The sequence below is a fragment of the Petromyzon marinus genome, chromosome 40 (genome assembly GCF_048934315.1).
Source record: "Petromyzon marinus isolate PM22_M1 ecotype Great Lakes invasive population chromosome 40, UKy_Petmar_22M1.pri1.0, whole genome shotgun sequence".
Classification (NCBI taxonomy): domain Eukaryota; kingdom Metazoa; phylum Chordata; class Hyperoartia; order Petromyzontiformes; family Petromyzontidae; genus Petromyzon; species Petromyzon marinus.
In genome coordinates, this window is record NC_133706.1 from 8,583,113 (window position 1) to 8,698,845 (window position 115,733).

A 115,733-nucleotide genomic window follows, 5' to 3' on the forward strand; every position below is an offset into this window, starting at 1 on the left:
TCTTCCCTCCTCGCACCGCTCCGTTTTGAGATTCACTCTCCCATCGTCTATTTTCCTCAAATTACCATAACATTGTTCAATTTAAGTAACGCGTTTAGCCGGTGTCTGCTGCAACTTCGATATTTGCTGTTTGTTGCTGGAGGGCTGAGATGTTTTGGGCCTTTGTGCCAGGTCTTGCCAAGTGTTTAAAAAAACACACACACAAACAACCCCTAGTTTATTATGGAAAGGACACATCTGTGTATGAAAATTAGCAGATGTGGAAAGTTTGGTATACAACCGTGGTTTGGTTTTTGAGATTTCAGCGTCGTAGATTAAAAATATTGGATCGATCACTTGGTTAAAAAAATGTATTGTACGTAAGAAAAACGATTGATTTTACTTGCTAAATCTACTGCACACATTTTCATCTTGCTAAATAAAACTAAAATATTACATCAACATTTACGGAAGTGTACCTTTATGGGTTCAAGAGCCGGATCTAGTAGCGCTTTCACTCAAGATCTGAGCTCCTGTTAACAAACCCACGATACTGAATGCGATCCCCAGCGAAACGTCGTTAAACTTGTCTGTGTCGTGAGATTACTCTCCAACAACAACAGCGGTGGTGCAGCTGAAGCAGTGACAACATGTGGCCACGTACGATTCACGCGACACATTTATTGATTGACTGTGTCGGGTGGAGGAGGGTTTTACGACACACAGTTTGACGCGAACTAACGCAGAGGAAACCAAATTGTGGAACAAAGAGATCGCGTTTGCAAAATGTGAAAATAAGGTAACGCGTTTCACCACCGCTCTTACAAATTAAAAAAAAAATCTAATTATTTGGTGTTACTGCATTGGCAGTGGTGCTAAAGGAAAAATAACTAACAACTCAACACGTTCATTAATAATACCACTGTGGCTTTAACGGGACAAATACAATGTCTAAAATAATAATAAGTGGCATCTTGTCAAATTCTTCTTCATAACACATAGAGAGGCCAGAGAGACAGGAGTTGCGGATTGCACTTTACACTATGGGATCTCATAAGAATAACATTTAAAAAATGTTTACTAAACAAAATGTTTTGTTTATTGTGATATGAATAGTTACTAGCTATTAAGTAACACATAACCCATTAAGTAAGTATCACTAAACTCATTTGTATGAAAAGGAAAATTATAAAGTGTTGCTGGTACATTGCATTTATGGGTGGACCCGTTTGAGCGAGGTGAATTGCAACCGTGGTTAGCAAAATCCACTTAGTGATGATCCATGTCTGGGCACAACTATCAATTCCGGAGGATTAGTTAATCTCTCGAGAAGCTTGTATATGTTTTCCTTTTAAGGCCACGGTGTTGACGAACGCGTCGAGTTTAACCTCTCACTAATTACGCGACATTGACTACTACCATTATCATCTTACCACCACCACAATCGGCCATCATTTATCCACTGCTGGATGAACAACTCCCCAAACTTTGAATAATTATGATTACTACGTGTAATCCCCGACCTACGAACACCCTACTTACGAGCATCCACACTTACGAACGAGCTTCCACAAGGGATTCATTTGTGACCATCCGACTGGCGAACGTGAACTCACACTTGGGAACAGAATCGCGGAACGATTTTGCTTTGCAAATATAAACATGTGCAATATGTCTTCTTATTTATTGGTTGAACAATGCTTCCCATTTGTATTGCACCGTACATACTGACCGTGTGTGCATTTATACACAGTACATTATTGTGTTCCGACTTACGAACCGTTCGACTGAAGAACGGATCACGGTAACTGAATCCGTTCGTAAGTCGGGGACCGCCCGACATATCTCACCGTCTCGACCTCTCTCCTTCTCGGGTGTCTTTCCCTCCTTTAGCTGCCACTCATCATTAGTCTCGACCACCGCTCACAATTCTTGCTAGTCACGTGTTCTGCCTAAGGCCAATTAATTTTCTTATCAGTCAATAATGTCTAGAAACTTGCATATATCATCCTAATCCACGTGTTCTTCTGAGTTATCATTATAAACATGGACCTCCCTAGCAATAAAAAAAACTTTTCAGCTTTTGGTTCCTTTCCTTTGCCAATGTCCATGTGCACGATACATACGCCACAGTAGGTGACAGACACGAGGTTTAAATTTGTATTTATTTATTCAGGACTTCAACAACTGCCATAGGTACACACGTTCTCTTGTGTTTTCCAGTTGTGCGCATCCCATGAACACCTTCAATTGTTTAGCGAACATATTGCAGATGTTACCAAGCAGTAGATGACAAGAACACACCAAAGACCACGTCCACTGCGGAGACGGAGCGACGAAATCAGCTGGGTGGATTCTTCCGTCGTGTGACCCTGATGGATGACAACAGTTCGTGCCTGCGGGTGCTAAAGACGATGGTTATTACACTTATGCCAATGGAGTTTGGAGCTTCGGTTTGCTCCCACATACGAACACTCGCGATTGGCCCGATGGCACCTTCACGTATATAGAGGACCGCAGAACTTGGGCAAGTGCAGGCTCCCCGCGTGGCTGCTGCCTTCTGACCATTCATCGCGTCGCCTGTGAGCGGGGCGGGGGGTAGGTTGGGGGGGTGGGCTGGGGGTTAGGGGTGCTGGTGGATAGGGGGGGGGGCGGTGGGCTGGTGGGGGTGGGAAGGGTGCAGGAGGGGAGCACGCGGCCGTGCGGGACACGGGGGTGGGGGACGGTGGCACGTGACCTTTACACGCGCGCGCGGTCACCCGATATCCTCACAAGTGTCACAAGTGTACCGGCAACCCGACACGTGGGGCAATTCCCCTGTCGCTCGCTGCCTACTCCCCCAATCCCCCCCCCTCCACCCGCCACCACCAGCAGCATCAGCACCACCACCACGATCTCTCCCTGCTCCCCCAACCCCCACCACCACCACGATCTCTCCCTGCTCCCCTAACCCCCACCATCACCACGATCTCTCCCTGCTCCCTTAACCCCCACCACCACCATCACCACGATCTCTCCCTGCTCCCCTAACCCCCACCATCACCACGATCTCTCCCTGCTCCCCTAACCCCCACCACCACCATCACCACGATCTCTCCCTGCTCCCCCCACCATCACCACGATCTCTCCCTGCTCCCCCAACCCCCACCATCACCACGATCTCTCCCTGCTCCCCAACCCCCACCATCACCACGATCTCTCCCTGCTCCCCCAACCCCCACCATCACCACGATCTCTCCCTGCTCCCCAACCCCCACCATCACCACGATCTCTCCCTGCTTCTGATGATTGAAGGGCCGTTGCCCGAAACGTTGCCTTTTATATACTTTTTTAAGGTCAAACGCACAGTGCTATTGATTAATGCGTTAAGGTGTTTTGTTTAAATTAAGATCCTGCATTACACCGCGTGCATGAACGCTATACATTGAGATTCTCTATTTGGCCACTATACATTGAGATTCTCTATTTGGCCGCTATAGATTTAGATTGTAGATTTTGCCTCTATACATTTAGCTTCTAGATTTGGCCGCTATACATTTAGCTTCTAGATTTGGCCGCTATAAATTGAGATTCTCCATTCACCGCTATACATTGAGATTCTCTATTTGGCTGCTATACATTGAGATTCTCTATTTGGCCGCTATACATTGAGATTCTAGATTTGACCGCTATACATTGAGATTCTAGATTTGGCCGCTATACATTTAGCTTCTAGATTTGGCCGCTATACATTGAGATTCCCTATTTGGCCGCTAGACATTGAGATTCTCGATTTGGCCGCTATACATTGATATTCTATTTGGCTGCTATACATTGAGATTCTCTATTTTCCCGCTATACAATGAGATTCTCTATTTGGCCGCTATACATTGAAATTCTCTATTTAGCCGCTATACATTGAGATTCTCTATTTTCACGCTATACATTGATATTCTCTATTTGGCCGCTAGACATTGAGATTCTCTATTTGACTGCTATACATTGAGATTCTAGATTTGACCGCTATACATTGAGATTCTCTCTTTGGCCGCTATACATTGAGAGTCTCTATTTGGCCGCTATACATTGAGATTCTCTATTTGGCCGCTATACATTTCCACACAATCAGCCACTTCGTTGGTCTATCATTTGTGGCCAGGTCACTTCTGAAAAAAAGCTATATATAGCTCAGTGGAGCTAAGCTGGTAAAAAAAAACAAATTGTTTAGTATAGTTTACAGTTTCAAATACAGTCGGTGGTTAATGCTCTGTGCTTTGAGCGCCCCCATTCTTCCACATGCTGTAGTGTTCTTCACTCACTGTCAGTGCGAGGCCACCTTCACCCACAAGAAGACATGGTCGGTGTGAGGGCAGCGCCGCATATTTGCAACCATTGGGGGTTTGATAGCAACACGATGATCATGATGATGATGGGGATGGGTGGGGATGTTTTCTCATCTGTGTAGTGTCGGGGCCCCCACTAAAGGCCATCAGTGGACGCCAGTGTCCCGCGGGCCTTGCTACAAAGAACACCGATTTAATACAGAAACTCGCGCGTCGATCGCTCGCCACTTGCGTTGATTCAAATGGCACCAAATTTGAAAAGTTACCCTCAAAGTACTCTGCTGGAATATACGAAGCAATCATCGTGCGTGCGGTGCGCGCCGTCACCCCCTGGCAAGTCCCTCTTGAAAAACGAGTCTCTTTACACTCAGCGAGGCATTTCCTGAGTTAACAAGCATTAAGATAGAACATTAATGACCACGCTACTGCGGCAAATCATTCTGGCTATGCGGAGTGTTGTTGGTTTAGCCGGGAGCAGGCTCTGTACGCTTTCTGTTGGCTTCAGCATGACACTCCGTGAGAGGACAAATATTTGGAAGTTGTGAAAGCACAACATATTATGCATAAATGTTGACTTCTAGGCTGACCCTGGCCCTATGAGTGAAACCTCTGGGGATGTAATCTTCGGAGGAAAAACCATTTCGAACACTTTCGTTTTTGGTATTTTCCCCAGAATTGAGCGCAGAATCGATATTTGTGCCAAACTTCAGCTGTATGGCCCTTCTAGAACAACATCAGAATACAGTAATCTAGATTTGAAGCTTTCGTGACTGCAGGAATCCATACTCTTTGGTTTATTTCGGTAAAGTCACGTCAGGTATGAAAATAAAATAAATCACGACGTTTCGATCGCAACACAAGCAACCTTCATCAGGTGGGACAACCACTGATCAGGTGGGACAACCACTTGATTGGACAACCACTCATGACGAGTGCTCGTGTTGCGATCGAAAACGTCGTGATCTAGTATTTTTCTACCTACGTGACTTTACCGAAAGAACCAAAGAGTTATTAACAAGCACTCGCCCCGAGGCAATGTGCAGCCAAACGGTTATTTAAACAGTAGGCCAAGGTCTCAGATTGGCGGAAAGAGGCCTCCACGGTGATTGGTCGGGAGGCGGGGCTTTCGAAGTGATTGGAGGAAAAGGTTTTGAATTAGAATAGGCGGCACTAAGAGGCGGCGGTTGGGAACCGTTAGAGGAGAAGTGCAGGGATTGGCTGGGGGGAAAATAGTGAGGGAAGATTCGAGAAAGGGGGCTCTCGAGAGAGATATAAATGGGGAGAGCATGGGGGGGGCGGACGTTCGAGTGAAGGGACGAGCTTCAAGACCGAGCACGAAGCTCGGGCATGGTGAAGGGCGGTAAAAACTCCTCGAAAGACTGAGATGGCATGGGGGGAGACTTTCATCTAGCAGCTGATTGATCAAGGCTGTGAGAATTTAGCTTTGGATATATCGACAGTCAAAACTGTGATCTTCTGTCGGCTCTCCGAGGGACTCGCAGGTTGAAGAGATCTCTTACGACAACCGGCGTAGCGTTACAGGAGACCTTCTGCAACGCGGTGGAACGTGGACAACTGGTTGGCACAATGGGCCTTCATCATCGTGATCGCCATGTTCCAATGGGCCTTCATTGTCGTGTTCATCATGTTCCAATGGGCCTTCATCATCATGTTCCAATTGACCTTCATTGTCGTGTTCCAATGGGCCTTTGTCGTCATGTTCCAATGGGCCTTCATCATCGTGTTCCAATGGGCCTTCATCATCGTGTTCCAATGGGCCTTCATCATCATTAGTTCATCGTGTTCCAATAGGCCTTCATCATCGTGTTCCAATGGGCCTTCATCGTCGTGTCCCTGATGATGGTATCCCTCAGAACGTCTCTCAGCACTATTCCAAGCACATATCTTTGCTCACTTTTCAGATAATTTTTTAAAAAAATTTGTATCCACCAAGAAGAAGCAGCGATGGGTGCACCTCTCCGTGCACAGCGGTGAGATGAGGGATTGTGGCATCGCAGGGCCACGAGTGAGGAGGCCTTCATCCAGCAGTGGATACAAATTGGCCCATGATGCCGATGGCAGTGTAATTATAGATTCAGGTATGTATGCGTGTTCACCCGTAAGTATATACTCTGCGTACACTATACAATCCACGTACAGACAATGCACGATCGTGTGCTATACACAGATATATTTTATTTTTCACTTAACATGCAGCATTATAAGAGCTATAGTGTTTGAAGCATGGCGCATTCAACACAACAAATAGTACACATATATATTACATTTTAATGCTTATGCTGCATATGCTGTATAAGTGTATGTATATGTAGAACATGCATATAGACACACATTATAAAAGTATAAATCAAATTAATTGTTATAAACATATCAAACGCGCTTTTTTGTGCTGGTCCGGTGAAACATCACAAGTCACCCCAACGTCGAGCAACAACAACAACAACAACCACAATTCAAGGAACCGCCAGTCCCACACTTGTAACGCGTGCAGACGCTGCAACTGGCAAAAACAGAAACAACAAAACTGAGCATCGACGAAGCAAACTTTACAACGCGTAAACCTGCGAGACAAGACGGTGGATCGCGCGGAGCATCGGATTCGGACCCATCTCCGCACGGCGTCATCTCGGAGGAGGGAGGGGGGGGGGGGTGGTGGTGGCGATTCGTATCGCGGGAGACCTTGCACAATCGATTGAAGGAAACCCGGCAGAACGACCACAACAACCGCCAGGCATCGCCCCCGCCACGTACGCGAGCGAGCTCTTACAGGCTTCGAAAGAAAAGTGCCCCCCCCCTCTCTCCAGTCCACGAAAGGCACGGAGCCGCCGTCCGTGCCGTATTTGGCGCCCACGCCCCACTCGCTCGTCTCCCCCCCACCCCTGCCCCCACCCTTAACGAACGAATTGCAAGGAATGAGAGAAGATGGCAAATCGACAAAGCGGCGGAGCGAGCGGGATCAAGGTGGGGGAGGAGGAGGGGGGGCGTGGGGGAGGAGGGGGGGGCTCGCCGCCAACTCACGCCACAAAGTGTCCCCGCGATCGCGCTTCCTTCTCCTCCGTGGGCCTCGCCCTGCCCCGCCTCTCCTCCTCCTCCCGCATGAACGAGCGGAGCAGAGCGGTGCTCGGGTGGGGGTGCCGGCGGGAGAGTGTATCGCCGCCCTCCGTCCCCGGCCCTGCCCCGCCGGCCTTGCCCCCAGCCCTGCCTGTGGGGTGGCAGTCGGCGTCTCGGCCGGGCAAGGATTGGCCCCGCCAGCGGTTGAGGATACCGGCCCCGACCAGGCGACGCTGCTGGGACTTCTCGTCGCTTGCCTCCTCCTGCTGCTGCTGCCCCGACGTCGCCGCTGCCCTAACCGGGGCCGGCCCCGCACCTAATCCCATCCCGGCGACCGCGGACGACGAGCGGGAGGACAGCGAGGAGGTGGAGGATGACGAGGAGGAGAGGGATGAGGAGGAAGTCGTGCCAAGGCTGCCCCGCCTGCCCAGGCCTCTGGATTTCCACCACGTGGTGCCTGGGCCCTCGGCGGGGTCGGAGGTCGTCGAGGGATGCCCGCCGGCTGCCCGCGTGCGCCCCCACTCGGCCTCTGAGAGAAGAAAAGGGTTGATGGTAAAAAATAATAATTAATGATCGTACTTTCAGACAAGGTCCTGCAAAGTTTACCAATCACGGCGTCTTCACGGTGAGTTGATTTGTCGCATGAGAGCGACTGTTACGTTTCTGATACACGCTTTAAATAATGAGCGTGAGAATCATTGTTTTATGCACAGTATATACATGTATATGGTCATCGAGGCCTTGTCGAGATACATTTGAGGCCTTGGTACATAATGATGATTTGGGACGCCCACAATTCTATACCAAGCAAAAGTTAAAAAAAACCTAATCTTGTAATGTTTGGAGCCCACTCTAAGCTTGGACCCCTAGTTATGGTCCCGAATTTCCGCTCCTCTCATCATCTGCAAGAGAAGAGAAGCCTGAGTGTAAAGAAAAGGGCATTTGAGTTGATAGTACTGTCTCTATTACTGTATGGATCACAGAGCTGAATAAAAAGCAGCTTAACTCTTATGCATTCCAAGATGTCGACAAGTTTGCAGGGTGGGTTGTCCCGTTCACCGCTGAATCTCAGAATGCACAAGTGGTGCAACGTTAATTTTATTTAGAGAGGCATAGTGCCGTTGTTTTTAAAGACGTTCCACTTATCGCAGAGAACTGTAGCAACACGACCACACGTTTTGATAGCTGGCCCCAAACTGTGCCACACGCCCTCCTACATGGCCTTGTGGAAGCCTTGGTACCGACAAAGTTATTTTATTTTTTCTTCCGGTTCCATTCCAATAACATACACGTACGTCATCAGAATGGAATCGGAAGAAAAACTGATGATGTACACGAACGTCATCGGAACGGGAATGGCTTAAAAATACATTGTTGGCATTTGAGCCCAGGTGTCTGAGACGAATGCTGGGAATTTCGTGGCAAGACAGGAAAAGCAATGCAGGTAGGCGTTGTAGCTACGCTTAGGCTGGCAGGGACGTGCATGCAGGATGGGGGATGCCGGTTCGACTGGACATCAGTGAAAAAGAGCTTTATAGCTCATCTTAGTCGAAGACCTAAGGGCAGATGGCGGGACACTGATCGGGCAGAACCTGGGAGGTTTTGTGTCTACTGTGCAGCAGCTGCGGGATCTGTAAGAGGGTACAAAGCGTGAGCAAGGCGAGGTGGTGGCACCAACGGCTTTGGGCACGATGGCGTCCGGCTCGATCGTCGGGGGTCTCGTCACCGCACGCCCAGAGCACACGCACCGGCGAGTGCCGAGGTGTGGATCAGCGGTTGCTCAGCGTCGGGCGTCATGGCGGTTCCCGCCGCGGAGGAGGAGTTGCTGACAACGCTTGTCCCCAGCGCGGAGCTAGACTCCGAGCGATTGGTCCCCACGGTAGAGCTGGACTCTGTGACGGAGGAGCGGCTCGAGGATGTGGAATCGGGTCCCTCCAACGGCGACGAGTTCGGGAGGAAGAGTGCTGACTGAGCGATGAGCGGGCACGGGCGAGAATGCATGTGCAGACAGGCACACAAAAAGACAAAGATTCCCCCATATAGCCTTTGCACAGACCGCTGGAGCAAGTGCTGTTAGCGAGCAGCGCCTATGAGGGCTGGCACGGCACACGTGGGTGTGGGTGGCCAACACCACGCCCGGCTGCCTTTGTCTCCCCAGTGGTGATGTTTACAGTCCGCACCAGGTACTCATTTAAGACCGAGTCAACCTGGGGGAGGCCCAGGACCGGTTCACATCATCGTCACGGGCGTTGGTCGTGAGCGGGAATCGAACTCGGGTCGCCAGGTTTGTAGTGCATTGCACTCACGGCTGCGTCCCTGCTCCCAAACACACAAAACAAAGATCCCCCGTAACAGACTGTTGGAGCGAGTGCTGTTAGCGAGCACCTACGAAGGCTGGCATAGCACACGAGAGGGTGGGTGGCCAACACCACGCCCGGCCGCCTTTGTCGCCTTCATGGCGATGTTGACACACTCGCATACACGCAAGCGCACACAATGAAGCAAAGATCCCCGGTTAGCCTGCAAAGATTGTTCGAGTGAGTGCTATTGGGCGAGCAGCTATTCAGTTTGACACGTAGGCTTTGCCCGCTGTTGCCAGCCTTGCCAGCTATTAAGGTTGGCAAGGCATGCAAAGGCATGCACCTGCTGATGAGCCCGTGAAGGTTGAAGCCGGTTCATCGTTTCCTTGTTTAAACAAATGCCACCACCGGTTTAATTATTTGGTCTCCAACGCCCAGTGGGCTAACGGAACTAAACCATATTTTTGTATTGTGTGCGCCGACGTACGGAACGGGATCCGAGCCACTTATTTATTAATTTAAACCCGCAAATAGGTGAAGGAGCCACGTTTTTTTTCGTCTTCTTACAAACGAGGGTGCTAATTAACAGGTGAGTGCACAGAACACAATCAGCACATAGCTTCACACCTTGATGCTGCAGAGCAGACGTGTCAGCTCCTGTGCCTTCCCAACCACCTGGAACACAGTGACACGCAAAGACAAAGGAAAAGATCCCCCGTGTAGCCTTAGCAGACTGTTGGGGCAAGTGCAGTTGGCAAGTAGCACCGATGAAGACCGTCACAGCACACGAGGGGGTGGTTGGCCAGCACCGCGCCCGACCGCCTTTGTCTCCCCAGTGGCGATGTTTTTACACACTGCACCAGGTACTCATTTGAGGCTGAGTCGGCCTAGGGGAGGCCCAGGACCGGTTCAGATAATCATCACTCGTATTGTCTGTGATGGGGAATCGAACTCGGGTTGCCAGATTCGTGGATTAACGTGCGAACCACTACACTACCGCACCCCATAGCGACACGCGCACACACGCACACACGCACACACGCATGCGAGCATTCTGCTGCAGGCGAGTGCAAATGTATCACATCACTTCTATAATCCTTATTATTATTATCCTGAAGGCGGAAACAATTATATATTTTAAAAAAATCTATTGGTTACTATCTTTTTTTTCATTAGCAAAGTCACGGTGGGAATTGCAAATTGCCGAAATGGGGTCGTGAGCCTTTGGGAAGTGACGCTCTGCCAAGAGCGTTTACAACACTCCTACACATCACGCACAAAGCGCTCGACATGAACCACAACACCTCACTGATCTCGTCAAGGCGCATAAACCACCATCAAGCGAACTCCAGTTAACCTCGGCTTTTGGCGAACCATCGAACAAAGACGGTCACCGCATCGCGCGCTTTCAGACGTGCTTCTGCGGCCGTCTGGATCGCTCTTCCTTCCAACATGTGGAAGCCACTCGAGCTTTTCACTTTTAAATCCAGATTGCAAACTCATTTCTCGAGAAATGATTTTTTGTGTTGAGTTTGTTGTCCTTCCCCGGCACCTCCGATGAGCATGGTTAGCTACGTACGGTGCGAAAGACGTTCAACGCACACACGTACATTCTGCTTTGACGAGTCGCTTGGCTTGAAAGCCACTCAGTCTGTTCTGCTGTCGCCATCGTCTGAAAACCTCTGCGCAGTCGGCTCCCTGCCTCTGTTCAAGTCCAGGCTCAGGTTGAAGGCCTTCCTTTCCCTGTTTTGCCTTCCTCCAAGCCTAATGACCGATTCTCTTGTCAAAATAATTACGCTCACCGGTTCCGTGCAGCGGCTTGCGATGCGGTTGCATCTTAAGATGCCAAATTAATCTCATCAGATCTTGATAGCCGAGCCAGTTCATTTGTGGTGGTGATGATGAGAGAGAGACACGCAAACTCCAAATATACAACAGCCGTCAGGGTCAGGATCGAACCCACGACCTCCTGTATACAAGGCCAGGTAGTTAACATCTCATAGCCACAGTGGTGGTGATGATGAGAGAGAGACACGCAAACTCCAAATATACAGCAGGCGTCAGGGTCAGGATCGAACCCACGACCTCCTGCATACCAAGCGAGGTAGTTAACATCTCGCCACTGGGTGTTGTAGGCTTTGGCTGCAAGGTGCTGCCGATACGGCAATGGATTCTCGAATCCTGTCCATGCGAATGTTTTCGGCGTCACCCTCTCGTGCGTGCGGGTTTTCCCTGTCGTTCTTCCGTTTCCTCCCCCAAACCATTAAACGAACCTGGCCAAACATCCCCAACGCACGACCCTCCGGGAAAAAAAAATCATACATTTCTCGAAGCTCAGTGAGACTTTCCTGGACAAATAAATAACGTGTCTCCACCATTCTCTCGAATAAAGACGGATGAGTGGGGAAATTAGCGTCGAGGAAGCCATTGTTTAGGCACCGGATGAGAGAGAACAAGGGAGATCGGGAGTAAAACGCCGCATGCTTAGAACCGCTTTGGCAGGCGGAGAGGGCACAGCGGACGGAGAGGGCACAGCGGGGCGGAGAGGGCACAGCGTGAGTCCGCAACGTGAGAGCGAGCGATTTTGTTTGGCTCCGGTATTGCCGCTTCACACCGCCTCCATCTGGCTCCACGAGCCTCGATCACATCTCAAGTTTTGTGTGACTCAGACCAGGTGAGAATTCGAGAGACAAGGATGAGCCTCAATTGCAAGAGTGACCTGCGTCACCTAAATGGCAAAATGCAATAACATGAAAGCAGGTGCAGCAATGAATAGCAAAAGGGTTTTTTTGGTCACGTGAACAAAACGTGCCAATTGGTTTTTACTTCAGCGCTCCCCCGGTGTGTTGCAGAGTAAATCCACAACATTTACAACACATTTACGCGATCTAACGGAAAACAAAACAAAAAACCTTGACTATGAATAGGATTGGTCGCGAAAGCCTACGTGTTACATTTACAGCAAGGAAGCAAACAGAAATGACAGTGGAAAATAAAAGCCAACCGCATTACGGAACAAATAAAACAAAAATAGCGTGCAAACGTCAAATATTAAAGAAACATTGCACGAACCTCTCCTTGAGTTTTCCCAAACGACGTGATTGTGATTGGACGCCCCGTACTGGCTGGACACGAAGCACACTGGAGAAGAGGGGTAAGTCAGGGGCGCAGAGGGGCAGACAGAAAGGACCCACCCTCAGTTTTGGCTGAGCAAACCTAGGGGAGGTACATGTACGGTACCAATTTCACGCTGGTGATGTGAGCGGGAAATAATAGGATTTGGGCCATGGGCCATGGGGCCATGTGCACCTCAAATTTCCAGGCCACAGCTGCCAATCCCGCCAACACACGCACACAGATGCAACACGCACACACACGCACACAGATACAACACGCACACACACGCACGCACAGCAAAACAAAGAAACCCCGTATAGACATACAGACTGTTAAAGCAAGTGCTGTTAGTGAGCCCCAGTTAAGGCCAGATTGAGAGAGTGTTGTGACCAGTACTCCACCCAACTGCCTTTGTCTCCCCAGTGCGGATGCTCCGGTCCTAATTTTCGGCCGAGGCAACCTTGGGGAGGCCCAGGATAGGTTTTAGAAAGCACTTGCCACAGACGTAAGCTGTGGCTGAGAATAAAACCCGCCGGGTTCCTTACGCAGCGCGCAAGCCGCTGCACTACTGCTGCCCACAAGACACGCTGTCCGTTCATACAAAGACAAAGATCCCCCCTATAGCCTTAACAGACTGTTGGGGCAAGTGCTGTTAGCGAGCACTTGATGAAGGCCGGCAAGGCACCCAAGGGAGTGGGTGGCCAGGACCACGCCCGGCCGCCTTTGTCTTCCTCCTCACGATGTTTCTTTCCAACATCGCACTGAGTACTCATTTGAATCTGTCGACCTAGCGGAAGGCCCAGGACCGGTTGAGATAATCGTCACTGGTAAGGTGTTAATGACGAACGCAGAAGGGTGACACGGTTCATTACAATTGTTCTTAACTGTTACATTTGTGCTCTTATTGAAGCCATTCTCTTGGCATCAATATTCTTGAAATCCTACACAATTTAAATGAAAACCATTACAATACATACTATCTTGGGTATTTTATTCCTCCAGAAAAAATCCGATTGGTTTTAGTGCTCCGAATACAGCATTGTGAGAAGATGATGAATAAAGAAGACAGATATTTCTTATTTTTCCGACTGCAGAGCAACGGGTTCAATTTCTCGTGATAATAATAACACGAACTGTTGCGCGTCTGTTGCACGCACGCACGCTGCCAGTTCCTCTCCCACGCACGGCGAGACCCGGTACCTTCTGCATGTCTGGCAGATGCCTCCACTCCTTGCTGAAGTGCGACAGCAGCGAGGAATCTGAACGCGTCAGAATCCCTTTGGCCTCCAAGCCTGATGGCACACACAAGACCAAGATCACCGCCTGTACACGTGTAGCCTTGCATGTACGTATACACAAGAAAAAATAGTTTAGTTTAGTTTCGCGAGTCTCCCATCCGAATATCAACTCGGCTCGAAACCCGCTTGGCTTTCGAGATTTCACGATAATCATTTGGTATCTGAAGACACCACCGCATCGCAAACCGCTGCGTGGAAACGGTGGGCATATTTATGTTAACGACAGGATCGGTCATTAGGCTGGGAGGAAGGAAACAGTTGAAAGGAAGGCATTGAGCCTGAGCCTGGACTTGAACAGAGGCAGGGAGCCGACTGCGCAGAGGTTTTCAGACGATGGCGACAGCAGAAGAGAACAAGTGGCGTTAAACGCCGATCGACTCATCAAAACAGAATGCACGTGTGCACGTTGAACTTTTTTCTTTGGTTCTTTCGGTAAAGTCACGTAGAATGAGAATAAAATAATAAAATAACACAATAAAATTCTCACGTTGAACTTCTTTCGTACCGCACGTAGCCAACCGCGCTAATCGGAGGAGCGGGGGGGAAGGACGACAAACTAAACACAGTTGTAGTCAATGCTCCACTCCTCCCCATCATCATCATAATCATCAACATTAACCAGCCATGATTGATCCACTGCTGGATGAAGGCCTCCCCCCCCCAAACCACTACCGAACCTCATGATCGTATGATATGACACTCTACCCAGAACCTGCACACCAACTTTCTTAATCCCGTCTCTGCAAGTTATCATGAACCCATTCCATTCCTTGGCTGCCACTCCATTGTAATCATTCACCAAAGGCCATTAGCCTCGTCCGGCAAAGTGTCTTGCCTAAGCCCACTTTACTTTTCTCAACAGTTTGATAGATTTTGATTTAAAGCTTTCGTGACTACAGGGATTCATATTCTTGGTTCTTTCGGTAAAGTCACGTAGAAGGGAAACAATAAAATAAAAACATATATAAAACAATAAAATTCTCACTAGAATTCTCACTAGAATTTTATTGTTTTATATTTTTATTATTTTATTGTTTCCCTTCCACGTGACTTAACCAAAAGAACCAAGAATATAGTTTGATAGATGCCATCCATTCTAGATTTGAAATTAAGCAATCATTGGAAAGATGTTCTAAGTCAAACCAAACATTAAACTAATTTTCAATGGTACAGTATATTTATTCAAGTAGTGGTATCCCAAACTTTCACAGCAGCTTATTTCCCTTCACACCAACATTATGTAAACTCCCCCCACCCCACCGTGCCGGTCCAATACATCATTTAATGCTAATTCCTTTGTCAAGGCGTTTTTTTGTTTTCTTCCCACACAGCTTAAAGGACGCGACCTGGGCTTGGCTGTCTTCACTCCAACGCTGTCCTCTAGACAGTCCGGTCCCTTCACCTGATGAAGGCCACTTGTGTTGTGGCCGAAACGTCGTGATTTTTTTTGTTATTTTATTTTTTACCTATGTGACTTTACCGAATAGAACCAAAGAGTATAGCTGCCAGCCAACCAGCGCGTGTTGTCAAATCCACGTGTTCCTCTTTTTGTCTCTCAATGTAATTAAACTAAAACGAAACTAAACTAGTTTTATTTCACCAAGTAAGGCCCACTGAACTATACAGCTCTTTTTCAGAAGCGACCTGGCCACAAATGATAGCTCAAGGAAGTGGCTTATCACGTGGAAATTTATAGCAGCCAAAATACTCTAAATGCGTGATGTTGATTCTCAATGTGGAGGGCAAACAAGAGGACGTGGAGAAAATCCACGTGGCCACAGAGAGATAACACGCAAACTCCAAATATACAGCCATCAGGGTCGGGATTGAACCCACGACCTCCTGTATACCGAGCGAGGTATTTAACATCTCGCCAAGCTCCGCGCATTACCGTTAATTACAATCACATTGTCTTCCATGTCACGGTCACTGCCGATGCTATCGTTGTCGACGTTCGACCGCACGCCACTCACACGCTGCTCGCAATGTGCGGAATAACGCTCAACATCATGACCACCCTGTGCCGAGTACACCCCCGGCGCGCCCAGCCGCCCCGCGCTGCGCGCTCCCTCCCCCCGCCACACCCGCCTCTCCCCCCCCCGCCGCTCACCGGCGGTGGTGAGCAGGCCGCCGCTCTCCAGCGCCGCCAGCGAGTTGGCACGGTGCGGCCCGGCGTGCGTCTCCGAGCCGTCGCGCCCCGCGCCGTCGTGGCCGCGGCCGACGACGACGACGCCGCCGGCGGCCGCCGCCGCCGCCCCCTTGCAGCTCCGTCCCGGCGCGGCGCAGCAGCTGACCGTGCTGTCCTGCCGCGCTACCGCCCCCCCGGAGCACAGGCCCGTCGCCTGGTAGGCCGACACGAGGCCCTCCAGGGATTCGGCTACGCACAGCACGGCGGGGGATGGGGGGGGGGGGGCAGGAGAGAAGGTGGGAGGGGGGGCGGAATGTAAATGGCGGCGGCGAGGCTGTGGAAGGTCTGGCAGGGCCCCCTTGTAGACACGGACAGTGATTTTGTTGTGAATCTACTGCTGGATGCGTACCCCCCCCACCACCCCTCCCATTATCAGAGGAAGCTCCTCGTGGGTTCCTGTGGGAGGTGCCGCTCATTCACGGCGCATCAAGCCGCTGGCGCTGGCTCACCTTGCCGTCGCTTCCTGCCCTCTGCCAGGCCCAGTGGCAGTTGCATAGCCAGGCGCCCGTCATTCTCACACGGCCATTGATAAGTTCAGTATGTTTGTTCGTCATTTAGGGTTTTAGAATCCAGAATAGGTCAAGGGTGAGCTCTTCAGCGTGAACCCGCAGGTCGAGCAGTCACGCCGCAGTGCCACCGGTAGAGGTCACCGCGCACTGTCGTCGCATTCAGAAATGTCCCGTGGACGTGATTTTTCTCAATTCTTTGGCGCAGCTTCAAACTTGTGAAGGACACACGACGGAGGCGGTTCACAAACGGCACCAGGGCTGTGTTTGAGGGATTCATTATTCTGCCTTCGTAGGATTTCGGGAATATTTTTGCAAAGCCAGAATGCTTCGAAATGCAGATTTGGAGGCGAGCAATATGCAAATAAAACGAAATGGATAGTAGAACAGAGATGTGATTGAGCAAGAGGAAGAATATCTGGATTGGGCAAGTGGTGGTGGTGGGAGGGAATGAGTTAAAGGAAGCGATTGGGCAAGTGGTGTTGATGAGAGGGAATGAGTTAAATGAGGTGATTGGGCAGGTGGTGGTGGTGAGAGGGAATGAGTTAAAGGAAGTGATTTGGCAGGCGGTAGTGAGGGGGGAATGAGCTGAAGGGGGTTATCAAGTGAACATTCTTTTGGAAAAGACCAATAGGAAGGAAACGAATGGCAACGCTAGGCGACGTACAACAAGGAAGGACGTATGTACAGGCTACGTACGGCGCTCTATAAATATAAAATATGAGATCTGTGTATGGACAGAGCGCCTAAAAAGTGAAACGTGGGATGCCGCGCTCGCTGTACCGTGCCGAATGGCTTCGTCGATCATGGCCCTGATGCGAGTCGGGACCTGGGGCTCCGCGCAGACTTCGGCCCAGTCATCCTGGCTACCCACTTGCTCAGCTGCACGCGGCACAGATACAATCAGGCGAAGCTCTTTTTCACAGATGTCCAGTATGGACGGGTCAGCGAGTTACAACACCAAACAATACAAAAGACCGATAGGAGTCCAAAATTGAGAAAAGGGTATCGAGCTGCTAAATAAATAATACATTGCTTAATTATTTCTATAAGTCTGATTTATCAAGCTTGGGCAAGGCAGCAAAATATCACCACGCAGCAGTAGTCCCTCAATGGCACGTTAATTGAACTATCGACACTGCACAGATAACAATCAAAAGTTACAAATCACGATTGCAAATGTGACCGCTCTGTATCCAGCATGAGACCAGAATCTCACCGCCCGGTGCCGTGGACAGTCTGGGCAGGAGCTTGCAGTGACACGAGCAGCTAAACGTGAGAGACACGCGGCTTGCCAGGACAAAGGCATTCCCCGATTAGCGCGGCTAAGATGACATTGCCGGCTGTAGGTTTACACTGCTACAAGACAAAGATCCCCCGTATCGCCTTCAACAGACTTGGGGCAAGTGCAGTTAGCAAGTGGCAGAGCCTATGAAGGCCCGCCATGCCACACGAGGTGGTGGGTGGCCAGCACCACGCCCGGCCGCCTTTGTCTCCCCCAGTGGGGATGTTTACGCACCGCACCAGGTACTCATTTGAGGCTAAGTTGGCCTCCGGGGAGGCACAGGACCGGTTCAGACAATCGTCACCGGTGTTGGCCGTGCGCGGGATTCGAACTCGGGCCGCCGGATTCGCAGTGCAGTGTAACGCTAATCGCAGCGCCGCCGCTCCCGTCGAACGCTCGCACGACGGTTCACACCTCTTTCTGGAGCCGCCTGCCTGGAAGGAGCTGACGTCTCCTTCACGCTCGCTCTGTGCATCCTCGGCTCCTGGTACCTGGGGACACACAAGCGCGAGAAGCCACACACGCGGGCACACTCCCGTCACGCGCTCACGTGCTCGATAGGACGATGGAACGAACAAAAACGCAACCAGCGAGACGGAACAGATGAGACGGGACGATACAAGCTATAGAGTACAGGGAGAATCATGAGAACTGAGTCTTGAAGCAAATCGTGGCAATTGGATCGAATCCTTCCCGACCCTTCCCCCCTACTCACAGAGACAAAGATCCCCCATGTAGCAATGCACAGGCCATTTGGTACAAGGTGCTCTGAGTGTGCACTTGCACACACAGGTGCACAGAGGTGCACAAGACATGAACAAAGATCCCTCTGTATCCTTATCAGGCTGTTTGGGGCAAGTGCTGTTCGTGATGAAGGCCGGCAAGGCACACGAGGGGGTAGGTGGCCAACACCAAAACCGACTGCCTTTTTCTTCCCAGTGGTGATGTTGGCACACTGTACCAGGTGCTCATTTAAGGCCGAGTCGACCAATGGGAGACCCAGGACCGGTTCAGATAATGGTCAATTTTGTTGGCCGTGAGCAGAAATCGAACTCGGGCCGTAAGGTTCGAAGTGCAGCGGTGCGCTGAATGCTACACTGCAGCCCCCTACACCTCCCCCCCCCCAACACTATCAAACACACACACGCGCGCAGACACGGACGAGCACACTCCCGTGCCGCGCACGTACGGCACACGCACACGTACGGCACACGCACACGTACGGCACACGCACACGTACGGCACACGTACGGCACACGTACGGCACACGCACACGTACGGCACACGTACGGCACACGTACGGCACACGCACACGTACGGCACACGTACGGCACACGCGCACGTACGGCACACGTACGGCACACGCGCACGTACCGCTCGGCGGCAGCTTGGCGGATGCGCTCCCTCCAGGAGTCGCGTGCGTCGCGCGATGCCAGGTGCACCTCGTACATGTGGGGGCCCTGCTCCGAGTCGTAGAGGAGGAAGAGGCCGCGCTCGTCGTTGGCGATCTCGCGCACGAACAAACCCCGCAGGGGGACCTCCGCCGGCTTGCGGTCCTGCGCGTTTACGTTGCGAGAGGTACGTGGCGAGCGTCACTCGACGCGTGTTGCTCGTGCACCTCACGTACGTGCGTCACGTGCGGTCCGTGCGCGCGTGTTAAGTGTGTTGCTTGCGTACGTTACTTTTATAGTTTAACTAGCCCTTTTTTTGCCCATCCAAGGACGGGTGTATATTGCAGTAAATCTGAAATATTCAATATAATTGTTCAGCTCATGATTATTAATGAGAGGTGGGGGGGTGGGGTTGCCCCGTGTGGAGTGACGTCACCCGCTTATGGTTATTGTGGAGGGGTGCGGCATGTGGAGTGACGTCACCCGCACATGATTATTAATGAGCGGAGGGGTGCGGCATGTGGAGTGCGTGACCTTCTTGTGCGTTCGTGTAAATTTCCACGCGGGCATGAATATTAATGTGGGGGGGGGGGCCTCTTTTCCAGTGACATCACACACGGATGTAGCACTGTGGTGCTGCGTAGATTTATTTTTTACCGTCACTTTCTGTAAAGAAACGTCATATTTGAAGCGAATTTGCGTAATCAATGATTTAATTCAGCTCGACCTTCCTCTGCGTTAGTGTAGAAATCCACCCACTCATGAATATTAATGAAGGGGGGTGGACCTCATGTGGAGTGACGTCACGTGCGGGACGGACAGACATTTCTGGGTGAGTGTTGTAGGTAATTTACAGGGGTGGGGGCTGAGAGCCCGACTGGAACAAAACTGGAAAAAGGAAAAGGTGATCAGGAAGCAGGGTGAGAGGGGGGGGGGGCAGCCATCGTGTTCTGCTGAGGGGGCAAAGGCGGAGGAGGTGCGTACCAGCGAGGCGAACGCGTATTTGTTGTCTCTCTCCTGTAGGAAGACCAGCGAGTCCGAGAGAAGCAGCAGCAGCGTGTCTGCGTGAACACACGGACGCGAGAAGCGACACACGAAAGGAGTTCAGCACACTTGCACGACGACGGCGACGATGGTGGCGAGTACGCGTCAGGCTCGCCGAATCCAATCCTAGCGAGCTGCCGGAAGTTCACGGGCAAGGTCCCGCTCTCCAACGACGAACGACGCCGACGACCGCACAGCGACGACCGACGATCGTCCGTCGGCGAGGGCGGCCGCGTGCTCACCCTTCATGCGCCCGCCGCCGCTCTTGAGCGCCACGACGCCCTCGTGCAGGAGCCGCCCCCAGCTCCTGGGCCCCAGCTCCCCGGCGCCGCTCGCCGTCGCGTCGTCGCCCGCCGGCGGCCGCGACGACCCCGCGGAGCCGGCGGGCGACGCCTGCTGCTGCTGCTGCTGCTGCTGCGAGGAGGAAAGCGGCAGAGGCGGAGCGGCGGCGGCGGCGGCGGCGGAGGAGACGGAGACGCGGGCCCCGTCGCAGAGGCGTGCGACGATGTGAGCCAGGCGGGCGTCGAGGGAGCGCTCGCACACGCGCGCGTCCACCGCCGAGACGGCCTCGCGCACGCGCCGCAGCGCCCGCGTCACGTCCTCGTGCTCCTTCGTGTGCGCTGCGGGAGGAGGGGGGGCGGGGCGGGGCGGGGGGTACGAGCGGTGGGGGAGGGGGCGGGGGGAGGCACGCGAGGCGATGAGTCGGAACGCGCAGCGGGTGCACAGGGGAGGGCGACGACAGTCGAGGGCAAAAAGGCGACCGGTGGGAGCGCGCGAAAGGTGCGCGGGGATGCGCAGGGACGCGAGCGGAGTGCGAGGGGACTCAAGAGGAGGCGAGGGAACCGATGAGTACACGCAGAGAAGCACGGAGTATGCACGGGCACACGTGGGGGGGGGGGGGCACAGGGGGCACACGAAGGAAGCGCTGATATCACACGGAGACAAGCGGAGACGCAAGGGCACACGGAGGGACACAAAGTGTGCAGGGGGGTGATAGACCCGAGGGATGAAGGTCTGACTTCAGCCCTGACTGGGAATCGAACAGCGAGCCGTAAGCGTTAACCTCTCTTCCAAGTGAGTGAATGAGTATATGAATGAGTGAGTGAGTGGAAGCGTGCGCGAGTGATCGAGCGAGTGAATGAATAATGTGAGTGAATCACTTGGGAGTGTGCGTGAGTGAATAAGTGCATAAACAAATGAGCGAATCGAGTAAATGAAATAACGTGTGAGTGGGTGAATGAGTAAGTGAATGATTAAGTAGATCAGTAAGTGAGTGAGTTAAGTGAATGAATGAGCGAGGGAAGGAATGAAGGAACTGATGAATCGCTCCGCTCCCTGGCGTGAAGCACACTCACCCTCCGTGTGCTGCAGGATCCTCTCGATGAGCACGGGGTACTTGGTGATTCTCTGCGTCACCAGAAGGATGCATTCGGGTATCCCCATGCGGTAAACCTCCGGGCTCCGACTTTGCTTCTACAGGAAGTCAACAAAGTCGAGTATGTATGAAAAAGGCTAACATGTTGACGCCACAACAAAGAGGCGTTCCATTGAGAATGAATTCACGGTGTGTGTGGATGTTGGACACTACTATCATACGTCAGTAAGATGTTTAATTATACATTTAAACGATTCGCCACCCCCGGCGATTGAGCTGTCGCGATTCAGAGATGGGGGTCACAATTCGATTCAAGATTTATTTTTCTTATAATTTTTGTTACCGTTTCAATAATGCATTGCGTGTCTTTTCTTTGTATGTATGTTGAACTTCTTTCGCACCGTACGTAGCCAACCGCGGTAATCAGAGGTCGGGGGGGGTGTGAGTGGAGCCCATGGATGTAGGCCGGTAGAGCCCACTGCCAGCTGCCACTGGGGGGTACCCTATGCTAGACTGCAGAGCGACCATCGCCCCTTACTGACACGACTCATGCCAGGCTTGCAGGCCACGCACCGAGTCACATTGCGCCACCACCCCCACCCCTCTCCAACTTGGATCCTGCATCCGTAATCCTCATCAGTCTTATTGTTATCTTCAGCACCATCATCATCAGCATCGTCACAACCGCCACCATCATTGTCAGTGGCATTGTCACGGCAATCGTCTGTAATCGGCCCAGCTACAACCTAAACCGTGGCGCCACCACTCCCCCCCCCCCGCCTCCCCCTCTCCCCCCAGCCCCCACGTGGCAGGCACCTGTATGAACGCCTGGAACTTGCGGTCGCGCGCCAGCAGCTCCTTGTGCAGGGCAAGCGCCTCACGGTGGCGCGAGCAGAACTCGGCGTAGGTCGACACGAGCCGCTCGCCACACGCCCCGGAGAACTGCCGAGAGGGAGAGAGGGGAAACCACGGTCACCCTCGCAGCAGCAGCAGCGGCGGCGGCGGTGGCGGCTATCAGCTGGCCGTCGAACAAAGCTACCGTGGCACCGCACCGCGCGCTTCTGCGGAGCGTCTGGAACGCTCTTCCCCCTTTCCGATATTAATAAGCCGCTGGAGCTCTGCGCTTTTAAATCACCCAGATTGAGAACTCATTTCTTGACAACTGCTCTCTGTGTTTAGATTTGTTGTCCTTCCCCCGCACCTCCGACTAACGCGGCTGGCTACGTACGGTGCGAAAGAAGTTAAACGTACGCACACGCACAGGGGGTCACGGGTGGCGGCTTCTCCTCCTTCGTGCGGCTGATGTCGACGTAGGCGAACCGAGGTGGTTGACGAGCCGGGCTAATGAACCGTTTGAAACTAGTTTTTTTTTTTCCAGGTAAGGCCCCACTGAGCTCAGAAGCGACCTGGCCACAAGTGATAGCTCCAAGTGGCTTATCACGTGGAAATTGACAGCAGCCAAATACTCTAAGTGCACGTTGATTCTAAATGGGGAGGGGAAAAACCGGAGGACCCGGAGAAAAATCCACGCGACCACGGGGAGAACGTGCAAACTTGAAATCTACAGGTGCCAGGGTCTGAATCGAACCCACGAACTCCTACATACGAGGTGAGGTAGATGCCATCTCGCCACCGTGAAGACCTCAATTTCATCAGGAGTAGCGCGGTACATCACTGTGATAATGCCTGCGTCATATTTGGGCATTGAGTGCACATAGACTAACATTGGAAATAGGCTAACATTGCCCATAGACTAACATTGGAAATAGGTTAACATTGCCCATAGACTAACATTGCCCACAGACTAACATTGCCCATAGACTAACATTGCCCATAGACTAACATTGCCCATAGACTAACATTGCCCATAGACTAACATTACCCATAGACTAACATTGCCCATAGACTAACATTGCCCATAGACTAACATTGCCCATAGACTAACATTGCCCATAGACTAACATTGCCCATAGACTAACATTGCCCATAGACTAACATTGCCCAATCTCACATTGCCCATAGACTAACATTGCCCATAGACTAACATTGCCAATAGACTAACATTGCCCATAGACTAACATTGCCCATAGACTAACATTGCCCATAGACTAACATTGCCCATAGACTAACATTGCCCATAGACTAACATTGTCCATAGACTAACATTGCCCATAGACTAACATTGCCCATAGACTAACATTGCCCATAGACTAACATTGCCCATAGACTAACATTGCCCATAGACTAACATTGCCCATAGACTAACATTGCCCATAGACTAACATTGCCCATAGACTAACATTGCCCATAGACTAACATTGCCCATAGACTAACATTGCCCATAGACTAACATTGTCCATAGACTAACATTGCCCATAGACTAACATTGCCCATAGACTTACATTGCCCATACACTAACATTGCCCATAGACTTACATCGCCCATAGACTAACATTGTCCATAGACTAACATTGCCCATAGACTAACATTGCCCATAGACTAACATTGCCCATAGACTAACATTGCCCATAGACTTACATTGCCCATAGACTAACATTGTCCATAGACTAACATTGCCCATAGACTAACATTGCCCATAGACTAACATTGCCCATAGACTAACATTGCCCATAGACTTACATTGCCCTTACACTAACATTGCCCATAGACTTACATTGCCCATAGACTAACATTGTCCATAGACTAACATTGCCCATAGACTAACATTGCCCATAGACTAACATTGCCCATAGACTAACATTGCCCATAGACTTACATTGCCCATACACTAACATTGCCCATAGACTTACATTGCCCATAGACTAACATTGTCCATAGACTAACATTGCCCATAGACTAACATTGCCCATAGACTAACATTGCCCATAGACTAACATTGCCCATAGACTTACATTGCCCATACACTAACATTGCCCATAGACTTACGTTGCCCATAGACTAACATTACCCATAGATTAATATTGCCCAAACTTACATTGCCCATAGACTAACATTGCCCAAACTCACATTACCCATAGACTTACATTGCCAATAGACTTACATTGCCCATAGACTACCATTGCCCATAGACTTACATTGGCCATAGACTAACATTGCCCATAGATTAACATTACCCATATACTTACATTGCCCGTAGACTAACATTGCCCATAGACTTATATTGCCCATAGATTAAGATTCCCCATAGACTAACATTGCCCATAGACTAACATTACCCATAGACTAACATTGCCCATAGACTAACATTGCCCATAGACTAACATTGCCCATAGACTAACATTGCCCACAGACTAACATTGCCCATAGACTAACATTGCCCATAGACTAACATTGCCCATATACTAACATTGCCCCTAGACTAACATTGCCCATAGACTAACATTGCCCCTAGACTAACATTGCCCATAGACTAACATTGCCCATAGACTAACATTGCCCATAGACTAACATTGCCCATAGACTAACATTGCCCATAGACTTACATTGCCCATAGACTAGCATTACCCATAGACTAACATTACCCATAGACTAACATTGCCCACAGACTAACATTGCCCACAGACTAACATTGCCCATAGACTAACATTGCCCATAGACTAACATTGCCCATACACTAACATTGCCCATAGACTAACATTGCCCATAGACTAACATTGCCCATAGACTAACATTGCCCATAGACTAACATTGCCCATAGACTAACATTGCCCATAGACTAACATTGCCCATAGACTAACATTGTCCATAGACTAACATTGCCCATAGACTAACATTGCCCATAGACTTACATTGCCCATACACTAACATTGCCCATAGACTTACATTGCCCATAGACTAACATTGTCCATAGACTAACATTGCCCATAGACTAACATTGCCCATAGACTAACATTGCCCATAGACTAACATTGCCCATAGACTTACATTGCCCATAGACTAACATTGTCCATAGACTAACATTGCCCATAGACTAACATTGCCCATAGACTAACATTGCCCATAGACTAACATTGCCCATAGACTTACATTGCCCATACACTAACATTGCCCATAGACTTACATTGCCCATAGACTAACATTGTCCATAGACTAACATTGCCCATAGACTAGCATTACCCATAGACTAACATTGCCCATAGACTAACATTGCCCATAGACTTACATTGCCCATACACTAACATTGCCCATAGACTTACATTGCCCATAGACTAACATTGCCCATAGACTAACATTGCCCATAGACTAACATTGCCCATAGACTTACATTGCCCTTACACTAACATTGCCCATAGACTTACATTGCCCATAGACTAACATTGTCCATAGACTAACATTGCCCACAGACTAACATTGCCCATAGACTAACATTGCCCATAGACTAACATTGCCCATAGACTTACATTGCCCATACACTAACATTGCCCATAGACTTACATTGCCCATAGACTAACATTGTCCATAGACTAACATTGCCCATAGACTAACATTGCCCATAGACTAACATTGCCCATAGACTAACATTGCCCATAGACTTACATTGCCCATACACTAACATTGCCCATAGACTTACGTTGCCCATAGACTAACATTACCCATAGATTAATATTGCCCAAACTTACATTGCCCATAGACTAACATTGCCCAAACTCACATTACCCATAGACTTACATTGCCAATAGACTTACATTGCCCATAGACTAACATTGCCCATAGACTAACATTGCCCACAGACTAACATTGCCCATAGACTAACATTGCCCATAGACTAACATTGCCCATATACTAACATTGCCCCTAGACTAACATTGCCCATAGACTAACATTGCCCCTAGACTAACATTGCCCATAGACTAACATTGCCCATAGACTAACATTGCCCATAGACTAACATTGCCCATAGACTAACATTGCCCATAGACTTACATTGCCCATAGACTAGCATTACCCATAGACTAACATTACCCATAGACTAACATTGCCCACAGACTAACATTGCCCACAGACTAACATTGCCCATAGACTAACATTGCCCATAGACTAACATTGCCCATACACTAACATTGCCCATAGACTAACATTGCCCATAGACTAACATTGCCCATAGACTAACATTGCCCATAGACTAACATTGCCCATAGACTAACATTGCCCATAGACTAACATTGCCCATAGACTAACATTGTCCATAGACTAACATTGCCCATAGACTAACATTGCCCATAGACTTACATTGCCCATACACTAACATTGCCCATAGACTTACATTGCCCATAGACTAACATTGTCCATAGACTAACATTGCCCATAGACTAACATTGCCCATAGACTAACATTGCCCATAGACTAACATTGCCCATAGACTTACATTGCCCATAGACTAACATTGTCCATAGACTAACATTGCCCATAGACTAACATTGCCCATAGACTAACATTGCCCATAGACTAACATTGCCCATAGACTTACATTGCCCATACACTAACATTGCCCATAGACTTACATTGCCCATAGACTAACATTGTCCATAGACTAACATTGCCCATAGACTAGCATTACCCATAGACTAACATTGCCCATAGACTAACATTGCCCATAGACTTACATTGCCCATACACTAACATTGCCCATAGACTTACATTGCCCATAGACTAACATTGTCCATAGACTAACATTGCCCATAGACTAACATTGCCCATAGACTAACATTGCCCATAGACTAACATTGCCCATAGACTTACATTGCCCATACACTAACATTGCCCATAGACTTACATTGCCCATAGACTAACATTACCCATAGATTAATATTGCCCAAACTTACATTGCCCATAGACTAATATTGCCCAAACTCACATTACCCATAGACTTACATTGCCAATAGACTTACATTGCCCATAGACTACCATTGCCCATAGACTTACATTGGCCATAGACTAACATTGCCCATAGATTAACATTACCCATATACTTACATTGCCCGTAGACTAACATTGCCCATAGACTTATATTGCCCATAGATTAAGATTCCCCATAGACTAACATTGCCCATAGACTAACATTACCCATAGACTAACATTGCCCATAGACTAACATTGCCCATAGACTAACATTGCCCATAGACTAACATTGCCCACAGACTAACATTGCCCATAGACTAACATTGCCCATAGACTAACATTGCCCATATACTAACATTGCCCCTAGACTAACATTGCCCATAGACTAACATTGCCCCTAGACTAACATTGCCCATAGACTAACATTGCCCATAGACTAACATTGCCCATAGACTAACATTGCCCATAGACTAACATTGCCCATAGACTTACATTGCCCATAGACTAACATTGCCCATAGACTTACATTGCCCATAGACTAGCATTACCCATAGACTAACATTACCCATAGACTAACATTGCCCACAGACTAACATTGCCCACAGACTAACATTGCCCATAGACTAACATTGCCCATAGACTAACATTGCCCATACACTAACATTGCCCATAGACTAACATTGCCCATAGACTAACATTGCCCATAGACTAACATTGCCCATAGACTAACATTGCCCATAGACTAACATTGCCCATAGACTTACATTGCCCATAGACTAGCATTACCCATAGACTAACATTACCCATAGACTAACATTGCCCACAGACTAACATTGCCCACAGACTAACATTGCCCATAGACTAACATTGCCCATAGACTAACATTGCCCATACACTAACATTGCCCATAGACTAACATTGCCCATAGACTAACATTGCCCATAGACTAACATTGCCCATAGACTAACATTGCCCATACACTAACATTGCCCATAGACTAACATTGCCCATAGACTAACATTGCCCATAGACTAACATTACCCATAGACTAACATTGCCCATAGACTAACATTGCCCATAGACTTACATTGCCCATAGACTAGCATTACCCATAGACTAACATTACCCATAGACTAACATTGCCCACAGACTAACATTGCCCACAGACTAACATTGCCCATAGACTAACATTGCCCATAGACTAACATTGCCCATACACTAACATTGCCCATAGACTAACATTGCCCATAGACTAACATTGCCCATAGACTAACATTGCCCATAGACTAACATTGCCCATAGACTAACATTGCCCATAGACTAACATTGCCCATAGACTAACATTGTCCATAGACTAACATTGCCCATAGACTAACATTGCCCATAGACTTACATTGCCCATACACTAACATTGCCCATAGACTTACATTGCCCATAGACTAACATTGTCCATAGACTAACATTGCCCATAGACTAACATTGCCCATAGACTAACATTGCCCATAGACTAACATTGCCCATAGACTTACATTGCCCATAGACTAACATTGTCCATAGACTAACATTGCCCATAGACTAACATTGCCCATAGACTAACATTGCCCATAGACTAACATTGCCCATAGACTTACATTGCCCATACACTAACATTGCCCATAGACTTACATTGCCCATAGACTAACATTGTCCATAGACTAACATTGCCCATAGACTAGCATTACCCATAGACTAACATTGCCCATAGACTAACATTGCCCATAGACTTACATTGCCCATACACTAACATTGCCCATAGACTTACATTGCCCATAGACTAACATTGTCCATAGACTAACATTGCCCATAGACTAACATTGCCCATAGACTAACATTGCCCATAGACTAACATTGCCCATAGACTTACATTGCCCATACACTAACATTGCCCATAGACTTACATTGCCCATAGACTAACATTACCCATAGATTAATATTGCCCAAACTTACATTGCCCATAGACTAATATTGCCCAAACTCACATTACCCATAGACTTACATTGCCAATAGACTTACATTGCCCATAGACTACCATTGCCCATAGACTTACATTGGCCATAGACTAACATTGCCCATAGATTAACATTACCCATATACTTACATTGCCCGTAGACTAACATTGCCCATAGACTTATATTGCCCATAGATTAAGATTCCCCATAGACTAACATTGCCCATAGACTAACATTACCCATAGACTAACATTGCCCATAGACTAACATTGCCCATAGACTAACATTGCCCATAGACTAACATTGCCCACAGACTAACATTGCCCATAGACTAACATTGCCCATAGACTAACATTGCCCATATACTAACATTGCCCCTAGACTAACATTGCCCATAGACTAACATTGCCCCTAGACTAACATTGCCCATAGACTAACATTGCCCATAGACTAACATTGCCCATAGACTAACATTGCCCATAGACTAACATTGCCCATAGACTTACATTGCCCATAGACTAGCATTACCCATAGACTAACATTACCCATAGACTAACATTACCCATAGACTAACATTGCCCACAGACTCACATTACCCATAGACTAACATTGCCCATAGACTAACATTACCCATAGACTAACATTGCCCACAGACTCACATTACCCACAGACTAACATTACCCATAGACTAACATTGCCCACAGACTAACATTGCCCATAGACTAACATTGCCCATAGACTAACATTGCCCCTAGACTAACATTGCCCATAGACTAGCATTACCCATAGACTAACATTACCCATAGACTAACATTACCCACAGACTAACATTGCCCACAGACTAACATTGCCCATAGACTAACATTGCCCATAGACTAACATTGCCCACAGACTAACATTACCCACAGACTAACATTACCCACAGACTAACATTACCCACAGACTAACATTACCCATAGACTAACATTACCCATAGACTAACATTACCCACAGACTAACATTACCCACAGACTAACATTGCCCATAGACTAACATTACCCACAGACTAACATTACCCACAGACTAACATTACCCACAGACTAACATTACCCACAGACTAACTTTACCCACAGACTAACATTACCCACAGACTAACATTGCCCCACAGACTAACATTACCCACAGACTAACATTGCCCCACAGACTAACATTACCCACAGACTAACATTACCCACAGACTAACATTACCCACAGACTAACATTACCCACAGACTAACATTGCCCCACAGACTAACATTACCCATAGACTAACATTACCCACAGACTAACATTACCCACAGACTAACATTGCCCATAGACTAACATTACCCACAGACTAACATTACCCACAGACTAACATTACCCACAGACTAACATTACCCACAGACTAACATTACCCACAGACTAACATTACCCACAGACTAACATTGCCCCACAGACTAACATTACCCACAGACTAACATTGCCCCACAGACTAACATTACCCACAGACTAACATTACCCACAGACTAACATTACCCACAGACTAACATTGCCCATAGACTAACATTACCCACAGACTAACATTACCCACAGACTAACATTACCCACAGACTAACATTACCCACAGACTAACATTACCCACAGACTAACATTACCCACAGACTAACATTGCCCCACAGACTAACATTACCCACAGACTAACATTGCCCCACAGACTAACATTACCCACAGACTAACATTACCCACAGACTAACATTACCCACAGACTAACATTACCCACAGACTAACATTGCCCCACAGACTAACATTACCCATAGACTAACATTACCCACAGACTAACATTACCCACAGACTAACATTGCCCATAGACTAACATTACCCACAGACTAACATTACCCACAGACTAACATTACCCACAGACTAACATTACCCACAGACTAACATTACCCACAGACTAACATTACCCACAGACTAACATTGCCCCACAGACTAACATTACCCACAGACTAACATTGCCCCACAGACTAACATTACCCACAGACTAACATTACCCACAGACTAACATTACCCACAGACTAACATTGCACCACAGACTAACATTGCACCACAGACTAACATTGCCCACAGACTAACATTGCACCACAGACTAACATTACCCACAGACTAACATTACCCACAGACTAACATTACCCACAGACTAACATTACCCACAGACTAACATTACCCACAGACTAACATTGCCCACAGACTAACATTGCACCACAGACTAACATTACCCACAGACTAACATTGCCCACAGACTAACATTACCCACAGACTAACAATGCACCACAGACTAACAATGCACCACAGACTAACATTGCACCACAGACTAACATTGCACCACAGACTAACATTACCCATAGACTAACATTGCCCATAGACTAACATTGCCCATAGACTAACATTGCACCACAGACTAACATTACCCACAGACTAACAATGCACCACAGACTAACAATGCACCACAGACTAACATTGCACCACAGACTAACATTGCACCACAGACTAACATTGCACCACCACCACCACCACCACAGCGTCGTCACCTGCTGCAGCAGCACGTCCCCGAGGCGCGTGACGAGGAAGTCTCCCGAGCCACCGGAGCCCAGTGCCTGCCGGCGGCGCGCGAGCATGGCGCGCAGGAAGGCGGCGTGCACGCGCGCCAGCGCCGGGGCGCACGGCACGAGGCGGCGCACCGCCTCCGGCGCCAGTCCGGCGTGCCGGCGCAGGCCGCGCGCGTACACCCGCAGCGCCACGCGCAGCGTGCGCAGCACGTGCGCCTCCGTCTGCATGAGCTCTGGTGGGATGAAGGGCGGGAAAGGTCGCGGCGGGAGATTTTGGTGGGCCGTCGGCGAGCGCCCGTCGGCGAGGTGCCGGTGGACGGCGTGCTTTTCCCGAGGAAGGTGAGCGCACTGCGCGGCGCTTTCGCACGCGCGCGCCGTCTGAAACGCTCTGCCTCTGGCACGTCCTCCGATTAGCACGGTTGGCTATGTAGAGTGTGAAAGAAGCTCAACGAATCCATAATGCGGGGCTTTTTGGGTTAGATAGCGTAAATATATAAATGTGTTATTAAACCCGCCACCACCCGACAGAGCCAATTAGCAAGGTTTGTCACGTAAACAGAACGTGCCAATTCGTCACTAGTACAGCACACCTTACACTAGTTGGCTGTGTCGGGTGGTGGCTGGTTTAACGACACATTTATATATTTACGCGATCTAACCCAAAAACACCTGTACTACGGATGATATTGGTCGCGAAAGCCCTGCGTGTTAAGCTCAACGTGTCTGCACATCATCAAGATCATCATCATCAACGCAGCGCAACGATAACAATCCGAGCCAGTCCCCTCCCTGCCCGCGACCCCGTCCATCGACGCCGTTGCCCACCGCGCGGGTCGGCCGCCCACTCACCGTAGATCACCTCCTGGCGCTGGGAGACGGCGCGTGGCTGGCGCCTCGCGAAATCGGGGTCCACGGTGGCGCCCCATGAGCCCGCGGCCAGCACGCTGGCCCCCTCGTGGAGCACGCGCTCCGCCTCGGCGTCCCAGTCGTCGTCCTCCTCCACCTCCTCCTCCTCCTCCTCGTGCTCCGCCTCCTCGTGCTCCCACGCGACCTCGCTGCCGGCGTTCGGCCACGAGCCGTCGGGGGGCGCCGCGGCCGATCCCGTGGGGCTGCACGGGACGCTGCTCCCTGTCACGGCGACCGGCAGAGGAGCCGTCGTTGTCAGGGTCATCGTCGGCGGCACCGGCAATCGTACGTACGTGTGTGTGTGTATGTATATATGTCGAGCTTATTTGGCACCGTGCGTAGCCAACCGTGCTGATTGGAGGTGCGGCTTTTGGCTGGCCATCGAACAAAGACGGTGGTCACCCGCATCGCGCACTTTCAGATGCGCTGCTGCGGCCGTCTGGAACGCTCTTCCTTCCGATATTAGGAAGCCACTGGAGTTATACACTGTTAAATAATCTAGATTGAAAATTAATTTCTTTAGAACTGCCTTTTGTGTTCCGTTCGTTGTCCTTCCCCCGCACCTTCGATTATCATGGAAGGCTACGTATGGTGCGAAAAAAGTTCAACATACATACGTACGTATGGTGCGAGGATGTGCAGAGTTTGCGTTGTGGTTCATGCTCCTTAATGAGCTCAGCAAGGCAAGTCGGGAGTTCTATTTGCTTGAGTTTTGTTCTCAGCGTTTCAGCAAACTGGACGCACGGCCTCGCGGCAGCGCGCACTCGCCGATCTTTACAGGGGTTTATGGTCCAAATCCCAGCGGCCGCCCTGGTTATTACCGCGGTGTGTGTGATAGCCGTAATGATACTTTACGCCACTATGCTTGGCAGTGGACGTTAAAGGTTCCATAACGTCATTCGCAAGGGTAGGCCGTTACGTACCGGCGTCATGTCATAATCAACATTATAATCGCCAAGACTATAACCACCACCATCATCATTACCACTAACATCATCATGTTATCACCATCACCACTATAATCACCATCAATGTCACCAACAGCACCATAATTAACACCACGATAGCCAAAACCACCACCATCATCATCATTCTTGTCACAATCATCATCATCATCATGTCACCATCAACAGCACCATCATCATCATCAGCAGCGCACACTAGAAACATAATATTTATATACTGGAGGAATCCGATGAGCTATAAAGCTCTTTTTCACAGATGCGTCCACGAGCCTTGACCGTACCGTGCTGGGACTGGGCGGACGACCCGTGGTGTGGCCGGCTCAGCGAGAGTGTCGAGTCGGTGGAGAGGGCTCGCGGCCTCATGGTGGTGGGGCCCGACCCCTCGCTCGCCTGCTCCGACGTCGGGCTGCGCGGTGAGGGGGAGGGGGCAGGTGGTGCACAGCAAGGACAAAGATCCCCCGTGTAGCCTTTAACAGACTGTTGGGGCAAGTGCCGTTTGCGAGCAGCACCTATGAAGGCGGGCACGGCACACGAGGGGGTGGGGTGGTCAGCACCACGCCCGGTCGCCTTTATCCCCCGAGCGGCGATGTTTACTACACGCCACACCAGGTACTCATTTGAGGCCGAGTCGACCTCGGGGAGGCCGAGTACCGGTTCAGATAATCGTCACTGGTGGTGGCCCTGAGCAGGAATCGAACTTGTGTCGCCAGATTTGAAGCGCATCTGTGCGAACTGCTACACCACCACTCCACAGCGCAACCCTCAACACCTCCGTGCATCAGCTTGGCTCTCAAAACTGTTGGACACCCCTAGCTGCCACTGCTATTCATTGGCGTAAAATAAAATAAAATGGTTCGCTCCGGATGACGCTGCAAAGTGTTATCTGTACTTTGATTTGGCGTGCTGATCTTAAAGGTGCTTGAAAAATGTGATACCACGACTGATGCTTCTGTTGTTGTGGAGTAACTCATGCAGCCAGCTATGGCTCTAGGATTTGGTGTTACATGTTATTTATGTAGTTTATTGTAAAAATTCGGTCACAGTCCCTATGATCAATGTTACGTTGCAATTATGGCTTTATTTTTTGGTGATTTCGAAAACTTTTTTCGTTTGGACATGTTTGTTTTGTTGTAGTACGGAGTTAGACTGATGGCCTTAATCTAAGTTTTCTTGTGGTTGTTGTTTTTTGACTTGCATTCCACTGGGATTTTTTGCACACAGCGTTGGTGTACGGTGCTTTTTTCAGGAATATTTTGCTGTTTTTTTCATGGATTTTCTGTTTGCACAGTCACATAGTCACTTTAAGATGTTTTCTTGTTCGTGTTTATGTGTTTTTGTTTGTTGTGGTTGCATCCGATTCAAGAGCCGAATGGCTCACAGGGCTATACCAAAATAAATAAACTGAAACTGAAAACTGAAACTGTGAGCAAACGGAAGGACGTCACTCGGAATGTAAGCGTTTCACCTCGACGCTGGCGGTATTGGGTGCATTCCTCTTGTGTGCGTTTCCTCCTTTGGCTGCAATTCTGTCACCAGTCTCATCCGTCGGCTATTATCCGTTCTGGTGACGAGATGTTAACTACCTCGCCTGGTATGCAGGAGGTCGCGGGTTCGATCCCGACACTGACCCCTGCATACATGAAGTTTGCATGTTCTCCCCGTGGTCGTGTGGATTTTTCTGAGGTCCTTAGGTTTTTCCCTCCACATTTAGAATCAACATGCGTTTAGAGTATTTGGCTGCTATAAATGTCCACACGATATGCCACTTTAATGAGCTTTCATCTGTGGCCAGGTCGCTTCTGAAAGAGAGCTACATAGCTCAGTGAGGCCTTAACCTGGTGAAAATTTGATTTTGAAAAAATAAAAATGCGTTTTTAAAATTTTTTTTCTCCAGCCAAAGCATCAAAAACATTGCTCTTGAGAGAGAGAAAGAGAGAGAGAAAGTGATAGAGGAGAGAGATCGCACCTGACCAGGTCACAGAAGCTGGCGCTGCGGGCGAGCGGAGAGGGGGAGACGCGTGCGTCCACGGACGTGGGGAGTTCCCGGGCAACGCTCGGAGAAGTCCGTCTTGGGGAGGGCAGGGCGCTCGCCACGGGGCGACTTTGTCTCAGCGGCACGGCGCACAGCGACAGCGCCATGGCCATCGGCCCTCCCAGCGGCCGCTCTCGCAACGCCGACACTGTTGGGTGGGGTGGGGGGGGGGGGGTTCGAGACGGGGGGGGGGAGAGCGGGGCTGGCATCACGTTGCACGGTTAGGGGGTAGGGGGGGCCTACGGTCAGGAGTGAGGAGTGGTGGCAGGGATATGTGTATTAGGGGTAGGGGTAGAAAGGGAGGGTTACGGAAAGAGATTCCAGGGGAGGGTGTTAACATTCGGGGTGAAGTTAGAGGGTCGGGGTAGGGGTAAGGTTTGGTTGGGACTTAGGAGTAGGGTTCAGAATAGCTATGGAGGTGGGGATAGTCTGGTTACGAAGTGTTTATGGTATGGTTAGTGGTAGAGAAAGGGTTGGAGTTACGAGTAGAGATTAGGGGTAGGGTTGAGATTAGATTAAGGTTAGTAGGGTTACGAATAGGTACGAGGCAGGGAGAGTAGTCCGGTTATGAATAGTGATGGGGTATGGTGATGGGCAAGAGATAGGGTTAGAGAGGCATGAATAGAGGTTCTGGGTCGGGTTAGAACTGGAAGTAGGTTTATGGGTCTAGGTGGGGGTAGGCTTAGTGGTAAGGGTAGGAGGAGGCACGGACAAGGCAGGCCACATCACGGCGGTGGCGATGACCGACAGCGAGCGAGATAACCGCGCGGCTTAGCAAAGTGTTCTCGGTGTTGCTGTCGCCGTGGCGACCACTGCACACGGGGGCTCTTCCAAGACTCCCACAATTACCGCCACCGCTACCACCACCACCACCGCTGCTGCTGTTCGCTTCCCCCACTCAAATAAAAACGCCTCCATCACTGACACCAGCAACACCGTGACCACCACCGCCGGCGACACCCAAGACGATTCCTCCACCACCACCACCACCACCACACTCTCCACCACCACCACCACCCTCTCCATCGCGGGCACACGACAGGCACTGCGACGCCTCAGGGCCTCGCACCCCCTTTGCAGAGGGCCGTGAGCACCTCCGTGGTGACCCTCCTCCTGCCCGCGCGCGCCCGGCGCTCCGCGCGACACGACGCGGAGCCCGTGGAGAGGCCGAAGCGGACGACGCCACGGTGAGGGCTCGGGGAGCCGGCCAGGTGGGGCGGCGGGGTGGGGGCAGCCGCCCCGGCCCTCCCACTCCTGGGGGTCGCGCTCCCCGCTAAGCGCGACGGGGCCGCCTCGAAGTGCATGGCTCCTGAGCGGCTTGGCCCGGGTGCAGGCGGGATGAACACCGGATGAACACCACCCGATGATGAACACCTGACGCCGCTTGCTTCTCTATGCCTGTGCTAAGTGAGTGCGTGCGTGCGTGTTGTGCGCGTGTTGGTGTGAATGCGTGTGTGTGTTTTGGTGTGTTTGTGCTCGCTAACAGCACTTGCCCCAACAGTGTGTTTAGGTTATACGGGGGATCTTTGTCTGTTGTTGTGTGAGTGTTTGTGTATATATCTGTGGGTGGTGGTGTGTGTGTCTGTATACACGTGTGCGTATCTTTGCTTAAGTGTGTCTGTATACCAATATGTGTGTATTAACTCTTGTGTATTTATGTACAAATATGTGCGTCCGTCTGTGTGTTTCTAGGCGTTTGCACCGACGTGTGTCTTGGTGTCTGAGTGGCTGGGTCTGCCGGTGTGACTGTGTGCCAGTCTTTGTACGTGTCTGTAGGGTTCTTAGTTTAAACAAGCGTCTCGTTAACGACACGCGTGTCCCTCTCCTGTCCGTCAATAAGACTGTCTGGGAGTGTATTTATCTGAATTCCCACTCGTTTGTCGATCTCTCTGGCTACCTGGTTACCTGCCTGTCTGCGTCTGTGTATCTGTTTACTCCCAGCCTACCTTCCGTCTCCCCGTGTGTGTGTGTGGCTACCTGCTTATCGATCTGCCTGTCTGTCCTGCCTACCTAACCGTACGTCTATCTGCCTACTCGTCCGTCTGCCTTCGTTATGCCTGTCCCCGTCTGTCCGTCCGTGTGCCTGTGTGTGTCTCTCTCCGCCTAGTCGTCGTCTCTGTCTCCTTGTCTGTGGCGTGGCTGCCGTCAAGTGCGGTCGGGCGCCCCTTAATCTCGCCGAAGGAGATGAAGTCTTGAGCCCTAAGCTGTGATCCCAAACCCGTGAACAAGCTGATTTATATATACACACACACACATACGTGTGACGCGATCACACACACACGCACAAAGGCACATTCATCTTCACTCGACGGCTTCCAATCCCTCCGGTCACCTCCCACTCATGAATATGGATCGGCCTGAGACACGGTGGGGCGCAAGCGTCGTGGTGCGGGAGGGAGGGACGGAGGGTGGCGGCGGTGGTGGTAGCAGGGAATTGAAGCAAGAGGAGGCTGAAGGAGGATCCATGCCACCACCGTCATGCTCGAAGCAGCGGTTCTTGGCTCAGCCCATTGGACAAAGACGGCGGTCGCCGCATCGCGCGGCGCTTTCAGATGCGCTTCCGCGGCCGTCTGGAACGCTCTTCCATCCCACATTAGGAAGCCATTGGAGGCTATGCGCTTTAAAATGATCTAGATTGAAAACTCATTTCTTTAGAACTGCTTTTTGTGTTTAGTTTGTGGTGCTTCTACCCCCCCCCCACCCCACACCTGCGATTAGCACGGTTGGCGACGTACGGTGCGAAAGAAGTTCAACATACATACATACAAATTAAAGATGCCCCTTTGAGCCTTAACAGACTGTTATGGCAAGCGCTATTCGTGAGCATCTATGAAGGCTGTCACAGCACACGAGGGGGTGAGTGGTCAGCACCACACCTGGCCGCCTTTGTCCCCTGAGTGGCGATGTTTACACACTGCACCATGTACTCATATGAAGCTGAGTCTATCTGGGGGTGGGGGGGGGGCACGACCGGTTCAGATAATTATCACTGGTGTTGGCCGTGAGTGGGAATCGAACTCGGGCCGCCGGGTCCGTAGCGCAGCGCGATAACCACGGCACTACCGCTCCCCCCACACAGATACAGACAGAAGGAGGAGGCAGGAGGAGGAGAAGGCCAACGGTCAAGAGCGAGCGAACGAGCGAGAGTTGGAGAGAGAGAGCGTGAGATTTGGAGTGGATGCAAAAAAAAAACACGCGTGAGAAAGTGCTAGAAACAGAGACTCGTGCGATCGCACGTTCGCGACGCGCGGACACGCGGAGTCGACAATGCCGGGCGCATTAACGAGTCCCCCCCCCTCCACCGCACCCTCAATTAGTGGGTTCAAGGCGAGGAATAAAGGCAGCCAATCTAGCTGACGATCCGCTATCTCGATTCACAGCCTTCCCCGCCCAGCCCCGCTCAAGCTGAATTATAACCCCTTCCTTGCCCAAAGTGTCGTGGCCGCGCGGCTAATGGTTGCCAACTATGTACGTGCGCACGCGTGCGTCAAATTTCTTTCGCGCCGCGCGTAGCCAACCGTGCTCATCGGAGGCGGGCGAAACTGCAACGGACGACAGTAATAGTATCTATTTTTTGTTTGCTTTGGAGCCAGGTTTGGTGGGCCAGTCAAGGATGAACTCTCGTGTTGAGCGACCTAAGTGTGGCTTTGATGGCCGATGGTCAAGTAAAAAGTGTTGGCGCGGCGGTTGACGAATGGACGACGTCCGAGAGAGGACGTCCATTGGGGAGACGGAGCGTGCGGGCGCCCGGTTGATTACTGCATCGGCAGGACCGCGATAATTTGGCTGTGGTGGCGACGTATTGGGGGTTCGCCTCCATCCGGCAGTGGAGTGACCACGGCCGATGAGGTGGCACAATTGGGGGGAAAGACTGCCGTTTTACGAGAAGCAATTGACCCGAATCACCGCGTCAGTCGATGGCTCTGCAAATGCAATTTAGCTGCATGGGTCGAGAAGACCATGGATTGGCTATATCATTAAAGTCCATTTGACAAAAATTACATTCGGGCAAAATTAGCAAAATATCCCCCATATAGCCTTCAACAGACCGTTGGGGCAAGTGCTGTTTGCGAGCACCTTTGAAGGCCGGGACAGCACACGGAGGGAGGATGGCCAGGTCCACGCCCTGCCACCTTTGTCTCCCCACTGACGATGTTTACACACCACACTGAGCACTCAACCTCGGGGAGGCCCAGGAGCGGTGAAGATAATCGTCACTGGTGTTGGCCGTGAGCGGGAATCGAACTCAGGTCGCTGGGGTCGTAGCACAACGCCCTAACCGTTATGTATGCTACTGCTCCCCACACACACAAAGACAAAGATCCCCTGTACAGCCTTAACAGACTGTTGGAGGAAGTGCTGTTAGCGAGCACCTATGAAGGCCGGCACGGCATACAAAGGGGTGGGTGGCCAGCGCCATGCCCAGCCGTCTATGTCTCCCTAGTGGCGATGTTTACTACACACCGCACCAGGTACACACGAACACACACACACACACACAGATTTATACTCGGGCAACTATCCGTTTACAAGCCAGGACAGATTATTTTTGAGCTTATCTCAATTAGTGAACACCTCTCAAAGGCACCCACCACATACACCCGGCCACCTTTGTCTCCATGGATACGGTGCCAACATACTGGCATACAAACAAAAGTGCACCACCAAATATTCAACCGATTTCTCACAACCATTTTCTCAATTCTAGAAATGGCGTCGATTCATTGTCTATTACAACTTCGAACTGTTACATTTCCGGTCACGAGGCTTCACCGTCAGTAATGGTGATCATTTAAAACCAATCCGAAAGAACGAAAGATTAATTCTAGATTTAAATATTTCATGACTGCAAGGATCCATACTCTTTGGTTCTATTCGGTAAAGTCACGTAGGTAAATAATAAAACAACAATAATCACGACGTTTCGGCCACAACACAAGCGGCCTTCATCAGATGAAGGGACGAGACTGTCTGGAGGACAGCGCACTCCAGCGCTGTCCTCCAGACAGGCCGAAACGTCGTGATTATTGTTGTTTTATTATTTACCTACGTGACTTTAACGAAAGATTAAACCCGGTATTTAATATTTGGTGTGAACAATTAGCTCATAACCACACAATGAATGCTATATATATATCAGATATTGCTCATTAAAATGAGACCACTGCGGTTCAGCCTCAGTCAGATTAGAAGCAATTTAACAGCGGGCTAAAGAAACCAGCATCAAGCATGCTCGGTTTCAGGGTTGGCGGATCACATGAAAGTGGAGCTATCATCATGTGCGTGTGTGTGGTGAGCAGCGGTAGTGTAGTGGTAGTGTAGCGGTTAGTTACCCGAGTTCGATTCCCGCTCACGATTATCTGACCCGGTATTGGGCCTCCCCTAGGTCAACTCAGCCTCAAATGCGTACCTAGTATAGTGTATAAACATCGCCACTAGGGAGACAAAGGCGGCTGGGCGTGGTGCTGGCCACCCACACCGTCTTGAGCCGTGCCGGCCTCCATAGGTGGTTGCTAACAGCACTTGCCCCAACATTATGTTCAGGCTATGCGGGGGATCTTTGTCTTTGGTGCACAATACCCGCCTGTAGAAACAGCAAACAATGGTGGAGTCGTGACGCCGTGGTCAATGCAGCCAAAGCTATCAGCAGTTATGAGCGATATATGAACTGGTCCTGGGCCATAGACTCTCACAGAGACCCAAAAGATTTACTCGGAGACTGGTCGACTCAGCGAAGACATAAAAACACCTGAAATTCCATCGCTTCAAAGTCCTTGGTGACTCTCCCATCCCTAAATCACAATTTTGATGCAAAGCTGTTGATTCTTTATGAAAACTGCATTTGCAGTTGCGTTTTACTTGTCTGTTTCCATATTAGCAGTCTGTCACCCTATATCTATTTAATGTGCCTTTGATCGGACTGAAAGAACCAAAGAAGATGAAAGTAATTTGCCCAAGCCGACTGACACTTAATGGAAATAAAAAATGAAGTTTTGATTTAACGGTGAATTACATTTGTGCATAACTTTCGATTTCTGAGGTGATACAGGTGATTTCTGAGGTGATACAGGTGATTTCTGAGGTGATACAGGTGATTTCTGAGGTGATAAAGGTGATTTCGGAGGTGATACAGGTGAGTTCTGAGGTGATAAAGGTGATTTCTGAGGTGATACCGGTGATTTCTGAGGTGATAAAGGTGATTTCTGAGGTGATACAGGTGATTTCTGAGGTGATAAAGGTGATTTCTGAGGTGATACAGGTGATTTCTGAGGTGATACAGGTGATTTCTGAGGTGATACAGTTGTGCGTGTGTGTTTATGTTCTGACTTAAAACGTTCATGACTGCAGGAATCAAGAATATGTTTATGTTATGATTGCTATTTGCCTCATTGCTGCACTGCACTTTATTTTACTTCAAATTACTTCACTTTTGGTGGCCCGGGGTCGCACCTTGCAAACGAGACTCTACCCCCCATCTCTATTTGAGCTCTCGCCCTGGTTTAAACAAAATCAACGTGAAACTTGCCGACACACAGGCTGATGCACCGCTAGCTTCAGAGTCCCCAAAATGGAGACGACGCCATCTCCCCGCACGTCGCGGACAGCGCTCAAATTGGCGTGCAATTTCCCAAAGCCCGCTGACCAGCGCGGTGAATTCAATTCGACGCGAGGCGCACAGCGGCACACTGGTGGCCTTCAGGTCATCATCCAACATTTACAACTATCATCGTGAAATACATTATTTTATTCACTCTTCCGGCTGCCGCTTGGGGGCACAATGCCTGACGGAGAGGCTGAAGAATTTTCCAGCTGCCGACGCAACCTTGGATTTGATAGCCGCGCTGTTCCACAAAAGGGCCTGAGGCGACACGCGGAGTGGTGGTGGCTGAGGATAAGCAAAGCAAGGAAAAGCTCAGAGCCCCCCAAGGGGCTCAATTGGTCCTGCAATCCTTCGTGCAGGTATGTACGTTGAACTTATTTCACACCCGTACGTTGCCAAACCTTGCATAAAATATGCGTTCGAATTAAAAAAAATATCCCGGTGAAAATAAATAATAATAATAATGATAAAATAAAGGCACCCCGATGAATCGCTCTCACCTACCTATCTATCGGTGCCGTTGCTGGGCCGTGCGCAACAGGATTCCGAACCTGTCAAGGCTAATGATGATGTGAATTATTACATGGTCATAATGATGATTACTATTACTTTGTGATGATTAGGATGGTGAGTGATGATTTCATTGTTATTATTATGATGATTATTTTTTTGTTATAATGAAGGTAATTATACGGTCATGATGATAATCACAGGAGTATGATGATAATGGCGAAGATGGGATTTTGACTGCATTGTCATTACGATAATGATCACATAGTGATGCTGATTGTGGATATTATGATCATGGTTGCAAGATGATGATTATAATGATGATGATATCGTGATGATGATGATGATGAGGTGTAATAAACTCCAACAGAGATTATTACTCATGCCCGTTCGATCTAATTGATTGATATATTGAGCGGGTGATATTTGGACGAAAACAATAACAGTAATTTTTAAAGCATCAACTCTTTTTATACGCCCAGAAAATCATCGCGAGCTGCCTTTGCAAAAAGCAGAATCCTACGCTGTGACGACTGGCCAATTTTGTAAAGATAATATTATTGTAGTGTATCTAATATCTTCACAATCGCCAACATATTTATATGTATTTAATCTGACGATATCAGTGAAAACATGGGCAGCATGTAGCACTTTCTCGATTTTTCCTGCTCGCCAATATGCAGCACCTGCTATGCTATGAGAAAAGTCTCGATGCCTTGTGCTGCACTTTCAACAGGTGAATGTGCTAATGGAATTCTAGAAAAAACAGATATTTGCTTTACTTGTTATTACCGTATTCTCTGTATTATAGGACGCACCTCGAACTTTTTTGCTGTTAAATACAGGGAGGAGGAGGAGAGGGGGGGTGCATCAAAATCCGGAGAATACGGTAGTTTGTGATTGCATTCGTCATCATGAGCTCAATGATCTATCCACTGCTGGATGAAGACCTCCCTCCCTAAGCTGACGCCATCTCCCATGATGTTGCTGATGCCAAAGTTGTTAATGCTGTCAATGTTGCTGTACTTTGTGTTGACGATGACGACGACGACGATGACGATGATGGCATCACAGACGATGGTGATTGTAACTCAGGCCGTTCATGCTCTCGATTTGGTCGATGCTGACATTGCGACTGTGCTATAATCGCAAACTCCGGGCATCTTCACAGCAGCCGCTTTTGGCTAATCATCGAACAAAAAGGCGGTCATCGCATAGCGCGTTTTCAGACGCACTTCTGCAGCCGTCTGGAACGCTCTTCCTTCCGATATTAGGAAGCCACTGGAGCTTCGCACTTTTAAATCTGAATTGAAAACTCAGAATTTAGCTTTTTGTGTTTAGTTTGTTGTCCTTCACCCGCACCTCCAATAAGCACGATCGGCTACGAACGGTGCGAAAGAAGTTCAACATGACACACCCACTTCGTTGCGGACGGCGCCAATGTTAATTTCAAAGGTTCACACATTATGCACATCAGATGGCGTGTGTTAAAATTACATGTTTTCAATTCATGTTGCTTGCAATGAGTTCACATCACGCCACAGCCACTAGCCATGTAAAATAAAATTGCAAGGCGGGGGGAGGGGGGGGGCGTGGGGGGGGTGGTTAGTGGTTGCGGCATTAAACTTAAATTCCTCAGCAACTCAAAGCGCCTCCGTCACATCTCGCCTCATCCTTTGCAATTCCCCGTTGTCGTCTAGCCTAGGGGACCCTCCTCCCCTCCCAGCAACAAGCCCCCTGCACAGCACAGGGAGAAGGCAGCACCGGCCTGCCAGTGAGTACACTCTGCCAGAGGGAGAATTAATTTGGCTTTGTGGTGTATGGGGGTGGGCGGGATTCTTTTATTTCTTTCAATTAAGAAATGTGGGAGTAATTTTTCTTGTCGAATTTCTACCGTGATACCGGTGCGCGTGGCCTAACGCCCACTGTGAAGCAGGTTGGCATGCACTTACGGGGTTTACGCTTTTAAGCAGAAAAAAAAGACTTTGAAAACTAAACTTTTTTTTTTTCAGGTGAGGCCCACTTAGCTTTAGGGCTCTTTTTGAGAAGCGACCTGGCCACAAATGATAGCCCAACGAAGTGTCTTATCACGTGGAAATTTACAGCAGCCGAATGCTCCAAACGCGTGATGTTGATTCTAAATGTGGAGGGAACAACTGAAAAATCCACGCGACCACGGGGAGAGAGACACACAAACTCCAAATATAGGGCAGGCGTCAGGGTCTGAATCGAACTCACGACCTCCCATACACCAGGCGAGGTAGTTAGCATCTTACGATTATTCAGGGCGACCTATGTGCTCGTGCATCGCGATAAGTGGCAAAAAAATGCACGCATCCGCTGAGGCCAAGCCAGTGATGTCGCCGTCGTTGTTGGCACTCACCTCCACCGGGGAGGCCGTCATCGCCGAGAGGCTGAGTGGCTGTTTCTCCAAACAGGACTCCATTAACGGCCTGCGACACAAAAGAGACGGAGATGGGCCACGGCCGCGACGCGCGTACATCCACTCGACGCCTGCCGTCGCCACGGCCGCAGGCGGCGCCGACCAATCGACGTCCGCGATTGGTCGGCGCTGCCTGCGGCCGTGGCGACGGCAGGCGTCGCCACGGCCGCAGGCAGCGCCGACCAATCGGCCTCCGCGATTGGTCGGCGCTGCGGACATTTCTCTCTTGTTCCCGAATCGTTTCTTCGTTGCCATGAAATGTACGGGGCCGGTAATTTTGCGGCCACCAACATTTGGAATTCCCCTTTAGAATTTTGGGCTTCAAGGTTTTTTTTTTTAGAGCTGGAAGCAAGGCCGTCCAATTTCACCCGTGTTAGCAGAAGGGCCTCGAGTCGAAGGTGCTCAAAACGGCCGCTCTAGTGGAAAGTATTTTGCCCTACTTCTCCACCCTGGCTAGACGTCTTGGGAGAAGCGTGATTATCCTCACTTTACCAGAGCACTTACGCAACCTGCTGATCAACTTACTATGACGTACCCATTTATTCTGCTGGGTTGTACAGAGGCAGGAGGATTTAAGAAACTTACACTATCGTGTAAGTCAGGGTTTATTCTGCCAGAAAAGGAGTCAGGGATTGATTATAAGCTATGCACACATCATGACCTATGACCTGGGTCCGAACAAAACTGCGATAACAATTTTGAAAGAAATGTAATCTCGTGGGATTTTAGAAATTCTAGATTTGAAGCTTTCGTGACTGCAAGGATCCATACTCTTTGGTTCTATTCGATAAAGTCACGTAGGTAAAAAATAAAACAACAATGTTGTGGCCAAAACGTCGTGATTTTTGTTGTTTTATTTTTTACCTACGTGACTTTACCGAATAGAACCAAAGAGTATTTTATAAATTGGGAATAGTATTTGTGAAAGTAATGAAAATAAATATCTGGGGGATTTAACTTTCATAAGTGTTGTATTGCACACGCATATCCCGATTGTTTTGGGGTTGATCCAAAAATGTCATGTTACAGAAAGTGTGCATCACTTCAATGGTGTCACGTGCGGAATCTTCTCACCAAAGTGGTGTCGAGTTGGCACTGGGTAATGTCATTTTTGTTGGCAGAAAGAGACGCTAAATTATTAAATTATGCCAATCATCTTAAAATCTGAAAACAAATCCCAAATTGTCCTTCAGGTTATGAAAAATCCAAGTTTTTTCCATCGGGCATTGATCCCTCATGTTTATAAAAGTTTATTTATGAGACCACCCTACACAATAGAATTGTCACAGAGAGGTTCACAAGTAAAGAGAGAGAGAGAGTGTGCATGCACGTGTGTGTATGTGAATGTTTATGGGGAGCGGTAGTATAGCGGTAGTGGAGCAGTTAGAACGCTGCGCAACGAACCTGGCATCCCGAGTTTGAATCCCGTTCCCGACCAATAACTAGTGAATAATATCTGAACCGGTGCTGGTCAACTTAGCCCTAAACGTGTGTGAACATCGACACGAGGGAGACAAAGGCGGTCGGACGTGGTGTTGGCCTCCTCCATATGTGCTCACCAACAGCACTTGCCCCAACAGTCCATTGAGGCTACACAGGGGACCTGCGCCTTGTGACCGTTTCATGTTGTCGCTGTTGTGGACATTTACCAGGCCGAGGGCGTCCCCCGTGTTGTGCACGATTGGCCGGATGCTTCTCTGTGTGCGGGGAGGCGGAGTCTGGGGTCGGGGCCGACTCTTGAGGCCGAGCCCAGCGGCCCGGAGGTCAGGCACCGGGTCGCCTCGAGCCTGCACGTGGAACGGTACGGTGGGGGGGGGGGCGGCATCGCGATGGCGGTGATCGTTTTTTGAGCCGAAAGGTCGACGGTCGGTTTAAAAGCAGGGCGCCGCGGTGGGGGGCCCCAGTGGGACTTTTAAATTCCCGAGCGCCGCTCGCCGTCAGCTGCGGAGGGGGATCCGTTGAATTCAGGGCAGCCAGGAAGTGACGTCGTCTAACGGGGACTGAGGACAGTGGCGGCAAAATCGATTGGCCTTTGTCCGGCGAGTGAAAATTATTTTGGAGATTCCTTTTTAAAAACCATGTCAAAGCGTGCACTTTTTTCCCCCCTCCTTGAGCTTTAGCCCGATTGTGCTGCGGAAGAGTCACGAGATCAAGACTCCTTTTGTATCTCTCGCACAGCGGTGCAGCCCTCCATGTTAGAGACAGGCTCAAGGAAGGCAGCACCAGCTGCAAACCTCTGAGATCTTACACATGGCCTCTGTTCCACACAATATGGAGCAGCACTCTGAACTAAACGATTTTTTACTTTACCAGGTAAGGCCCGCTGAGCTGTACAGCTCTTTTTCAGAAGCGACCTGATCACAAATGATAGCTCAACAAAGTGGCTTATTGTGTGGACATTTAGAACAGCCAAAGACTCTCAACGCACATTGACCCAGAGAAAAATCCATGCGACCACGGGGAGAGAGAACATGCAAACTCCAAATATACAGGCGTCTGACTCAGCATCGAACTCACAAACTCCTGCATACTAAGCGAGGTAGTTAACATCTCGCCACCGCTCTCCCACTGGGAATAATGTTCATCGCATGGCAGGCAAACCTATAAATATCTAGCAGTCTCAGAGCTGGAATTTAGCAAAAATAAAGTAAGGAACCAAATTCAATATGATCAAATGTGTGCAGTCATTTGTGACGGGGCTGAGATCATCGACTCACTCCACGCGAGAGCTCGGTTTAATCAAAGGCGAATCGAAACCTGTATTCGAACCGAGGCTCTCAGCTGTGCCGGCTCCACGCTGCGACCTCTTGAGCCACAAAAGTTGCGTTATCCAGATAATACGGTGATCGTGGAAATTCACTTTTTTTTCCCCCTTATACTTTTTTAATCAAAAGTCAGGGGTTGCATCTTGTAGTCCAGCGAGTGTGTGTGTGACCAGCGCGGTAGTGTAGCGGTTAGCATACTGCGCTATGAACCCGGCGACCTGAGTTCGACTCCCGCTCACGGTCAACACCAGTGACGATTATCTGAACCGGTGTGTTGGTCGACTCTGCCTCAAATGAGTGCCTGGTGCGGTGTGTAGCAAACATCGTCACTGGGGAGGCGCGGTGCTGGCCACTCACCCCCTCGTGTGTCGTGCCGGCCTTCATAGGTGCTCGCTGACAGCACTTGCACCCAACAGACTGTTAAGGCTATACGGGGGATCTTTGTTTTTGTGACCAGATCTGTTTAACTTTGTTGGCGCTGGGCACAAGTTTGTGGTGCGTCTTTACTTTCCGGCAGTGTGACATAATTCGGAGGAATAAGGTAACACGCAGACGGCACTATAATAATCCACCCAGCAGGCGTTAAAAAATATATGGCGAGGGAAATAATTTCCGCAGATGCAGATAAATTGCGGAGAACAGGGTCAACAGCACGGACGGTGGCGGAGTGTGTGACGGTTAATTTGTAAGCGCACATTGGCTCGCCAAGCCACTGGCGAATAGCGCCGCAGGGGACCAAATGAATTTCTCATGAGGGATGCGCGGTTTGAAATTGCTGACTCCAAGACTTGTGCACGTGCACAACAGCGACAACAACAGGAGATTTAATTTATTAATCTAGGAAAGCATCAACGAGTTCCTACAGTCCTCCGCGTTGAGACGAATCACCGAAATCGCCGCCGACGTTACGATCCATCGTTTGTGTTTTTTTTTTGGGTTGGGCCACGTAACTGTCTGAGCGGATTTCACGTCGTTAAGAACCCCCCACCACCCGACACGGACAAATTAAATCAAACCGCCGCGCGGCGTACGAGAGGTGTTCCGAACGTTTTGGACTCGCTCGCCGGCGAGCCAACGGCCGGTTCTCACAACCAAATCTAGCGGCCGTCGTACGTGGGTACGCTGAAACTCCTGTCGCACCGTACGTAGCCAAGCGTGCTAATCGGAGGCGCGTTCGATACGCGACGGTTCGTTTGAAACTGCATCAAACATCATCAGGGCACGTAACAGGAAGTCAGAATAACTGCATTGTGGGAATTGCAAGAAATTTACTTGAGAAGTGAAGGGCATGATTATTATTGTTCGTAGGGACGCTACCGTGGTGTAACGATCGGCACACTGGGCTTGCAATTCAGAAGTCGGCCGACACGGCAGTTGAAACAATGGTGGGAGTTTCTCAAGTCCCTGCCCTCTGCCTCTGTCCACCCAGCATCAGTGCACATGGGTTCACCACAGTCAGTTGCAGGTTGCATGTGGTGGGGTAAAAGTGTGGGTACTCTGACTTCTTCCAGGCTGTCTGGCCAGCATGAAAGAGTAGGCCAAATATCATCTATAGGGGCTCTACATAGCTCCTTCTAGTGGTGGGCTCTTTTGTCAGCAGTGGCGTGAGCAAGCGATTCCAGAGCTGCACATTTACCTTATTACTAGGGGTGCCATGGTGGCGAGATGTTAACTACCTCGCCAGGTATGCAGGATGTCGTGGTTTCGATCCCAACCCAGAAGCTTGGAAATTTGGAGGTTGCATGTTTGTCTCCCCATGGCCACGTGGATTTTTCTCCGGGTCCTCCGGTTTTTCCATCCACATTTAGAATCAGCGTGCGTTTAGAGTATTTAGCTGCTATAGTCCACACGATAAGACACTTTGATGAGCTTTCATTTGTGGCCAGGTCGCTTCTGAAAAACAGCTATACAGCTCAGTGGGCCTTACCTGGTGAAATAGAAATAGTTTAATACAAAACGGTTTTATTATTATTAAATCAGGGCAAAGTGTCAATCATACTTTCTTTCAGCAACTGACCCTGACCGTAACCTCCTAACCTTGACCCTAAACTTGACCCTGAGCTTTACCTTGCTGACTCCTGTCACACGCCGGTTGCGGAAGAGGCCAAAGGAGCGAGCGGGCTTCTCAAGACCCGGAGCGGCGTCTCCCCTCCCCGGACCGGACTCTTCACTCCCTGGCCTGGTCTCTGGCAAACCTGGACCGGATTCCCTGTCGATCCTGTAGCAGTAGAAAGACACAGAGGCTCAGTCAAGGCATCGTCAATTCCACGCTTCGTGCTTCTAGAACCCAGCCACACATTCGCCTGGTACAAAAAGCCCAGATGTTTAATCCTATACGGTTGTGTAAATGTGTCGGTATCCAAACCCACTGGTCCTACGCATATAAAATGTTACGTATATATTTAATCCTGTCCGAAATTCTACAGTTGCCAGCCCTGTAACGTGACAGGTGGCAGTGGCTTTCCGGAGGTCTTCATCCAGCAGTTAATGAATCATGGCCAATAATGATGGAGATCCTGATGATGCTGCCTTTTTCAATTGCGTTTTTACACCCTAACCGCTCACTAAAATTCCCCACACGGGCCCACTTCAGTGTAGTTGTCACGGATTCAGGGTTGCCATTCGAGAATTATGTTTTTGCTGTCGGCGGTGTTCGTGCACTTTTGGGGTTTTGTTGGCTGGTAAAGTACAGGCTGAGTGGGAGCAGGCAGCGAATGACGAGGCTGGCCGGCTATGGAACGAGGATGAAGAAGATCGCTCGGTTGGACATCTGTGAAGAAGAGCTTCGTAGCTCATCAGATACCCCCAGTATGAATACATCTTCTGATCCGGATTCTGCAGCGACGTTGTACAGAGTGGCAGGTCGACTCAGCCTCAAATGAGTAAACATCGGCACAGAAAGGTGGTCGGGCATGGGTGTTGGCCATCCGCCCCCTCGTGTGCCGTGTCAGCCTTCATAGGTGCTGCTCGCTAACAGCACTTGCCCCAGCAGCCTGTTAAAAGCTACACGGGGGGGATCGTTGTCGTTGTGTGGGTGCGCACACACACGCACGCACACGCACACACACGCACACACACACGCACACACGCACACACACGCACACACACGCACGCACACACACACGCGCGCACGCACACGCGCGCACGTGTGTGCGTGCTCGCGTGGCCCCGATAGGTGCCCTCACTCGCGGAGGAAGTCGTAGATGGAGAGGCCGCTGTGATTGGGCCTCGTTTCTGAGCGACCCTGTATGCCCGCACTGCACACCGTCACACCACCACAGCACCACATCAGCAGCAGCAGCAGCAACAACAGCAGCAGCAGTACCATCTGTAGCAGCAGTAGTGGCAACACCAAGAGCATTATTTTGACCGGCATCGGTCGAAGCAACAGTGGCATCACGATCACCATTGGCATCACCAACAACATGATGATGATCATCAGCAGCTCTAATATCATCACCATCACCATTGGCATGAGCATTACCGTTGTGTTCATAATAGTCGTCAGCCACAGCATAAACTTCATCAGCATCATCATTATCATTAGCATCTTCGCGATCACCATGATCATCATCACATTCATCATCGTCATCGCCAACGGCAGAAATTATCATCGGCATCATTAACGTCATCAGGATCACCGATATGATAATAAGTCATCATCAGCAGCAGCAGCAGTGTCACCAACAGCAGTATCATGACCATCATCACTATCATCATCATCAGCAGCAGCAATGTCACCAACAGCAGCATCATGACCATCATCACTATCATCCATAATAAAGGTTTTTGGGTTAGATCGCATTATTTATAAATGTGTCGTAACCCTCCACCACCCGACACGGCCAATCAGCAAAAACGTGTCACGTTTACAAAAGACAATTAGTTCACTACTTTAGCCCACCGGTGTTTTGAAGAGTGAATCCACAACATTTACAGTTTGAGTACGACGTTTCGCTGGTCATCCAGCATCATCGGGCAATTCGCAATTCGCCCGATGATGCTGGATGTAATTACCAGCGAAACATCGTACTCAAACTGTAAATGTTGTGGATTCACTCTTCAAAACACCGGTGGGCTAAAGTAGTGAACTAATTGTCTTTTGTCAACGTGACACTTTTTTGCTGATTGGCCGGGTCGGGTGGTGGAGGGTTACGACACATTTAAAAAATAACGCGATCTAACCCAAAAACCTTTATTATGAATAATATTGGCTGCGAAAGCCTACGTGTTAAAATCACTATCATCATCAGCAGCAGTACCCTGTAGCTAAGCAGGTGAAAATCCACAGGCGTTTTGTCTTATAATTTCAGGAGAGGCAATAGGGTCACAGTAGCGATGCTGAAGTGTTTTTCATCTGCTGCGGGTAACCATGGAAATCTTGCCAGCATTTTTTTTGTAGCAGGTAATTTTCAGATTACGGTCCTGACAACCGTGCTCAATTGGACTCTCATTTCACACGTTGGTTGCTGGTTCATTCCCAACAGATATGATTAAACTTAAAAAAAACTCAACGATAAAAAAACAACTCAAGTAAACAAAAAAAACGATTCAAAACTAAACTATATTTTAATTTTACCAGGTAAGGCCCACTGAGCTACATACCCCTTTTTCAGAAGCGACCCGGGCTACAAATGATAGCACAACGAAGTGGCCTATCGTGTGGAATTGTATTTGCAGCCAACTGCTCTAAATGCGTGTTGTTGATTCTAAATGTGGAGGGAAACACCGCAGGACCCCGAGAAAAATCTACGCAACCACGGGAAGAGAGACACCGCAAACTCAAAATATAGAGCAGGCATCAGGTCTTGGGATCGAACCCACGACCTCCTGTATACCGGGCGAGGTAGTTAACATCTCCTAGCCACAGTGGTGGTGATGATGAGAGAGAGCCTCGCAAACTCCAAATATACAACAGGCATCAGGGTCCGGGTCGAACCCACGCACTCCTGTAAACCAGGCGAGGTAGTTAACATCTCATAGCCACAGTGGTGGTGATGATGAGAGAGAGACACGCAAACTCCAAATATACAACAGGCATCAGGGTCGGGGTCGAACCCACGACCTCCTGTATACCAGGCGAGGTAGTTAACATCTCCTAGCCAGCGGTGGTGATGATGAGAGAGACACACAAGCTCAAAATATACAGCAGGCATCAGGGTCGGGATCGAACCCACGACCTCCTGTATACCAGGCGAGGTAGTTAACATCTCATAGCCACAGTGGTGGTGATGATGAGAGAAAGAGACACGCAAACTCCAAATATACAGCAGGCATCAGGGTCGGCGTCGAACCCACGACCTCCTGTATACCAGGCAAGGTAGTTAACATCTCATAGCCACAGCGGTGGTGATGATGAGAGAGACACACAAGCTCCAAATATACAGCAGGCATCAGGTCTTGGGATCGAACCCACGACCTCCTGTATACCAGGCGAGGTAGTTAACAGCACACCGGACTTACTCGTGCCTCCGGATCAACTCCTGCAGCTGCTGAAGGGACGACCTGTAGGCACACACACAAAGACAAAGATCCCCCACGTAGCCATTCATAGACTGTAGGGTCAAGTGCTGTTATCGAACATCTGTGAAAGGGGTGGGTGGCCAGCACAGCGCCTCGGCCGCCTTTGTCTCCCCAGTAGCGATGTTTACACATCGCACCGGGTACTCATTTTATGCCGAGTCGACCCAGGGGAGGCCCATAACCAGTTCAGATAATCGCCACCGGTTCGCCGGGTTCGTAGCGCAGCGCGCTAACCGCTACACTTCCACTCCCCCGGTGCGTACATGGACGCACAGGTCAAACACGCAGTCAAATATCTGCCCCTTAAGCATCGACAGACTGCTGGGCCAAGTGCTGCCAGCAAGTGCTGATTGCGGTCGGCATGACACATGGAGTGGCGGCAGTAGTGGCAGTGGTGGTGGTGGGGGGGCTGACGCTAAACACTCATCTCTCTCTCTCCTGCAGCGGTCGTTATTGTCGAACTTTTGGGACGTTTTACCTATTAGTATAAACGAGTCGTAACTTTTTGGCCGCTCCACCGCCGCCCCCTCCTGCGAAGATTTCCTGCCTTGTTTTGGAAGTTGGGATTGTGCTCTGGGGATGTGTAGCAGACCCCGTGAACTCCTTTATCTGTTATTGTGGTCACTTGTTTGGTGTTTGGGCTTTTAGTTTCTGTGCCATTGCTTAATTAGTCTGAACATTTTTGATATTGCATGATGATTAGGGTGTTCAATTGTTTGGTAGTGGCTGTATATGGGATTTGGTCCTTATATATAATTGATGTACATCGTTATGGGATGCTATTAGCATAAATGAAAGTATTATCATTAAGTAACGATGTTTAGGCTGAACTCCATTCTATGTCTGCACGTTTTATATACGCTTATTGTTTAGTCAATCAGCCTACTGGCTTTTAAGAGGCAATCCAATTCATAAGCAGTTTCGACCTTTGGGGTCTCATCAACAGTCAGGTTTTTTTTTCAGATGCACTACTGCGGCAATCTGGAATGGGGTTCCTTCCGATATTAGGCAGCTGCTGGAGCTATGCACTTATAAATCTCAATTAAAAACTAATTTCTTTAGAATTGCTTTTTGTGTTTCATTTGTTGTCCTTCCCCCGCACCTCCGATTAGCATCGATGGCTACGTATGGTGCGAAAGAAGTAGTTCAACATACATACACACAAGTGTTGCTGAGTTGGCGCCCAATAAAACAGTTTGCTTACTTATATAGAGTGAGGGAAAAAAGTATTTGATCCCCTGCTGATTTTGTACGTTTGCCCACTGACAAAGAAATTATCAGTCTATAATTTTAATGGTAGGTTTATTTGAACAGTGAGTGACAGAATAACAACAAGAAAATCCAGAAAAACGCATGTCAAAAATGTTATGAATTGATTTGCATTTTAATGAGGGAAATAAGTATTTGACCCCCTCTCAATCAGAAAGATGTCTGGCTCCCACGTGTCTTTTATACAGGTAACGAGCTGCGATTAGGAGCACACTCTTAAAGGGAGTGCTCCTAATCTCAGCTTGTTACCTGTATAAAAGACACCTGTCCACAGAAGCAATCAATCAGTCTGATTCCAAACTCTCCACGATGGCCAAGACCAAAGAGCTCTCCAAGGATGTCAGGGACAAGATTGTAGACCTACACAAGGCTGGAATGGGCACAAGACCATTGCCAAGCAGCTTGGTGAGAAGGTGACAACAGTTGGTGCGATTATTCGCAAATGGAATAAACACAAAAGAACTGTCAATCTCCCTCGGCCTGGGGCTCCATGCAAGATCTCACCTCGTGGAGTTGCAATGATCATGAGAACGGTGAGGAATCAGCCCAGAACTACACGGGAGGATCTTGTCAATGATCTCAAGGCAGCTGGGACCATAGTCACCAAGAAAACAATTGGTAACACACTACGCCGTGAAGGACTGAAATCTTGCAGCGCCCGCAAGGTCCCCCTGCTCAAGAAAGCACATATACATGCCCGTCTGAAGTTTGTCAATGAACATCTGAATGATTCAGAGGACAACTGGGTGAAAGTGTTGTGGTCAAATGAGACCAAAATGGAGCTCTTTGGCATCAACTCAACTCGCCGTGTTTGGAGGAGGAGGAATGCTGCCTATGACCCCAAGACCACCATTCCCACCGTCAAACATGGAGGTGGAAACATTATGCTTTGGGGGTGTTTTCTGCTAAGGGGACAGAACAACTTCACCACATCAAAGGGACGATGGACGGGGCCATGTACCGTCAAATCTTGAGTGAGAACCTCCTTCCCTCAGCCAGGGCATTGAAAATGGGTCGTGGATGGGTATTCCAGCATGACAATGACCCAAAACACACGGCTAAGGCAACAAAGGAGTAGCTCAAGAAGAAGCACATTAAGGTCCTGGAGTGGCCTAGCCAGTCTCCAGACCTTAATCCCATAGAAAATCTGTGGAGGGAGCTGAAGGTTCGAGTTGCCAAACGTCAGCCTCGAAACCTTAATGACTTGGAGAAGATCTGTAAAGAGGAGTGGGACAAAATCCCTCCTGAGATGTGTGCAAACCTGGTGGCCAACTACAGGAAACGATTGACCTCTGTGATTGCCAACAAGGGTTTTGCCACCAAGTAATAAGTCATGTTTTGCAAAGGGGTCAAATACTTATTTCCCTCATTGAAATGCAAATCAATTTATAACATTTTTGATATGCGTTTTTCTGGATTTTTTTGTTGATATTCCATCTCTCACTATTCAAATAAACCTACCATTAAAATTATAGACTGATCATTTCTTTGTCAGTGGGCAAACGTACAAAATCAGCAGGGGATCAAATACTTTTATCCTTCACTGTAAATGTTGGCGAATAATATTAGTCTGGGAAGGCAATTATGCCAGTGGACCTAACAAATATTTGTGATTATATGTGGAAATAAAAAACGCTGCACAACAATGCATGATGAGTTTGTATACACGTTTTTAGGCTGAGTTGACCTAAGGGAAGGCCATGCGAGGTTCATGATGATTAAGGCGCATGATCAGGAATGGAACTCCAGTCACTGGGAGTTGTCGGGTAGCATCAACGAGCATGCACCACGCAAAATAACATTAGGTGGGAAATTTGTATCATTTTTACATGCTTTTTATGAACTCACTCTGTCTGTTGTCGTTGTTGTTGTCGTTATTGTATCCTCAAATCTTGTAACTCAATTTTAACCCACTTCCCAATGTGGTATTGACTGAAAACTTGGTATACTTAATATATTCTATCATAAAAATATATTTTTTAAATTATTTTTTATGTTATGTTTTGGCTTGGGTCTAATTGTCCATGGTCAACTGATTGTTGGCTGTAAATCACCACGGGTCCCCTTACGTTATGGCAAGCTCCAGGGCCACTTCCCGGAGCCGTGGAGTTCTTCCATTACTAGTACGGTACATTTCATTAAAGCGTGTTTTTAAAAAAAAGTTTCTTTAAAATATTATTTATAAGTACAGAGTTGGCCATGATCGGAGGTGGCTGGGTGGCTCAGGGGTTAAAGTTCATAGGTTCAAGAGGGGCGCCACGGTGGCTAGGACATGTCATCTTCCTCGCCAGCTATGCAGGAGGTCGTGGGTTCGATCCCGACCCTGACGGCCGTATATTTTGAGCTTGCGTGTTCTCCCTGTGGTTGTGTTTTATTTTCTCCGGGTCCTCTGGTTTTTTCCCTCTGCATTTAGAATCAACGTGCGTTTCTAGCATTTGGCCGCTATACATTTCCACGCGATGAGCCGCCTCGCTGAGCTGTCGTACGTGGACAGGTCGCTTCTGAAAAATAGCTCTAGAGCTCGGTGGGTCTTACCTGGCAAAAATAAAATAAAATAAAACAAATTGTTCAGTTTAGTTTAACAGTGAATGCGATCTCTCTCGAACCGCCAAATTTCGGATCGTGCAATTAATGACACGCGACGGCCTCGTGCCAAAGCATCGTTCATTTACCGTTTGGACTGCCCATCTTCGGTTTCACCGAGGGGCTCGCTGGTGCCTGTGCAGGGACAATGGGTGAGAAGGATGACACAGATCACCGTTAGCCGGCGATGAAGCACAGTCTACGTCATATATATCGGCGTCGCAACGATTTCCTGCGTACACCGTGTACACCGCGTGGGGGGGGGGGGGGCAACTGCTCTCGATCGAGCAGCGTCTATAAAGGCGAGCACGGAGGTGGTATGGCCAGCTGCGAAGCATCACGCCTGGCTGACTTTGTCTCCCCATGTTAACAGACCACCGCACCAACCCTGGACTCAATTCTCGACCGATAGGCCGAAGGAAGGGCCCCAGGACTGATTAATTCGCCACTGACGTTAGCCGTGGACAGGACTTGAACCTCAGGTGGCTGGGTTTCGTATTGCAGTGCATGAACCACTGTGCCATCATACTGCTGGTTGCTGAGAGACGGGAGATGAAATGGAACCGGTCACCTCTGGATTTAGAATCAGAATTTTTTTTATTTAAACTGCAGGAGGAATTCGATGAGCTAAGAAGCTCTTTTTCACGGAAGTTCAGCAAAATCACGACGACACTTTTACCAAAACACGATAGGGGGTGCAAAGCATAGGTAAGGTAAGTCACTACAAATAAACATTTTAACAAAATAAAGTACACAGGTGCAAATGACAAAAGTCAATCAATTATTTTTTCCTCACAATAAACGCACGCTTGGGCAAGACAGCAAAACAACAGCAACAACAAACAACAGCCCCAGACCACGCGAAAGACATACAACGCACAGTAGTCCCTCGAAAACATTGGCCGTAAAAAGATTGAACTTTCGATACACGGGCAAGGATCAAATTCACCAATCGCATTTTGGCAGCAAAATGCGATTTGCCGCCCCGTTAGTTGGAAGCCACGGCGTGCCGCTGACCATGACGCGACTACGGCCGCTCCATCTTCTTGGTTCTTTCGGTAAAGTCACGTAGAAGGGAAACAACAAAATAATAAACAAATAAAATATAAAACACGAGCAATGTGTTGCAGTCGAAACGTCGTGAGAATTTTTTTTTATTTTTTTATTTTTATTTTTTGTTATTATTTTATCGTTTCCCTTCTACGCGACTTTACCGAAAGAACCAAGAATATGAATCCCTGCAGTCACGAAAGCTTTAAATCGAAATTTACGGCAGCTCCCTTCGCTTCTCAGTTGCAGAGCGGCGGACGCCATTGCGTGTGCCGCTAAAGAGTTTTCTCCTGCGTGCGGTAAACCGGCAAATGGCTTCGTCTCCACTCGGCTATCGCCGGTGGGTGTCGTGACCGATAATGGTACAGGGTGAGGACGCCTATATCACAGGTGTGTCAATCGATACGAGGTGGGAGGGGGGGGGGACTGATGGAAAGAGAAGACCGTCCAGCTGAGAGTTAATTACGGGGAATATAGCAAAGGCACGGGAAGAGAACAGCATTGATTCAGTCTGGCAGACAGTGAGATATGTGGCACAGTGTGAGAGATGTGACACAGAGTGAGAGTTGTGGCACAGAGTGAGAGTTGTGACACAGTGAGAGTTGTGACACAGAGTGAGAGTTGTGACACAGAGTGAGAGAGATGTGACACAGTGAGAGTTGTGACACAGTGAGAGTTGTGACACAGAGTGAGAGTTGTGACACAGAGTGAGAGTTGTGACACAGTGAGAGTTGTGACACAGAGTGAGAGATGTGACACAGAGTGAGAGTTGTGGCACAGAGTGAGAGTTGTGACACAGAGTGAGAGTTGTGACACAGAGTGAGAGTTGTGACACAGAGTGAGAGAGATGTGACACAGTGAGAGTTGTGACACAGTGAGAGTTGTGACACAGTGAGAGTTGTGACACTGTGAGAGTTGTAACACAGAGGGAGAGTTGTGACACAGAGTGAGAGTTGTGACACAGAGTGAGAGTTGTGACACAGAGTGAGAGATGTAACACAGAGTGAGAGTTGTGACACAGAGTGAGAGATGTGACACAGAGTGAGAGATGTGACACAGAGTGAGAGTTGTGACACAGAGTGAGAGATGTGACACAGTGAGAGATGTGACACAGTGAGAGTTGTGACACAGAGTGAGAGTTGTGACACAGTGAGAGATGTGACACAGTGAGAGTTCTGACACAGTGAGAGATGTGACACAGTGAGAGATGTGACACAGTGAGAGTTGTGACACAGTGAGAGATGTGACACACAGTGAGAGATGTAACACAGTGAGAGTTGTGACACAGTGAGAGATGTGACACAGAGTGAGAGTTGTGGCACAGAGTGAGAGTTGTGACACAGAGTGAGAGTTGTGACACACAGTGAGAGTTGTGACACACAGTGAGAGTTGTAATACAGTGAGAGTTGTGACACAGAGTGAGAGATGTGACACAGAGTGAGAGATGAGACACACATTGAGAGATGTGACACAGAGTGAGAGTTGTGACACAGAGTGAGAGTTGTGACACAGAGTGAGAGATGTGACACAGTGAGAGATGTGACACACAGTGAGAGATGTGACACAGAGTGAGAGATGTGACACACATTGAGAGATGTGACACAGAGTGAGAGTTGTGACACAGAGTGAGAGTTGTGACACAGAGTGAGAGATGTGACACAGTGAGAGATGTGACACACAGTGAGAGATGTGACACAGTGAGAGATGTGACACACAGTGAGAGATGTGACAAAGAGTGAGAGATGAGACACACATTGAGAGATGTGACACAGAGTGAGAGTTGTGACACAGAGTGAGAGTTGTGACACAGAGTGAGAGATGTGACACAGTGAGAGATGTGACACACAGTGAGAGATGTGACACAGAGTGAGAGATGTGACACAGAGTGAGAGATGTGACACAGTGAGAATTGTGACACAGTGAGAGTTGTGACACAGAGTGAGAGATGTGACACAGAGTTAGAGTTGTGACACAGAGTGAGAGATGTGACACACAGTGAGAGATGTATCACACAGTGAGAGATGTGACACAGAGTGAGAGTTGTGACACAGAGTGAGAGTTGTGACACAGAGTGAGAGATGTGACACAGAGTGAGAGATGTGACACAGAGTGAGAGATGTGACACAGTGAGAGATGTGACACAGAGTGAGAGATGTGCCACAGTGAAAGTTGTGACACAGAGTGAGAGATGCGACACAGAGTGAGAGATGTGACACAGAGTGAGAGTTGTGACACAGAGTGAGAGATGTGACACAGTGAGAGATGTGACACAGTGAGAGTTGTGACACAGAGTGAGAGATGTGACACAGTGAGAGATGTGACACACAGTGAGAGATGTGACACAGTGAGAGTTGTGACACAGTGAGAGTTGTGACACAGAGTGAGAGATGTGACACAGAGTTAGAGTTGTGACACAGAGTGAAAGATGTGACACAGTGAGAGATGTGACACAGAGTGAGAGTTGTGACACAGAGTGAGAGATGTGACACAGTGAGAAATGTGACACACAGTGAGAGATGTGACACAGAGTGAGAGATGTAACACAGAGTGAGAGATGTGACACAGAGTGAGAGTTGTAACACAGAGTGAGAGAGATGTGACACAGAGTACGAGATGTGACACAGTGAGAGTTGTGACACAGTGAGAGTTGTGACACAGAGTGAGAGATGTGACACAGAGTGAGAGATGTGACACAGTGAGAGATGTAACACAGAATGAGAGATGTGACACAGTGAGAGTTATGACACAGAGTGAGAGATGTGACACAGTGAGAGATGTGACACAGTGAGAGTTGTGACACAGAGTGAGAGATGTGACACAGTGAGAGATGTGACACAGAGTGAGAGTTGTGACACAGTGAGAGTTGTAACACAGAGTGAGAGTTGTGACACAGTGAGAGTTGTGACACAGAGTGAGAGTTGTGACACAGTGAGAGATGTAACACAGAGTGAGAGAGATGTGACACAGTGAGAGATGTGACACAGTGAGAGATGTGACACAGAGTGAGAGATGTAACATAGAGTGAGAGTTGTGACACAGTGAGAGTTGTGACACACAGTGAGAGATGTGACACAGAGTGAGAGGTGTGACACAGTGAGAGATGTGACACAGTGAGAGTTGTAACACAGAGTGAGAGTTGTGACACAGTGAGAGATGTGACACAGTGAGAGTTGTGACACAGTGAGAGTTGTGACACAGTGAGAGATGTAACACAGAGTGAGAGAGATGTGACACAGAGTGAGAGTTGTGACACAGTGAGAGATGTGACACAGTCAGAGTTGTGACACAGTGAGAGATGTGACACAGTGAGAGATGTGACACAGAGTGAGAGTTGTGATACAGAGTGAGAGTTGTGACACACAGTGAGAGATGTAACACAGAGTGAGAGAGATGTGACACAGAGTGAGAGTTGTGACACAGTGAGAGTTGTGACACAGTGAGAGTTGTGACACAGAGTGAGAGTTGTGACACAGTGAGAGATGTGACACAGTGAGAGATGTGACACAGTGAGAGTTGTGACACAGTGAGAGATGTGACACACAGTGAGAGATGTAACACAGCGAGAGTTGTGACACAGAGTGAGAGATGTGACACAGTGAGAGTTGTGACACAGTGAGAGTTGTGACACAGTGAGAGTTGTGACACAGTGTGAGAGTTGTGACACAGTGAGAGTTGTGACACACAGTGAGAGATGTGACACAGTGAGAGATGTGACACAGTGAGAGTTGTGACACAGTGAGAGTTGTGACACAGTGTGAGAGTTGTGGCACAGTGAGAGTTGTGACACACAGTGAGAGTTGTGACACAGAGTGAGAGTTGTGACACAGTGAGAGTTGTGACACAGTGTGAGAGTTGTGACACAGTGAGAGTTGTGACACAGTGAGAGATGTGACACAGTGAGAGTTGTAACACAGAGTGAGAGTTGTGACACAGTGAGAGATGTGACACAGTGAGAGTTGTGACACAGTGAGAGTTGTGACACAGTGAGAGATGTAACACAGAGTGAGAGAGATGTGACACAGAGTGAGAGTTGTGACACAGTGAGAGATGTGACACAGTCAGAGTTGTGACACAGTGAGAGATGTGACACAGTGAGAGATGTGACACAGAGTGAGAGTTGTGACACAGAGTGAGAGTTGTGACACACAGTGAGAGATGTAACACAGAGTGAGAGAGATGTGACACAGAGTGAGAGTTGTGACACAGTGAGAGTTGTGACACAGTGAGAGTTGTGACACAGAGTGAGAGTTGTGACACAGTGAGAGATGTGACACAGTGAGAGTTCTGACACAGTGAGAGATGTGACACAGTGAGAGATGTGACACAGTGAGAGTTGTGACACAGTGAGAGATGTGACACACAGTGAGAGATGTAACACAGCGAGAGTTGTGACACAGAGTGAGAGATGTGACACAGTGAGAGTTGTGACACAGTGAGAGTTGTGACACAGTGTGAGAGTTGTGACACAGTGAGAGTTGTGACACACAGTGAGAGATGTGACACAGTGAGAGTTGTGACACAGTGAGAGTTGTGACACAGTGAGAGTTGTGACACAGTGAGAGATGTAACACAGAGTGAGAGAGATGTGACACAGAGTGAGAGTTGTGACACAGTGAGAGATGTGACACAGTCAGAGTTGTGACACAGTGAGAGATGTGACACAGTGAGAGATGTGACACAGAGTGAGAGTTGTGACACAGAGTGAGAGTTGTGACACACAGTGAGAGATGTAACACAGAGTGAGAGAGATGTGACACAGAGTGAGAGTTGTGACACAGTGAGAGTTGTGACACAGTGAGAGTTGTGACACAGAGTGAGAGTTGTGACACAGTGAGAGATGTGACACAGTGAGAGTTCTGACACAGTGAGAGATGTGACACAGTGAGAGATGTGACACAGTGAGAGTTGTGACACAGTGAGAGATGTGACACACAGTGAGAGATGTAACACAGCGAGAGTTGTGACACAGAGTGAGAGATGTGACACAGTGAGAGTTGTGACACAGTGAGAGTTGTGACACAGTGAGAGTTGTGACACAGTGTGAGAGTTGTGACACAGTGAGAGTTGTGACACACAGTGAGAGATGTGACACAGTGAGAGTTGTGACACAGTGAGAGTTGTGACACAGTGAGAGTTGTGACACAGTGTGAGAGTTGTGGCACAGTGAGAGTTGTGACACACAGTGAGAGTTGTGACACAGAGTGAGAGTTGTGACACAGTGAGAGTTGTGACACAGTGTGAGAGTTGTGACACAGTGAGAGTTGTGACACACAGTGAGAGATGTGACACAGAGTGAGAGATGTGACACACAGTGAGAGATGTGACACAGAGTGAGAGTTGTGACACAGAGTGAGAGATGTAACACAGTGAGAGTTGTGACACAGTGAGAGATGTAACACAGAGTGAGAGAGATGTGACACAGAGTGAGAGTTGTGACACAGTGAGAGATGTGACACAGAGTAAGAGCTGTGACACAGAGTGAGAGATGTGACACAGTGAGAGATGTGACACAGAGTGAGAGTTGTGACACAGTGAGAGTTGTGACACAGTGAGAGTTGTAACACAGAGTGAGTTGTGACACAGTGAGAGTTGTGACACAGTGAGAGTTGTGACACAGAGTGAGAGTTGTGACACAGTGAGAGTTGTGACACAGAGTGAGAGTTGTGACACAGAGTGAGAGTTGTGACACAGTGAGAGATGTAACACAGTGAGAGTTGTGACACAGTGAGAGTTGTGACACAGTGAGAGATGTGACACAGAGTGAGAGAGATGTGACACAGAGTGAGAGTTGTGACACAGTGAGAGATGTGACACAGAGTGAGAGTTGTGACACAGAGTGAGAGATGTGACACAGAGTGAGAGATGTAACACAGTGAGAGTTGTGACACAGTGAGAGTTGTGACACAGTGAGAGATGTAACACAGAGTGAGAGAGATGTGACACAGTGAGAGATGTGACACAGTGAGAGATGTGACACAGAGTGAGAGATGTAACATAGAGTGAGAGATGTGACACAGTGAGAGATGTGACACAGAGTGAGAGTTGTGACACAGTGATAGTTGTGACACAGTGAGAGATGTGACACAGAGTGAGAGATGTAACACAGTGAGAGATGTGACACACAGTGAGAGTTGTGACACACAGTGAGAGATGTGACACAGAGTGAGAGATGTGACACAGTGAGAGATGTGACACAGTGAGAGTTGTAACACAGAGTGAGAGTTGTGACACAGTGAGAGATGTGACACAGTGAGAGTTGTGACACAGAGTGAGAGTTGTGACACAGTGAGAGATGTAACACAGAGTGAGAGTTGTGACACAGAGTGAGAGTTGTGACACAGTGAGAGATGTGACACAATGAGAGTTGTGACACAGTGAGAGATGTGACACAGAGTGAGAGTTGTGACACAGAGTGAGAGTTGTGACACAATGCGAGTTCTGACATAGTGAGAGATGTGACACAGTGAGATATGTGACACAGAGTGAGAGTTGTGACACAGTGAGAGATGTTACACAGTGAGAGTTGTGACACACAGTGAGAGTTGTGACACAGTGAGAGATGTGACACAGTGAGAGTTCTGACACAGTGAGAGATGTGACACAGTGAGAGATGTGACACAGTGAGAGTTGTGACACAGTGAGAGATGTGACACACAGTGAGAGATGTAACACAGTGAGAGTTGTGACACAGTGAGAGATGTGACACAGAGTGAGAGATGTGATGCAGAGTGAGAGTTGTGACACAGAGTGAGAGATGTGACACAGTGAGAGATGTAACACAGTGAGAGTTGTGACACAGTGAGAGATGTGACACAGAGTGAGAGTTGTGACACAGTGAGAGAGTTGTGACACAGAGTGAGAGTTGTGACACAGTGAGAGAGGTTTAACACAGAGTGAGAGATGTAACACAGTGAGAGATGTGACACAGAGTGAGAGTTGTGACACAGAGTGAGAGTTGTGACACAGAGTGAGAGATGTGACACAGTGAGAGTTGTGACACAGAGTGAGAGTTGTGACACAGTGAGAGAGTTGTGACACAGTGAGAGTTGTGACACAGAGTGAGAGTTGTGACACAGTGAGAGTTGTAACACACAGTGAGAGATGTAACACAGAGTGAGAGTTGTCACACAGTGAGAGAGTTTTAACACAGAGTGAGAGTTGTGACACAGAGTGAGAGTTGTGACACAGAGTGAGAGTTGTGACACAGAGTGAGAGAAACTAGGGCCCCACGACACTCACTGTGCTCCCTCGTGGTCTCTTACAGCCGGTAATGGGGGGGGGGGGGGGAGAAAAACATAAAACAAAAACACACACGGATACACATTCAAAGGTATCTCGTGCAACCTTCGCAGACTGGCGGGGCAAGTGATGCCAGCGAGTAGCACCTACTGTGAGGGGAAAAAGTATTTGATCCCCTGCTGATTTTGTACGTTTGCCCACTGACAAAGAAATGATCAGTCTATAATTTTAATGGTAGGTTTATTTGAATAGTGAGAGACAGAATATCAACAAAAAAATCCAGAAAAACGCATATCAAAAATTGTATAAATTGATTTGCATTTCAATGAGGGAAATAAGTATTTGACCCCTATGCAAAACATGACTTATTACTTGGTGGCAAAACCCTTGTTGGCAATCACAGAGGTCAGACGTTTCTTGTAGTTGGCCACCAGGTTTGCACACATCTCAGGAGGGATTTTGTCCCACTCCTCTTTGCAGATCTTCTCCAAGTCATTAAGGTTTTGAGGCTGACGTTTGGCAACTCGAACCCTCAGCTCCCTCCACAGATTTTCTATGGGATTAAGGTCTGGAAACTGGCTAGGCCACTCCAGGACCTTAATGTTCTTCTTCTTGAGCCACTCCTTTGTTGCCTTGGCCGTGTGTTTTGGGTCATTGTCATGCTGGAATACCCATCCACGACCCATTTTCAATGCCCTGACTGAGGGAAGGAGGTTCTCACCCAAGATTTGACGGTACATGGCCCCGTCCATCGTCCCTTTGATGCGGTGAAGTTGTTCTGTCCCCTTAGCAGAAAAACACCCCCAAAGCATAATGTTTCCACCTCCATGTTTGACGGTGGGGATGGTGTTCTTGGGGTCATAGGCAGCATTCCTCCTCCTCCAAACACGGCGAGTTGATTTGATGCCAAAGAGCTCCATTTTGGTCCCATTTGACCACAACACTTTCACCCAGTTGTCCTCTGAATCATTCAGATGTTCATTGGCAACCTTCAGACGGGCATGTATATGTGCTTTCTTGAGCAGGGGGACCTTGCGGGCGCTGCAGGATTTCAGTCCTTCACGGCATAGTGTGTTACCAATTGTTTTCTTGGTGACTATGGTCCCAGCTGCTTTGAGATCATTGACAAGATCCTCCGGTGTAGTTCTGGGCTGATTCCTCACCGTTCTCATGATCATTGCAACTCCACGAGGTGAGATCTTGCATGGAGCCCCAGGCCGAGGGAGATTGACAGTTCTTTTGTGTTTCTTCCATTTGTGAATAATCGCACCAACTGTTGTCACCTTCTCACCAAGCTGCTTGGCAATGGTCTTATAGCCCATTCCAGCCTTGTGTAGGTCTACAATCTTGTCCCTGACATCTTTGGAGAGCTCTTTGGTCTTGGCCATGGTGGAAAGTTTGGAATCTGATTGATTGATTTATTGCTTCTGTGGACAGGTGCCTTTTATACAGGTAACAAGCTGAGATTAGGAGCACTCCCTTTAAGAGTGTGCTCCTAATCTCAGCTCGTTACCTGTATAAAAGACACCTGGAAGCCAGAAATCTTTCTGATTGAGAGGGGGTCAAATACTTATTTCCCTCATTAAAATGCAAATAAATTTTTAACATTTTGACATGCGTTTTTCTGGATTTTGTTGTTATTCTGTCTCTCACTGTTCAAATAAACCTACCATTACAATTATAGACTGATAATTTCTTTGTCAGTGGGCAAACGTATAAAATCAGCAGGGGATCAAATACTTTTTTCCCTCACTGTATACAGACACGTGCACAACGGAAGGTCAAAGCGTTTAGAGAGCCGGAATTGAACTTTCACCTGTGCTGCCGTCACCATCGAAGCCATCAGCATGGTGCGTACACGAGGAAGCCTCCTCGGTTGACCCCATCTCCTGAAACACCTCGTCACGTGACCTGGCAAGACAAAGACACGAAGATCCCCCCCCCCCCCCGCCGTGTCCTGTGAGCGAGTAGCACCTATGAACGCCGGCACGGCGGGGTGGGTGGCCAGCACCATCCCCGGCCGCCTTTGTCTCCCCAGCGCTGGTGTTTACACACCACACCAGGTACTCATTTGAGGCCCAGAACCGGCTCAGATAAATCATCACCGGTGTGGGCCGTGAGCGGGAATCGAACTCGGGTTGCCGGGTTCGTAGCGCAGCGTAGCGCTAACCGCTACACCACCGCTCCCCACACACACACACCCACACAGCTCCACACGTACGGAAAGCTACGTCCCATGTTTGTGCCGCACGGTCTCGGTTTCAGTCAATTCCGTCCTGCTGTTCCGAAAGCCATTTTTGTGAACATTTTTAAATGTTGCAGGCGTACGTTCGACTGACGACACGGGTCAAAGCAGCGGGTGCTACCCAAGTAATGTGGCCGCCGTTGGCAGAGGAGTGGGCTGGCCCTATGTGAGCAAAGCCTGGGTTCGGTCAAGGTTATGAGCAGCCTCAGGTGAATAGGAAGAAAGCAAGCAAGTATGCATGACAAATTGAAAAAGAGAAGTCTAAAGCCATTTATTTATTTATTTACCCGTGTAAAATTAACAAATCCATTCGGCTGGTAAGCGGTAGTGTATCGGTGAGCACCCTGAACTACGAACCTGGCGACCCGAGTTCGATTCCCGCTCACGGCCAACACCAGTGCCGATTATTTTAACCACTCCTGGGCCTCCCCGAGGTCAGCTCAGCCTCAAATGAGTAGCTGGTGCGGTGTGTAAACATCGCCACTGGGGAGACAAAGGCGGCCAGGCGTGGTGCTGGCCACCCACTCCTTCGTGTTCCGTGCCGGCCTTCATAGGTGCTCGCTAACAGCACTTGCCCCTACAGTCTGTTAAGGCTATACGGGGGATCTTTGTCTTGTGCTTGTGCGTGTGTGTGTGCGTATGTGTGTGTGCCGTGTGCGTGCGTGTGCGTGTGTGTGTGTGCGTGTGTGTGTGTGCGTGTGCGTGTGTGCGTGTGTGTATGTGTGTGCGTGTGTGTGTGTGTGCGTGTGTGTATGTGTGTGTGTGGGGAGCGATAGTGTAGCGGTTAGCGCGCTGCGCTATGAACCTGGCGACCCGGGTTCGATTCCCGCTCATGGCCAACACCAGTGACGATTATCTGAACCGGTCCCGGGCCTCCCCTAGGTCGACTAAGCCTCAAATGAGTACCTGGTGCGGTGTGTAAACATTGCCACTAGGGAGACAAAGGCGGTCGGGCGTGGTGCTGGCCACCCACCCCCTCGTGTACCGTTCCGGCCTTCATAGGTGCTCGCGAACAGCACTTGCCCCTACAGTCTGTTAAGGCTATATGGGGGATCTTTGTCTTTGTGTATTTGTGTGCGTGTGTGTGCGTGTGTGTGCGTGTGTGTGTGTGCGTGTGTGCGTGTGTGTGTGCGTGTGTGTGTGCGTGTGTGCGTGTGTGTGTGCGTGTGTGTGTGTGCGTGTGCGTGTGTGTGTGCGTGTGTGTGTGCGTGTGCGTGTGTGTGTGCGTGTGTGTGTGTGTGCGTGTGCGTGTGCGTGTGTGTGTGCGTGTGTGTGTGCGTGCGTGCGTATGTGTGTGCGTATGTGTGTGCGCGTGTGTGTGCGTGCGTGTGCGTGCGTGTCCGTGTGGTCCTCACTGGCAGGGCAGGCTCGAGGGCCTCCGTGCCGCCGCCACGTGGGCCGTGTTCCCCGCGGCGGGTTGGGGGAGCTCCCAGCTGTGCCGCCTGCTCGCCATGGGGGTGCCCTCAGGAGGACACATCCTGGGAGGGCCTGGTTCCCCCATCAGGACGGGCACTGCACACGCGTCACAGCGCACCAACGGCGACGCGGCGAGAGGCGGTGACGCGCGCAACAACGGCACGTGGAATGCACATCGTGCAGCATGCAACGTGCGACATTAAAACGCGCGTACATACGAGCTCCTTTCGCACCGTGCGTAGCCAACTGCGCTAAATCGGGGGCTGCAAAAGAGGGGACAACAAACTAAAAAAAAACAGTTATAAAGAAATTCGTTTCAAATCTCAATTTAAAAAGTCCAAAGCTCCGGTGGCTTCCAAATATCGGGCAGGAAGAGCGTTCCAGACGGCCGCAGAAGCACGTCAATGATTAGCCAGAAGCTGCCGCTGCGAGGACGACCGGGGTTCGCGTGATGGTTCATGCTCCTTGACGAGGTCACCAAGGTATCGTGGTCCATTTGTGGCGATCGCTTTGTGCGTCTCGATGCAATGGCAAAGGGGGACGGCGATCGTGAACTCCTCGATGCTCAGTCGGCAAGATACGTCACCGCCCGCCCCGGCACCTCCGCAGACTGTCCACTATGGCACTATCAATGGACACACCATGCAAGTTATAATATGGTGGGGTAAAGTGTGGGCACTATCACCTCTGACAATGTCTGGCCAGTGTTATTTGTTACGGCGTGGAAGAGTAGTCCAAAAACGTAGCTCAAGAGGGGGGCTCTTTTGAGCTCAGTCTCATGAGAATATAGTCAAGAATAGGAATCTTTATTTAGACTGGAGGAATCCGATGAGCAATAAAGCTCTTTTTCACAGATGTCCGGTCGGGGCATGGGGCCAGAACGTCACAACAAACACTACAAAAGCAGGATAGGAGTGCAAAGTATAGGAAAGGAAAGAAAATCACGACAAAAATACTCAGAAAAATAAACTACATTTTTTATTTCTCCAGGTAAAGCCCACTGAGCTATTAGCTGCCTTTTCAGAAGCGACCTGGCCACAAATTTTCGCTCAACGAAGTGGCTTATGATGTGGAAATTCATAGCAGCCAAATCATCTAAATAATCTAAACGCGTGTTTACAAATGTGGGCGGCTGTGTGGGGGGAGCCAGAGTGAGGGTTTGAGCGTGGCCGGTGGCTTTTTTTTTTGGTGAGACCTTGACTTCGCTCCAGGACTGCGCCCACATCTAAACAAGGGGCAACGCGGCTACCGTGTAGGACACGTCACGGGCATTTCGTGTCGATAAACAACTTTGTGCGCGTGTCCGCCTCTCTGCGCGTACACAAACTCGCCACGCACAAACGGACTCCACCACACACACGAAACGTGAGACCCCCGCATAATAAGCTCATGTCCCCCACCTCCTTCTGACACTTGGGCTGAGCACATTTCAAGCCTTTATAAACAGTTGCAGTTGGAGGCTTGCCCCCCTTTTTCTCTCCGCCTGATGACGACCGCTTGTGTTGCGATCGAAACATCGTGAGCTTTTGTTTTTTCTAGTTTAAAATTGTATTTATGAAATTTTATTAATTATTATTTTTGTTAAAAAATTTTTATCGACGTGACTTTACCGAAAGAACCAAAGAATACAACTCTCCGTGTCAGGGGAAAAACTCAATGAAATCGACAGCTCGAGACTGAAGCCTCTGCGTGATTTGTGTGCTGAGCACTGTGCCCGGGTTTAACTTTTCGCTGCGCGGGGGGAAATGTTGCCTCGGCTCCAATGATGTTGAGCGTTCATTCAGTCCGCACATTTTTTATTTATTGTAGTCTTGAGTAAAAGTCTGAGCCTGGTTGACTAAAGCAGCGACACACTGAGTCCGCTTCGTGGCTGTCGGATGTTGGCGCGGCATGAGCGGGATTGCGTCCCTGCAATGTTTATCTGGTCGATCAATCGGCGAACTCTGTAAAATATATTTTTTTCTCTATATATAAACACACACGAAACACTGTACATGTGTAGTCAAGTTCCTTTGTCGGGTCTCCTCAGCGCAGTTCCAGTAAACGAGGCTTACGGCCGTGAATAATCTTAGTCTGCGTCTTCAGTCAGACTACGGTGACAGATTTCATCTCTTCACAGCCAGTCACACTTTGCCCATCAAGTGGCCGTTGTAGACACCGGCACAGTTTACACGACTCTTCATCCGCTTCGAATCATGTGCTTGACGATAGTTAAATTAAAAATAAACACCGGCCCACTTCACTGGCAAAAGAAACGAAGTTCAACAAAATTCTTCAACAAAATCTGACAGTGACCGTGGTGTGGCTGAAACGCAACGCCTTTGCCGGCTCACAAAATACCCGAGCGCAAAACGACCCGACCACGGCGCTTGCTGCAAAGGTGCAGCAGCCACGTGAGCCGCTGCTGCCCGTCACAGTTACGGGCACATGAATGGCCCTCAAAAGGCCTGGGCTGAGGACCTCACGCTAAACAACAATAATAATACAAATAATAAAGTACATTTGGTATTACATATGCTTAGTTCTTTCGGTAAAGTCACGTTGAAGGGAAACAACAAAATAATAAAATATTATTTTTTTGTTATTATTTTGTTGTTTCCCTTCAACGTGACTTTACCGAAAGAACTAAGTATATGAATTACTGCAGTCACGAAAGCTTTAAATCAAAATTTACATTTGGTATTCATTCGCGCCGTTCTCATCGTGCAAAAGCTATCACGAAGACACGATGCTTCCGAGACATAGTCAAGCAGTCAGAATCAGAATGTTTCGTTATTCAGGCGCGATGTTTGCCGCAGTGTGCGGCGGTATCCCAAGTGGGTAGTTTTGCGGTGGGATTTTTTTCCTCTAATTTTGACGCCAGCACACGCGGTCTCCTCATTTCGAATGACGTCGATAGATCTTTATCGTCCACTGTGCAGCGAACGGGCACGTTTTTTTACGGTTAATACGCCTGCTAATATCAACCAGGATGGCCTGCCGGAGTACAGAATCAGAATATTTATTTAGACCGGAGGAGGAACCTGATGGAGCTTTGAAGGTATTTTTCACAGATGTCCAGTAGGGGTTAGGGGTCAACCAGTTACATCAACAGAAATTTGAAAAAAAAAATGGCGTGCCACGGTGGCGAGATGTCAACTACCTCGCCAGGTATACAGGACGTCATGGGTTCGATCCCGACCCTGACTGATGCCTGTTGCATATTTGGAGTTTGAATGTCTCTCCCCGTGGTCGTGTGGAATCCTCTTTGGGTCCTCCGGTTTTTCCCCTCCACATTTAGAATCAACATCACGCCATTTAGAGTGTTTGAACGCGACAAATGTCCACGTGATGATTAGCCAAGTCGGTGAAACGATCATTTGTGGCCAGGTCGCTTCTGAGAAAGAGCTGTGTAGCTCAGTGGGCCCTATCTGGTAACTTAAATGAAATAATTAAATACATCGCTCAGGTACAGATTACTGCACACAAGTAGCAAACCTCTGAAAATCAGCGGCGAACACGCTAAACTTGCACAAACAGAGATGACATTCTCTGTTCACCCAAGAGCGCATACAGTGGATTGAACACATCTTGAATACAGTACATGTACTGTCCATATATTAATGGTTAATAGTATTATGTACGTACAAATATGCAGTATACGCGTATATAAATATACGAGGGGTGTAATGATTTGTTCTAAATTTGTTGACTAATATTTATTAATGCGGCTCATGATAAATGCATAAAAATTGCATGCGTAATAATTTTTTGGCATTTTTTTCAATTTGCGCAAACGGCATGCAAACGGTGCGCTTGTGTTACATGCAGGCCTCCAAAGTGAGCAAAACTGTAACAACGAGACGGGAAAAGTTATGAGCAGGAACAATACAATCGAGACGGTAAATTAAAACAAGAGTTTAATTTCCTGCCCTGGCTAGCCATCGAACCACTACGGTGACCGCATCGCGCTCCTGCGTCCGTCTGGAACGCTCTCCATTCCTATATTAGGAAGCCACTCTGCGCTTTTAAGTCATCGATTGAAAACGAATTTCTTGAGAATTATACATTTTTTGTTTAGTTTCTTGTCCTCCCCGCTGCACCTCCGATTTCGCACGGTTGGCTACGTACGGTGCGAAAGAAGTTCAAAGAACATAATTACAACAAAGTGGAAAGTGACATCTTCATCAGCTGGGTCCTGGGCACCCCCTCCTCCCCACATGCACCAAGCCGCGCTGGGCAGAGTGGTGAAGTATGGTCAAACAACCCCTATGATCGATACGAGGAGCCCTGAATGTAGCAGTGAATTGAGAAGAAGCTGTAAATTATTATTAATTTTTAAGTATACATATGCGCGCATGTTGAACTTCTTTCGCACCGTACGTGGTCAACCGTGCCCATCGGAGGTGCGGGAACAGTCCCTAATTCCTCATAAGCAAAACATCGGAAGCCCTATTTCAACAAATTGTCAAACCTTATTGGGATCTTACGAACGTGAAAAAAATACCGTGAAGCCAGTATTATATAAACATATCCAATACATATAGATGATCCGTAACCTAGTGGGCGACTGATGTCAACCCAATTCATATTCTAGAACAATCTACACAGCTGACATTTGGCAAAATATAGAGTGCAGCTGAGTCTACCTTATACCACCGACAGGCTGATTTGGTTTCACCCCAAGAAACCGGATCGGCTAAACTTCTACGTCGCCGCGTAAGTTTCCTGCCAAACACTTCCATCGATGCCATCGGCATCCGTCAGTGATCCACGTAACTCGGCTCCTCTGGAGTGTGGCGCTAAAGCCGATGGAAACAAGCTGAAGCCTCTACCAATTAGCAGCGTTCGTAAAAACGTACCAACAACATTTTTACGTGATGGTCAACGAATACCGAAATACTTCATTTGCGATAGCAATAATAAAAAAAAGACACATGTACCCTAAATACAATGTAAATAGTGTAAACTGTATGTACGTATGCTAATTCATTTGAGAATTATTATATGTACATATGCTATTTAATATATGTACATACACTAATTCTAATGCATTATTGAATTAGTATATGTAGATCTGGCTGTTGCCTGATTATGCTAGTTGTAATTACTGGTGAAACGTCGTACTCAGATTGTAACTGTTGTGTATTTACTCTCCAACACACCAGTGTGGTATACTAGGAACGAATTGGCACGTTCTATACACGACAAACCTTACTAATTGGCTGTGTCGGGTGGTGGAGGGTTTAACGACACATTTATATTTACGCGATCTAACCAAAAAAACCTCTCTTATGGATCAATATTGATGTTTCACCCGTACGTAAGTACAGACGTGTTCATATTTACGCGTAAAACAAACCATGCATACGCATATCCACATATTCTTAGAAAACAAAGATAGCCTCTCTTCACCGTCGAAAGGACTGTTGAGGCAAGTGCTGTTAGCGAGCACCTATTAAAGCAACCACGGTGCACAAGGGGGGACGGTATGGCCAGTAGCATGCCTGACCACCTTTGTATCCCCCAGTGATGGTGTTTACACGCCGCGCCAGGTACTCATTAAAGGCTGCATCGACCTATGAGAGGTGCACAGGACCCAACAAGATATTTGCCAGTGAAATTATCCGTGGCCGGGAATTGAACTCGGGTCTCAAAGAATATTGCTTTACACGCTGTGCCATAACTCCCAACTTTACAAAGACAAATATTCCCCCTGTAGCCTTAACAGACTTTTGGGGCAAGTGCTGTTAGCGAAGCACCTATTAAGGCAGGCACAGCACACGAGGGGGTGGGAGGCCAGCACCACTTCTGGCCGCCTTTGTCTCTCCCGTGACGATGTTTACACACCGCACCAAATACGCATTTTAAGGCTGAGTCGCCCTAGGGGAGGCCCAGGACCGGTTCAGATAATCGTCACCGGTGTTGGCCGTGAGCGGGAATGGAACTCGGGCCGCCGGAGTTCGTAGCGCATGCACCACGCACACTCATACTTAAGTTTCACTTACCTTTTCCAAAAGCAGCCCCCCCACCGAAAGAAAATAAATAAATGTTCAATTCAATCGCAAGGCCGCTAGACGATCCCGAAACTGCCCCGGCGAATAAAGGAACACGAATCTACTTTCCATGTCATGTGCTTGTAAGTAAAAAAAACAACAACACAAAGTCACACACACACACACTACTTGATAGGAGAGCCTCCCAACTTTGCCTTCTGCCCCCCCCCCCCCTCTCTCTCTCACTGTCTCGCTGTCCCAGCAGCACTCAGATGCAGAAGTTTCTGTTGTAACAAAGAACCCTGATGGGGAACAAAACCCCCACAATATCCAGACCGAAGTGGAGACCCCACCCCCCATCCCACCACCCCCCATCCCACCACCCCCCCCCCCGGGCCTTGCGGTTTTCAGACGTTTATCAGAAACGGCACATGCAGCGACACTGTTGCTCACTGCTATTGGCACATCCGCGTGCTCCTGTATAATTAAATATTATTATTGTCATAACAATAATATTTAGTGGACTTTTGTCAATCTTCTGATGGACGAAGGCTCCCCCCTCCCCCGCACACCGTGTAGGTCCACGGGGGGGGGGGGGGGGGGTGGTCAGTACCGGTTCACTTACCGCTCGCCACTGAGGTTAACCGTGTGTGGGAGTCAGTCGACCTATGGAACCGATAACCGGTGCAGTAAATCGATTGTGTCGGTAATTTGCCAGCCCGGCTCTATCTAATTAAATGTATCGACGACCGCTGGCTCCATGGTGGTGAGATGTTAATGACCTCGCCTGCTACACAGGAGCTGTGGGTTCGATCCCGACCCTGATGCCTGTACATACAGTATGGAGTTTGAATGTCTGTGTCCCCTTGGTCCCATGGATTTCTCTCCGGGTCCACCAGTTTTTCCCTCTGCATTTAGAATCAACGTCTCGTGTTTAGAGTGTTTGGCTGCTTTACATTTCCACATGATGAGCCACTTCGTTGAGCTCTCATTTGTGGCCAGGTCGTTTCTGAAAAAGAGCCGTATTGCTCAGTGAGCCTTACCTGGTAAAATAGAAAATAATTTAGTAGTAGTTCACTAAAACGGCATCTTAACTTGCTTCACGAGACAAACGAGAAATCCAAAATGCAGAGGAGGGTTTAAAGGGAAGGCTCAAAAACGGATAACAAAGCAGAAAGGGTGAAGCTCAAGGTGCAAATCTGTTTTGTTTTATTTGTTTATCTCACCAAGACAAACTTGCACTGCAAAACGCGTGGCCGGAGAGTTTGTTTAAAATGTTTGCAATTTTAGTAAACAGCCATCTTGTTGCTACACATTATACAAATTGCTGTCTGTCACACTGCGATGACCATCTCCCCGCTGATCTGTGTGTGCATGTGGTTAACCACACACACGCACGCATGCACATTATTAGCCAAAGCCATGCGCGTGTGTGTGTATTCGTGTGTGGACGGCCGTGGTGATGGCCACCCACCCCATTGTGTGCCGTGCCAGCCTTCATAGGTGCTCGCTAACAGCACTTGCCCCCAAAGGTCTGTTAATGCCTCTACGGGGGATCTTTGTCTTTGTGTGTTTTAGCCAGCGGTTAGCGCGCGGCGAGAGACGAACCCGACGACAACAGTTCGATTCCCGCTCACGGCCAACATCGCCGGCGAATATTTGAATCGGTTCTGGGCATCCCATAGGGTCGACTCGGCCATCCTGCCTTCCGCTCAGCCCAAAGGTCCCGCGAGCGTGTGGATACGGCTGCTCAGATTTTTGCAGCGGAGAGCGATCATGTGAGCAGAATGCAGCACTGTCGTTCCAAGGCAGTTGAGCTGGCTTTGATCCCTGCCCATGATTGCACACCGTCATCTGTGCTGTTCAAACCTGGTCTGCACCTCCCCTGAGTCAACTCAGCCACGGACGCGTACAGCCACCCGGTACGGTGCACCCATCGGCAACCGGCAGACGAGAACAGTCGGGCACGGTCCTGGCCACGCCACGTTTCCGTATGCCGTGGTGACCTCAATAGGCGCTCGCTAACGGCGCTCGCTTGACCCGTGCGTGCGTGCGTGCGTGCTCGCGTGATCGTGCGTTACTCACCCGACAGGTGGGTTGGGGTCAGCGGGCGTCCTTCCACAGCACCGGTTAATGGGTCAGAGTCAGAGCCGGAATCTTGCATCTGACCTTCCCTGTGCATCTGCAACGGTAAGCATGCGGACAGCCGAACAATGCCGTTGTTTGGCCGTTGTGAGCCCTCGGGTTATAACCCCAAGAATCCTAGCATGTCTTCGTGGTCATATTCATTATTAACTCACCAATGCAGTACATTATACATGCCTGTATGCATTATAGATATGCGAAAGTACGACAGCTGAATGCACACTCACGTGCGTACATATGGCACACAATGCGCATTGTTGAGTACGTACGTTAACAAACACGTATGTATGTACGTTGAACTTCTTTCACACCGTACGTAGCCAACCGTGCTAATCGGCGCAGGGGAAGGACAACAAACTGAACGCAAAAAGCAGTTCTGAAGAAATGAAATTTCAATCGAGATGATTTAAAAGTGCACAGCGCCAGTGGCTTCCTAATATCGGGAGGATGAGCGTTTCAGACGAACGCAAAAGGGCACCTGCCTGCTTATCATGGTCTGTTGCCCTTTAATCAGGAAAAGCCTCGGGGGAGTGTTGAGACTCGCCTCCGGGAGGGTGCTGCCACACTCGGATGTTTTGCCAATTCCATGCGCGAGTCTTCCCACTGCGTTTGCAGCTTTCGCCGAGTGCTGCTCAGCTCAATGGCCCCCGGCCACGTGGAGAGAAACATCGGACTCACGCCCGTGCAAGTCGAGAGAACTATACTATAAACTAAACAATGAACATATTTTTATTTTTTTATTTTACCAGGTAGGGCTGTGACCTGGCCACAATTGATAGCTCAACGAAGTGGATTATCACGTGGAAATTCATAGCAGCCAAATACTAACTCAAAAGAGACAGCAAGTGTCAGGGTCAAGATCGAACCCACGACCTCCTGCATACCAGGCAAGGTAGTTAACATCTCCTAGCCACCGTGGCACCCGTAAAACAGGTACAGCACGGCCGTGAAAAACCCAGCAGAGTCGCAAAAACATTATAGATTGTTCGTAGTGTGTTGTCCTTCCCCAGCGCCTCCGATTCACATGGTTGGCTATGTGCAAAATAAGTTCAACATACAAAAAAACAACACCTTTCAAAAAAAACACCTTTCATACGACAGGATAACACTCCCATCTCCGCCCAGATAGATTCAATAATCCATTGTTGTTTCCCTATCTCTCCTAGCCACCTCACAGCCCAAGCCGACAATACCTGCTATCCCCCAGGAGTATCCCGTCCACGTACGAAGCAGCCTCAAACCCTGCTTAGCTTCCGAAACCGGACGAGAATCGGGCACGTTTACGACGGTCGCTGAATCACGACGCCAACCACGACGTTTGAAGCCTGAGTCCAGATACACGTGACAAGGGACAAATTTAAATGCCGTAATTGCCACTCGTGATGTTTACGACCAGACGCGTGGTGTTGCAGAGCTGCAATTATGCACTTCTCATAAATACGGCTATTATTACCATATTCTTCGGGTCACGTAGACTTGTTATTTTTTATTATTTTCTTTGAACCTATCTACGTGACTTTACCGAAAGACCCAAAGAATATGAATTGCTGCAGTCACGAAAGCTTTAAGTTAAGATTGAGTATTACCATCATAATCTTTCCTGCTGCCGCGTGTGGCTGATGTTGGTGCAGAGCAACAACTGTGATTTTACACCGAGATGGTTGAGCCAGGCGACTGCGTCAGGAGTAGCGGATTGGTGCCTACTCCGACTTCTTCTTCTTCTTCGTATTTGTGAACGGGGCGTTTGAGCCCAGGTTATGCGTTTCCGTGGTTCTGTTCTGGGTGGTGCCCACAGTTGTTGCAGCACACCGTTGGAGAGTTTTTTTAAATTTTCCGTTTGATCATATTTGGAAAGTGTCAGCACCTACCGCCACGATTTATAGTCACCGTCACGGACAGGCCACACGATCACAGACACAAAAGCTCCCAGGCTGTCGGTCCCACGTGTAAAACACTACCGCACGGAATGTAACTTACGCCTCTGTTTTATGCCTGTATGTACATCTGTAATGGTCAGGTATGTTCAGAGGGAGCTAGCAGCCTGGTGAAGTATGGTAAAATAACCCCCCAAGACCCGCATGGCATAAGGGTAGCAACTCTTTTTCAGCAGCGGATTGACAAAGGGACTGTAGATGCATTTTATATGTGCATCTCTCTCTGTTTATGGATGTGTGTGTGTTTATGTTTGTAGTGGGGAGCGGTGATGTAGCAGCTAGCGTGCTGCGCTACGAATCCGGCGACCCGAGTTCGATTCCCGCTCACGGCCAACACCAGTGACAATTGTCTGAACTGGTCCTGGGCCTCCCCTATGGTCGACTCAGCCTCAAATAAGTACCTGGTGCGGTGTGTAAACATCGCCACTGGGGAGACAAAGGCGGCCGGGCGTGGTGCTGGCCACCCACTCCTTCGTGCGCCGTGCCGGCCTTCATAGGCGCTCGCTAACAGCACTTATCCCAACAGTCTGCTAAGGCTATACGGGGGATATTTGTCTTTGTTGTTTATGTTTGTACGTCTTCCTCTTTGTGTGGTTGCGTGTGCATGTGTGTACACAATGCATGTTTAAAAATTTGTGTGTACGTACAGTATTACGCATGTTTTTGTATGTACGTATGTGTACGATGAGTATGTACTCGTGCGTATTTGTGTATAACAGCTTGATGGATCAGTTCCAGTGCTGAATGAGGGGCTCCCTCCATGCCCTGCGGGTCCGTGGGGTTATCTTTGACCATGCGTCAGCACGCCGGTGCGACCATCGACCGCGTGAAAACATCAACAGACCGATGTGCACGTCTGTTTTGTGAATGGGGCATTTAAAGACAAGTCACAGCGTAGTGCAACTTTGACCATGCACGCAAAACTGTGGACCACAGAGTAAACCCACATCGCAGCGGTTCCTTAACCTTTAGTGCAGCCTTGCACCCCTTTGGTTCCCAACCGTGAAAAAAAGTGTAAATGTTAATATACATAGAGGGTCTGATGAAACAAGGAAGTTGTGCTTACGTGTTTCGATGCTTTACCTCCTAAACAAATCTGGCCACGTCTCGCACCCCCAGAAAGGGCATCTCGCACAACACCAAGGGGGTTAAGAACCCCTGCCATATAGACGCAGACTCATAGATATATAGATAGACAGACAGACCCACAGAGATACATAAGGCCCCACAGAGATTAATAGAGAATTATAGAGACACACAGAGACCCGTGGAGACATTAAAGACAAGCCACAGCAGTGCGATAGTGGCCATGCAACCAAAGCTATGGACCGTGCGAGTAAACTCGCTGTGCTCTGCGCTCCTTCAACGGAGGAAGAACAGAAAATCGACGCGAACTCTCCCTCTCTCTCTCTCCTGAAGCCCTCTCGTCGTGGCCAACAGACCTCGACGTCGGCACCTTGGCACCTGAACACACTGCTGTTATACGCAAGAACAGGAGCACGCTGGCGAGGGCGGCACGGTTTAATCACGGGTTTTTTTTATTAGACACTTACGTATTAAATAACGCGCCCACTAACTGGGCAAAATGCTCGCCTGCCCGTTCACCGTTACATACGCCGACCACGCAATGCAGCAGACGCACACACGCACGCGCACACACACACACGCACAGACCCCTCCAGACTCTCACACACAGAGTGGCCTTGGTAATTGCCGGTGCTGTCACATGTGGCAACCATTAGTGTTGGGTGGATGTGGGAGGGGGGGGGGGCGAGGAGGAGGAGGGGGGGTACACAAGCAGGGTGGGACGAAGGGGGCGTGCTGGATTTTGAATCCGGGCCACAATTACTCACTCATACTTCCCTAAAGAAGTCCCCCCCCTTCCAATTTTCACTTGCCCACTCGCCCCTGCACCCCCCCCCCCCCCCACTGAAGATATAATAAAATACTGTATCGTACTGTAATATTTATCCAGCAAAGCCACACTGGAGTTCTCAATGCCCTCCTTCATGCGTCTTCCAGTGAGCAGTTTGGCCAATCCTATTTACGAGTCTGTAGACTCTTTATTCAAGAGGATCCTGCACGTTTGGGTCACATTTGGCCAATTCAATTCATACACACACCCACACGTGTACACATTTACAAGCAGCATTCGCTCATATATATTGGCTTCAGGTCATAGGAACGTTTCGCCTACCCATATATACAGCATGGTCCAGATGTCTCGTGACCCCCCATTTAATTTTCTAAAACTGAATATATATTTTTTGTATATCAATGGGGTTGTGAAAACAGAAATGAATAAGCAAAGGAATAAACATTTCAGGGGTCAATTAATTGGGGGGGGGGGTGGGGGGGGGAAGGGGGGGTGTCACAAGACATTTGGACCACCCAGTAAATCCCGTGATTCAGGAGGAAAGCGGTGGTTTAGTGGTTAGTGCACTGCGCTACGAGCTCGTTCACCTCATTTTTATTTCCAGTCATGGCTAACATGTGTGGTGGACGATATCTGATGCAGACCTGGGCTCTCCTCGGCCGTCACTACTAAACTAGTATTTCTTTTGTTTCACCAGGTAAGGCCCCACTGAGCTGTATAGCTCTTTTTTTAGAAGCGACCTGGACACAAATGATAGCTCAACGAAGTGGCTTATCATCACGTGGAAATGTATAGCAGCCAAATACTCAAAATGCGTGTCGATTCTAAATGTGGAGGGTAAAAGCGGAGGACCCGGTGAAAAATCCACGCGACCACGGGGAGAACGTGCAGACTCCAAATATACAACAGGCGTCAGGGTCGAGATGGAACCCACGACCTCCTGTATACCAGGTGAGGTAGTTAACATCCCCTAGCCACAGTGGTGGTGATGATGAGAGAGAGACACGCAGACCCCAAATATACAACAGGCGTCAGGGTCGAGATGGAACCCACAACCTCCTGTATACCAGGCGAGGTAGTTAACATCTCCTAGCCACAGTGGTGGTGATGATGAGAGAGAGACACGCATACTCCAAATATACAGCAGGCATCAGGGTCGGGATCGAACCCACGACCTCCTGTATACCAGGCGAGGTAGTTAACATCTCATAGCCACCGTGGTGGTGATGATGAGAGAGAGACACGCATACTCCAAATATACAGCGGGCATCAGGGTCGGGATCGAACCCACGACCTCCTGTATACCAGGCGAGGTAGTTAACATCTCCTAGCCACATTGGTGGTGATGATGAGAGAGAGACACGCATACTCCAAAAAATATACAGCGGGCATCAGGGTCGGGATCGAAATCACGACCTCCTGTATACCAGGCGAGGAACCCGTCGTGGTGCCTTAGCCCTGACTGTCCACCGTGGTGAAATATGGTCAAACAATGAACGGCAAGGAGTGGGGAGGTCTTCATCCAGCAATGGCGTGACAGCCGGCTGTAGATTACTGTAAATAGTATAATTTGAAGATTATTTTTAAAGAATTGTGTACAGTAATAAAATATAATGGTACACGCACAGAATAATATATTGTTTAAGTTATTTTTCTAAAATTTATATTAGTCTATAGAACATCTTGCTGGAAAAAAATATAAATTTTATTCAAACTTTACTTGGCGTGAATTTTCAGGTAATCCTTCTCCAAACTTCTATGTAGTATCAGTACATTTTACACATACAGAAGACCTTGACTGAGCAAATGGTTTACATTCTAATGATGCTCTAGAGGGGTTAGAAAGCCGACATTTGACACAAACATTATTGAGTCAATGCCTGGGAAAATCACGCGCGCCAAAAAAATAAATCTGAAAACCAACAATCATTCTCAAATTCGGCCTCCTACAAGATGACTATCCGCTTTTAAACACTTCCAGAAAATATACGAACCCCCGCGCGCGCGCGCACCAAGTCAGAATCTTCATTTCGACCGCAGAAGGAATTCCGATGAGCTCTGAAGCTCTTTTAACTTTTCACAGGTGCCTAGTCGGTAAAAAAAATCGCCTCTCGTGAGAGTGCAGCACCCAAGTCGAGAGAGAGGCGGACACACGGTGGCGGACATCGGCACCCGCCGCATCGTGGCCGTCCAAGCGCTCGACGGGAACCGCGAGCGTGGCAAGAAAGGTCCAGAAACAAAGCGTGTACGAGAAACAAAAAAAAAGTTCAATTATTGTTGCGTGGCATCCTGCTTGGCTTGCATCGCGGAATCCCTGGGGCGCGTGCGGTCATGCGTCCTGCGGCTCCGCGAGCACGTCCTACGCGTCGCACACCTCGCAAACAAATGTGAGCGCCCGCGAAGCCGCGTGAATCGGGCTGCTGGGGGCAAAATGCTGTTGACGGGCATGGAATGAGGCTGGCAACACGTGAGGGAGGTGTGGGTGCCATGTATGGCCTTTCTTGTGCTTCGCTCGACTGTCGTGTTTGTTGGTGTAACGTTCTTACCCGCCCCCTACTGGGAAAAAGGGCTTCATAGCTCATCGGATTTCTCCTGCACTATAAATACATATTCTGATTCTGATTCAATCCCGCCACACCAGCTATACTCTAACTCATAAATCAGATCTGCCAGGTTCGTCGCGAAATTGCGGTTGTCCGCATACGCCACAGTGCCAACAACACGCTCGCATGCATACACACACGCACGCACAAACTCACAATCACGGCACTGTCGAAAAGAAACCGTTCCCTTCACCTCCCCTTCTCTATTTCCGTTCGGCTCCCTTTCCTTTCCTCTCCACACCCAGCCCCCTGGCCTCACTCACTCTCTCCTCTCACGCACAGTCACAAAGACACGTTGCAAAAAAAAACCGAATCACCCCCACCCCCACCATCAACCGATTAAGTTCAATTACAGCCGTCCCCCGCCGTTGTGGCCTGCCCACACACCGGCAATATTGCTTTCACGCGAGCAACAATCGTGAAAGAAGGGTGACCCCAAACCCGTGGTTCGCAAAGCAAGGACGCGGTAGGGGAACTGTCGCCCATGCTGCTATTTAGTATGAGCTGCCGGTTAAAAATGAAATGTAAACGTTACCGATGCATTGGTGGTCAGTCAAAGATGTTTCGAGGGGTTTACGGTGTCGGTCTGTCGGTCTGTGATGTTTTGGAATTGCTGGCATTAAATAGTCTCTCTTGTTTATATTCTCTCATTTAAAAAATATATGTTTACCCACGAAAGCCTGAGTCTCATGACCCTTCCTTATTAGGGAGAGTCCTGCCCAAGTTTTCACAGTAGGGGGCGATGCTGCTGCTGCGTGTGATCCCAAATAAGTAATTTTCAGGTCATTTTTCAGCACTGGGATGTTTGGCCAATAATACCATATACACTTTATGGGAGTTGTTTGTTTAGCTATGGGAGAAAACTGGAGAACACGGAGGTAAACCCATGCAGAAGACCGAGGCTAACATACAAACTCCACACACAGCGGCACCAGGGTCAGGAAACGAACCCATGTGCTCCTTGCTATTTACTGCATGTATGTTGAACTTCTTTCGCACCATACGTAGCCAAACGTGCCAATCGGAGGTGGCCGGGGGAAGGACAACAAACTAAGGCACGGCCGTTAACCGCTGTGCCACCCTGCAGCCAACATTATTAGAAGAACACACGCGGGTTAATAAACGACATCGTTTCAAACTGTCAGGAAAGAAAACAAAGTGGGCCTTAGCGAAATGCATCACGGCCAGGGTGGCCGATGGTCAAAAACATTCCGTAACGACGAAGCCGTGGCCGTGGAAGAGAACGCGTCCGGGGGGCATCGTACCGACGTGGAGATGGAGTGATGAAATCAGGTGGATTGTTATACATCGCAGGATCGTGAGTGTTGGCAGTGGTTTTTATTTGCAGGCAAGGCCTTCATTCAGCAGTGGATCGGTAAAAGGACTTTACGTGCTACGTGGCCATTACGTGCTCTTTTAACCTCTTTTAACCCCAAAAAAACACAGGACGTGGCCACCGCTGATTTGCGTGTGAGCCCTCTTGCGCTTATAATATTACTGCAAGGCAGACAGAGTGGCCCTACAAAATTGGCATAGTGTCAATACCGCATGTGTGGGTGCGTGCATGCAATTTCGTGTTATTTTTTATAACAAATCCAGAAATACATCATCTCCCTTTCCCCACGAGTCCCATCATTACCCAGCGTTTCTGTCCTGCGTCTTTTACGTGAAGCTCTATGTGAATCCTACGCGAGACGCAGATTTCACCGTTATTTTAAGTTTGCCATTATTCGATAAACGGGTGCAACAGACGGCTAATCTTCCCACAAAACTCAGGGAAGGAGCTCGCCAAGAAGTGGAAATCCACGCAGTTTCGCCTGCTCGCTAGCAAAACGTCGTACAATTCCCGAAAGTATGAAATGAAAACAAATCAAATGCATTGACAATTCGTCTTTGGATCTCTTCCCCCCTCGCCTCTCTATATCGCATTCATTTGAAATCCTAAACGCCAAAAGGAACACCCTTCAGCAATGTAACTTCATTGCTCAAGCTACTGTTGGCAGGCTTTATATATACACCACCAGAGGGAGTTCTAGAGAGACAAGGGTGGAAAGTACCCACGCTTTGCCCCACCACACGCACTGTGGGTCGATGAACCCCATCCATGCGGGGAGGCTTTGGCAATGCCATCGTACGATGGCAAGATCTCTGGTTGTGCTCGTTTTGAACCCCAGGTCTCGTGTTGAATCCTTCACGTTGTTTAACGTGGAGATGACGAGGTGCCGGCGGCAACCTCCATGCTGTGCTAATCGCTTGTTTTTTGAAGGATATATACAAGCACAATTTGTCCCGAGTTTCCGCCTAACTTAATAAATGTATAAAAGCTGCATTTTCTCCAAGCGGAAGGGGACATACCAAGTGACCAATGGAAAAGGGGGGGGGGGAGGCGCGGCGTGAGGTTGCGTAAACACAGCCAAACCCACCCCTCTAACGCAACATGGGATACTCCAAAAGTCAACATTGCAAGCTCTGCACACTCACGTGTTCAGAAAATGTGTTATGTCTGGGGTGGGGGTTGTGTTTTTTTGTGAACACAATGACCGGTCAGCCACCAAATGAGGAATCTTGTTCCGCAGAGGTGGAAGTTGTCTGAAATGAAAACAGAGCGATGGCTGTGACATAGACTGACACGGATTATGGGTAAGTGATGGCATCATGGGTAGCAGACATTCGTGCATCTCATGACATCATTTCTGAGATGACTTGCCTTTTGTATATACCTATATATAATTTTCACTGCGGACATAAATAACACGATTGTGGTATTGGCGCCATGTCATGGACGTGAAGGGTCCGTTTGGATCTCTCGCAATGCGGCGCAAACCCCTTCGTGTTCGACAACGGCCCGCGGAAGCGGAGACCGCAGAACTACCTCTGAGATACCCCTTCACGTGACCTCTCCATGGTCCACTCAGTACTCTGGCAACATATTCCCATCCGCTTTGCCACTGAGTCGCATCAAACGGAGAAATTTTGTTTTAAATTCCGCACAGCTTGAACTTAGCCAGATGGAATGCAGAAGCAGATTTTACGCGACGGGTTTACGGTGCAGTCGCTGGCGACCCACAACTCTGTTCACGACAACTGAGAGTCTGGTATCATCACCAGGCGGCTCCTTTGGATTCGACCCAGGATGCCAAGCGCTGCCAACTCAGGAATCTGACCTCTGAGCCACTTCCCCTGGAGATAACTTATCTCTCAATGATGCGATGCCAAAGGACATCATTCAGAGATGGGAATGATTAAATGTACTGTATTGAAAGTCCTATCTTAAGTGGACATCGTGCAATGGAGAGGTTCATGGACGCAGCTGCGAGCGCAGGGGCGCGCGTGTGTCTCTGTTCTCATCAGCTGGGGAGCGGTCAGTGCGCTGCACTGCAAACCTGACCACCCCGGTTCGATTCCCACTCACGGCCAACAACAGTGACGATTATCTGAACCGGTCCTGGGCTTCCCCTAGGTCGACTCAGCCTGACATGAGCACCTGGTGCGGTGTATAAACATTGCCGCCAGGGAGACAAAGGCGGCCGGGCGTGGTGCTGGCTACCCACACCCTCGTGTGCCGTGCCGGTTATTCATAGGTGCTCGCGAACAGCACTTGCCCCGACAGTCTGTTCAGGCTATGCGTGGGTGTCGTCTTATAATCGTGGGCAATGAGGCATTGAGGCAGTGCCCATCCTGTTTATAGCACTGCAGAGCCAGTGGTGCAAACCCCACAGTGCTATGGCAGGGAGCGAGGCAGTCCACAGCACAGGCCCTGTTGACTTTGCCCACAACATTTGCAACAGTGGATTTGACACATGGCTGCAAGTAAAATATACGTAGCGTGTATATGCAGTAGGGAACATTGATATACAGTAGTTAACGTGTACATAGAAAAAAGAGGACTTTTCGAGTTAAGTTAAACTTTTTTCCGCCCGCGAGTAACCTGGGTTAAATTTAGAACATTACCAGAGAGCCAATATATTCCTGGTTACTATAGTAAAAGCATTAATATTTGGGTCGTACAATATATTTAATATTTTTTTTTTTACTGGCCGTTCCCAAGACTAACCTTTGACAGAGGGGAGTTTTCTACGAAGACAAATTTTGACGGAGAGGAAGTTTATATTCACGACTCCAAATTTACAACGAAACAAAATTAACAATTTACTCCCATTCCTAATATTGTTTTTCTCTCCCAAAACTGTTCACCATTATCTAGGGACATGGTGAGACTCAGCAGAACTCTGATATACCAACCAGCCTCACGCTCTTCTCAAAGTTCGCCTTCACCACAGTCCGGTCACCTCCAAATGCGCCTCAAAACAAAACAAAAGGTGCCCCGGGTAGCCCCCCGCGGGCCGCTGGGGCAAGTGCTGCGAGCGAGCGACGGCCGGAACGGCACGCGAGGGAGGTCGGTGTGGCGAACGCAACGCCCAGTGCGAATGTTTACACACCGCACCAGACGCTGTACTCATTTTAAGGCTGAGTCAACTTAAGTGAGGCCCACGACAAGTTCAGATATTTATCAGCGATGTTGGTCGTGAGCGGGATTTTCATTCGGCTCGCCGGGTTCGTAGCGCAGTGCGCTGACCACTACGCTGCCGCTCCCCACAAAGACAAAGTTCCCCCGTATAGGCTTAACAGAATGTTTGGGCAAGTGCTGTTAGCGAGCACCTATGAAGGCCAGAACGGCACACGTGGGAGTGGATGCCCAGCACCACGCCCAGCCGCGTTTTGTCTCCCCAGTGGCGATGTTTACACACCGCACCAGGTACTCATTTGAGGCTGAGTAGACCTAGGGGAGGCCAAGGTCCGGTTCAGATAATCGTCACTGACGTTGGTCGTGAGCGGGAATAGAACTAGGGTCGCCAGGTTCGTAGCGCAGCGTAGCGCTAACCGCTACGCTACCGTTCCCCACACACACACGAACCTGTATAGAGGTCCCCTTGTAGACCTGACTGCCAGTACTCACCAAACTTAATAACCAGGCGACAGTCCACATTATAGACTGCCAGTACTCACCAAACTTAATAACCAGGCTACAGTCTACATTATAGACTGCCAGTACACTCACCAAACTTAATACCCAGGCTACAGTCCACATTATGGACTGCCAGTACACTCACCAAACTTAATAACCAGGCTACAGTTTACATTATAGACTGCCAGTACACTCACGAAACTTAATAACCAGGCTACAGTCTACATTATACACTGTCAGTACACTCACCAAACTTAATAACCTGGCTACAGTCTACATTATGGACTGCCAGTACACTCACCAAACTTAATAACCAGGCTACAGTCTACATTATGGACTGCCAGTACACTAACCAAACTTAATAACCAGGCTACAGTCTACATTATGGACTGCCAGTACACTCACCAAACTTAATAACCAGGCTACAGTCTACATTATAGACTGCCAGTACACTCACCAAACTTAATAACCAGGCTACAGTCTACATTATAGACTGTCAGTACACTCACCAACTTAATAACCTGGCTACAGTCTACATTATGGACTGCCAGTACACTTACCAAACTTAATAACCTGGCTACAGTCTACATTATAGACTGCCAGTACACTCACCAAACTTAATAACCTGGCTACAGTCTACATTATGGACTGCCAGTACACTTACCAAACTTAATAACCAGGCTACAGTCTACATTATAGACTGCCAGTACACTCACCAAACTTAATAACCAGGCTACAGTCCACATTATAGACTCCCAGTACACTCACCAAACTTAATAACCAGGCTACAGTCTACATTCGTGTTAAAAAAAAATATTCACTTTATTTTTATTAGAATATTTCGATCTACGTGACTTTACCGAAAGAACAAAATAATAGCCTAAACTGTGTTAGCAATCACGTATCAATGCCGGTACGGCAGGCGGGGCAATGCCGTCGGGATTGCTACCACCCCAGCCACGTGTCCGACTCACCTTTGTCTCTCGCGCGTGGGGCGTCTGTGGACACGCGCGGGCCGTGACAACTTTGGAATGAGTTGACAATCTCAGCGGGAATGTTTTTTTTTTGCTGCGTATGAGCCCTGAACTCAGCGCGTGGCCATAGCTGTGGATGTAACCGTATGAGCCCTGAACTCAGCGCGTGGCCATAGCCGTGGATGTAACCGAGTGACGCTGTGGGGTTGTTGAGCGGTGATGCAGTGGCTCGCGCGCTGTGCTATGAAGTTGGCACCTGAGTTCGATTCGCAGTAAGGGCTTATACCGAGCGTTGAGAGACATCTGCAAAGGTCCTGGATCTTCCCATGGCCAACACGGCATGGGCAGGATTGAAAATTAATAATTTCAGATGTGTTTATAGTTTGTTAAGTGTGCTTTCTCTATTGGTTTGTGAAAAAATATTCACTTTTGGACTCAATGTTGTCTCATCTGGTTTAAATAACCAATATACATACGTATCTAAAGTAGTTCAATCTATATCACACGCATACACACACGTGCATATGTATAAGGTAAGGATACACATATAATAATAATGCCTAACAATGTCTCAAGCATCGTTTTCAGGAGGGTCTTGCATCGGGATGTTTGGACAAAATCGACAAATATTTGGCTTCTATGCACTATGTTGAACTTCTTCCTTGCTGAAAGCAACCAAAGCAACTAGAGAAATCCGATGCATATGCGGCACTCACACACATACACATCTCCGCACCGATGGATTCAAGAATCCATTGCTGTACTTCTGCACCTCCGATTAGCGCAGTTGGCTACGTACGGTGCGAAAGAAGTTCAATATACAGTGCATACATACACCTGACCAGTTTGCATACACACACATATGCAAACCTCTCAAGCGTACAAAGTTCACAACCAAATGAAAGCGTGCAGTGTCAAAGTACGAGAGATCCACAGCTCTCAATCAAATCCCTTTGCTCCGCTCTAAATCAAGGGGCCACTTCCCCCTCCCACGAACGTTGTAGGCAGTCGCACACCGTGGTTTGTTTGTGTCTTCTTTCGGCTTCCGTGGCACTGTTTACGAACGAGTTCAGTTTTGATGAATTAAAAATGTTGGCAAACACACAAACAAGAGAGGTGGTGGTTGCTTGGTGGTGGTGGTGTGGGGTGTTGTTTGTGTTGGTGTTGTTGCAGCATTGAGTTCCACGTGTGCACAGGCGACGGTACAGAGGACGCTCTTCACTAGGAAGCCGCGACCGGGAGACCTCTCTGGCTTTGGACGGCAGTGAGCGGAGCCGTGGGTCGCGTAGTAAAAACCAGAAGACACCAAACGCTTCACCGCACACACACCACCACCACCACACACGCACACGCGCCTATAACTCAGATCAGTTATACACTGGTGCCCTCACTGACGCCGACCCGGCTCGACAAAGCCACGCACTGTGTTGGTTGCAGTTTGCTTACAAAGCGGAACGCGCGTTCCAGGGCTAAATAGTATCCCATGGTGTGCTCCTCTCTCTCTCTCTCTGAATTCTGTTTGTCCAGCCTCCTTCGCTCAGACCGAGGCACTCTCTCTTCCCCTCCCTCGCCAGCGCGACCACCGTTTGTCAACATTCGCCGGCTCACCGCTGGGCCGTCTAATTAAGCGGCCGACGCATACGGCCGCTCTTTGTAATTTTCCCGGCACCGTTTGTGCACGCAGCGCTGCGTAGAGAGAGAGCCGCAACGCTGCGATTCGTGTGAGGCAGCAATTTGCGCGGTGCTTCTCACGGGAGTTGGTGGACTGCGATATGAACAGTGGGAGTGTGGAATGGGGTCGCCAGCCGCGCCACACACCCCCCCCCCCCCCAACGGTCGGGCAAAAAGAGCTTTATAGCTCATCGGATTGCTCCAGTGTAAATTAACATTCTGATTCGACGCCAGCGCCGATGCGGTGGTACCCGCACGCACACAATCGACAGCAGCTGTGCGTGCCACTACGCCAGCTATGAATCTGCCGAATCGCAGCCACAAGCGAATCACAGCGGCGAGTGATATCCGAATGGGTTCTGGGGCCCCTATCCCCCACCCCCCACCCACCAAATTCACCAACGCACACCGACCAGAATTGGTGAAGTATGATCAAACAACCTCCCCACCCCCCTTTGACCGACATGGTATGGGGAAAAAGGAGGCCTTCATCCAGCAGTGAATTTACGAAACGTCCTTTTTTACATATTGGTTAAATGTGTGTGATGTCACCTGTACAGATATTGTTACGTTTATTCAATCCTACCGCCCCTTCCGTCCACTTCGCCACAGTCGATCGGCAGATCGCGCGTGGCCGGGTAAAGTGTGGGTACCACCACCTCTGCCAAGACCTCTGGCCAGCGTGAAATAAGGCCACAAGTGCCTTCTACAGAGCTCCCAAGTGGAGGGGGATATCTCGATGTAATATTACCTGGACAATCCCTTGAGATGGAGAAATCTCGCTTGCAAGGGGGTTTGGTAAGTCAGAACCGGCAGGCCGCGCTGGTTAATACTGCGAGTGTAGTATTATTATTATGAACTATTGAAACACGCGATCGTCTGTCTCACGGTGGACGTTAAAGATCCCGTGACGCAATCCAAACATGAGTAGACCATTGTTTGCCGGCGTCCTCTGGTCCAAAAAACGGCATTTTTGATAAAGTTTATTCGCTATTTACTTAATTTGGCGAAACACACGACAAAGCGTAACCGCCACCCCCTGCCCACTACTACACAAACCTTGGCAGAACCCTCCTGACAACACATCTTGAGACTTTGCGAGGCTTTCCTGGGTAAACATGTAGACGACGCACATCATTAGCCACACACACGAACACGAAAATGTGAAAGTCATTCCGACAGCAGCGGGCGTGAGCCAACGATTTTCCGGGCGGCAGGCTGCCTTCATCCACAATTATTTCGCGCGACGGCCGGGGGTGGTGAAGGCATTCAAAGGGAGGGTTCCGTCCATCACCCTCCGCCCGAACTTCTCACCTTGGTGAGGGTGACGCCGTCCTGAGCTGCGATGTCATCTTCGCAGGGACACACGCGGTAACTCCTTCTCCCTCCTCGCTCGTACATCGTCACCCCGGCTCCGAGCGCCAGACACGGGGCAAAGCAGGGATTCGGGGTCTCCACGGCGGGGGGTTGGTGTCCAGACGGTCGCAATGAAGACAAATAATAAAGGGGTCTTGCGACCAGGAGGCTGCGTGGAAATATACCACCACCCCCCTCCCTTTCTCTCTCTCTCTGTCTCTTTGCCTTCGCAGGTAGAGCGAAGCCCAGGCACGCCCGGGCCAGTAGGGCAGCACAAGAGCGCGTCGGAGCCTCGTGGTGCCGTATTTGTGAAGAGTCCGCGGCACGTGAAAAAGTTGCGCACGTGGCGCGATGATGATTTGTGAAATTAATAAAAATGCAAACGGGGGTGGGGGGGGGACGAGAAGAGAGTTACTTGCTTCCTGCAAGCGGCAGCGGTGAGTTAAAGGCAAGGGCAGAAAAGAGGAAGGTTGGGGGGGGGTGGAGGAACAGACGAGGTCACGGGTGGGGAATGTTTTTTTACTAGAAGGGGATGGAAAGATGATGACGCTCGGCTAGCATATGTGGTCAAAGAGCTTGAGAGTGTGATATCAGAATCACTGCCAAAGGACACCTACACCAGGCTCACACCACTTCGCGCTACCCATGAATCATAGCGCACACGCACGCGCGTACACGTACTCGACGAGTTAGCTTAGCAGTAACCTGCGGAAAAGTTGGACATCTTCAGCTCGAGTTCATGACGAGAGAATCCAAAGGTTTGCGGGGGTTTGGAGCAGACTGCGGTCCCCGACGTTTGCAGCTCCATCCGTGTGGCTGGCCACCGCCGCCGCCGCCTCCTCCTCCTCCACGTAGCCGCTGCGACGACCAAAAGCCCCGAGCGAGAATAGGGAAGCAACGAAAGAAAAAGAAGCACGAATGTCGGAAAATTTCCCGAAAAGAAAACAGCCCACGCGCGGAACACCACGCCCTTTAACACCTACCCTGCACCGCGAGCCTTACCCCACGCTCCCCCCCCCCTTACATCCACCCACCCGAACGCCGGCACACCACAAACAGACCAGACGGTCTGGTCCAGCCCCGAACCTCCCCCTCCAAACCCCGACTCCCTTCCTTTGCGAGCCGCGTGTCCTCCCTTCCCCCCTCTCGCGAAAATCCCCCTGGTCCCTCATGAGCCCCAACTTGAGTGCCACGCGGAGGGGAGAATTGAAAATGCCCTCCCCGCCCCAGCCTTGGGTCCGTCCCACCCCACCCACCCCACCTCATCCCAGCAGCAGCTAGCGGGGGCGGCATCACGGACCACGATTTTCCATCGGGGAGTCTCATTCCGTTTGCCACCAAAAAAAACTCGTGAGGTTTTTTTTTTCCGAGACGCGGCCGGAGCAAACCACTCGCCTTCCTCGCTACGTTTATTGCGGCGTTCCATGGCTAGTCCGAAACGAGCGATTGTAGAACTGAATAATGGTGTTTGGCCATTCCTCCACCGGGTCGCGCGCCCACGTGCTATGTTGGTAATGGGCGCGAAGCGAGGCTAAATCTGTTTTATGGTGTCACGTAAACAATAATAACATTGGCGGAACAGGCATCCGAGCAGCGGCAGTGTGGTTGGTGACCACGTTGCCTGGACAGAGAGAGAGAGAGCTTTAGCGGGTGGAACTTGACTTTGGGGTGGATAACCCAAAGGACCGATATGGCGTTTGAACGGACATCGCGATGAAGGAGGGTCATTGGAGGGAAATGAGTTCATCTCAGAAACAGGAACGCATTAAAAGGAAGCGCGTGCTACGATAATGTAAGAGATAACCACACAAGGCGTACACGCACACATGCTCAATGTTACGAGGACAATGATACCCCGCCCGTATAGCCTGAACGGACTGTTGGGGCAAGTTCATAGTTCAATTTATTTGGTATAGCCCTGTGAGCCATTCGGCTCTTGAATCGGGTGCAACCGCAACAAACAAAAAACATGAACAAGAAAACATCTTAAAGTGACTATGTGACTGTGCAAACAGAAAATCCAGGAAAAAAACATCAAAATATTCCTGAAATAGCACCGTACACCAACGCTGTGTGCAAAAATCCCAGTGGGATGCAAGTCAAACAACAACAACCACAAGACAACTAAGATTTAGGCCATCAGTCTAACTCCGTACTACAATAAACAAAAACATGGCCAAACCAAAAAAAAACTTTTCGAAATCACCAAGTTCTGAAAGCGAGCACCTATCTATGAAAGGCCGGCACGGTACACGAGAGGCTTGGGTGTGGTCAGGTGTTGGGGTACACCCACATCGTCCATGGTGTTAGGCCAGGGTGGAAGAGTAGGCCAAATACCATCTGCTGGGGGGGCTATTTATAGAGCACCGTATCGTGGAATCTGTCCACCAGCAGTGGCGTGAGAAAGCAATTTCAGGGGCGGACCTTTAACTTTTTAAATAATTTCGAGTGCTCGCTGAGACGGTGGGGTAAAGCGTGTGCACTCCCAGCGGGGTACACCAAATGCCCTCTCGCGGAAGGCCGTCCCGCCCAGCATAGCCGTGGGCATACAAACTGGCACGCGCGGCTTGCCTACCGTGTATATATAGACACGCAATGTGTATTCTGCGCGAGTTTTTTTTAAACTTTTGCCAGGTCTTCTTCTTCGCGAATGAAGGCCACGGAACTGCGTGGTTTTGTATACGCACCGTGTACACACAAAAAAACTTTGTGTCTGCGTTAACGAGCGCTGTTAGCGAGCACCTATGAAGGCCGGAACGGCACACGAAGGGGTGGGGTGGCCAACACCACACCCCGGCTGTCTTTGTCTCCCTAGTGGCCAACACCCAGTGACGATTAGCTGAACCGGTCCAGGGCCTCCCCTAGGTCTACTCAGTCTCAAACAAGTACCCGGGGTGCGATGTGTAAACATCGCCGCTAGGGAGACAAAGGCGGCCGGGCGTGGTGTTGGCCACCCACCACCCCTCGTGTGCCCTGCCGGCCTTTAGAGGTGCTCGCTAGCAGCGCTTGCCCCTACAGTCTGTTAAGCCTATAAGGGGGATCTTTGTCTTTGTAAACACACAAACGTACGAAACACATCACAGGACGAACACACACACATACGCACGATCCGCATGCGTGCAGCCGACACACCCCCCCCCCCTGCCGGGAAATGGAACAGGCCACTGACAATCCCTGGAGTGGGGGGATCGGTCGGTCGGGATTTGGGTTGGGTAGCTGCGGGGGTGGCTGAGATCGTTGCATGTGGCGAGCCCACCACTCCCATCTCACACACACACACTACACAAAATAAGTAATATTTAAAAATACTTTAAAAAAAAAACACGCTTTAATGAAATGTACCGTACTAGTAATGGCAAAACTCCACGACTCCAAGAAGTGGCCCCGAAGCTTGCCATAACGTAAGGGGACCCGTGGTGATTTACAGCCAACGTCAGTTGAGCGTGGACAATTAGACCCAAGACGAAACATAACATATAAAAAAAGTTTTTTAAAATATTTTATTTTTATGATAGAATATAGTATTGTCATCAGTATGACATAAGTATTCCAAGTTTGCAGTCGATACCACATTGGAAAGTGGGTTAAAATTGAGTTACAAGATTTGAGGATGCAACAGACAGCGAGTTAAATAAAAGCGTGTAATAATAAAAAGACAAAGATCCCCCGTGTAGCCTGTAACAGACTGTTGGGGCAAGTGCTGTTAACGAGCACCTATGAAGGCCGGCACGGCACACGACGGGATGGGTGGCCAGCACCACGCCCGGCCGCCTTTGTCTCTCCAGTGGCGATGTTTACACACAACGGTACCGTACTAGTTTGAGGCCGAGTCGACCTAGGGGAGGCCCAGCACCGGTTCAGATCATCGTTACTGTTATTGGCCGCGAGCGGGAATCGAACCCGCTACCACCATCGCTCCCATACTCTCATCACCCAACGCCCTTACACAAACACACGACGCAGAACTTCAGCATCTCGCACAGCCGCCTGCCGACGCTCCGTTCGCCCACCAACGCGCGGTCTCCTGTGACGTCACTTGGGCGCTCGACAGACTGCAGACCCCACGTGGCATTTGCGCTCTCGAGCCGAGCACGTCCAACTACGTTCAGTGACCGATCAACCCCACAGATTATATTATCGGTTCCTTTGCTCGAGAAATCGGGACTGCGTGGCCGGAGAGGGGTGGGTGGGGAGGGGTTAAAGTTGTGTGCCGCTGGACGGGAGGTGATGGGCGGGGATTTGTGACATCATCGGTGCCGTCAGCCACGCCCCAATGGGCGCGGCTTGTGAGAGGTTTCGGCGGGAGGATTTTGGGCGGCTGCTGTTTTTTTAAAAAGGGGCCTCAAGTAATCGACCACAACAACAAAAAAGTCGACTGATCGGGTTGACAAATTGTTGCAACCGGAGGCCGTAGTCCGAACCTCGATGTCAGCTGTCTCAGCTCGTGAGCGTGATAGCGTACGCCTGTGGTCTCGCGTGCTTTGGAGGCGAGGGCTGGGTGGATCACGAAGCTCTGCCAAACGTCCAAACCTGCTGGGCTGCACGGTGGCCGGAGGATGGCAGCAGCATCTGCACCAAACATTTGCCAACATGCCAAACGTTACCTAATGGATTTAGCGAAACATTCCAATGCAGAAGCCTCCTGTAAACGATCTTCATAGTCGGTAAGGCTTTCCTGGATAAACAAAGGGAATTATTGTTATTATAATAAGTGGAGGGGGGAGGGAGGGGGATAATTGGCTCATTAGCAGAAGGGTAGTGGGTGGGTCGGGGGAGAGAGTGGGATACCGGGGCTTAGCTGACACTGCATTCGTCAGCGACTACAAGCGCCAGCACCATGTGCACCGAATACAATTCAAACGCAGAACCACACCATACGTTCGCGAACGTTCTAAACTTTATTTTAAAACCGCGGAGCAACGCACGACAGAACGGTTCGGAAACCGTGGCCACGGCGTTGGGGGCCCACACACCACCGCTACCTCCCGATTCCAGCGTCCGGGAGGATTTCACAAGCGCCGCGAAGCGAGAGTGGCCAACCCACCGAAAGCCCTGCCCCATCTCTACAACAACAAAAACCGCTCGCCGAAACTCCGCGTGTATCCCTTGCGGAATGTCCGGGGGGGGGGGGGGGGGGGGGTGTCAAAGCCGCGGCGAGTCAACGGCCAACACACGTGCAGACAGCCGGTGGCGGTGGGAAGTCGCGGCCGTGAAATTTCCACGATTGAAAACGGTGCCCCCCCCTTCCCCCCCCACCCACCCACCGAAGTTCGCCGATGTAACCGGTGCGACGTTTACAGACAGCACCGGATACTCGTTTGGGGCCGAGTCGAGCTCGGGGAGGAAAGGGCCCAGGACCGGTTCAGATATTCGTCACCGATTTAAAAGGTGACCGATAGTCGTCGCCGCCGCCCGCTGCTTTCGATCGCGGCGCACGACGGTGTCAAGGCGTGGCTCCCAACGCCGTCGTGAGATTTCTGCCAAAAGTAAAAAATATATATTTAAAAAAAAATTATTACACTGTAGAACTATTACGGTTCGGATAAGGCGCCACGATTCGCCTCGCTCGCCACTCGATGCGGGGGTTGTCCCGATTCAATAGCCGGACGTCTCGACGCTACCGGGGTTAATGCGGCGCCTCTCGTGACTGCTGGGTTCATCGAAGCGACGATTTCTCAATCTGCAGATCCAGTGTCAAACGCCGTTCTCCGTTGACCAATCTTAAGAGTCTGTTCAACCTGCACGCACCTGACGATTGCTAAGTACGTCCCACGCGATGCGGATAACGCAGATCAAAATCATGACAGAGGATGATGCTAATATGGATCAGGTGACGCCTTTGTCACGTTAAGAGACTCCAATAGGATTCTACATTCGACATGGAGCGTCTTCGTTTAGAGGATCTTCATTTGTATTGGATCAAATACATCAGGACGTGTGGCTGCATTGTCGAAAAATGTTAAAAGATCCAAGTTTACAGCCCTGAAGCAGTGATGGAAATTACACATTCCTATGGCATGGGCAAGGCTATGCGTAACACCACCCACTGTGGAACTACCCCACAAAGCTGACGGGCCTCTTGCTCAATCTACCAAGCCGCGTGGCATTAAATAAATAATAACACACGCATCATATCCCAACGTAAAAGAGGATACTCTTTGGTTGTTTCGGTAAAGTCACGTAGGTAGAAACATAAAATAAAACAAAAAATAAAACAAAAAATAAAAAAATGTTTGTATTTTTGTTACCCTCGTGACTTTACCGAAAGAACCAAAGAGTACGGATTCTTGCAGTCACGAAAGCTTCAAGTCGAGGGTAAAAGAGGATCTTTCATTTCGAGCATCTTACTCAGAGGGCGCGGGACGCGTATGCAAAACCACGCGGCTCACGCGGCGTGTGTGTGCAAAACCAAGTCATTTATAAATCAAAGAAATAAGAATGGCGAACCCGAGCACCTCGGTCTCGGAAACCCCCCTCCCCTCCCGGCGGACACCGATGGTACACAACATGCGCGCCGATGACTCGACGCTCGCGCGCCACGACGCCACGACGCCACGACGAACCGATGCGTACAGGGCCTTCAAATCCTCACCGAATCGTTTTCGGGCCCCGCTGCTTCGACCGGAGATGGCGCGCGACTTAAAAGGATTCGCGTTCATTGGACGCTTGCTTAAAAAAAACGCCTCCGCAACTCAAAGCACCTTGCATGGCGTCTCATCTTAGCCATCTCAACAACTACCCCCGTCGCGATAGTGTCAGCTGGCCCCTGCGCAGCGCAAGCTGATCCGAGCACCGGCTCAGGTTGGCCTGGGTCGCGCAAGGTAGGGGCGATTGTGCTACGCGGTTTTACCGAATTAAGGATTCTGCGAGAATTTCTTTTTTTTTAATTTGGCTAATTTTGGCTAACAACACGCTCGCAAAGCAACAAGTGGCCCGACCCAAATGACATCAGGGGATCTTGAACGCCCACTGCAAAGCAGACGGCGCGTAGCTACGGCTCGTACACTCGCAGTGTGGTGAACCGGGGCCGCCGATGTGTTCCGAACCGCGAACCTCCGCAACCAGCGGCGAACAACGCTGCCGGCTGCCGCCCCGGCCACTTCGAGACAACGCAGCGCGGGGAAAACTCGACGTGCTGGGGCTCGCAAGCAGTTACCGGGGCCGCTGAACCAGAGCGCAGACCCAGCTGAACTTAATCCCTGGAAGTGTTGCCGCATGTCTAACGGAGGTGACGGGCCGCGACGGGGATTGGGGGCGGGGGGGGGAGGGTGCGGGGACCGTCGGGCTACGACGTCGCGACCGCGGGAGTCGCCGGCACGGCCGGCACGGCCGGGGCCGGGGCCGGGGCCGGCAGCGCGTCGCCCTGCGCGTGCTTGCGCTCGGTGTTGGCCGCGAAGAGGGCGTCCATCATGCCCATGGCGGCGAGCAGCTCCTGCTGGAAGGAGACCTCGCGCTCGATGAGCTCCGCCAGCTTCTCGAAGCGCTGCGCCACGGCCCGCGACTTGTGCAGCGTCGAGCCGTAGATGTCTGCGGGCGGCGCGGGAGGACAATTTCTGTTTGCTTTACTCGCGTTTATCACCGCAAGCGCAACGTTGCATTCGTCTTTGTTAAAGCCTCACTAAAACATTTTCTGCAGTTCACCCGTACACGCGACTAAAGATCATAATGGACTTTGTAAGGAGGGTAAACAAGCATAGCGACAACAACAATAATGAAAGTGGGCTTCAACGGGACACATTGTTTGAAGGGATTACGGCCGAGACGACGTCACTGCGGAGACGGAGTAATCAAATCGGGTGTTATATCGCAGGACTGCGAGAGCTGGAGGGTGGGGGGGAGACGGCATAGGGAGGCCTTCATCCAGCAGTAGATTCATCACGGCCGACGACGATGACAACCAAGGGTTTCATTTCCACATTTGCACGACGTAATTCTTCTCGACTTGTGGCCGACTTCGCGGACTCAAAAAAAACGCCCCCCGTGTCTGACCGCACGCCCAGCGGAGCAAGGGTTAACGGGCGCAGGTCGTCTCATTTCGCCGCAGACCAAACACACGCCGGATACGGAAGCCGGCGGCTTCGGTATGCGACTTCTCACACGTCATTACAACCACAGGGAACGTGCTTCAGAAAACGCACGGGGGGGGGGGGGGGGGGGGATTCACCAGTACCAGACGACGCCGCCCAGACCAATGGAACCGAGGTCGGCGCGGCTGGCACGCGCGGCGCGGTACCCACGAAGTACGCGGAGGGCACAGGAGCCCAAACGGGATGCTTGACGCACACACGACGCACGAAGTGCACGGCCCCCTTTCGTCAATCCACTGCGCGACGGGGGTGGGGGACGACGACGACGACGACGACGTCTCCCTGCCTGCCTCGTGGGTCTTACGAGCTATTAGATCGTACAATGTTGATTCATCAAAGAACTCGCACTCGTCAATAACGCTCGCGGCCTTAAATGCAAAAAAAAATATCGATGCGATTGGTGGCGTTTCGGGCTACGGCTCTTCTTCACAGCGTGTGTTAATTGTGCCAGTGTGTCATCGCTAACCGTTGCCTTTAATATTTTTGTTTATGTTCGCTGAGTTTTTACTTCTTCTGTGCAGCGGCTGTTTTTGCTTTTTGATTTCTCTTTGCCTGTGTTTTTGTCTCCGATATCTTGTTTGCTTCGTGGCAGCATATTGGTTTTACATCACCGCTCTTTGTAATTTTTGTGGCTCGGGTCACTGTTGCAAATGAGACCCATCCCGTGGTCTCCAGAGCTCTCACCTGCTTAAACAATGAAATAAACTTGAAACTCTAGTTTTTAACACACCCGTTAATAATGATGATATTAATTAACGTGCCAAATATTGCAGACAAGTCAACAACTCAGAGGTGCGGAGCCAAGCTCAGGACTGCTCGAAATCCTGACCGAACAGACAGAGGCCTTTAGATGTTTCTTCAAAGTCAGCAGTGCATTCGATGTTGCGGATGTGCAAAGGGATACACAGGGAGTTCCACACCGAGGGGGCGGCAGCAGAGAACCGACATGAGGCCGCGACAGTTCGAGACCTTCGGTGTCCGAAGCTGAATCTGAGTGACGCTGCATAGGGTTCTCCCGTGAGTTTCAGTGCAAGGCGAGAGGAGTGAGAGGCGAGGTACGGCGGTGGACGGGGGGGGGGGAGGAGACGGACTCACCGATGAGGGCATCAGCAACCGTGGTGAGGACGGAGGAGAATCGAGGGTCCAGCATGTTCCTGCAAGCGCAGCAGCAGCACCGCAGACGCAAGCGAGCGGTCGTTGACACATTGGTGAAATTTCCACAGTGATAAGAAATGAAACAATCTTGAAGTACTCATTTGTACCCCCTAACACTCCGCTACGAGACTTCTGTGGGCGACGGTCAAACCGAAACCGTGTTTTTTTTTAAAGTCACAGGACGAGGGGGGAATGTAGCCAATTTACGTGCAAAACTACATTTCCTATAATTTAATGGATTTGGTAATTGGTAACTGTGCCGAGAAGTTTAACTTGTTTCGCAACAGAACCCGGTTCTATCTAAATCTAGTGAATTTACCGTCGAGAAATGGGCGTAAACTCATGCTTGATGTCAAATGGCAGCGATTTGACAACAGACAATTTGCAAGTGTAATTCATCCTATTTTTGTATACCATTTTTCTATTCTCGTTATTTTGTTCTATATGATTCTCTTGTTTTGTTCGGGTTTACATGCCATTGGGCTTGCACGCGATCGAGTTTCCGGTACGGTCGACCTTACATGCGATTGTTTAAGTCATCTAGCTGTGTAACTATCTCTGTAATTTTGCCCTCACTGCCGACCAGCTTGGGCTGGACACCGATGTCCATAGACCAGGTATCTAATGACATAGAAAGGTGTCTATTAACTTAAGACACTTGGGAGTTTGCGTGCTCTCCCCCGGGGGTCGCGTGGATTAATTAACATCGAGAGGTGCCTATGAACATAAGACGCTTAAGGCACCTTTGTCTGCGGTAAGCAGGGGAGGGAAACATTCGAATCCAACCCGGGGACCTTAATGGTAACCAGCTTGGCGTCCCTGACCTCCGAGCCAGCTGGTCGCTGAGTCTTGTTTCTTCCACGCACGCGTGTATGGAAAGAACACGCAGACGCTTCGACCCCCACCCCCCACCCCCCAACCGGAAGGACAAAGCCAACGTCGCAGTCACGTGGGCTGCACTGCCCCCTACAGTCGCCAGCCCCAGCAGCCCCCTATTAGAGTAGAAGCCGGATGTTATTGTTACCGTCACCCCGCTTGTTTACCACAGGAAAGCATCACGAGTCACGTGACCCTTCGCAAGTAGGGTCGTGCCATATGTTTTGCAGTGTGGGGGAGGGGCGGGGGGCGCTGATTGCTATGTACATTTTTAGCAAGTTGGCAAATTTGAGCCATAACGACAGCGATTAGCACAGTAGGACTTGCTCCGTAGAGGTGTTATTCTTTCATCCGTGCGCGTTTGTGTGCATGTGTGTGTGAATTGAAGGAAGCTACTGGGCAGTTGGAGGCAGTCGCACTCCAGCAACAACGGGAGGGTAGAGAAGAGGAGCGGACACTCACAACAACGAGCGGAGCACCGGGCAGATAAAATTCAGCAAGCTGGCACAACGCTGGGTACAGCTGGTGAATCGATGAGTCATCTCAGTCAGCCAACCCATGGCACCTGGGTCTGTCCCGAGACTTCGTCAGCGAGCCTTCGACACTTCACGTGGCCTGGTACAGGCGCCGTGGTGACTTCACCGTCACTTAGTGGTGAATGGCGGGTATTGGTGTATTGCCCCAATAGTCTGTTAAGGCTACGCGGGGGATCTTTGTCTTTGTATTTGTTGAAAGTGAGTATGTTTGACTGTGTGTGTACGCTCATAGTTGGCAGCACAGGTGGTGCGCATCTGTCAGTCGTATCAGGCAGGTAACCCACAACACCCGGGTCTGTCATGTGACCTCTTTGTCAGCGAGCCTTCGGCACGTCACGCCGTCTCAAAGTGCACCTAACCCGGCACAAACTGTCCGGTGACATCACCACCAGTTAGTGGCGAGTGGCGGCTATTGTTGTTGTACACTTAAACGTGTATGTTTGTGTGTGTGTAGAACGCGTGGGGAGCGATAGAGTAGTGGTTAGCGTGCTATGTTATGAACCTGGTGACCCAAGTTCGATTCTCGCTCACGGCCAACACCAGTGATAATCATCTGAACCGGTCCTGGGCCTCCCCTAGGTCGACTCAGCCTCAAATGAGTACCTGGTGCGGCGTAAACATCGCCACTGGGGGAGACAAAGGCGGCCGGGCGTGGTGTTGGCGACTCACCCCCTTCGTGTGCCGTGCGCCGGCCTTCATCGGCGCTCGCTAACAGCACTTGCCCAAACAGTCTGTTAAGGCTACACGGGGGATCTTTGTCCTTGTTTGTAGCACGCCCGTGTGTGCGTGCCCGAGCGTGCGACCTCACCGCAGCAGGAACGCGAGCAGAACCAGCAGTTGCTGCTCGTCGCGCCCGGCGATGGCGCTCTGCAACGCCTGCCTGCGCGCCAGCTCCGCCATCACGCTCACCGTCACCTGGGGGTGTCGCGACGCCACCTGGGCCTGGTGGCGGCGAAGTAAAGAGACGCGAACGGCGGGGGGGGGGGCGTGGGGGGCGTGAGCGTAGGGGGGGGACAGGAGGGATTGACGCGGGGGAGCCGCGGCTTGCAGTCTGCCGCCTCGGGAGGCAAGGGTCGGTCATAATAATAATAATATCATCTCCAGTCACATTTTCTTCAGCCTAGGGAACCCCCCCCACCCCACCACTCTGATGGTAGTTGGTCCCGGGGCGGCACAAGGTGCGACTCTGCACCAGCCTGCAACCTGAGAATATTCGTGTTCAAATTTTCCGACCACGATGCCTGTATCTATTTCCAACAGTGCGTTGGAAGACGTTTGTGAAGTTCCGAAAGCAACTGGCCTGCGAGGTGGCCAGATAATGCAAGTAGAGGACACGGGGGGGGGGGGGTTTGTGAACCCATTTGTGTGGCCCCCTTCTCCCCTCCCCTTGCACCTGAAGCCCTGGCTTAGTTGTTACCCTGTCCAGGACTCTTGCCTTGCCTGGTGGTGGTGGTGGTGCGGAGGGGGGGGCTGGGGGGTGTGCACGCAGGTGTAGAGGTTTGTGTGTGCAGGTGCGAGGTCAATGCGTACAGGTCCACAGGTGTGCGTGCAGATGCAAAGGTGTGTGCGTGTAGGTGTACACTGGTACCTCGAGCACGGCGTCCAGGGCGCGCGAGTGCTGGAAGGTCCTGAGCAGCTTGTCGTACGTCTGCTGTTTAGTCCGCGCCTGGAAGCTCACCTTGACATCGCCCTGCAGGAAAAACCGGGCGGACGCACGGCACTCTCGCTCGCAAAACGCGCGCACTTCTCGTTTAAGTTCGATAGGCTTTTGACCAGGGAGAGAGACCTCAAAGAGACCAGGGCAGAGCCTCTTGTCGGCAAGAGTGAGCCGAGGTCACCAAAACGACAAAACCAAACGACACATCAAGTGACAGCAGCAACGATGTTAATATATTTTTTCTTATTCAACCCTCCCCACCCGGGCCCCATCACACGTGAACAGCAGGGCACGTGCGTGTGTACGCGTATTGTGCGCGCGGGAGCGCATAGCGCCACGGACCCAGCAGCCAGGGTTCGATTCCCCGTTCGCGGACATCATTGGTGACAAAGGACTTAACCGGTCGTGGAAATCTGGGCCTCCCTCCCCAAGTTGATTCAATGCGAGTACCCCGCAACGGTGTGTAAAACATCAGCACTGGGGAGACAGATGCTGCCGGGCGTGGTAATAGCCAATCCACCCCCCCCTCGTGTGCTGTGTCGGCTTAAATTACGTGCTCACGAGCGGTGCTATCCTCAACAGGGTTCTTCAACTGATAACCCCACGGCCAGGTGTAGCTCGCAAAGACTCCTGGGGTCTGGTCACGTGCAAGGGAAAAAATTTGTAATAAACAAGTTTTTTCAATGCACACGCTTTATTATTTGCACTCAAAAGTAGAAAATACATTCTTGTGACCCCCAGAATCAATCAATTTTAATCTGCTGAATAAAAGTGGGTGGGGTGGCTTGCATAAGGCAAGTAAACATAGAAAGGAAACCACCAACTTTTATTCGCCACATCAAATTTTATTAATTCTGGGGTTAAAATAATTTATTTTCTACTTTTGAGTGAAAATAAAAGTGTGTGCATTAAAAACTTGTTTTTTCATCTAATTTGTTTTTACCGTGAAAAATACACTTAAGTTAAAGGCCTTAGTTGCTGAAGCAGAGTGCTTGTAGTGAGGTGGGGGTGGGTGGGGGGGGCACAGTGAGATGAGAGGAGAGATGTAGGCAGTCCATAGAGGAACTTGACATTAATCTGGGATTGGACTGGGAGCTGGTGAAGGAAATTGGAGTAGCGGGATGACGTGGTCTCATTTATGGGGACGGGTGAGAAGTATAGAAGCGGTATTTTGGTTCATCCAGACTTTGGAGACGAGGGATTTTGGTGGTGCCAGACATGCAATTACGTCATCTGAGCGACCACCTGCACGAGAGACCTTCACCACTAGTGACCAAAGTGTACCTAGCCTGGCACGCGCCGTCGCGTTGCGGGGCGCCGTACCTTCTTGGGCAGGTAGTCCTTTCCGCGGACGTAGTAGCGGTAGGTGGCGCCGCGTCGGCGGCGAGGCTCCGGCTTTTGGCGCTCCTCCGTCTTGCGGTTCCGAACGCTCAAAAGCCCATTGGTCATCCCAGCCACCAGCGTCTGGTCATCCGGCTGGGGTGAGTAAGGAAACCCAAAAAGACAAAGACACACATTCGAACAACAACGACAGCAGCCACCTTTCATCACTGAAGGGATAGCGACATCACCGCAGGCTGGGTTGAAACACGTACACTCAGCCACGGTTGGCTACGTACTGTGCAAAAGAAGATCAACATACGTACATACACTCAAGTATACAAAGAGCCCCCGTATAGCCCTCACAGACTATTGGAGCAAGTGTCTGTGTATGTATACTCAAGCAGAGCGCTATCCATTACACGACCACTCCGCACACACACCCACAGGCACGCACACATAAAGACTCACAACAACGAGTCAATGTTTTGTTGCACTTCAGTGTTGTTAGCGAGTGTCTATTGAGTCCGATGCGGTATGGGGGCACTCACAGAGATGCCGAGGCTGAGGATGGCAGCCGGGTAGTCGAAGCTGTGCACCGGCTTGAACGTGGTCGTGCTCAACACCTTCACGTGCCTGCTCGCCACAAAGACAACGGTCCCCATATAGCCTTCACAGAGAATAGGGGGGGCAAGCGCTGTTAACAAGCACCCAGTAAGGCCTGCACGGCACACGAGGGGGGTGGTGTGGTTAGCACAATGCCCGGGCCGACCTTTGTCTCCCAAGTGGTCAAGGTATTGAAGGCCGAACGTCATGGGATGTGCAATCGCCGTGTGGCTCAGCGTGAGGGGTCGTGGGTTCACGGGCAGAGGGGCGACCTGTCGAGCGAGGCGGTGAGCAGCCGGTCGCCGGCGCCGTTGAGGGTGAGCGCTGTCACCGTCTTGTGGTGGTGCCGCAGGCAGGCGAGGAGGTGCCCTCCACGCACGGCGTCCCACACCTTCACCAGCCGACCGCCTGCGTCCACGGACAGCACCACGCAACGATACGGTCAAGCGCCGTTACACGCGACGTTCACGCGCTGTCGTGCGACACACGGAAGCACAGGAATTATGACAATGACTGCAGGCTTGAGGGCATGTTACTCCGGACTTTTACGCGATCGTGACCTGTGTTTGCCTCTTGGATGTCTGCGTTGTGTATTTGCGTTCTTGAATGAATAAGAATAATGACGTGCAAGTACGATGATGATAATAACAATGATGTGCGTGTGGGGGTATAATGCTGATGACGATGATAATGCTGAGCGGGTGCTGCTATCACGACGACTAATGTGGGCGTGGTCTGTGACGACGATCACGGTGATGTACGTTGGTGTTGGAGGAGGGGGGATACGACAATGACGATGGTGCGATGTGCGCGGGAGCACGTGCCGGCCGACGCGTAGAGCCCCTCAGAGGGGAAGGCGAGCACGCTCTCGACAGGGAAGCCGTGGTCCAGCGTCAGCACCGCGTCCGGCTGCCGCACGTCGAACACCCGCACCATGTGATCGTACGAGCCTGCCGGAGCGAGCAACACCGGGGCATCAAGGTTGAGTTCACAATGTGAGCAACAGCCCTTGGTGCACTGCTGTATTTCTGGTCTGCTCGCAGCCCAACTGGTTTGGGAGTCTCACAAATAAAATATATACTTACGTTAATTAGTAATCGCCGGTCAAGCAACTGGGTCGCAGGCAAGGGTAACCACACGTGGCCTAAATGTGACTCCGATAACGAAAATATTGTCGAATCAGTGACAAAGTACACATTTATATTAATGTAAGTGTAGGAGGTGGGTGGATAGGTGGGTAGCTCAGGGGGATAAAGCCGTTGGAAAGAGCACTGATCCAGCAACACTGCTATCCGGGGATCAACATCAGCTTTCAGCCACCCATGATTAAACCAGGTTGTCCAGTGTAGTGAGTCATTCGTCTTGGCCCGGTAACCTAACACATACATTCAATTTGGTTCTCGACTCCATTGGCTAAAATTCAGCTCTGAGAATGAAGCATACCATCTTGACTTTCAAGTGATGGCCATTGCTCTCATATGGTAGGGTGGGTGGGAAAGCGCTGGCCCCTACTGTGTTGACCCAAGGTCACTTGCAACGATACCTGAAATAGTTCTGTGATATCCGCTTTTGGGGGTCATTACCTGAAATACAGGACGTTTGTACTGCTTTGCGAGAAGTCCTAATAGGTATTTAATTTCATATGATGCACGTTAGGACAATCAGGATGAAACTGGGAAAAAAAATGACAGATTTTTTTTAGGCATTAAGGAAAAAAATATTTTAAAAAACACCGATGCATTTTCGGCACGATGTCTGACATTTCGTTCCACGTGCTGCTGAGAGCTTCTTCAGGAACAGAAGGTTCTTTAGGAACTTAACCATCTCCCAAGGACGTACATTGTAACGTCAGGCATCACGCCGGAAGGCTACACACACGTGCACAGACGTGAACACTTAAGCCGGGCAAATCGTCGCGTCCGTGCGAGGAGCTGCCGCGCGCACCGGTGATGAAGAGGTTGGGGTTGAGGGTGCACACATGCGCCGACCGCACGTAGTCTCCGTGGCTCGCGAAGGACGAAAGCTGCGCGCCAGTCGCCACGTCCCAGAGCCGCGCTGTGCAGTCGTCCGACCCCGAGAGCACGCGCAGCCCGTCGCTCATGAAGCACGACACGCGAACCGCACTGCTCGCACCGCAGGGTGGTGGTGGGGGGGGGGGCGGAGGTCAGAGCACGGCGACGCATTGCACGCTTCCACGGCCGTCCCAAACGCTCCCCCTTCCGATACTAGGAAGCCACTGGAGCTACGCACTTTTACATCTAGATTGAAAACTCATTTCTTTAGAGCTGCTTTTTTTTATTTTGTTGTCCTTCCTCCGCACACCTGATTATAACGGTTGGCTATATACAGTGTAAAAGTTCAACATACAAGCTACTATACACTACACTACTGTACACTATATTCTTAGCTCTTTCGGTAAAGTCACGTTGAAGGGAAACAATAAAATATATATAAAATAAAAATTCTCACGACGTTTCGACCATAACACCTGATGACGACCGTTTGTGTTATGGTCGAAACGTCGTGAGAATTTTTATTGTTTTATATATATTTTATTATTTTGTTTCCCTTCAACGTGACTTTACCGAAAGAGCTAAGAATATGAATTACTGCAGTCACGAAAGCTTTAAATCAAAATTTACTGTACACTACACCACAATACTACATTGAGAACTAATTTCTTTAGAACCGCTTTTCGCGTGCTAGTTTGTTGGCCTTCCCCCGCGCCTCCGATTAACAAGGCCCGCTATGCACGGCGTGAAAGAAGCTCAACATACAAACGAATACGGTACGCAACGAGACTCCGCCGCGAGACTCACGCACCGCTTGTGCCCATCAAAGCTGCGCAGCGGCACCCGTCCATGCGCCTCGAACACTCGCACCACCCCCTCCTCGCTGCCGGCCACCAGCAGGCGCCCGTCGGCGCGGAACGTCGCGCCGAAGGCCACGTCGCGGAACCGCGTGAACGTGCGCTGAGGCTCGGCGGAGTGGGCCGCGTACACGTGCACCTGGAGACCGGGGCAGGCCACGCAGAATCAAACCGTCAATCGGCGATCCTTCACGAAAGGCAGGCGAGACGGTGTTATACATGAAAAAATATGAACAGGTTTTCAGCCCTTTGTGGCAATAAAACCGGTGTTAAGATGTGCAAACACCGGAGAGAAACCTTTTGCAAGGAATCAAGTTCACATTAACAACACGTACTTGTGGTGAACATGCACACAAACATGCTCTGATAATGTTATACACACACACGTGTACCTGCCGTGTGCGCGACACACAAAATCTGTCGAGCAATTAACTTAACATCCTTTTAATTCATCTAAGTAAGGCCGAGTGGTACACGTGCACAGCATCAATTAATTCTTTATTTGAGTCAAGCGAGACAGTGCCGAGACTAAAAGTATCTTTTTTTTAAGGAAGACCTGGCCCACAAAAGTACACTGGCGTTATAAAGTAAATGGTATACAGCGACAGAATATGAAGCCAACACAAATATCAGGGCATTAGGCAATAAACCAACGATAAATAATGTAACCTGATAATCCTAGGGGAGGGAGAGAGAGAGAGAGAGCCTGTGGCGGGATGTGTTGTGGGGAGGGAGGTCGCGTACCCTGGTAGAGGCGGACACGGCGAAGTGGTGCGGCGCAGTCGGAGAGAAGTGCACGTGCGTGACTGCGCCATACTCGTTGATCTGAACCGGACTCTGTACGAGGACGACATGGCGGCGGCGAGGTGCACCGTTATGAACGAGGCAAGGGCGTCGCAGAGATACACAACAAGGATTCGCACGGCGAATCTGTATCAACGCGAGGGAAAACAGGGTGGCGGCCGGCTCTTTGCGAGCGAGGCGGCAGACCGCAACAATTCAGATCTGTCCTGGACATCTGTGAAAAAGAGCTTTATAGCTCATCGCATTCCTCCAGTATAAATACAAATTCTCATTCTAAAAAAGATAAAGGTACAGCCCTACAATTTCCATTGAGATAGAGCAGGGGTCACCAAACTTTTTTGACAGTGGGCCGGATAACTGAAAGAATGACGAGCGCGGGCCGCATAATAAATAAATATTTCTGGAGCGTCGGAACCTGTGTTGACAGCTGGAAAATCTTGGGGCGGGAAAGATGCGTGTTTGTGTGTGTTGCCATGGAAACCATGGTAACGTGTTGCCATGACGTTGCCATGGAAACCATGGTAACGTCAGAGCATAGGCGGAGCTACCACGAGCCGGGGAAGTAATTGGGATGGCGCAAAATAAACAAACATTACAATAAACAAGAAAATCTAGATACAATAATTTAAAATAGTAAATTTAAGGAACATAGTAGTCAGGAAGTCTCCGAACGCGTGAAGATCTCCTAGTATTTTAAACATAATATTTAAATTGTATCACAACGTCTCGTGTTCCATACGTTTCATCAACCAAATTCAAGTACCGTCGGCGGGCCTGATGGACTGACGTCGCGGGCCGGGTTCGGCCCGCGGGCCGTAGTTTGGTGACCCCTGAGATAGAGCAATGAAATCAGCTGGTGTGCAGGAACTCGGTGGAGTTCTCCTTCGCAAAACTGAGAGATGGAGACGGAATATGGAGGTCTTCATTCAGCAGTGGATTCATCCTGGCTGACGATGATCATGATGAATGGTAACTCACCCGATAAGCCTTCCAGTAGAGGGTCTCGTTGCTTATTTTCTCACCAAGTTGGGGGATGCTCTGAATGCGAGTTGGACGAAAGGAACCCATGGCGGCTATTCTGAACACAAAACAAATACAAAACAAATATGAACCGGTAACATTCTGAGCAAGCTTCGATTTAAAGCTTTCGTGACTGCAAGGATTCATCTTCTTTGGTTCTTTCGGTAAAGTCACGTAGAATGAGAATACAATAATAAAATAACACAATAAAATTCTCACAACGTTTCGACCACAACGCAAGCTGCCGTCTTCAGGTGAAAGGAACAGTCACAAGCTAATCCCTTAGCTATTTCAATGCTAAATTACTAATTGCCTCTGTGGATGTGTAGGTTTTGACTTTAACATAGCCATTTCTGTGACCAGTCACAAGCTAATCCCTCAACTATTTGCACAAGCTAAACCCTTAGCTATTTCAATGCTAAATTACTAGTTGCCTCTGTGGATGTGTAGGTTTTGACTTTAACATAGCCATTTCTGTGTCCAGTCACAAGCTAATCCCTCAGCTATTTGATATGTAAACCCCTTTGTCAAGGTGCCTCACTTCTCCCAACCAGCTTAAAAAGTCGCTACGAATCTTAACATCGTTCATTGAAGCTCGTTCGTCCCGACAGGTCTGTTCCGTTCACCTGAAGACGGCCGCTTGCGTTGTGGCCGAAACGTCGTGAGAATTTAATTGTGTTATTTTATTATTTTATTCTCATTCTACGTGACTTTACCGAAAGAACCAAAGAAGATGGATTCTGAGCAAGCTTCGCATTTGCAACATTCATAAACAACCACGGCAGTCATCTGTGAGCAGACCTGGGGTCAATTATTATTAGAATTACAAAGGCAATGTAAATTACATTTACAATCACACATTGATTGTGCAATTACGCAATTCATTACGAATTGCACAATTGCATTTGACCTCAGGCCTAACCTGGGCATCTGCACCTGTACCATTGATAGCAGCAGGCACTCTCGATCACCTGCGAGATGATGCCAGTGGAATCACACAGTTTGTTTAAAACTTCAAACATAACACGAGATGGGTGTGCACACAACATGCCCCTTTTTCAGTCCAATGCTGGATGAGGACCTCATCATATCCGCGCAGGTCTTTTGAGGTTATTTGGCCATACTTCACCTCGCCGGTCAATGCGAGATTGTGAAGGCGGACAAAGCATAAATGTGGTGCTCCCAATTGCACATTGCAGCTTACCTAAATTGGCGAAGTACTACTACTACCACGTACTCCGGGATATACTGGTCACCGCCATGATAATGTGGAACTTCCACCGTTGGCTCAAAATCGCTCTACCTTCTTGGACTCCTATCGGACATGGAAATGTTTGACTTTTTGATTTGCTGTGTAAAACAACGGCTTAGTTAAAAGTTTTAAATACAGTACAGTACGATAGTACAGTGGCACTATCGATACAACCACTTGCACAAGGCAGATGTATTGATTTTCTCTCAAATTTAAGGCTCGATTACGCAGAATGATATTTCTTCAGGTTTGAAGCTGGTTACAAACGTTGTATTAAAGTTAAGCGACGAGACGAGTTCATTCAGCAAGAGATCGCCTATTCTGCTTAAAGCCGGTGTACTGTACAGCCTCACGTGGCCTTCAGTTTCGCGTTACGTGTCTGTTATTTTATTGCCAAAACACAAAGACACATAATGCATACAACATGTTTTATTCTTCCATCACGTACACGTTCCCACTCGAAAACAAACAAAAGACGCGATGTTTTGTATAAAGTGACCACGCGAGACCGAACAGTGGAGCCTCGGTCTTACCTAGCGACCCTACTGCATTCGATGAGAGGTCCCCGGCAGAGCTTGGTAAGAGACGCCGCCCCCCACGAGGCCGGGGTCCGGGCTCCGCGACTCCACGTGTGATCGGCGTGTGGACCACCGCGTAACGACGTCACTCTCCGTGCGTGGTTGCGTCACCACACCGACTTTACTCGTGCGTCGTGACGTCATCGCGCTCGGAATGATTGTTTTGCATATCGGTCACTCCTGGTTCAACAAGCACATGCTTGACCGGTTTCGGAATTTCGGTGTCTCATCGGCAGTCCTGGCATTCGTGAGCCACTGATGCAATGCCAGGAACCATCTCACTCCTGGCGCACGAACTGATCTCGTTTTCCGCATCGCTTTGGTCATTGATGTTTTTATTAGCGTGTATATTTTTAAGTGATTTGATGACCTTTGCTACATCATTAGACCTCCTTTGCCAGTACCAAAATGTAATAATAGGGTTTTTCCCCTTTTTTCTGGCAACAAAACTGAAACATTTTTACACGGATTCATGTCTGCATTAACCACAATACATGCAGTCAAAATGCAAACAAAAAACATACTATGATAATATATTGTCCTTGAAACTGATTGGTCCACACCAAGGGACGGCTTTCTTTTGAGCCTCGACCCATTGGTGCTCGACCAGAGGACGCCAAAAGGCGTTTGCATTTTGACTGCAGGTATTGTGGTTAACGCAGACATGAATCCTTTGTAAAAAGGTTTCAGTTTTGTTGCCAGAAAAAAGGGGGAAACCCCTATTATGACCTTTGCTATACTTTGCACTCCTACCGTTATTATCCTGACCCCGTGCCCCTACTGGACATTTGTGAAAAGGAGCTTTATAACTCATCGCATTCCTCCAGTATAAATACATAATCTGATTCCGATTCGTGAGCGTTGTCTCATTAGACTGTTCGTGTTTTTGTTTTTTGGTTTGTTGTGGTTGCACCCGATTCAAGAGCCGAATGGCTCACAGGGCTATACCAAAAATAAATAAACTGAAACTGAACTGAAGAGGCCCCCCCCCACCTCACCTCAATGAGCTACGCTTTGGCCTCCACTTCCACACTGTAATAAAGTAAACTCAAAACACTGGCAGGACATTCTCAGAGGTGGTAAGTACCCACACTTTGCCCCACCATATGATAACTTTCATGGTGTTATCCATTGATAGTGCCGAGTGGACAAGCCTGTGGATGCGCGGCGGGGCTGATTTTGCTTGCCGCGCCTGGAGATGGAATCGACACGGTGAGTTCCGGAATGCGTGTTCAGTTTGCTCATCATTATACCACGGCGGCTCCCTACAGCAAGCTGTGCAGAAAATAATATATACACGTAGCTGCTAGTAAATTGACTATTCATACGCCCAATTGAAAACCGGTCAGCAGCAAACATGTACAAATGTTATTATCACCACGGCCCCATGGTGAAAAGTGCAGTCTACAACTCTTAAATTTTGATTCAAAGCTTTCGTGACTGCTGGGATTCATATTCTTAGTTCTTTCGGTAAAGTCACGTAGAAGGGAAACAATAAAATAAAAAATATATAAAACAATAGAATTCTCACGACGTTTCGACTGCAACACAAGCAATCATCATCATCAGGTGTGAAAACCACAGCAAGAAAATTTG

General features: G+C 49.5%; 2 protein-coding genes and 1 long non-coding RNA gene across 5 annotated transcripts; 1 reads left to right on the forward strand and 2 right to left on the reverse strand.

The window, feature by feature from the left end:
• Positions 1-6,467: 6,467 nt before the first annotated feature.
• On the reverse strand, positions 6,468-94,387 carry LOC116950851 (uncharacterized). 2 transcript variants are annotated; one of them, XM_032968970.2, is made up of 27 exons: positions 93,336-94,387; positions 77,938-78,034; positions 69,817-69,973; positions 68,033-68,127; positions 58,017-58,062; positions 54,016-54,057; positions 51,738-51,809; positions 50,620-50,770; positions 47,437-47,574; positions 45,728-45,797; positions 36,168-36,381; positions 34,483-34,607; positions 33,180-33,458; positions 32,313-32,563; positions 22,694-22,819; positions 21,858-21,975; positions 20,745-21,122; positions 20,443-20,519; positions 19,442-19,623; positions 18,482-18,558; positions 17,566-17,664; positions 16,199-16,465; positions 13,991-14,082; positions 12,746-12,814; positions 10,301-10,348; positions 9,122-9,341; positions 6,468-7,902 (listed from the first exon to the last, which is right to left on the reverse strand). In XM_032968970.2, the coding sequence occupies exons 1-27, from the start codon at positions 93,420-93,422 to the stop codon at positions 7,337-7,339; spliced, it is 4,143 nt and encodes a 1,380-aa protein (XP_032824861.2). In that variant the 5' UTR covers positions 93,423-94,387; the 3' UTR covers positions 6,468-7,336. The 2 variants fall into 2 exon arrangements, with proteins under 2 accessions (XP_032824861.2, XP_032824863.2); XM_032968972.2 differs by lacking the exons at positions 77,938-78,034; positions 93,336-94,387 and adding an exon at positions 75,865-76,173.
• Positions 33,397-35,615, forward strand: LOC142930526 (uncharacterized). Its single transcript, XR_012946472.1, has 2 exons — positions 33,397-33,521; positions 34,458-35,615. It is a non-coding gene; the product is annotated as an uncharacterized LOC142930526 (long non-coding RNA).
• A 3,869-nt stretch (positions 94,388-98,256) lies between the features above and the next one.
• UTP15 (UTP15 small subunit processome component) lies at positions 98,257-114,552 on the reverse strand. Of its 2 annotated transcripts, none has more exons than XM_032968568.2 (13): positions 114,106-114,552; positions 112,266-112,365; positions 111,228-111,320; positions 110,438-110,622; positions 109,559-109,737; positions 108,439-108,564; positions 107,887-108,022; positions 107,560-107,644; positions 107,012-107,164; positions 105,620-105,721; positions 104,840-104,973; positions 102,560-102,618; positions 98,257-100,904 (listed from the first exon to the last, which is right to left on the reverse strand). In XM_032968568.2, the coding sequence occupies exons 1-13, from the start codon at positions 114,279-114,281 to the stop codon at positions 100,663-100,665; spliced, it is 1,770 nt and encodes a 589-aa protein (XP_032824459.1). In that variant the 5' UTR covers positions 114,282-114,552; the 3' UTR covers positions 98,257-100,662. The 2 variants fall into 2 exon arrangements, with proteins under 2 accessions (XP_032824459.1, XP_032824460.1); XM_032968569.2 differs by having other exon boundaries at positions 114,093-114,231.
• Between the last annotated feature and the right edge of the window lie 1,181 nt (positions 114,553-115,733).

Coding starts and splice junctions, on each gene's coding strand:
- LOC116950851 (XM_032968970.2), bottom strand. CDS start 93,422: ATGTACGAGCGAGGAGGGAGAAGGAGTTACCGCGTGTGTCCCTGCGAA. Junction 21,976..22,693: donor AGTTCCAGGCGTTCATACAG/GTGCCTGCCACG, acceptor GACTTCCTGTAG/AAGCAAAGTCGGAGCCCGGA. Junction 20,520..20,744: donor CGGCGGCGGGCGCATGAAGG/GTGAGCACGCGG, acceptor GTGTTCACGCAG/ACACGCTGCTGCTGCTTCTC.
- UTP15 (XM_032968568.2), bottom strand. CDS start 114,281: ATGACGTCACGACGCACGAGTAAAGTCGGTGTGGTGACGCAACCACGC. Junction 108,023..108,438: donor GGGGCTCTACGCGTCGGCCG/GCACGTGCTCCC, acceptor CCGTGGACGCAG/GCGGTCGGCTGGTGAAGGTG. Junction 100,905..102,559: donor GGTTGCTGATGCCCTCATCG/GTGAGTCCGTCT, acceptor CGCCGCCCGCAG/ACATCTACGGCTCGACGCTG.